Genomic DNA, 144,179 nt, shown 5'->3' with positions numbered 1-144,179 from the left:
CACACCATCACGGAGCCACCACCGAAAACGACTGTCTTAACAATGTTCCTTTCGGCATATGCGGCCTTTGGCTGCCGCCAAACATGAACTCGGCCATCCGTGACATGCAACAAAAATCTGCTTTCGTCGGACTAATGCACCCTTCTCCAAGATACCAAATATCAACGACGACGAGCTCGACACCACCGTAATCGTTCAGCTTTGTGTCTAGGCGTTAACAATGGCCTTTTCACGGGCCTTCGGGAACGGTACCCTGCCCTTTTGAGTCGATTTCTCAAAGTTCTTGAGGAGAGTGCACGATGTTGAAACCACTGCCTTTTTAATACAGTACTGTTAATGGAGGGGTTTCTTCGAATAACACGGCTAAGATTTCTGTTTTAACGATCGGAAGTTACTGAAGGTCTTCCAGATCTGGGAAGGTCCTTCACAGAATTGGTATTTTGATGTTTACTTACAATTCTGCTGATGGGTGAATGGTGGTGACTTCTGAAAGTTTTAAGTGACGGCCACGCACGGACAGCTCATGGGGAAATGCATGGACGAAAAATAATTAATTTAAGGTCAATCAGTAGGAAAGGTGTACTCTGTCAGATAAATGAAAATGAAAATAAAAATAAAAAAATTGAAATTTCAGTTTTTTATTTCAATTTATATTTGGTGTTGCAATATTTTTTTCCAGGTGTATATATCATATATAAACCAATCATGTTAATGGAAAAGTCTTATTTACTTAAGGTAGCACAATACAAAGATTTTTTTACTTCCAATCACTAACCTTTAAAATGCTGTAACTTTCTTATGTATGCATAGAAAATAATAAAAGAGGTATATATAGATAGATAAAAGATTACTCTTTTAAATGGTGGCAATATTTTTATTATGCAATCATTATGTAATCAATTATTATGTAATTAGTGGCAAAATCTGGGTACGTTCACTTGAATGAGTTTAGCTCTATCATCTCTTTAACTATACAGAAAATTTTAACGGAATCTTAATCAACACATCATGGGCTTCAAAAGGGTGTCTCAGATTGTCTCTATGGTGTTCCATTCTCTCATAAATCTCTAATTAGTGTAAACATCCTAACCACATAAAAGAAGACAATGTTCAATTAGGTGTAAAATTTGTTCTATTCATTCTATCTGAAATCTGAGACACCCTTTTGTAGATAATGGCCATAGGAATAACATAAAATAAAATCATCCCTCTAGGGATACCTATGCAGAAGCTAATTTCATTTGAAAGTGGAAATTTGGTGAAAAATATTTTAGACACAGTTAACATTATAATTGGTTACATAATTGTTGCATAATACTAACATTGCATTTATTTGAAAGAGTGATCTGTTAGCTATCCAAAACTACCACTTTTATAAATTTTCAAGCATTATTAAGAAAGTTACAGCATTTTAAAACTTGGGAGTTGGAGTTATAAAATCTTTGTATTGTGCTACCTTAAAGAATCATAGGAGTTTAAGCAGTTTTTTAATAACCTGGAGATCTCTATTTAAATTGATCTTTTATAAAAGAACCATGCATTTTCTACGTTTGAGGTCGAACACTTATTGCGCCTTAAAAATATTTTATTCTGAAAGGTTATAAACTCTACACTTCTCAGTTTTTTGTTAATCTGATGAGTTCGGTCATTTACAGTCTGATCTTAAGTTGTACTGTTCAAGCACAATCAAAATATATGGGAATATTGGTCGTCAACACATTTTTTCGAAACCATATATTGTTTGTTCCTTTTCAACAGAGAAGAGCTAGTATTGTAATTGATGATTGTTATATAAACCAGGTTCAACCCACCATTTTTTTTTTAAATGTCCTGTACCAAGTCAGGAAAATTGCCATTTGTATATTATAGTTCGTTTCTGTGTGTGTTACATTTTAATGTTGTGTTTCTGTTGTGTCGTAGTTCTCCTCTTACAGCGGTATACTACTGTTGCCTTTCTTTATATTCATTTGTTTTCCATTGTTTTAAGCTTAAACTAACTTTGTTTTTACATGTTTCAAATTTGGATTCAGACGTTTTTAAATATTACGCGTTTACCTAAGTTTATCAACTACCTTTCCGTTAGTCCCTAGTGGGTAGTTCTACGATTGGCAATTTAACCAAATCTATTTTGTATACTTAATTCAGTGCCTGTAATTCGTTGGTTGACGTTTCTTTACGTGTTACATATTTGTTTTTCTTTTTTTCGTTAATTTTTTATATAAGTAAGGCCGTTAGTTTTCTCGTTTGAATTGTTTTACATTGTAATTTCGTGGCCTTTTATAGCTGACTATGCGGCGTGGGCTTTGCACATTGTTGAAGGTCGTACGATGACCTATAATTGTTAATTTCTGTGCCATTTTGGTCTCTTTTTTATAATTAATGGGAAAACATTAAGTTGTAATCCTTTTCATATTTTGATCTTTTTGAACTTCGATATCTTAGAATCCAAACAATTGACAATTTGCCATTCGGTAAACACGATTGTATGGATTAAAATCGAAATTGTGTCATATGCATGTTGACCTCTAGAATTTCACCTTTATCTCATGGAAGTGGTATTTCCTTGACGTAAGCCTCATATATGTTCTATACCTCACTTAACTTATAAATTTAAATACCAGTTGTGTATTTCGTCTTCCAATATTTAAGGCCAAATAAAGTATCAAAATGAAAAGCGTCAAAGACCCAAAATGTATATGACAGTAATTCACCTCCGGTATTTCTGGTAATCAACTCTTTTTTAATGTATTCATTCTCCTCCATTGTTTCCAGTTCCGCCAGCTTACCTCCCAAGAGTTCACAGTTTTCCTAAAAGCATTTAAGAATACAACTCATGTTAAAAATCTTCTGATCTATCGAATGTTCTGGTGTCTATTACACCATGTCATCTCGCTAGTTTTTGATACAAATACAAAACCACATCGTTCTTCAATATATATGTATAATGGTTATCGTATAACGTATTGATTTTATCGAATTTTGAGAAAATCTTTGCTTTTAATGTATGATTCTTATTTCACAATGTTAGGGATAACATGATTATCGAGTATTCGTGGTCTTACTATTCATAGCAATATTTTTTTGTTTTTAGTACTCTTGGGTTCCTGGGTCTATATTTTTTCCATGTTATGTTTGTGTTTGTCAACTTGTCTTCTCGTCATTTTTTTAATTTCTTAATCAGACTTGCATTTTTACTAGACAAATAATATTTATAACAATCATCAAAATTTGTCATTTCAAATAATACTAGTTATTCAAATACTAAGTTTTCAACTTCAATAGACTCACCTTAACCTAATTTGACTATTTTATGTATTTTTGAAGGATTTATTTTCGTCGTATGTAGATTATAATATTATTTTAGTGTTTTCTTAGGTTTTTGTTTACTTTTGAGTACTCAAAGGGAAGGTAAATGGAAAAAAAACGCAATTTAAAAGAGCACGTGCAGACAATTTGATTTTAATTTTCTGTTAATAACTAGGTTCAAAGTTTGCGCCATTATAAACATCACACGGGAAATAAAAATAAAATGTCTATTTGTTTTTCAAAAATATATTCAACCAACAATGTATTGTCAATAACAAAATAACATGTCAGTGTTAACATTTAGAAAATTTGAAACGAACCTTCGCTGTTGTCCATTGTACATGCTCCTCAAAAATGATGTACGAGGAAACACCAAATAGAATGTATTCTGCACATGGCATTGAAACTAGAAGTACACAAAATACTCAATCAAAATCAGGTGTCTGTTCTTTGAAACTTTTTGTATTTGTATTTCTTTTTAAAAACTTCTTTTTTTATGTTTTGATTCTAATCTTACTGACAGAAATTACAAATCTGTTTGGACATTTCATGCTAAACATTCAGGCGCCAACGACCATGTCATTACCGTTACTAAATATAGATCAAAACATTATTCTAAATGTCCTTTACATATACAGTATAAACAACGAATATATGTAGTATGACTTCCGGTGATACATCTGTCATCCAAAGTTTGGCCATTAAAAGTATCTCAATTATGTATGTACTATTTGTTTTCTTACAGGATGTGACCAGATTTTATGCTTTTGTATGATAATAGTTAATGATAAATTAGATTAAAAAGTCAGGTAAGTGTCAGTATAAAATAAGACAATGTAGTGTTATTGCCGATGATCAACTGATTAAAATACAAAATATAAAAATTCAACCAGCAGTACAGCCTAAGCTCAAGTGTTTAATCATTTCAAGCTATGTTTGAACTCTATAAGATCTTTTTTTAAAATGATTTTAATGCTATCAGTTATGCTTATATACATAAATAGAATTTACCACTGTATCGAGAGTGATAAGATGTGTTCGTCCACTCGAGAAAGTTGGATTTTTTATTTTTAAACGCGAATCTCGTCGATCGTTCAATAATTAATATTGGAACTTAAACTGTCGAGAGGGGATATATATCGCAGTGCATGACACTTGGTGATGGCATCTGGTCTTTCTAAGACGATATGCAGACAATATTAATCTTTCGTTTAAATTAATCGTAGAAAAATGTGTGCTTTCCTTGTGACCTAAGTAAGTTTCAGCTACACATCATTAACTTTTACGAATAATTTCATCCTATATATATTTATATGCATTTAATTGGGTCCTGATTTCACATGTCTTGTTGACATGATAATTTACTTACTGGGTGTTATGATTCACAATTTCTTGAAACATTAAAACAAATTGAAATATTGCAAATTAATAGTTATCCTTATCAACTAAATCAGTAGTCAAAATGTAGAATATATTATACTATATTCTACATTGTTACTATTGATTTAGTTGATTAGAATATATATAAGTTTTAGATATGTTAACTAATTTCAGACATATTCATGTACGTAAAGTGTTGTGTTGAATTATGGTGGTTGTTATCAGGTAAAAACATTATGACAAAGAAATAATAAATGTTCACTACAAGTATTTATCAAGCCAAATGAGTAGGTCAAGCCAGTTATGACTTGACTCTATATTGAAAACAATAGTTATCATGCAAATTTGAGAAAACCCTAAACAGGGATTTTTGATTTTAGTCTGAATTATTATCACATAACTTATCTTAACATAATTTTGTAACGAAATAATTTACTATATTACTATTTTTTTTCAAATTTGTTTTAATACATGGAATGGTAGAGGTTTACATTTAAATACATGTGATCTATGTATCCTAAATATTCGGTAATTGTATGTTTATCCTTGTTGATTATTTCTAGAATGTGAAAATCAGGTATAGAAAAAAAGTCCTTACGTTCGATAACAAATCATTGTATCCTGTTATTTATAAGTTATTGTTAATAAAACTTACTGTCCTGGTTTCTTGTCATTACGCTCGAACCTGTGGCATTGTCGGTGGCAACACAGCAGTTGTCAGCTGTATTAAGACGACATATCGAAGATTCTTTAGAAAAACTGGCAACACAACATTTATCATGTAATAAACACATCGCTGCGCATGCTGACTGCGAATTTGAATAAACGTCGGTGGTGTTTGATGAAGACATTATAGTTTTTTCACTTTTTATTGTAAAGGTACTCGTTTTCTTCTTCATCATTTCAGCATGCACGGTACAGTAACTTAGGATTGTAGTTAAACAAATTTTAGAAATTATTAACAAGAAACCTTGCATCTTTATTTTGAAACGTATCCAAAGTGTTGAGATGGATTGCTTCACAACTTTTAAATATGCAACAAAAGTCAAAAGATCCAATCAAATTGCTTTAATATTTATCGGAATTTTTAATAATTATTAATTACATGTTGTTTGAAATTTGCAATATACATTATTGACTTGTTCGATTATATCAAATTATATGACGACACTAGATCTTTAAAATATCTTCTTTTAAAATAATAGGAATTTAAAAAAAAAAACACTTCCAGAGTACATCAATAATTTTGATTTAGAACACAAATTATATTATATTACATGCCAAAATATGCTGTAACGTGGAGAGGAATATTAAACATATGTCATGTATCGTATTGAAAAAATTAGAAACATAGAATGATTTATTTATTTCCTCGATGACAAAAATATATTAACATCAATAATGGACTCAATTCTAAAACTAAATAGAGGAAGTCAACAATAAAACATGTAAAAGCTGACAAAATAGAATTCTTGTCAACCAAAGAGCGAAAAAAAAAAACTGTCCAACATGCATCGCCAGACAAAAACAGGGCTTTTTTTTTTTTTTTTTTTTATTGCTAACCTAACCTCCAAATGAATATAACGTGTTTACAGTTATTTATAGTTTATAGAAAAACATCAGAGACATCGTGCACGTTATTACAAATGTTTGTCATCATTCAGGTCAAGAGTAACTTATTCAAAACAAGTTCCAACTGCTTTGAAAACAATTTTACATAAATATCAAAACATGTATTTCTTAATTAATAGCATATGTTACTATCATGTACACCTTTTTTCTATTCATGTAATTCAAAGAGAAAACAAAATAAAAACATCGAATATTATCTACGTTTAGTACTATTCATGTGAATTACTCAGATTATTTATCTGCTTTACACTATAATTGTATTTCAAAATATGCTTCTTCATATTTCGATCGAAGTTATTTTTAACTTTCTTTTTTTGCAGAAAAAGAATGACATTTTAAGTGAAAATTACATGTTTGTGTTTTTAAATTGTTTATGTGAACGCATGTACAAATGAAATTCAGGCTTTTACGTCACTGTATATTTTGGAATTGCTTTTCAAATATTTCAATCTATTGTAATGACGCTAACTGGTGCAATTTAATGGGAACTTGCAGATGGTGCATGCCAAGATATTAGATTCTTTTAAATTATGAATGCATTGTTATCGAATTTGTTATGTTTGATAGAATCAAAGATAGGTATTAAATTTGACCTACCAAAAAACAGATAACTTTTTACTCGAAATCAATTTTCTTGTAACTGCTGACGATGTATTTTAGTTCAATTGTTCAAAAGTTTTAACCATATGTACTACAACAATGTAGTGTAATGCTATCATTATTTATTTTGTCAATAGTTTACAATTACTTTTTCGACTACTGTTTCATTATTAATTAAGGTGTTTGATTGTTTTCGATAAACTCCGTTTCAGAAATGTGCATTAGCTTTCACTCCGTTTTACAATATTTGACGGATTGATATGTGATTCCGCAACTTTTGTTTTGTTAACTAACTTAAAGTTAACATACATTTATATAAAAAATAAAATCAGAAAATATTCAACTTCAAGGACATTCTTCCCATGAGCATATATGATGAGAGTGACAATTGTTTTTTAAAAAAAGTCCTTCAAACGTAATGTTAATTAAGAAGAGTGTTTTAGTAAATTAGAAAAATAATTCGCTACATAAACGCATATATGACTGCTTTCAAAGACAGCTTTTATTAGACTATAAGATAGTGAACCACAAATATTGTAGTAATGGGAGAAAAGACAAGAATTTTGAACTAGGGACCAAAGACATCAGGGTTCTGCTGTTAACTTGTGATTAAACTAATCATATGATTAATTTTAAACAGTCGTTAAAAGTTAATCGCATACTTAGTAAATACAATGATTAAATTTAGTTGTTCAACTTATTTTAATCATTGTATTTACTAATCATGCTATTATTTTTTGATCATATGATTAAGTTTGGGTAGTTTAAGCAAGTGTTTCCCACAATGCATTGTAAATCAGGGCCTTTTAAACTTCCCTTTTTGCATGACATTATAGCATTCTTCTTTTAAACAGTTTTGGGGTGCCAATAATTATTGAAAAAATATCTTATAACATGCTCGTATTTTTTATAGAAACAAATTCACATTCTAGTTTTGTTTCCAGTTGAACATAATGAATGTTCTTAAAAAATGGAAAAATAGTTTCAGTGAAAAGTAACTTGATGCCCTGAGAATATGCCGATTTGTTTGGTCCCTGTTAACTATGAAATAGTTTAGGGTACATTTTGTAATAATCAAAATTTACTTTACTAGTATATTTGCATCATGCAGCATGCTGTTGTTCTAACTCAGAAACAATGTCAGTGATTGTCTTCAATCCCCAATAAGAATGCAGCATTAATGGCCATGATTTTCATGTTTTACCCTGTTTTTTTTTTTCACATATCCAGATCATGATGATTCCTTAAAAAACCTTTCAGTTATGTTGTTGATTTAGTACAACCTTCTTCACATGCTAAATGACAAAATCATTGGGAATGAAATCTCCATTGACGGGTAGATAGAGAGTGCTTTCTTTCACGTCCGCATTTCATCAAGTATGGCATGCCAAATTTACATTTAAGATATTTTTTACGGATGGTGTAGATCGCAATATATAACAGAACTGAGATGGATTGTAGTTACAACGACATAAGAAGATACAGAGGGACAATTATAAATATTCAATTGTGTAAGTGCACAGTCCGTCAAAGTTGTAATTCAGTCAGAGTATCTAAAGTTTCAATGTTATTGTTTTTTTATTGAAATAACGACTTGTTTGTGACATTATTCAGAGGTGGATTTAGGGGGGCAGGGGGCCCGGAACCCTCTTTTTTGAAAAAAAAATGGTTGATTATATAGGGAATTACTGAAGCATGACCGGAGCAGGCCCCCTCGTAGGCAGTCAGTGGGCCCCCATTAATGAAAATTTCAGGCTCCTCTACTGTTATTTGACATTATCCTGTCAGAAAAAAAAATCCCAATTAAAATATATATAAAGATTAAAGAAAGCAATCCGACAGTAGGATATATCTGGGGTATCCTATACTCATGTGTAATAGGGTGCATAATAATAAATATAAAAACAAGAAGATGTAGTTTGATTGCCAACGAGGAAACTCCCTTAGTTTCAGAGACCAAAGGGTGTGGTAGTTAACGAATATAAGTCACCGTACGGCCTCCAACAACGAGCAAAACTCATATCGATGAATAAGCTATAAATTTATAAAGGCCGAGATATAATAAATCACGGTAAAACAATTCAAACGAGAAATATATAGGCTTTATTTATGTACAAAACTATGGACGTAAAACAATGATAGCAACAAACGAAAACTACTGAATTACAGGTACATGCAAATAGCCGATTGCATACAAGAAGCAGATGTATATTTGTTTCCTTTTGTGTGGTCTTTTTTACCATTGGATGAGATTGTTCAACAACTAACCAACAAAGATGTCTGCTTACTATAGATACAATAACTATGGATTATGTTTATGTTTCTATTTTGTTCAGGCAAAAAGTGCAGCTTCTTGTTTGAAATACATTCTCTTAATTGCTGTCCGTTATATGCATGCATGAAGTGTTTGCAAGTAGACGTTTAGCAAATTCATATCTACTCTAAATACCAACATATTCTTTTGAACCTTTCAGAAGTTATAATCACCTCTTCTATATATATATTCAACATGTTCAAATTTCAGCAGAAAAATACGAAAAAAACAACAAATAACTAATATCTAACACATGAGATCACATAATGTCACGACATCGTTTGTTTGTCTCATGCTGATTGATAAAATTGAGAATGGAAAGTGGGAAAATGTCAAAGAGACAACCTGACCAAAGAACATAAAAGAGCCGAAGGCCACCAATGCCGGTTTTTCAACGCAGCGAAAAAATCCAGCACCCGGAGGCGGGATTTAGCTGACCCCTAAATACAATTGTGTACTAGTCAAGTGAATATGGACGTCAAACTAAACTCCAAAACATATAAATGATCTAAAATGTATGCTTATCCGCCCCCCCCCCCCAACATACACACACAAACACACTCCATTCTGAGGTAATTGTATTAAAACAAAATAAATATGAGAGTTTATTTGAGATATTATTGTGCCCCGCAGATGAAAATTTTATTTTGAATTAAAACACCTTAAAAATTGTATAAGAAAAAACATAAATCATAATTTCATGTCGATATGCACATCTACATAGTATGTCCTTATAATCTAAAAGGTTTCATGAAATTCTGTTGTTGATGACAAACTGTTGAAGTAGTATATTGAGGCAAATACCATGAATAAGTTCAAGGGGCGTAACTCCTAGAAAATAACCTGAATCATAATTTCATGTCGATATGCACATCTACATGGTATGTCCTTATTATATACTATTCTACATGCACACCTTCAGTATATTTATAAATAGTCAGAGAAAAGGTAAGACTTCATGGATTCAAACTGTGGGAGTAGTTATCTGGAAATGATATGCATCTTTTATTTAAGCATATACTCCAATAATGACAAGTTCAACTATCTCCCAAAAGAGCAAATATTAATAAAAATCAAAGCCCTGACCACATGCACACCTTCGATATATGTACAAACAGACAGCCAAGTAAAAACTCCCAAGGATTCAAACTATATGAGGAGTTATGTGGAATAACTACATGTACATACTCATACTTCTGGGACGGAAAGACGGACGGACGGAAAGATGAATAAACAGGGGTAAAACAACAACCCCCCAAAAAAAAATCAAAACATTCAAGATTAAAAAAGGCCATAGGCTCCTGACTTGAGACAGGCGCAAAAATGCGTTAAGATTAAATAAGTTTTGAGAGATCTCAACCCTCCCCCTATACCTCTAGCCAATGTAGAAAAAAGAACAACATAAATTACGCATAGTAAAACTCAGCTTAAAAGAAGTCCGAGTGCGATGTCAGATAAGGTACCAGGGAGACAGATTTGTAAAAGCAGGGAGACAGATTTGTAAAAGCAAATTGCTTGTTTCTGAATCCCTAATATTATTTCATTGTATAATATATTTAATGTTGATTTATCTGAATAAATATTGTTTAAACTAAGGTACCAAATGAAACTAAGCAAAATGACAATGATACATCAAAGGCACCCTCTCCGTGCTCAAATTATATATGAAATATTTGTTTATGTACCTTTTCTGTTCTTGGAATTCTAACTCTGAGTTTTTAATCCGCTACATGTCAAGAAATCCTCGCTCAAAACTCCGATGAACCTCCTATTGCACCCATTAGTAAATAAAGATTTTATTCCATTAAATGAAATTAATTTATGAATGTGTCGCTAAGAACACGATCATATAAAAAATGGTCAATATATAAAATTCTCTGTGTAATTTTCCCTATTGGATGTTTGCATACCCTTTATTGTTAATATTGACGCAATATATATTTTTTCATGTCTTACTCGGACTAACCGGAGAAGCATATAGTTGAGCTTTAAATAAATCAAACATAATATTATGTTTTGTAATGATCCAAACTATTTGAATGACTGGCACTAGTAACTGAAATTCTCCCTCTTTCCCAACGGGGCTGAGTTGCTTCTTTTAAAATATTTCTGACACTCGGTAAATCAAATAAGATTTTCCAGATTCTTTATAACAGGTGCTTGATTTTGTATAAATTCACGTCGCTTCTGAATGTGCTAATATTTGAACTTCGCAAAATTGGGAAATTAGCAAAGACTCGCTTCCAAAATCACCTATGGCCTGTACATTGATGCCATGGTAACATTTATTATTTATAAAGCTGTTTTTCATAATATTTTATTGAATGATTCCGCACAATAATGTGGCCCGTCTTTACGCTTAGTCGTTGCAATCAACACTGTCTCTGAGCGGTGTAATACAAACGCAAAACTACCGAAATGTGCAATTTCATTCTGTTATCAAATAACCATTAAATGAGTGCGTCCGATCTATCGCCCCGCCTCATCTTGTCAAATCTTTTACCAATTTATGTTTTATCTCAACTCCTAGCAAATAGATTGTATTTCTTTCAAATATTAAAGCTATTTCATTGCTAAAATCTCTTTCCAGGAGCTAAATATCTGTTAAACATCTCATATTTCGAGGATAAGCTCATTTTTGCATTGGTACACCAGCCATCTTGGATGCTTTAATCATATGATTAAAATTTAATACACCTCAAAGAGTGGATTACGTTTAACGACAGTTTTAGACTTTTTAACTCAGCGTTAAAATTTACGACAAGTTGAACAACACACTAATCATATGATTATTTTTATCGATTGATTAAGAAATTTTAACGATGCGTTAGCACTAATGATAAGTTGAACAACAGACCCCAGTTCTTACGGACCAGTTTTTGAATTTCATTATTTCTGAGACCGAAAAAGAGAACAGAAATTACGAAATCAACAAGATTCTGCTAGTAGTCCTTTGTTTATTTATATATCATTGTCATTTTCTGTAACATGTTTAATTTATTTTGTTACTTTTTCTGACATCGGACACAGACTGCTTTACATTGAGTTCTATTGTGTTACTGTGTGTTTCTTTATTCTACTTTGTCTAGATGTTTAGGTGAAGTTGAGATATTACAAAACCTGTTGAAGCATGTTTTCACTCGTCTCAAGGCAGGAGCCTTGCCTTTGTTAGTCTTCTATGTTTTCATTTCTTTAAATTTTAGCTCATTTATATGTTTTGGAGTTTAGTATGACGTCCATTTTCACTGAACTAGTAAACATTTTTTATTTAGGGGCCAGTTGAGGCCAACTTTCGGTGTGTGTTTTTCTTTCTGCATTTAAGACCCGTTTATGATCTACGGCTGTTGTCTGCTCTTTGGTCGGGTTGTCTCTTTGACATAATCCCTATTTTTATTCTCACCTTTATCAATAGGTTAGTTTTATCAGAAAGGAACTATATGAGACGACATATGCCATTATTGAAGAGGAGTTAAAATCAAGTTGATCTTTGTTTAACTCCAAAAAAAACAGTGTTTGAAACAAATGGAACGCAATTATAGAACATGTACAATATTTGACAAAAACAAATCTAACTGTTCTAAACAAAACATTATGAAAGAATAGTGAGAATCGTAATTTAAAGTTGAATATACAAATCAACGCGATTTACATGATATTCTATGAATCTCAGGAGTCTAGCAACAAGCAATTAAAGGTACAAAAATTCGAATGCAGAATCTCGAAATTAGGTAGCATCAGTTTTTAAAAACATCCATATTATTTACTGAAACATTGACTATATATGACTTCAAGCCCGCAAAAGAAAACAAGCTAACATTCGACGACCGAGCGAGAAGGGTGCAAATATAGTTATAAAACGTCTATACCCGGCAAACATGATAAATGAATGAACTTTGAAAAAAGCAAATGACAATACTAAGGTGAGGGAATAATTGAAAAGCTACATTTGATAAAGTAGGGGATATCTTAATTATAGATTAACTGGTCAAAGCCTTCAAAGATAAACAAAAAAAATTCAACGAGTGGCCTTACATCACGTCAATTCACGAATGTGCGTAACTAATATTATAGCTGTTCGTTCACAAGTCGAACATTTTTCAATATTTCAATTATTTTTACTATTTTGACATTTTTATTTGAATTAAAGGTAAAAATGAAAAGTACTATCTCTTTTTTTATGTATCTACAGTTTGCGTTGGTGAAACGTTATCGACAATATCTTGACAACGCCTGTTGTTGCATGTTGTCATATGAGTAAAATAATCGATCAAATATAATAATTGGTTTTAAAGAAACATCATAAGTCAGTGTACATTTGTTTCATAGAAATAATCACTTGAGTCTCACATGTACACAATTATAAACAAGATATACTCCACTATTGATTATGCATACATGTATCATATACATGATGTAATCGCTTGAAAAAATCCTAAAATACACATTTATAACTGTAAAACCTACCCATCGTTATTGGTGAAGGTATCAACTATGTGTGAAGCTCATAGTTTCATTTTAAAACTAGCACATTGAGCACATGGCGATTTGATTGCATTTCTATTTTATTTCCAAGGGTCGTTCGATGGATTTGTAGATTTTACAGTGCAACGGGTATTATATGTGGAGCACGATATGCATACAATTCCTTGCCCCAGATGTGTGTGCGTTTCTTGTAGATTAGTCTTTAGTTTTATATGTTGTGTTTTGTATTCTGCTTTTTGTCTTTTATAATCGAGTTTGTATTGCTAAGAACCAAGTTTCGTGCATACCACATCTCCTTATTTATTTTCTGTCAGTTTCTTATGAGTTTTATTATCCCTTTTTAATTAAAAGTGTAATCAACAATTTTCTACGTAAGAAAACGGTTGTACTAAGTCAGGCGATAGTTGTTTTTGTGATTTACTTTGTGATGTATTTTGCTTCTTTTATTACGCATAAAAACTCAATATATTGCGGATAAAACATATTTCGAATCATCATATCATTTGGTTTCAACCATGTTAGATTTCTATAAGCAATTCATTTTGAAACATACAAAAAGTACAAACCAATCAAAATTTCTTAGTGTTAGCATAGTCCAGTGATAAATGTTTATCGAATTTCTGAGTCTGCTGTATTTTTATTTAGTCTTATATGGCATTCAATAAAATTAGATCCTATGAATCTAGGATACCTTTCAATAAATGTATCATATGGTCAAATCGCTGACAGACCCCCTTCTAAATTATATAAAACTATTATTCTGCATGGACAATAATTTCTTGGTGTTTATAAGATACATCGATTAATTCTTGCTTATGACCATATAGGTGTTTCTAGCAAATACAAGTGAGAAAATTAGCAATATCTTATCATTAAGAAACAATGTGAAGGGTAAAATCGATGTTGATGGGTTGTTTATTTTCTTTTTTGTTATTTTGTCATATATATATATATATATATATATCGAAATGTCGAATATGATGCCATGTCTTTTTTTTTTAATAAGATCCTATGATGATTCTCGACTGCTGAAACACGCTTACATCCTTAACTGTATTAATGTCTACCAATAAGCATGATAGGTGTAATAATCAATATTTGTTTTTGTATAAAACATTTAATGATACGATTTATGACGATGGTGATAAATAAGGATGAATAGGTATTTGTTTAATGTAGAAATGTTGTTGATATAGAATAAAATAACAAACGAGATAATTTGAATTATTTCAACTATACGTTTTATCAATATAAATGATACCAACAGTTGGGAGATCTCATTTGGTCTTTTTTATATGTTTTTCATTTAAAAACAGACCACATACCCAATACCAGAATAATGTTTGTTCTTTTTAAAATATTTAACTGGTAACACAGTGTTTGTCATTGTTGTCGAGCCTACGACTTTTGTCGAAAATGCGAGACATAGCGATCCTACATTCCGTCGTCGGCATCGTCGTCGGCGGCGTCTTCAAATATTCCACTCTGCGGTTAAAGTATTTGAAATTTGGATAGAATCTTGTTTATGATCATCAGATACAAATGTAGAATCAAGAAGTAAATTTTGTAAAAAAAATCCTGTGTTTCCGTATAAATTGTTTTTCTACCAGAAAACATTAAATTCACTCTGTGGTAAAAGTTTTTTGAATTTTAATAACTTTCTTAAACTATCCTGGATTGTTACCAAACAGAAGCATGTTTATGATGAATAGCTAGTATCTTATAGAAAAGTTTGTTTATTTTTTTTTTTATCTGTTTATTCGTATTTTACTTGTGAAAATGGGCTTTAGTAAACATTACACACAGTCTGCAATTAAATTTTTTAAAACATTTATTAGATTTTTTATTCTAATAAACATGATAAACTATCCTGGATTTTAATAAACTTGGGCCGAAGCTTCTTACAATCAAAAGATACATGTAGTATCGAGAGGAATATTTTTATTATTTGTTTCCTCATTTTTGTTGAGCCTGCAATTAACAGAAAAAGTAGGCGAGACAATGGGTTCCGCGGAACCCTTACACATTTTTACCTATTATGTTGTCTTACACAATTTTGTAATTCTAATTGTATTATATGCGACTGTTTGACCGTTCGGTTTTGACCTTTGATTATCCGTTGGAATTCGTAATTTTGCTATTTTTATTTTTTTTCAAAGTTATACATCATGTACATGACAGTATCAAAAAAACTCTTGAAATTCCAAATTTACGTATATTATATCTGAAAAGAATCTCTGTCAGTGATCTAACATTAAATATAGAACTTGGTATCATTATAGTTTTATTAAAAGTTGTTCTATTAATGTACCGTTGTAACGTTAACGAATTTGTTGTGTTGTTTTTTTAGCAGTAAGGGTTTTTAATCAAATATTACTTAAATCATTAGGAAAGTTCATTAATTCGTTTACGATAAACATATATAAGGATATGTCTGAATCACTCCTGATAAGCTGTATAAGCTGTATAACATCTTTAAAGCTCACTTCCATTGAGTATTGATTAAGTTAAGGCGTTTTAATTTGCAATTGTTCTCCCTTTTTCAAACCCCTCCTCAGTGTGATCAGGTTTGATCTTGAGAAAATATATATGACTTAATAGTTTTTGACTTTAACTTGTAACTACAACTTCTTTTTATAGTTGTTTTCCCCCTATTTTACATAACCAATAAGTAAGGAAATGAATAAGCTCTTGATTGATTAAAAATTTACAAGCAGTCAATGTCACTGTAAAACTCAGCGTGATAGTCAGGTTATAGAAAAAAGGAACAGACAATTATAATCATTAGTTCATATCTATTGTATAATTGTGGTTACATATTTGTTTACATAGGAAGATAAATGAAATATAAAATAAAGTATGAAGCAATTTTTAATTAAATTATAAATGATATATCATTTAATGTTATAAAACTCATTGTACCCAAATGTAGTTAAAATGAACAATCTTATAAATACAAAAAAAGGCAAAAAGTGTGTGTGGGGGGGAGGGGGGAGGGGGGGTGAAATAAAATAAACACATTCGGTTTACCTAATATTGGCACATACACTGAACGAACATAAACCATATTTGTATGATGCAGTATATCTCGTAAATAAAGTTAACACGTTTTGGTTCGCTAGAAATTTACTAGACACATTGACCATGTGCAAAACAATTTCTTTATGTGTGTTGTTCCTGAATTTCTTTATGTTGACTACCAGCACCATGTCTTTCAAGGTTTAGTTAAGATATTATCTGATATTATTATACAGATAATTTTACAAGAAGTGCTGGTGTCTTGATTGTAGATTGGTTTGCACAGGAACACAGAATCAAAATAAAATGTTCGCATGATCTTCAGCTTCTATTTGTGGGGCTGCAGCTTTATAACTGTAGCGTATAAACTCACTCATATATGCAATTTGAATCCCTTAGTGCGTAAGTTAGGAGATTGTTGTAGATTTGTAGGAGACCTTGCCATCATAACGCAATGGTTCTCCAGGGACATATTGTCTTACCTCTGTCTGTTCATCCGTCAGTCAGTCACTTGATATTTGGCCCAGAGGATCCAATTGGAAGCATACAAATCTATTACTAGTACGTCATTATTGAATTTTCCCCTGAAGATATTCGATTAACTAATATGAATGCAACAACAGTTTTCCAAGCAACCATTGACATTACATTCGCTAGATTATGAAGGGTCTGCTTGTGTATTCCGGATTGAGGTCTGTCTCTATCCTTATTATCTTCAGTCCCATTTTCTGGGAAATATATGGGGGTAGTCTCAATGAATAGAAGCTCACATATTTCTTGTTCATTACGGTGATTGTAGATTGTTGTCAGGTGCGGGTTTAGGCGGTTTCGGCTTGGAACTTTAATTTGTCGCTAATTTTACCACACAATAGTTCGAGATATCTAAATTTCACCCCTTTAGAAAAATATTTCAATAATTTTACCTCAAAAAAGAAGAAAAATGAAAAATTCTCAATTTGGAAAATGAACATACATTTTATTCCATGTTTAAAGTCATATGAATATGCGATACAGACAATGGGTTGTTTTTCCAAACTTAGTTTTGTAAAAGCAATATACATATGAACGTAGTATACATAATGTATTTATTCCTGCTTTACATTAGTGGGTATGATTTACTGTATCATATGTTAGCGCAGATTTATTGTTTATAAATCAATAAAAATAAAATTGAGAATCAGCATATATAACAATAATTTCTTATATGCAGTAATTTATTGTGAATATTTTGTTGCATTATTGACAAGAGTCTAACAATGCATGAATTCACACAAATATGGTAGCAGTGTGGTAAAAAATGATCACCACATCGGAAATCAAACGCTTCCCACATCACCATGCATAGCTGATCTCCAGGTCCATTTGGTTGTCCTGGTTTCATGTCACTGAACGGCATATTCTGGTTGGGATTAACCCATTCCATGTCAGCATCTTTGTTAAAATTATAACCTCCTACCCAGTATCCAAGGACTAGAAATAAATATTCATCATAGTTTACAGTATATATTTTACAGTACAAAAAGGAATTCAGTAGGTTTCAGAGTTCTTTTAATAGACATTGAAATCATACTTGTATATTAGGAATACAATTTATTCCGATGAAAACCATAATTCAATTTTTTTTCTGAAACAGCACGAACAATCGGAAAGTTTCATGTGGTGCAAATTACCCGTTATCTACCTTCAGAAACACATCATGATAGTCATGATAATATTCTACTACAAAAAACACTTTTGAAGTAGTAATCACCGTAAACACTGTCGAACGTTAGTAGGTATTCATAAGACGTTGTCAACTTTAAAGGGAAACGATATAAATTGTTTTATTCAATGAAAGGCGCAGACCAATGTTACAGTGTTTGGACGCATATACGAGCATTGAAATACATGAAGTAAAATATGCATACACTATGAAAAAAACAAATGCAGTGGGTTTTTTTGGGGCGAAAGTGACATTTTGTCAGACCAAAGACTCCCTATGTAACATATCATCAAATTGATTAAAATATTCATTATTCGTTAAATAGAGTAATTTATCTTTTAATGCTAGAAGGTGAAGAGCATTTTATTAGACTTGTATTCTCTTTTTAAATTGACAAATTTATTCCTTTAGAAAAAAGAGAAAAACATGAATGCTATCTGTTCAGTGTACAATTAGTATCAGTATTAGAACAGTATTATCTACTATAACATAAACCGATCCATCACGATCAAAAAATAAGTATATGTGTATGCGAAAATATATCATAATTGGTTATAACCTCAAAATGTAAGGCAAGATCAGTTCTACAAAATCATTATTGTTTAGCACTTGTAACATGGATAACGTGGTAATTCAAATACACTGGACAAGTGATCGCTCATCAGAAAACTGTCTGTTGTTTGTATTTATTTCGTTGCAATTATTTCGATTATTGTTATTATCATCCTTTTTTGTTTCATGGCCTTTCTCATTGTCGAAGGCTTTACGGTTACCTGTTGTTGGTAATTTCTGAATTATTAAATCTCTTCTTGAGAGTTGTCTTGATTTCAATCATACAACATTAACGTAATATTTTATATACTATATTATTTTAATTAAATATGTTAGGTACGTCGAATGTTTTATCACTTATCATGCTTATAATTCTGATACCTTTGATAACTTTTATTATATGGTTGTTTACCCCTTTTTTCATATGCCCGTATATTAAAAGGCATTCAAAATAAATTGAAAACAAAATAACCTATGTAGAACTCAAATGGATGTCTTCGACAGTTAACTTAGAGGAGTAAACGCGTTAATTTGAGATTTTAACGGTCATGTTTCTGTGGCCCTGTCAAACGCTTCTATATTTTGCTTGCCCGCATGATTTCGTTACAACAAACAATTAGAAACAATTTTGTTTTAAACATGCAAAGATTTGGTCGGTACGCTCGGTCGTAAAGGTAGCAAAACATCTAAATAATTGATATCACATTCATATTTAACGACGATTTGTATACTAAGTTCGTTAATTTATATACGACCTTTGTATGTTTTTTTTTATCCTAAATGACTCATTATCTTGATTTGTTAATAAAATGAAATTTGACGTTTAAACGTTTTGTCCCCGAGGGTATGACCAGCCCAGTAGTCAACACTTCGGTGTTGACATGAATATCAATAATGTGGTCATTTTTACAAATTTCCTGTTTACAAAACTTTGAATTTTTTGAAAAAACTGATGATTTTCTTATCCTAGGCATAGATCACCTAAGCCATATTTAGCACAACTTTTTGGAATTTTGGATCCTCAATGCTCCTCAACTTTTACTTGTTTGGCGTAATAAATATTTTGATATGAGCGTCACTGGTGAGTTTTGTGTAGACGAAACATGCGTCTGGCGTACTAAATTATAGTCCTGGTACCTTTGAAAACTAATTAAAGCCTCTACTATATCAATAATTTTACTAACAGTCGTAAGCGATCGTAAATATGTTAACCTCTATAATATTTTCTTATACATTTTCTTAATTTAATTGGACTGAAGTTTCATTGTCATAAGCCCTTTAGGCTTCTTTTCCAATTCCTAATAACATGTTTAACAAAAGCTTTCAAAGATATTGGGACATTAAAAATCTACGCCAGACATATCATCATCAGTGGCAATCAAATTAAAAGTGAAATGCCAAATGGAGTTCAAACTTGAAGAACGTCGAAGAATATTTATCTGTCAGTTATTTACCTCCTGTATTTCTGGTCCTGACTTCAGTTTTGATATATTCATTCTCCTCCGATGTTTCCAGTTCAGCCAGTTTACCTCCCAAGTGTTTACAATTTTCCTAAAACATGTAAAATCATAGTCACAAACATTTGCATTGAAAAATTAAATCACATTATTTACGATTCATGTTATCATATCCCGCTTCTTGATAAACACTTTTTTTCTTCAATATCCTTTTTCACTAATTTTGTGGTTGGTACTTTGTTAATTTATTGCATGGAAATTATAATTGTACGAAACAATTTTTTGTATGTTTTTTCACTTACGAAATGAGGTTTTACGAATTTCAAGCATTTCTTATTCAGGTTCACAATTGTCCTATCTATAAAAAAATAATGGATTGATCTACATTTTTGTTATTATATCCTTGTAATATTTTCTTACATTTGTATGTAAACAAAAGTCAACTTCAAATAGTTTAGTAGAACTATTATACTCTAGGTGAATATTTAAAGACGTGGTACAGATGTTTTAGATAGACAATTGTTGGTGAAACCTAGTGTTACACCTAGCTAAAACCTCCCGCAAAAAAGACTGATATTCATAAAGTTGAAAGTGACAAATCTTTAATTTTGATATCTTATTGCTAAAACGGAAAATAAATTTATTAGGATTTTAAACATATATTCAGTCTATAATGTTTTGTCAAAAATATTCCAATATTAAAACTGAGAAATTATTTACTAAATCACCTTTGCTTCGTACCATCCTATCTGCTCCTCAAAAATAGAATATGTGGAATCACCAAAGTGAATGCATCCTTTATTTATGAGTTTGACTGTCCCTTTGGTATCTTTCGTCCCTCTTTTATACGTCAGTGGATCTAAAAGTACATGTAAAAATAATATCAATTTAGAATCAATTGTTAGATATTATCTGGTTTACAATAAAACATTCAATTGCATTATTTTTTCAAAACATGTTTGCTCTTCAACTTGCTCCTGTAATTCAGTGGTTGTCGTTTGTTTATGTGTTACATATTTGATTTTTGTTCATTTTATATATAAAGGCCGTTAGTTTTCTCGTTTGAACTGTTTTACATTGTCTTATCGGGGCCTTTCAAAGCTAACTATGCGGTATGTGCTTTGCTCATTGTTGAAGGCCGTACGGTGACCTACAGCTGTTAATGTCTGTGTAATTTTGGTCTCTTTTTGATAATTTTCTCATTGGCAATTATTCCACATCTTCTTTTTTATATACATGGTATTTATACGATACATATATAATGTATTTCTCCATACTTAGAATAGATTTTAAGAGGGATTTTATGGAGTTAACTTTCCACAAACATATGTTATACATCAATCTGAATAAAGATTTGAAAACCAACTACTTCTTGATATCTGTGCATATGATTTGTACTCGTGCATTTCATTAGTTATTCTACATATGCAACACATAGTAGTCTAGTAAAAGGGTTTGGGTAACGCGATGGCGTAATCGTTTGTCATTTTCGTTCAAATATGGTATACTGGTCTCAAATCCTGCGTCTCTAATAAGGTTTGTTGATTTAAAAGTTTTGTTCTGAGAGAAAAATATGTTGTTATCCTTCATTTTTTTTTCGATATATCCCACTGTACATATCTGATTGAATACATCCTTTCTGTAACTGTTTTTTTTTTTAGATTATAAAAGGTTACTAAACATTTCTGTGGTTAGAGCAAAGAAAAGGAGCAAAGAAAAGGATACAAAACAGCTCTGCAGTAAGAGTTTCAGTGAAGCAATGAAAAGCTTACAAAACGTTTCTGCAGTCAGAGATTAAGTGGTATACACTTGGTTGCAGACCAACTAGCCTCTTAATAAAATTGTGTACTAGGTCAGTGAGAATGAACGTAATACTTAACTCCAAACGTAAACTAACTAAAGTTAGAAATCATACTAGACACTCATACCACATCTTCCTATATTAATAACAAATGCCAGAGGCTCCTTACTTGGGAGAGGCGCAACACTGCAGCTGGTTTAAACATGTTTAGTGAGATTTGCCCATCAGCTATACCTCTGGACAATGTGGAAAAACTAACATCGCAATACGCACAGTTAGACTCAGTTTAAAATAAGTCTGAGTCCGATGTCAGAATAAGTAACAAAACAAACTTTACAAAATAACAATGATACATAAATTAAAAAAAACCGGACTACTACCAGTTAATTTGTCCGTTTAATCAGTAGTAAACGGGAGTTTACAAAAGAGTTTACATCTTAACATGCAAGTGTACGGAATAAAACACACGTTTTCTCTTCTCCTTAACTATTTGTGTAAATTTCAAGTATACTTTTTATTATTCTTGTTAGAATGCTTTGATTTTCTAAAGTTTGAATATAAAACAATTTGAAGGTGTGTTACACAGGCAAATTATGCTCACATGAATTTCACATGAGATTCACCTCAATCGAGCTTATATATGAAACTCACGTGAAAATTATCATGTGAATTTCACATGAATCTCATGTGAAATTTTACACATGAATCTCATGTGAAATTTACAACAACAAATATTTTTCATGATTTTAATTAAATTTGAAAATTTAGATGTTATTTGAAATACTATATTTTAAAAATTCATGTGAATTTGCCATGAAAAAAATTAACGTGATTTTAATGTTAAATTCACATGAATTTCACACGAGATTCACATGAAACTCACAAAATCCGATTTCACGTGAGCTTCACGTATAAGCTCGTTTGAGGTGAAATGCATGTGAATTTCACGTGAGATTCACATAATTTGAATTCACGTGAAATTCATGTGAGTGAAGTTTGCCTGTGTATATGCAATTTTAATGAACTTTGCATATCTTAATTTCAATTACATTTAATAGTTCTATTTTATTTTTATTCATTTCTTTAGAGGAAATGATTGTAATTATATTATATAATTATAATATGCTACACAAAAAGTACACATTATAATTGAATTAAGTATACCCCAAATAAACTTTAAGAGATCTGCAAAACTACGAAAAAGTAAAGTTTTATATGCAGTCAACAACAATTATTATGGCACGTTTGACTTGGAAATTGGTCAAGACTTAAACGTACATATACAGCAGAATACAGGCGACATAAAACAATTCATTTTTTGTTTAATTTTGTTTTCAATAAATACACTCATTTCCAAATATTTGCCGTAATTCATTATTTAATGCATTTTTTTTTATTTGACGTCACTGAAGAGTATTTTGTAGACAAAACGCGCGACTGGCGCAAATACAACATAATCGTTGTATGTATGATGAGTGTATTTGTTATAAAATGAGTTTGTTGCACGAACAGTATATCCTATGCATAATATTAATTCTAATAAACTTGAAATTACTTTTTTACACACAAAACATCAATCAAAATGATTGCTTTCCTTTAATGTCAAACAATTTATATTAAGGTATAACAAGAGTACAACCTAATCTTATTTACAACATGAATGGAGCAAGTTGATATACCAATCTTTTGCAGGAAAACTCAGACATGGTCGTCTGCGCTTATGACGATATTGAACTGATTCTATCTGATTTAATCTGTGTCAAATAAGTCAAAATGTGCTGCATACAATTTCAATGAATTGTTTGGCGATTTAGGTTGAGGACGACTGAAGACCTTGTTTTGCGTATATTTTTGTTAACGGTAATTGCAAGCTTCATCATTTGTTCATGTGTCTTTTAAGAAAACTCTATACATTTTTAGAAAATGTTTATACCAGCATATTGGTGGTTTCAACCCTCATTGATATCGCAAGGTTTATTACTTGATTATGTGATGGTCATTTATTTTCAAAAGCTTCAGGATATTGTTTTCTACAATTCCTTGCCAAAAACATATACAAGTTCAAATTTTCTCAAACACTAATCAATGTTGCACATACATTGACATCGCACGAAAGTGTCGAGTCACATTTTCTATCGATGTTGTTATATGTTGTAGGAATAGATTATACTGGGACATTATGTGACGAGGATCTATAATTATTAATTTAAAAAAAAGGATTGGTTCAAAAGTGACCAGTTCAAATGTTTATGGTTGGCGGTTTCCGTTTAACAAACAGGCATCAAATAACCCTGTAATGGTCGTCTTAAACCCTGAAAATATGTTCCATACCTATTCTATAAAAATCAGTTACGAATAATGATATTGTGTTCTTAAAATTTGTGGTACCCATAATTTTGAAAAAATATTTAAAATCAAGAATAATATATTGTACATGGAAAGCGACAATGCATTTGATTTAAATTTTATCCATTTTTGTTGAACACTCTTTATGTGTTGAAATAAGATTTGGATTTAAAAATATGTTGGTATAGATAATAACTGAAGAAAGAAAGGCAAAAGTAGAGTATCGTTGTTCGAAATTCAAATCCGGGTAACAAACTAAAAAGGGAACACATCAACTATGAGGGGAAACAACAAAAATACAGAAACACTGGGGTTCAACAAAACAAAAACGACAATACAACATACTCAGAAACGAATTGTTGGATTACAAGCGCCATATTTCTAACTTGGTACTTGAAATTTTAAGAAAAAATAGGTAGGTTTAACCTGGTTTTGTGGCTAGCCAAACCTCGCGCTTGATGGCAATATTAAATGTACCGCTGAATTACATGAGAGGAATTCAGTACAAATAAGTACAATAACACTCAGAACAGAGAACTGCATACAGAAATAATACAATAGTACATTTCGACATGTTAACAATAACAACGAATAATTTAAATAATATAGGACAGTACACAAACAGAGTTAAAGAAATTTACGAACTCTGCGTCACACGAACAAGTCAACTTCACTATGATTTAAAAAACTGGATATAAATCGAGATGAGGTTTGTATTTTATAATAAATACAAAAATGTTAATAATTATTGTATTAGAAAATATTTTTTATCTAACTAAGTAGGTATTTCTTCTTCATCAATCTGTAAAACAATTAAATCCTGTTCATAGAGTTGCTTTGAACTAAAATCATATACATTACCTGGGTGAGTAATTTCTTTATTTTTACATACGAATAGAAAATAAAAATAGAATTACAACTAAAAAAGACAAGACATAAAACAATATCCGATCAGAATTATAAATAAAACATCATAAGTATAGACATAAGTACATGAAAGTTCAAATTCAGAGATACGTCTTATAGCAATAAAAATTCACACTCAGCGAAACAGACATATTCGAGAATAGCTAGGTCGGATTCGGTACTTAAATGACCACAGATGGTCGTAGTACTTTTTATTTCCTCATTCGTCAAAATAAATGGGAATAAAAGAAACGGTTATTTTTTTTAGGTCATCAATTTACATTAGTTTCTTTGGATAAAATACAGTGAAATGCAGAGAAGTTTAGCATTTGATAGTTCATTGATAACATTCTGGCGTATCATAAACAAACAACTTGTAACGTCTCATTTCATTGGCCGAAAGATTCAAATACAAAAACAATGTAGTCAGTGTGCACGCGAATTGACACAGGTAACCTACAATGGGGGTCTCATTGGGGGGTTCCGATCCCGGATCCCGCTTACTGTTTTGTCAGATTCCCGTATCCCGCTTACACTATATACGTAAGCAATTCTCATTTTTTTGTCATTTCCCGGGTCCCGCAAGACCTCATTTCCCGTTTTCACGACACAATAATTTGACTTTCACGTGTCACGCTTACAAAAAATCGGCAATCCCGCGTCACGGTTAGACCCCAATGAGACCCACTACAATGGAATGTACTATGTTACTACAAACGTAAAAACAAGGATTTGTTTAATTTACAAACCTTTGGTCAAAAGAATTAAATAAATCTTTTGTTAACTTCAAATAGTGGGGTCGAAATATTATACTGATACTTTGTATTAAGTAATATTCTAAGTTCTTTATGCATGCAGCAACTCAATTATCGTGTACCGCATAATGAGAAATATAAGGATAAAATAAAATGCATGTGCCGCTTTTATACGGATGAATATATGAACCACTTTTAATTTCTTTCATACTGACGATAGGTTATAATCCTAACAATGTCGTAGTCACTTATAATAAGTATCTCATAATACTGATCCATTACAATAATCAATGATGGGTTGCACTGACATTCCTCTTTTATTATTTTCATGCTATAAAACATACCCACAGGAGCTGAGCGTACCATAAACGGAGGAAATTGTCCCCCAAAATAGAAACAAAATAACTTTAATCGTATCATTTGTGCACCTGCATGAATTCAGTGAAGGCATGTTGTTGTAATAAATTGAAAAGTTACATCGGCGAAGATTATTCAGTTCTTTTGCATGTGTTGAACAAAATAATAAATTAATACTTGTGAGAAATGTCGTAGATTACAAAGAACAATTCTCGTTTAAATTATTTTACATTGTCATTTCGGGGCCTTTTATGGCTGACTTTGCGGTATGGGTTTTGCTCATTATTGAAAGCCGTACGGTGATCTATTATAGTTGTTAATTTCTGTGTTATTTTGTTCTCTTGTGGAGAATTGTCTCATTGGCAATCATACCACATCTTCTTTTATATATGTCTTTATAGTATACAAGGTATTATCCCGCAGTTTGTCCACTTTTTAAGAACACATCCGTAAAAAACGGACGCCCACCGAACAGAAGGGGTCAGAAGGGCAATCATACCACATTTTCTTTTTTTAAATATAAATGTACTGTTTTCGATTTTTAATTGAATGACCATTTATTTTATAATTTTATTTTGAATAGAGCTGCATAACATTGTTGAACTATTCGCTAAAGTACATGTAGTATGTATTCGTATTTAAAATGAAATACAAGATGAAACATGTATGATAAACTTATAAACAAAATATCAAGGAACTAAGGATGACTAAATACATGTACAAGAAGAAACTCACCTTTTTATCAAAACATTTTATGAATAAACACTTTTTTTTTAAAACTGATTGTTTCTATTTACATGTACATATTTACAATTATTATATACAATTTATGTTCGTTTTTCAACCGAGAATAGCAAAACCTCATGAAGTATATCGTTGGAGTTTATAAATTACATTTAATTCCCGGGACCCTGTGCCATGGTTGGCCATCTGCGGTTTTTTTTTAACACAGCATGGTTGGTTACATATTATGAATTTACTTACAATTTCGGAATTTTTTTTCTCAAGTAAACGGAATCAGAAAAAAAAATCACTATCCTGTGTGGAATACCTAAAACTTGTCAAAGAATATAAAAAGTGTTTGTAGAAAAGTACGGTTTCATTTTTCAAGTACAACGCTAATTCATCGAGTCCATTGAGTGAAAGAAAAGGCAGGATGAGCAACTTGTGGGGGGGGAGGGGGGAGTCAATGAAAAAAATATGTGGATTGATTTTTTTTTAGTTTTTCATTGAACTTTTGATGTCGTCCCTTGATCCAGAGGACAAATTTGAATTAAATATTTCGATGTGAAAACTGTTAAGATTTTAAAGTTTAAAATTTTACTATCAATTGCAGAAAATTATAAAACTAATGAATTTCACATGCACATTTATAAAAGCTAGAATTGTGATTGCTTAATCAAGAACACAATCATGTACGCAAATACGACGATGGAAGCTTTAAACGACCTTGACCAGCTACGTGAATATTGATCAGTCCATTCAACGTTATAGTACGTGTGTTCTATTTTGGCAGGTTTGAGGTCGAAGGTTTGAATTGACCAATAAAAACGATCGTTCCTTAAAGAGTTAATCTAATAAAGTTTGTTTGACTGATTACGTCGCAATACCTTTCGCTAAGCTTTACCGCATATGAGTGTAGCGAAATCATTGATCAAGCTGATTACAATCTTATCGCTAATGAAAAAAACATTGATGAAAAAGAGTCCCAAACCAGCATATCATCGCTAAATGCTTATTGTGTTAACTTACCGAAAGAGTTTCGTTGGATCAACCGCCATCCTTCTAGAGATTTGGCTTCAATGCAACATCGCCCAGAAGTATCAAGACGACATGTTGACGTTCCTTTGGAATAACTTGCTTAACAACATTGTGGATCTGTTAGGCACATACCTGCACATGCAATCAACGACTTTGAGTAAACATCGGTGGTGTTTCCTGTCAGTCGAACCCTAGTGTTTCCTTTAGTTTTAAACGTTCCTATAATTATATCTTTATCATTTGCGTTCACTACGTTGACTATACTTATTGTAAGAAAATACAAAACTGCACAATACGGAAAACCCCAAATGTTCATAATCATTCAAGTGTAGGTTTCAGAATTACTATTATGAAGTTCGACAGACTGAAGTTGACTTTAGAATGAGATTTTCGAAAATTTTATATCTTTTAAATATGTGTTACTAATATAGGTTGTTTATCAAAGACAACTGCATTATTATATATAACATTTAATGTGATACCATAGATCAGCATCATTTATGAGTCGATTCAATTTAACCGATAGTATTGTTAAAAAAATCATTAAAAACACGATATTTTTCATGCAAACAAATGTTGATTTCAATATCAAAACAACTATACGGAAGTGAAACTACTTCCCATCTAAAATGGAAGTAGTTTCTAAATGTTGTAAACATCCTGAGCTCACGTTTTGGTTCTAGTTTCCAAATTTTAAAAAAGCAGCCCGCGGAATACAAACGATTATATTTCACTTTCTAAAACTGACTTTTGTTCAGGAGAAAAATGTTGTCATTACCAAGAACAATGATAGGGAAGTTAAAAGTTCAATACATTCGAAGTGCTTTTCTTTCATTTGAGTGAAAATAGATAAAGTCAAATGTTTAGTTCTCCGTGTATTTGTTTTGTACAAACAGGTCTGCACTTGATTAATATTTGCATTGAACTACAAAAAATATAATGATAAATCAGGCAAAAAGATTCGAATGAATTGGCTTTAGTGGCTGCAATACATCATGGAACTTTAATGCGTCTTTATCAAAACATCGTCTTTTAGCATATTCAAAAGATAAAATGGAATGGGCGTTGCAGTATTGAAAGGTATAACAATTCAATTTCAATACTAACTAACTAAAGCAAGCATTACACAAATTGAATCATACATATTTTCTAAGTACCGTCTACCTTTATTATCATTTATGTAAATCAATTGATAACACCATCATTACCGATTCGTTTTATCTGACAGTTTACCCATTGCGCCCTCTTCTTAATATTTACATTTTGACTGAGTGTGGTTTTGCATGCCGGGTTGTTACTGCATAGCAGAAGGGGTTAACAGAGGATTCAAACCTCAATCGCTTTAGGGATCATGCAATTTCCACCGTTTTTATGTCCTTCCGAGATAAACACCTTCATTATTTTGTAAATAAGTTAGGCTGCAATTTTTTTCGTTTGATTTGTTTTACATCTGTCATTACACGGCCTTTTATGACTGACTTTTGCTGTATGGGCTTTGCTAATTGTTGATGGTGGTGACATATAGTTGTAAATTTCTGTGTTGTTTGGTGTTTTGTAAAGCTATGTTCCATTGGCAAGCATATTACATCTTCTTTTTTATATCGTTCAACATGTTTAACCTCTGTTGCCTTAACTATTGACAACCTTTATTTTTATATTACAAAACTGACTTCGATTCTTTGGTCTGTGATAAACCAGACACTTCTATCGTTTCGACATTTATCTTTAATCTTTAATCTCTTTCATGTTTAGAAGTTTTCTCCTGCAAAGTTTATGTCTGCACACTAGACATGTAGTAAGTTACAGAAATATGTTTAATCTGTATCGTTAAAAGATCCAAAACTAAATATTTCATGTAGTTGAAGATAAACTTACATTCAAAAGAAAATTACTCATTCAGTAAACATGGAGGCATAATTAGTATTCGTCTTTTAGGTAGCTGTTAATGATGAAAACTAAGTATTTGTTTGTGGTATGCTGTCGGAACTGGTTAAACTAAATTATTTTTTACAAATGACTTTTTTTGTGTAACGACATTTTACTGTGCACATCAGCTAACAATGAAAATCCCAAATGACAAGTACATCTTCGGATTTCAAATGTTTGCCTTTGAGCGTTCCTGATGAAGGTAAATTCAGAAAAGCGCTTCGGACGCATGAAATTATACTGAACGACTTTCGAAACGCAACACTAGGTTATACTTTTTAATTACCATTTTCAAATAAGCTATTTTTGTTAAACAAACTTATGAACAGAAAGTTCTTTCATTACTTCAAATGTCAGTTCGAAAGTTGATTCGATGACGTAATTTTCAATGTTTAAATATTGTGGTACTAGTTTACACTAAAACACTCATGTTCCCCTTTCCAATGAACGTGTCACCGTCAAAAGCAATGACTGCCTGTAACAAATGCCAAAATTTGTGCCAGAAAGGTCAACCAATTCTGTTCGGCACGTTTTGGGTTCTACTTTGCACCTTCTGATTTTGTCGTTGTTCCACCCATTACAATGTTTTTTTTCAATTATGCGGTTGAAACTTTAGGGCTTTACATATTTTTCTGCAGTTAATTCGCTGGCAGTTCAGTTAATGAAAAACATTAAAGCATAAATCTGTGCAAAATGGCATTCAGCAATTTGATTACCAGTTGACGTTGCGGCCGTAGATTTGTCTAGTAAATGGCATTGCGTTATCAAATTTTATTGACATTGCATTTTCAGTACGTGTTTATATGGTCAAGACCCGTGGACATTGCATTTAATTGATAAATTCAACAACACTTACCGTTATCTTGATGATATTTTTCGTTACATAATACAGAATTTTCTCAATATACTGCCGAAATTTCCCCAAGGAACTTACTTTGAATAAATCAAATGTATACGGTAATAACTGTCCTTTCCTGGATTTAGATATTTTCAATTTTTAGATGTTGATGTTCCATTGGCACTATCTCACGGTGTTTATATTTCACAGCTTGTTCGCTATGCCCGTGTCTGTTGTGACGTTTTTGATTTTAACGAACGCAATCTATGTATTACTGGTAAATTATTAAAACAGGGATATGGTTACCATAAAATACTGAAAACCTTTACTAAATTATTCACACATAAAATATCAAATATTTGGCACAACCTTTTTCAACTTTTGATCCTCAGTGCTGTACAACATTGTACTTTTTTTGACTTTCGAACTTTTATATCTGGGCGTCACTGGTAAGTCTTTTGTGGACGAGGCGCGTTTTTGGCGTGTTGAATTTTAAACCTGATGCCTTTTGTTATCTATTATTCATGATTTTCTTTGCATAATATGCAGGAATATGGCCATTGTTATATTATAGTTCGTTTCTGTTTGTGTTACATTTTAACGTTGTGTTTCCGTTGTGTCGTTTGTTTTCTAATTCACATAACTATAAGACGTGTCACGGTACTTATCTATCCCAAATTCATGTATTTGGTTTTGATGTTATATTTGTTATTCTCATAGGATTTTGTCTAATGCTTAGTCCGTTTCTGTGTGTGTTTAATGTTGTGTCGTTGTTCTCCTCCTATATTTAATGCGTTTCCCTCAGCTTATTTTGTTACCCCGATTTTGTTTTTTGTCCATCGATTCATGAGTTTTGAACAGCGGTATACTACTGTTGCCTTTATTTTCCATAGATATATAAAGATTTGGTTTTGAAGTTTAGTTGTACCTGTAGAAAACTTATTTCTAACGGGAAAGCACATCCTCATTTTTACTGAAATGTTAATAAACGTGCCCGGAAATTTAGAAATGATCCTTGTAAACTTATCGCTCCTTTAAATACGAAATACGAAATATTTTATTTAAGAAAGCGTTAAAGAAACTTATTCTAAAAGGTTACCAATTCAACACTGTAATAAGATCATTGTGTAATGTTTTATGGGTATAAAGATTGATTTTGTTATCAGTTAATTAAAAGCACTCTAAATATTACTAGTATGTTTTGTACATGTTCACATTCATGGATCTACAATCTGTCGATACCTGTAACTTGGCATTGCACAAGGTCATGTTTTTCTCTGACTGTTTATGACGTCTTTACACTAAATCTATTGGATGTTGGATGTGTATACTTTAGTCTGAGATGCATGTTTTTTTTTATTAGTTGTTAGTGGCTTTGAACTAGCTGTCAGATAACTGCGAGTACTCTCAGATCTGTTCCTTATGTCTTTTTATTGTCGGGATGTACTACAAGTACCCGGCCACGTCCACTTGTATTTTTGTCCATCTGATGAGTTAAGCCTTTTTCAACTGATTTGTACAGTTCGTTCTTATGTTGTACTTGTATACCACTGTCCCAGGTAAGGGGAGGGTTGGGATCCCGCTAACATGTTTAACCCCGCCACATTATTTATGTATGTGCCTGTCCCAAGTCAGGAGCCAGTAATTCGGTGGTTGTTGTTTGTTTATGTGTTACATATTTGTTTTTCGATAATTTTTTTATATATAAATAAGGTCGTTAGTTTTCTCGTTTGAATTGTTTTACATTGTCATATCGGGACCTTTGATAGCTGACTATGCGGTATGGGCTTTGCTCGTTGTTGAAGGCTGTACGGTGACCAATAGTTGTTAATGTCATTGTCATTTTGGTCTCTTGTGGACAGTTGGCTCTTTGGCAATCATACCACATCTTCATTTTTATATTGATGGTCTTCAACAAATCCCGTCTACCGGTTTCATTGTCGGAAGGACAGTAAGATGAGTTTCTGACGTCAAATTGTTTGATTGCAGCACGTTTAAGTTTGCCTGTTTGCAGTTTTTTTAGTATCCCTAATGGGTTCATTCAGTGTTTTATTCCCCGGTCCTGGCAATATAAAGATACGACATTTTTGTTAACTGATTTAAGTGTGGCCAAGAATTGATAGAACTGTTTCACAAAGAAAAAAAAATGAAAAAACCTTTTATTGGTTCGAAATTTTGCTTTTTGAAATTAGTGCGATCTCAATAACCCGGTATGTTCAATTACCGCAGGTAAGTCAGATGTGGAATTTTTCGAAAGAGAAAGAAGTATAGTGAGCATGCATAGAAGTTGTTTGATGCTCAAACATGATTTGGTAAAAAAAATTACAGAATGAGTGTTGCGTTTTTAAAATCAGTCAGTATATCAAACGTGTCGTTTTCCATTTTTTTACTTTACTGGGTCGATACCTCTGCTGGTGGACTATCAGTCCCCGAGGGTATCTTCAGCTAAGTAGTCAGTACTTCGGTACTGACATATCAGTACTTTGGTACTGACATAATTTAGCAAACTTTTCTAAAATTATCCGTTTATAAATATTGAAATTATTAAGAAATTCAGGTTTCAACTCCCTCAGGCAAAGTTGACTTAAGATGAATTTGGCTATTTATTTTAGGTATTTTTTGTCATATAGCTCTTCAACGGGTTCGGTACTTATACATCTTCGGATTTCAAATGTTTGGCTTTGGGCGTTCCTGATGTAGGTTAATCCAGAAAAGCGCTTCGGACGCATGAAATTATTAAACGTGTTGTTTTCATTTTTTACATCACTGGATCAATACCTCTGCTGGTTGACTATCAGTCCCGAGGGTATCTTCAGCTCAGTAGTCAGTACTTCGGTACTGACATGATTTTACAAACTTTTCTAAAAATATCCGTTTATTTTTGGTGTTTTTTGTCATATTGCTCTTCAAATGATTCGGTACTTATAGTGCGGTGACTGAAGGCAGATTTTTTTTTAATTTAATCTCCCCACCGAACACACACCTATATAATATATCATTGGGAAGAGGAAATCGTGTACTATGATAATATGCCTGTCGTCAGGACTTGATATGGTCACATTTTTTAAAAATTGAGGTCAAAGGTCATATGTAAAAATCTGTGAAAATTTGGGAGGGTTTCAATTTTGACATATTTTTCTATTTCTAAACTCTACTTAAATACAAATGATACTATTTTGGCTTTAGTAATGTTTGTTATTATACATAAACCTTAATCATTGAGATTTTTATCAAAAATATTCCTAAAACGACGTTTTATAAACAAAACTTCAAAAATCAAGTTTTCAACCTATAAAATGTTTAGAGCACCTTAACCTAATGAAAAATTTCAATTTCACGTAAAAATCAAGTGTCATGCAGGACAATACTTTAAATTTATTTTTTAAACTATCATATTGGTTGAGGTATCAAACCAAAGCAATAGAACACTACAGTCAAATACATGTATGACCTCAAATTGAATTTGCGGATACTTCATGTTTTTTATAGACTACTCGTTGCTTTTGGGTTTTTTTCACAATTATTACTGCTTCCATAGTATTACCTGTTGTTGTGTATTTTACTAAGGTTAATATCTATTAAATTATAGGATTTGTACCTTTATTCCCCCTTTTTTTCTTTGCAACGTACCACAAACTTCAAAAGTATTCCATATAAGATAAGAAGATGTGATATGATTGCAAATGAGACAAATCTCCAAATGAGACCAAATGAGACATAAATTACCAATTATAGGCCCCGCACGGGCTTCAACAATGAGTAAAATTCATACTGCATAGTCTTCAATTACCGAAATGAATTATGTAAAACAAACGAAAAATCTAACGGTCTGATTAATGTACAAAATAAATAAAAAAAGAAACAAATATAGTATATAGAAACAAAAGACAAACACTGCATTACCGTCTCGTGACTTGAAACAGACACATACAGAATGTGGCGGGGTTTAACTTTTTTAAGGGCGCGCCAACACTCCCCTAACCTGGGGGCTGGGACCGTGTGTACCAGTGCAACAAGCTTTATACCAAATCAACCGTTATCTCCATCATCTTCATTTTCATCAACCGTCACAAGACATGTTTTAATATTTCTACACATTTCACTCATGGCCACAGGTCTGCACATGAAAAGTTCTGCTCAAAGCAAACACGTTATTTTGAGTTTTTCTTTACAAGTACAGACAAGGTATTGTAGGAAGTCCGAAGACATTTGTTCCTAAAAAAATACCAGCTTCAAACCATCCCTATCAATTCATTCAAGATTTAACAGAGATCTAAAAGGGGGTTTAGGAAGGTGTGATGACATCCATATGCTTGTCTGCAAAGATGGTGGGGAAACATTATACGAGACGTACACACTATCTTGAATTCGCTCAATTTCATGGTTGGCAACACATAAGATAGCGTCGCACTTTACTTTAAGAAGAATAAAATCCATTGGTATTCAATGTTTCAGGTGTTTTGAACCAAACTCATGGTACATTTGTAAAGCCAATCTAAATGAAAAGGAGTGAAAATAAAATGGCCACACAAACGATTGACTCAACAATTGCTTAGCATTTACACAATTTCTCTGGTGTCATTTCCTGTGAATAGTCTTGGCTGTATGCAGTTTCATCGAGTAACCATAACATGAATTGCAATAAATACGAAGGCATTGGCTGTTTTGAAAAAGGAAGAGACAATTCATCCGAAGTTAGGTATTCTTCTGTAGAGTTTCGATGTCTTTTCTAAGTATACTTTCAGCGGAATGAAATATCTGTCCGTTATTTATGTCTATTACAGTTGAAATTTGAGATTTTGAGGTCAGTTTTCAATTGACTAGCAGCTGATATGGCATCTGAAATAGTTATTTTGCTACTAAATATTATGTTATATTTGTCTTGAACTTGTTGAAGTTGTTTAACAACTGAATTTCTATAGCAATCAATGAGTTTAGACTGCATTTTACAAGTAGAATATTTTAAATCAGAATCAGCCGGAAGAAAAGATCTATATTTATCAAGTAACGGTGTCGTGAGGAATGACAATTTAATCGTTGTCAATAGCCAAAATAAAATGGTTTGGCTTGTTGTTGTTGTTTTTTTTAGCAATTAATTTGTAATGCAACCAAAATGACAGAGTGCTTGAAGTCAAAAGATGGACGGGAAACTATTTCAACTTTAACTTTATCTGACACGGATAAAACATGCTCATCTGATTCAAATTGAGTAGTTTTTTATCTTTCTAAAATGTTTTGTTGCAACAAAATATACAAGCGCTCCAGTTGAACGACTGCATTCTAGAACGCAAATACCAGAAACTGAGGGACATCAGTCCGATAATTGTATGTCGTCATTAAATATCAGATTAGAAGCTTCCTCGCTCTAAAAGGGGGGACACATATGTTTACTTGTGTAGCTTTTGTAGCATGGACGATGATAAACTGCCTGCATGGAGTTCTTCAAATTATTAAACAGCTATCGCATGAAACATCTTGATGTTCACCAATCAATCCTTCATTCAAAATGTTCAATGCAGTTACGAAAATTCCTTTACTGGTAAATTGACTCCAATTTCAGTCGAGTTTTTTTTGGGGCATACTAATATAAAAAAGAAGATGTGGTATGAATGCCAATGAGACAACTATCCACAACAGACCAAAATGACACAGACATTAACAACTATAGGTCACCGTACGGCCTTCAACAATGAGCAAAGCCCATACCGCATAGTCAGCTATAAAAGGTCCCGATAAGATAATGTAAAACAATTCAAATGAGAAAACTAACGGCCTTATTTATGTAAAAAAATGAACAAAAATCAAATATGTAACACATAAACAAACGACAACCACTGAATTACAGGCTCCTGACTTGGGACAGGCACATACATAAATAATGTGGCGGGGTTAAACATGTTAGCGGGCATGTTAGTAAGCGCTGCATACAATTTAACGACTTTTGTCTTTTCTTTGGATTTAATGGAGCAAGTTGCAACGGACTTGACATATCACGGACTATTAACTGAAATTATACGTCATTTATTTTGATTTTACAATACGATTTTCTGACAAAGTATATATGATGTTTTATAACAAAAATCATAGAATCTAAACATATACAAACAAAGTATGTGGCATATATCAGTGCACTTTAATTGAAACTATGTGTATATAATAGCGAAAAAGGTAGTAATTTCATATATCAGTTGACAGCAAATAATTGACTAATACACAAAATGTGACGGAAGGCAAGTGATTAACTTCCGTGTTGAAATTGAAGTTTTTTACTCCATTCTTTTTCCATTGATTTCTTAAGTTATTTTTCATATTTTGGTTCCGAAATTTTTATCACTTATTAGTTTTATGAAATACTATATGCTTAAAATATTATAGGATAATTTGTATTACTACTATGATGAAGTTAAATCCAGAAAAGCGCTTCGGATGCATGAAACTATCAAACGTGTGGTTTTCCATTATTTAAACTTGTCATTTAAAAAGTCACATTGATAAGGAAAATCTTAAACTTCAAATCAGCAAACTAGAATTGAAGTTATTATTATTTTTGGACATTCATATTAATTAAATATTATACCATCATAAAATATATAAGAGGAATATAACCCGTATTATGTCAAACACTGGTTTTGGAATGAATGTGTTTATTTTCGATGCAAAGACCATATGAGTGCATAAACTAACACCAACATATATATGCCAAATTTAATTACCGTTATTTCCAAAGGCCTTAATGTAACATAATAATTGAAATTAATAGATAAGGAAAACAAACATAGTCTTAAAACTGTGATATCTTCTTTTTTTTATTGCATATATAAGGAAATCTGTATAATAGGATAGAAATACTGAAATGATTATAAGATTAAAAAGAGGTTAAAACAGAAAGAAATACATGCAAATTAGTTTTTATAAGTCACATTTCGAACAAATTCTAAATAACTTGATAAAATTTTGAAAAAATGAACACCAAGACGATAAGTAATTGACAAATCTTGAGAAAATGAACAAAAAAAAGTTCAATAGAAACAAAACCGAACTTCAAGGAGAATTCAAAACAGCCTTTTCGAAATGCAAAACTAAAAGCTCAAACATTCAAAACGAAATATTTAAACTTGGTACAGACATTTCCGAATGAAGGACAGGGTTAATTAAACCTGTTTTTAAAGATATCTAAACCTCTCACTTGTTCAAATGTATGAGAGATGCATATAATTCCATCATATTGACAACACTGTGTGAGCAAACAGACAAACAAGAGGTAAAACAGAAGCCAATTCTGTGCTACAATCCTAATCTCCACCGAAATCAAATCACTATTACAACAAAGAAAAGCTAAACGGAACACAGACACTCTAGAGACAATGCATATAAGCAAAAAAGACAGCTTTTATCAGCTTAAAATAAGTATATGCGACTTCTTGAGTACTAATTATATATAAGTTTTTGAGGTTTTTGTATTATTGGGATATATAAGTACCCTGCAACGTTAACTGTGTCATTTTGTTATTTCTCTTTTTATCGATCTAATGAAATACGTCTTTTTCAACAGATTTTTCTTGTTTGTGTATATGTTGTACTGTTACACCACTGTCCCAAGTTAATGGATGGCTGTGTATGAAGATAATTCGTCAAAGGCTGTAACTTTTAATTGTATATATAATGTTTGAACCTAAAATACAAAATATGACGATATGACAATAACACACAAGTCACATGATTGTTTAATATGTTGACATCGCGATTGATAAAATTAAATTAGACTCACTAAATAGTTCAAACATCCGCGAAACAATAATGGGGATATCACTTATACTTTGACAGCCGTTTCCATATCAGTCATTTGATATTAACGTGTTGGTTTTCCAGGACGAACAAAACAAGTTCAAAAACCATTCCAGAGTTAATCGAAAAAGGAGATAGAAACTAGTCTGTGTACTGTATTTTTCTTCTCATAATCATACCTCCATTATTTGGAGTACCACTTCCTTCACTTATAATGTACTTCATGACATCATCAATTTAGGATAAATCCGTCATACAATCAGCACTAATATCGGACAATGTTATCATATTAAAATAATCGCCATACAATCCGAAATTAGTTATCAAACAAAGTTGAAATATTTATCGATCCGGGACAGGTTGGATGTCCGCTAATACATATTAAATTATAAATTATATTCAGACATTAAATACTCTAGATTTATTTATATAAGTCATTATCAATAAAATTATCAACCCTTTTCCCTGTTCGAAATATTATTTAGTTAATCAAGTAATTTAACTGATTGAAATTAGTTATCAAAGGTATCAGGATTATAATTTAGTACGCCAGACGCGCTCCGTCTACATAAGACTCATCAGTGACGCTCATATCAAAATATTTATAAAGCCAAACAAGTACAAAGTTGAAGAGCATTGAGGATCCAAAATTCCAAAACATTGTGCCAAAAACAGCTAAGGTGATCTAAGCCTGAGCTAAGAAAATCCTTAGTTTTTCCGAAAAAAATCATTGTTTTGTACACAGGAAATTTATTTATGTCAACACTCAATCGCTTAGGTTTTGACTACTGGGCTGGTGATACTTCGAGGACGAAACGTCCACCAGCAGTGGCATCGACCCAGTGGTGTAAATAGTTATCAAAGGTACCAGGATTATAATTTAGTACGCCAGACGCGCGATTCGTGTACATAAGACTCATCAGTGACGCTCATATCAAAATATCTATAAAGCCAAACATGTACAAAGTTGAAGAGCATTGAGGATCAAAAATTCCAAAAAATGTTGTGCCAAATACGGCTAAGGTAATCTATGACTGGGATAAGAAAATCCTTATTTTTTCCAAATTTATAAATGACCACATTATTGATATTTATGTCAACACTTAATCGCTTAGGTGTTGACTACTGGGCTGGTGGTATCCTCAGGGACGAAACGTCCACCAGCAGTGGTATCGACCCAGTGGTGTAAATAGTTATCAAAGATACCAGGATTATAATTTAGTACGAAATAATGCACAAGATTCACAAATTAATAAATATTTACCTGTACTCTTATAATGAAAATGTCGATTCGTCTTTTTTGTTGAAAATTTTATCAGTTCAACCAACAGTTGTATCACGATTTTGCATTGTATTCCTTTTGATTTTTTTGTATTGAGAACTTTCCGCTTGAATAAAATACAGATTTTTTAGAAATTGAATCGGACATATTGATCATAAATTCGTCTTTGTTTAAAGCTACTTTAAATGATTTGTTTTTATTCTCTGCTTTATAGCATTTGCCATTGAATATAGATATCCCATTCGGACCCCTTTCTGCACATTATTAGTACTAATACTGGTATGACAGATCCATATGAATTTGTTAAATGATATGATTATTGTTAGATAATGAAATTGAAAATGAAAATGGAAAGAGACCACAACCCTACCAAAGAACAGATGACAGCCATCGATGTTTCTTCAACGCATCAAGAAAATCCCACACTCGCTCCCACATGGTTTATTTAGAGAATCGGTGGCTTAATTTAGAACATTGAACGAATGTCTATTAATGTGAAAGATGTATGTTGTTTATATGTTTTCCTTCTCTTTTGTGCATAATCTGATTTATGAAACTTTTGAACCTATTTGGTACCGTAGGTTTACGATTTGTATACAAATTAATTACGTATTAATGCTAATGCTTGCATGTTGTTTATGATTTACATAGGTTCGTGTTACGATTTGAAACAATGCATTTCAAGCATGTTACGTCAGATGTCAAGTTCTTTACAAATAGATACGTATACTTTAAGTATTATTACGTACTGTTCACTATAGGGAAAAAGAATCGAAAGTACGCGCAAATAGTTTACCGACGCATAACTAATGCGTTCGAAACGAGTAGAAGTTTGAATGAATGGTAACAGTCCATAATATACTCGTAGCAGTTAATAAAATGCACCTAGAACGCCTAAATGATGCCCATATTTATCCGTTAAAACTAAAAAAATTATAGAAGTTTGCGTTAAATACATTGTTGTAACACGTAACACAAAATCGTTTATAAAAATTGACACATTGTTAGGATTCGTGAATTTGTGCATTCAGTTAAAATAAAGTACGTGTAAGTAAAGTGTGCGTTATATAAAAGTATTGGAATATTGTAACCGACATGCAGGGCGTAACAACATGATCAATACAATAAAATACAAGAATATCTTAACATATCTTATTAACATCAAACCGGAAAACACAAAAAAATGAAACAATATTAAAAATCAGGCCTGTTATTAGGATATTTAAAAGTAGGCAACTGTCAGGATTCGTCTTCGCCTATTTTATATTCTTAGAAATCTACTTTTTTTATATAAAAAGAATGCCATCGTGAGCTACCAATTTGTCTCCTTTATAACATACAATTTATCCATATGGCATTAAAGTGATCCTTACATGACAATAGTATTAACTGGCTATAATATATCGTTTAATGTACCTGTCGGTCTGTTGTCAACTGAATGTTTTGTCTGATTTGTTCTAAGAGGTAAGTTATTATCCGTTGACAAAAAAGTATTATAATTACAGTAATTTTCTAAACAATTCACGAGCTATATACCTGCTGTATGATTGACCTCTTCGCCATTAATCTGTAGTGTATTCGGAAACCTATTTTATCTCATAAAATAAATTAAACTGTATGTTTTTAAATGTAAACATAACGTAAAATAGAAGCTATCAGATACAGATAAAAATTTACAAGAAAATACTAAATATTCAAAATAATAAACAATATGAGACACTGCTTAATATCTAGTCTAAAATATAGTCATTTTTTAAAAGCATCATCATACAAAATCGCTCTCCTCATTGATAACATAATTAGTACATGTATGGTCCTGTCAAATTTATTGATGCTGAAATTCACAAATATATGACAGCAGCCTATCACACCAATGATCACCCCAACGAAAATCAAAACTTCTCCAAATCATCATGCATGGCTGTGTCAAAAGTCCATCTGGTTGTGGGTATGTCTCCATGTTCCAGTCAATAATTGGCATAGGTTGGTTTGGTTTACTTAGCCATTCCAAATCACCATCATTGTTGAAGTTGTAACCTCCGATCCAGTATCCATTGACTAAAACGAAAGAATATCTGCATAATCGTGTATATGTTACAGTGAATTTGTATAATCAGTGATTATGTAGAATCCCTGCAATTTTCAGGGATTATGTAGAATCACTGGCTAGTTTAGGGATTATATAAATCACTAAAATTTTCAGGGATTATGTAGAATCACTAGAAAATATCTTAGGGATTATACATAATAACTGAAATGAAGAAATAGTTTTATTTATAAAGACAGTGAATAAAAGCCAAATAATTTATTCTATAAAATCATATTAAAACATCAATATAAACATTAATTGTAACATGTTAAGAAAAATATCAAAATGATAACCCCATTTAAAAAAAATGTTAGGCACAATATATTAAAATGTTAAACGCAATATATTAAAATAATATGCGTCACATCTGTTTCTATCACAATATCCACATTAAAAAAAAACTTTTCCTTCACATATCGAATCAAATTTTTTGACAATCCTATGAAAAATAAAGTGTTCAGTAAAACCATTTCAAGGTATTCCGAAAAGAAGAGAATGAGCAATCTTGAACCTGTTCAAGCATTATAACATGTAAATTGGCCAGGCAATATTCTTTTTCAGACTTTTTGTGAACAATTTCCAATGATTATGTTTTTTGGGTTTCCCTTTTCTTTTTCCCCTGTGGAATTGCTATGAGAATATTACACCAAATACCAGCTTCCTCTAAATTTTGTTCTATTTATCAATCCTTAGTTCTGCCTGTTTTATCATCATGACATTTAGATGCGTAAGTTCTCTAAGTTGAATTTTCTTGTTCATTTGACCAAAAAATATAATAAAAAAAAAAAAAAAAACATCACAAAACAGATGTTCCATAATTTTCTGTACCACAAATAACAAGCTCTGTGGATTTACAAATAGCAACAAACAATACATGTAAAGTTATCGCTATAAAGGGAATGTTGATTATTATTAATTTTGAAGTCTTTAACTTTATCTCGAAACCCTATGTTGGTTATATATTTAGATTATCCTCTGTGTTTAAAAGCAAAATTATTTCATCTGGCAAGATGAAAGAAAAAGATGATAATTTGTCTATCTTATTTATTTTTTAACAAACAAAGGATCCTTACATTATTGATAATCCCTGAAATCATATTAGGGAATATGTAGAATAATTATTAAAATGTTCAGTGATTATGTAAAATCACTGGTCATATTCAGGGATTATATATAATTACTAATGATTTCAGTGATTCTACATATTCCCTGGAAAATCAGGGATTCTACATAATCCCTGATTATACAAATTCACTGTAACATATACATTCTGTGCGTGGCCATTCTTTAAATGTCATTTGTCATGTTTGTTTTCTCGTCATAAGGCAAAGTTTATTTTTAATTTTGTCAGAAGTTTCATATCTCATACTGACCAATTACGGTGGATTCATTACTATTCGTTTGATACTAATTTTCGTGAACTTCGTGGGTACAGGGAAACTATGAATTTGGATATTCAACACACAACAAATTTTCCAAAGGAATGTATGCAGACATTGCCAAAACCACGAAATTAAATATCCACGAATATGCAAGTCTTCCTTAATTAATGAAAATTGGTACCCACAAAAATAAATGAATCCACAGTATTCGTGCAAATATTGATATAATAACACTTAAACCAAAAAGTCACAAAAAAGGACAATATGTCGTAACACTGTTCCCTTATTAAACCAGAATGCCAACACACTAAATATTGTCCGAATAATTTTCATTACAGAAAAGCCACTTCATGTCTTGATATTTGCCTTTTTATTGCCTATAACATGTAAAGTTTGTTATAACATGTATAGTGTTCATTACCATCTATATGTCCGAAAGCAGAAATATTGTTAACGGTTGTTTCATATTTGATAAATCTTGTTTATGTCTTTTGAAGGAAGGTATGGCGGAAGGTATGACGGTTTGCTCTTGTTATTAGTGTCATCGCTTGAATTAAAAAGTCAATTATGAAGTGATTGTCATCTTTTTCTAGAATCGGTCAGATTTAAACCCTTTTTAAACACATCAAACTGTCAATGTAAAGACCGTTGAGTTGCTGTCTCGCTAAGGTTTACCTCACATCAAGTAAATATCAACCTTAAAAAGGATTTGCTTTTTACTCAATGGTTATTTCCTTTTTATGTGCTTTAGTGTATAAACTTCCGATAAGTTTGAGACAGAATATAATATGTTCTTCTTCTTTTATATGTAATACAAGATAATATGTCAAACACTGTTTTCAAAAATTAAACGTTGTCTAGCAAATTAATATTTTGTTACATTATATATGAACATGTGTCTTATGATTTATACTTTCTGCTGATCTTTATGTTTTATTATGTTGTTAGACTGCTTTTTTGACGTATATTTCATACGATTTGTGTTTTCTTCCTTATACTAAATAATTATATATACCTCCAGAACTTATGGTCATCACTTCATTCTTAATAAACTCATTCTCTTCTTGTGTTTCTAGTTCAACCAGTTTTCCACCAAGACCTTGACAACTTTCCTTAATGAAAATAAAGATATCTTCAAAATATCTATTACCATGTTACATTCCTTACAATCTTCTTACAAAACTGTATTAATTGAAAGCATTCCACTACTTCGTATGCTTACAACACAGTTGAATATATTGTTAGTTATAACCAAAATTATATTTAAAGCTTCATGTTTCTAGTTCTTGAATATAACTTTCGGGAATAAGGCAAACTTTTCCCAAGAAAGTAAATATAGGCAAGATAAGTGCTTTCCTTAAAATTGAAAGAATTCTTTTTTCCAACGTCTTGAACATTTTATCATTTTTTTTTCTATTTTACAGTTAAAATTTTATTTTTTGCATTCCTCGTGATATCATGGCAAAATTACACCCCTAAAGCTTTGATTGGTTTATCTCCCCAAATAATACCGGCTATTTTGTCTAAACTTGACTTCAATTTCCTAATCCATAAACATCCTGTTTTATTTCTATTGATCAATAAACCTGAAAACGATCCAAACATTTCTAGGACATTCATTGCGGATACTACATCGTGTTTATCTCTACAAATTTAGGGGTTGTGTCATCTTCTAATTGCGAAATCTTGATACTGTGACTTCTACCATTTAATTCAACAGTGATTCCTTTTACTTCGTTACTATATCTCAATTTTAGAACCATAGTTTCAACCGCCAACACAAACAATAAAGCTGATAAAGAATATCCTAGCCAAATTCCCCATGAGCTTTTGAAATTGTCTGATACCCTCCCATTAATCATGACACATGTTTGAACGTCTGTATACATAGTTGTAACCCACTTAGTAAATGAATCATTAGAACAAAAATGTTTGAAAGTTCCAAGCAAAAATCCCATTCTAACGAATCAAATGCTTTCATGAAATCTAAAAAAAACAAAAACAAAAATTGCCCCCTCTTGGTCCTCACTTATAATTTTTGGAAGTACTGTTTTTAAACGTTGAGTAAGAACATATGATAAAATTTTTAAATCTATATTTAGAAGAGATATTGGACGATAGTTTTCCAAAAGTACAGGGTCACCCTTTTTGAATATCAAAGTTTATATACTAGTGCGTTGTGAATATGAAAGACTGTTTCTATCTAAAACATTTTAACTTACGTTCGCCTTCGCCCATTCTTCATGCTCTTCAATAATACAATACGTGGAATTGTCAAAGCTAATGGATCTTGTATTGGTCATCGGAACTTAAAACAAAAGCATGAGGATTGATCGTCAAAATGTTATGTGAATCTATTTATGATCAATTTACATTTAATTTGACATATTAGATATGTGTTATTTCTTTATCAATAGGAAAATATTACATCGTCAACCTTCCGTAACTTACTGCATGGTCATGCCATGCCGATCAACCAGATATGTTTACTAGTAATATGCCATATACATACAGTGTCGGCTTGCCACCATGTTCATTAAATTACAGCGATCATTTGATAAATGATTCGATTTTCCTACTTTTTCCAGCAGTGCAATGGTAGAAGGACACATATCATCCTTTCGTTGTCGTTGTCTACGAATATAGCCCTTATTGTGAACAGTATATAACTTGTATGATTTATTCGATACATTTTCCCAATTTATTTCTTGATATTTATTGCATGAAATATTTAGTAGGGGGATTTAATTACATGTTAAAAAAATTTGGGTGCTGAATCTTTTAAAAACGTTACTTGAATTATATCTATTAATTGTCAATTTACATTTGTTTTGACACATTAATTATAAATAAGTCAAGAGACAATACATAACATCGTCAACTTTCCGTAACTTACCGCATGGTCATGCCTTGCCGATCAACACGATGTTTACTAGTAATCATACAGTGTCGGCTTGCCACCATTTTCATTTGCATTTCAGTGACCATTTGATAATTGATTTGATTTTTTTTTACTTTTTCTATATGTCCCGCATTACACTTTAATCCATACGGGTTTTTTTTTCTTTTTTCTTAATTGTTGTAATTACTTAGGCTTTGTTTGAATATTAGTAGATATTGCTTTTACGTGGAAAACGAAAAATACTTCAATTTATTTAAAATTCAGCTGTAAATGAATTCAATTTTTTTATCAGAAGTAACACACCAAGACAACATCATTATCATACGGATTTATTTTTTAGGCAAGAATTGCATACATGACAAACAATTCGTTTTGTTGAATTGGTGTTGCTGATCATTTTGTCTGTTTGGTGTGTCTCTATCTTCTTTAATATTTGCTCAAAACACAAGAACGGGTAAAAAAAATAATTTTGGAGCAATCACTATGCAAACTGTTTACTGTTTCAGCAATATTGTCCGTGTTACTTGATCTTGCCTTGCTGATGTTATTTACATTTTAAAGTTTATATCTATCAATTATGCTGTTAACCATGAAACGCAAAACGCATACAAAATGGTGAAAATCATCATTCATCACTTATGGTTTCGAATCTGTCGTCACACCTATAACGTAAAACATTAGAGAGGGGTTCTGTTTTTAAGTCATTACACATGTAAATTCATACCGTCAAATTCTTTACTGTTTCAGTAAATAACATCGGCTAAAATATTGCTTACATGTGAATTTTTATGATCTACAAAATAGACAGTAATTGATTTGAAACAATAACCAATAACGGCAGTAGTAGTCCACCAGAGTTCAAAAGTCATAAATTGATAACATTGTAAATACATATACACAATTAATTATATATATGAAAATCATTCAAACATTCAAACTTACGATATATGTCCCGTCGAATAGTATTCCATCCGGTTATGGTCTCGGTACCAATTTCACATTTCTCTGAATTATCAATACGACATGTCGATTTTCCATCCGAAAAGCTTGCCAAACAACATTGCCGATTTGATAGACATAACAGTGCACATTCAATCATTGACGCCGAGTCAACATCGAGGGTGTTTTTGCTCTCCAGAGCTCTAGTGCTGCCAGTCGTTTGAAATGATTTAAACTCTTTAACATTTGCCTTTACTGAGTTTGACAGACATGTTGTAATGAAACAAACAGTTGTATAAAAAAGAAGACTGCAAATTGTCATACTGATTTCTGTATGCACATCTGCGTTTCTGGTTTGTTATAGAGTAGACTAATGTCGAGTTAAAAGTTATATTCTTATGAACAAAACATCTTGAAAAGGATTTCCTAATGTATATTATCTATAATCCATATAGTAAGCAAACATCCATGATAACAGGGTTATTTTTTATTTGATTGATTGCAACAAGGCTATAGAATACGAAATGTACTACAGCATAAACCAACAATACATCCCTGAATGTATGATAAAGAAAAAATCTGACAACGATATCAGGAACAATTATACGGATGTTGAAAATTCGATTCAGACATAAATGACGTACTCTCCTATATTTGGGAGAAAATCAATAAGTTTGTGGTTTTTGTATCCTTTGATCATTTAGAAAATCTGTACTAAGGGATTAGGTATACTGTTATCGACAATTTAAATACAAAATTGATTCCTTAAGTGGCAATGCATTACAGTCAAGTCTTCAATGACTTTGTTGTATTATATCAAAATGTTACCTTATTTCAGATGAAAAACAAGATAAATAGAAAAGAAAGATAAAGAACGACCGCTGTGGGAACAATATATAGATATAGGAAAATGTGGTGTGAGTGCCAATGAGACAACCCTCCATCCAAATAACAATAAAAAGTAAACCATTATAGGTCAATATGTCTATTTCATTTGAGTTGATTTAAGGCTCCTATTTATAAAAATTTGGTGTATCAACATTTAAGCACCACCTGAATATGAATATCTCCTGTTGTTCATATTCCAACTAATAATTTCCTTGATAGAGATTCGTTTCTGACAATCGATCTACTAAAGCAAGAATTCATTGTGCTTATGTAGATGTCATAATAAGTTGCTTGACTGTAATGGAATATCTTTGTTACTTCTAACCAGTTGTTTCAACTATAATATTGTTCTTTGTCATCAATTTTAACTAAATCTAATGAGACTTATCACCCAATCCGTGCGTAATATATGACGTTTTTTGAACAGGATTTCATTTCCGTTCCAAAGCACGTGATATCTGCTTTTGTTTTGTGAGGTTATCTTTTCAGAATTCTTTATGCTTTAAATCGTTTTTTATCAGGTCGTCTTTTTGTTGGTTATTTTTGCCATGGCCTTGTCAGTTTTGCCTCAACTTATAAATTTTGAATCTACATTAAGACCTTCCGAATACATGTTGCACTACCAGAGTATTTTAAATGAGATGAGACCAATTATATTATAAATCAAACAAAGCAAGTTTGTCTTCTTTGTCTGCAGTCTTCCAAAGATACGTCTTTGATTAATGAAAACAGTTCTTTTATACAAAAATTTGAAAACCACAATTGTATATACCAAATTTTTCAAGGTCAGTTTCATGTTTTCAATCCTACGTTATATTTCCCGTAAAAGGGACTAATCTTATATCCTCTTGGAATATAATGCTGTCAAATAAAGGCAACAGTAGTATACCGCTGTTCAAACTCATAAATCCATGGACAAAAAACAAAATCGGGGTAACAAACTAAAACTGAGGGAAACACATAAATATAAGAGGAGAACAACGACACAACACTACAATGTAACTAACACACACAGAAACGGACCAAGCATCAGACAAAATCCCACGAGAATAACAAATATAACATCAAAACCAAATACATGAATTTGGGATAGACAAGTACCGTGACACGTCTTATCGCAATGTCAATTTACACTCAAAAATAAGAGAAAACAAACGACGCAACGTTCAATTGTAACACACACAGAAACGAACTATAATATAACAATGACCATATTCCTGACTTGGTACAGGACATTTTTGAAGGAAAAAATGTTGGGTTGAACCTGGTTTTGTGGCATGCCAAACCTCGCACTTTAATGGCAATGTTAAATATAACATAGAAATGTCAACATAATATTACAGGACTACAATACAAATAGATAGGAAAACGTATTAGACAAAGAAACACATGATTAATGAATAACAAAAAGCATCAGGTTTAAATTTTAATACGCCAAAAACGCGCCTCGTCCACACAAGACTCACCAGTGACGCCCAGATATAAAAGTTTGAAAGCGAAAAAAAGTACAAAGTTGTACAGCACTGAAGATCAAAATTTGAAAAAGGTTGTGTCAAATACGGCTAAGTTTTTATGCTTGAGATAAGAACATCCTTATTATTTAGAAAAGAGTCTTTCTAAAATAAAATGAATCTTTCTAACACAACTAACCGCATTCCATCAACTCAAAATTTAAGTCATTCATCAATTTTGCTGGGGTTTTGAAAAACAAATGAAATTCTAACTGTTACGTCACTACGTATTATGTAATTGCTTTACAAATATTTTAACTTATGCAATGTCGCTAATTAAATCTGAAATTATGCAATATTGATGTGAATTTGCAGATGGCGCAAGCCTTGATATCGAATTCTTTAAAGCATATGATTTCATTTTTATTGAATTGTATATGTTTGGTTAAATTAAGGGTATGTTTAAAATTTGACCTTCTAAGAACAGAAAACTTTTCACACGAAATCAATATACTTTTGACTGCAAACAATGTTTTCGAGTTCTATTTTTAAGGTAATATTTTGAATTAAATAGTGTTTTCAACAGTATTAAACTATGATATGTTTCTACTATCTGTACTACAAGAATTTTCTAAAACGATGTCAACATTTATTTTGTCAATAGTTTATAGTTACTTCTTCTATTACTGTTTTTTACAAGGTTTTTCAATTGTTTTAGCTAGATTCTGTTTCAATGTATATTATATTTCACTTCATTTTAGATATTTGACAGATTGATATGTGATTACATTTTTGTATTGAAACCGTAAGTTATAAACTTGCTAAAAGTTAAAATACAATTATAGAAACAAGTGAAATTAGAAAATATGCAATTGCAAGGAAAATTCTAATCAAAAAGTATTTTATCAAATTGCAAAATCAAACGCTCAAACAGACCAAATGAATGGAAAACAATTGTTATATTTCTAGCTTGGTGCAGGCATTTCCTTATGTCAAAAATAGTGGATTGAATGTGAATGTATAGCTAGATAAACCTCTCACTTGTATAAACTATCATACGTGAACAAATCAAACCAACACATGAGGTGAAAATGTCAAAAATGATCTTATTTGATATCACAAAATCTTTACGATAACAAACCAACATTTTAATATCTATGATCGATAGTCCTGCGGTTCTACTGTAATATAGTTTTGTGTACATAAACTTGGTCGTAACATAATGGATTTCAACTTTTATTTTTATTGTTCTTTTATTAATTTAGAAATAATGTTTAAATTGGATATATCTCAGGAACCGTTTTGGTGGCAAAGCTGTTCGACCGTTTTTATACATCCATGTATGGTTTTAAAGTATTCACCTTCGCACATGCTATATAAATGAATTTAGCAAAGCCACTTGAACGCATGCAATTTGCAGAGAGTGATTATGTTTTCATAAATATTTTATGCATAGGTTTCGGTCAATAATATTTGTGTTTTTTTATTCTATTTAACATAATGTTTTAAAGATAATTAGCACGTTTCTTTGAGTTTACTTTTGATTTTTGTTTTTAACAATCTTTAATTTTATTTCTCTAATATATATAATGTTACGCTATTTGTTTTTTGTTAAGTTCTTTACGAACGGGTTCAAACATTTAAATAGAAAGGCACAACTATATAAATACCCCATAAATATTCCCTATAACTTTATTTCGGTTTATTTGAGAGAAAAAAAATGTATATACAATAGTCAACAAGAAATAAGATTATACTAAAAATACCAAGCTACACTTTATCATAAAATATATATATTGAAGCAAATAACAATCGATTACACCTAATTCATATGAGTGCTATGTTCAAATATCTAAATATGGACATGGTTTTTTTTTCGGTTTTGTTTGGTTTTCTTCCACTGTAACGATTTTGTTTCTCTTTGTTGAAGAATAAACAGTAGTTATTAAATTTAACCCACATTGTCATGTAAGACTATTATTATGTTTGTAACCTGATATATTCTCTATATTTCATGTATGATATATATATATATATATACCGACATTGTAACTCCATTTCATTGGGAAAATCCCCACGCCTTTCGTTTCGTTTAATATCTAACACATTTACCAAGATGATATATAATATAATATAATCAAGTTAGCCTGAATTCCTTCATACCAAACAATGTAACTGTGTTGTTTCTTATGTGCAGTTAGTTATTCATAAGCGTGTAATACTTCTCAAACTCTATGACCTAGCCCGTTCGTCAGTCTTGTCCAGATAGTGTTCAGTTTCAAAGATAGCATATTCCAAAACTTGTTTTAAGCCAAACAAATAAAATTAAGCAGTGTACATACTTTGTCCGCGTAGACTGGAAGCGGCTATTATGAAAAAACGGAATTTAAAAAAACAAACACTCTTCAAAGAAGTAGATGCATTAAGATCTGGGCCTCGTATGCATAACACATCTTGATTTAAGTTTTCCTCAAACTTAGATTTCATTAAGAATTTCCTTAGTTAAGTAATCATAAACTTACTTAAGTCTTCACTAAACTAAGGAATACTCAAATCTGAATCTTTCTCTAGATACCGTATGATATATATTAGCTCATCGCATGTACCCAGCCGTGTAAAAGTTTGTTATGATTATTTACATTGATTGATCAATAAATTCTTTTATAATTAAAAAGCTTGGGTTAAATTGATATTGGTATGTTAAACAAGTGAATAATACGTAACAAAGAACAATTTTGCAACAGATGAAATTGGCGTTTCGATGGATGAACATGGGAACAAAATTAAATATTTGTAATTCAAAACTTCCACCTTCTTCATCTTTCATGGATGTTTTTTTTTAGACAACAATAAATGTTATACCCTTAACAAAACATGATAACCGGTTCAATGGCGTAGCACACGTGTAGCTCACTAGCATTGTGAGCATGTGCTTAAAATTGTTTTATAAAACTTTGTTTTTCAATAAGAATTTAACTATAATCGTTTAACTTCTAATACATGTTATAAGAAAAAAATGCTTCGATTTGAAATAACATGTTTATCACTTCATTTAAAATAGGGGAGAGAAATTTTCCACGGATTCATTTAAAAACGAGGGCATTTTTTCAAACGCAATACAATTTGTACTAAAAACAATGTTAGATTCATATGTTTGCGGTAAGGTCTTTTGATCGTCTTAGCGTACTTATATTAGACCGTTGGTTTTCCCGTTTGAATAGTTTTACACTAGTAATTTTGGGGCCCTTTATAGCTTGCTGTTCGGTGTGAGCCAAGGCTCCGTGTTGAAGGCCGTACATTGACCTATAATGGTTTAATTTTTATTTTTAAATTGTTATTTAGATTGAGAGTTGTCTCATTGGCACTCACACAACATCTTCCTATATCTATTTAAAATTTTATCGTTAACAGCAGAATATAGCTGAATATATAAGGTAATATGAAAAAAACATTACGGTTTAGGTATCATAAATACATTATATAAACTTGGAATTCCATGGGGAGGAGTGAAGGATCTTTACATTTTCATATTTGTTGGGGGTACTGACTACCATAAGAGAGCCCCCCCCTTGTTTTCCTAAATACACAACAAATTTGTTCCAAAAAAGGAAAGTCCCTGCCCCTTCACTCCACCTCTGGGAAGAACTTACCACTTTGCGATTTTGTCCCCTAACCATGTGCCCTACATCTTTAGAATTAAATTAAATAATTCACAATTCAACCGATGCCTAAAACGCTCTCCCCCACCACCACCACCACACACACACACACACAAACAAGGTTTAGTATGTCTAAAGTTCCTCATCTCTTTCATCCTACATACTGTTTTTGTACTAACGGTTGCAATTGATACCACCCTTTGTATTTAAATTATTCAACGTTTAAAATTATTTGTGTATAAATTTGAACAAGCACGTTAGAGTAAATAAAAGAAAAATAATAGCATGCATTCCATGCGTTTAAAAACTGAGTACATTTCGGTGTATACACAGCAACGAGATTGGAAAATAAAGGTAGAATAAAGTTGCATTACATATCTACCCTCTGTTATCTCTTGATTTGTAATCTATATGTGATTTTAAGAAAATTACAACGATCATTAATAATTAGCAATAAACAAAAGATTTTTTAATATTTTATTACTGGTATAATTATAAATCAATTAGAATGTAGCTAATTTATTAATGTTCTGCAAAAACGCATTATTTCGCCTGATTGTTAACCATTTTGAAAATTTAAGTAAGCTCTATAGGTACCCTAGGCTTAAGTGTAATCTTAGGCGTTTTCTAAGTATACGGGGTTTTATGCTTACCACTTAGGTTTTGTGGGCGTGACTTAAGACAACTTAGATTTTACTAAGGAAATACTTACTTTAAATTTTTTTATGCATACCACTTAGTTAAAAAGGGCGGAGTTTCATTAACTTAAGTGTTTTTTTAAGGAAAATCTTAACTCAAGTATCTTTAAGCATGCGGGCCCTGGTTTTGGCCAAAGAAAAAAAATGCTTGACAATTGATTTTCAAAATTAACACATGATGTATGGAAATACATATCTGAAGACGTCACAATAACGTCATAATATGTATCGTTTCACAAAAACAAGTAAACACAGAATTTATGCAGTTTTCCGTTAATCAGTTATGGAAACATCATGCGTAGCAAAATAATTTAGAAAAGCTCTGTTATAACACTAGTTATGTTATCAATCTAAATATAAATTTGTTTCTTAAGTGCGCAAAAATCTTCCCATGTAAATAAGGCAAAAGTAGTAAAATCAAGAATTGATTCAGAGAAAACATTTCCGGGTTAAAAATTAATATCGAGCGAAACACATTAAAAGAGGGACGAAAGATACCAAAGGGACAGTCAAACTCATAAATCTAAAACAAACTGACAACGCCATGGCTAAAAATGAAAACGACAAACAAACAACAGCACACATGACACAACATAGAAAACTAAAGAATAAACAACACGAACCCCACCAAAAAACTAGGGGTGATCTCAGGTGCTCCGGAAGGGTAAGCAGATCCTGCTCCACATGTGGCACCCGTCGTGTTGCTTATGTGATAACAAATCCGGTAAATAGTCTTATTCTGTAGGTCACATTAATGAGAGGGAAGGGGATTGTAGTTACGACGTAAGGAACATATCCGATATCATTTGTGAAACGGTTATTCCATAACGGTCAACCAACTCGTGATGGCATCCGTAACATTTACGAAGGGATGATTTCAACTGCACCATTTGGAACTCTTGGTGTAATAGCTTTCATGTGAGCAGCAACCCTCTATCAAGAAAATCATGATAGGAAATGCAAGCCAGGGAATATCGTATCAATTGGGAGATATATACCCCGTATGCAGGTACTGCTGGAATGTTGCTACTTAGAAATGGAAAGTTCACAATTGGAAAGCTGAAATCATCTCTTTTGTCGTAAAATTTTGCCTTTTTCAACAGATTTTTATTATTTGTTAGTATGTTGCACTGATACACCACTGTCCAATATTAGGTGAGGGTTGTGTGTGAAAATAACTCGTCAAAAGCTGAGACTTTTTATTGTAAATATTGTTTTAACCTTAAATACACAATATAACAATAACACACAAGTCACCAGTCAAAAATTTAATATGTTGACATTGCGATAGATAAAAGTAACTTAGAACCACTAAACAGTTCAAATATACGCGAAACAATAATGTTGATATCACTGGCGCATTGGCGGCCTATTTCATAGAAATTATTTGATATCAACTTGCTCGTTTGCCAGGATGAACAAAACAAGTTCAAAAACCATTCTAGGGTTAATCTGTATACTGTACTTTTCTTCTCCGTTATTTGGAGTACTACTTCTTTAACTTATAATATATTTTATCACATCATTAATACAGAATAAATCCGTCATAAAATCAATACTAACACAGAACGATGTTATCAGATTAGAATAATCGCCATACAATCCAAAATTAGTTATCAATTAAAATTATAATATTTCTCGATTATATCAGATACAGGTTGGACGTCTGCTAATATATATTATATTAAATTCAGATATCAAATACTGTAATTTTATTTAAGTTATACGTTGTCAATGGAATTATCAACCCTTTTCCATGTTCGAAACTCATTCATTTAACTGATTGATTAAAAACAATGCACAAGATTCGCATATTTATAAATATTTACATGTACTCTTATATCATGTATATAAAGAAAAAAAAGGCGATTTGCCTTTGTGTTGAAAATATTAAGTGTTCAAACAGCATTTGTAACGAGATTTTGTTTCCTATCATGTACATAATCTAGTTTATATAAAATGTTGAACCTAGCCTAGGAATGTTGTCAACTTAACATTTTGTCTGAATTGCTGTCAGAGGAAAGTAATTATTATCTGATGACAAATATGTATTATAATAATAACCTTTTTTTTTGGATAAAATTTAAACAAATTGAACGTGTAATGTTTGTACGAACAAACTTATTCAATTAATGAATACTATACTTTGTAAAAGGAAATCATTGTCGAGAACAGATAGATACAAATTTACAGGAAAATACTAAAAATTCAATAACATGAATAACAGTATGAAACACTGATTAATATCTAGTCTAAAATATAGTCAGTTTTAAAAACCTCGTCATGTAACACCGCTCTCCTCATTGATAACGTTATAGTACATGAATGGTGATGTCAAGTTTATTGGTGCGTAAATTCACAAATATATGAAAGCTGGGTGTTACAATAATGGTCACACCAACGAAAATCAAAACTTCTCCAAATCATCACGCAATGCTGTGCCAGAAGTCCATCTGGTTGTGGGTATGTTTGCATGTTCCAGTCAGTTATTGGCATAGCTTGATTTGATTTACTTAGCCATTCCAAATCACCATCAGTATTGCAATTATAACCTCCGATCCAGTATCCATTGACTGAAAAGAAAGATTGTCTGCATTATCGTGTAGTAACTCTATGCGTAATCCTTTTTTAAATGTTATTTGTCATGTTTGTTTTTTTCGTCATAAGACAAAGCTTATTTTAAAATTTTGTTAGCAGTTTCATATCTCATACTGACCAATTATTTGTGTGGTAATTGATATAAATACACTGAAACTAAAAGGTCACAAAAAAATGGGTAATATGTAGTAACAGTTCCCTTATTTAACCAGAATGTCAACACAATAAATATGGTCCGATTAATGTACATTACAGAAAAGCCACTTGATGTCTTGATATTTTTTTGCCATTTGATTACCTATAACATGTAAAGTTTGTTATAACATCTATAGTGTTCATTTCCATATATATGTCCGAAAGCATAAATCTTGTTAACGGGTTATTTTAGATTTGATAAATTTGGTTTTTTTTTTTTTTTTAAATTAGGACGATATGACGGTTTGCTTCTTGTTGGTAGTGTAATGAACTGTTCATCGCTTGCATTATAAAGCCAATTTAAAATTGATTTACATTTTGTTCTAGACTCGATCGATTAGATGTACAGCTTTTCAAATATATCCAACTGTCAATGTGAAGACCGTTGAGTTGCTGTCTCCCTAAGGTTTACCGCACATCAAGTAAATATATACCTTAAAAACAGGTACTATTTCATTTTCATGTGTATTATCAAAACCAGGATCTCCTCGAACTCCCGAATTAAATACCACTTTTCTTTCGGGACAGCACAATGCTTTATAGCATGAAATTTCTATAAGTTTGACACATAATACAACATGTTCTTCTTCTTTTATATGTAATACAAGATAATATGTCAAACCAAGTTTTAAAAAAAATGTGCGTTGTCTAGCCAATTAATAGTTATTTACATTATTTATTAAAATGCGTCTAATTTTTTATACTTTCTACGGACCTTTATGTATTATGTTGGTAGGCAGCTGTTTCAATGTATATCTTATACGATTTGTGTTCTCTTCCTTATATCTTAACAATTATATCTACCTCCAGAACTTGGGGTTCTCACGTCATTCTTAATAAACTCATTCTCTTCTTGGGTTTCTAGTTCAACCACTTTTCCACCAAGGCCTTGACAGCTTTCCTTAATGAAAATAAAGATATCTGCAAAATATCTTTTACAATGTGACATTCCTTGCAATTTTCTTACAAAACTGTATTAATTGAAAGAATTCCACTACTTCTTATCCTTACAACACAGTTATTTTCTAAGTTAAAATCAAAATCGTATACCAAAATTGTATGTTGTACTATTAGCTGAGTGACATTCAGAACGGAAACATATTTGTAATTCACCTATATAACACACGGCTACATTATCTACCTTTGGAAAGGGAAAAATGTGCGGATTTCATTTGTCTTGGTCGTAAAATTAAAATGTGATGGTTTTGTTTTGATATGGGTCAAAGATCGGACGAAACAATTGTCAGATTTCATACCAGTCTTACCATTATGAAATAATTCGAAGGTTTGGGGTTATCAAATTGTTTTTTATTTACTTTATTCAATACAAAAATATTGTTTCTCCAATTGGTAACTACAAATACTACATGCAATAGCGAACATCAACGTCAGTTAGACGTTTCTACCCTGATATGAGTAGACCAATACTTCTGGCAATATATGACTGAATTCAAATGAATTTAACCTTAAACGTCCAATTTGATATTGAGAATCCAATTATAGAGGAAATAAAGATTTTTCTTCAAAGACACAAGTATAATAGTGAGATAGATTTCGAAATAAAAAAAGGTTTCAATAGTTTACGTTTTCGTCGAATCAACAATAAAGAAGGCCTCCTGTTTGTGTAAAGGCTGCCTACCACGTCAATGTCGTAGATCCTTTGGCGGTCTATACGAATTTTATATTTTTGTATATTTTATCTTTTGTTAGATATTTCAAGGGTACATCGGAGGGATTTTGATTATTCTAATACATTGTTTTCACGTCATGTGATATCATCTATATAGATATAGGAAGATGTGGTGTGAGTATGAGACAACTCTCCATACAAATAACAATTTAAAAAGTAAACCATTATAGGTTAAAGTACGGCCTTCAACACGGAGTGTTGTATATGCTTGTTTGTATGCTGACTCTTACAACGTGTTGTTTGAATGACAATTTGTCCAGTAGAAGGCGAAAAAGAAAGTAGGATTTACTAGTTGTAAGTCTAAAAATTGAGCTTGTTCAGATCGTTGATTTATATCTGCATTTTGGGTCATACAACTTACAAGTTCTCTCGCAACACAGGTATAGGGGACATTTCTGGGTAATTTAGCTGTCAAAAACACGCAAGTTCTGCAGATGATGACAGCTTTAAAACAGACTTGTTTCCCAATGTCAAAGGGGCTTGATGAGGTGTAACAACCAGTAAGAGCATGAAGTACAGGTCGAATTTTAAGAGTCGTGTGTGTTAGAGAACTACATATACGGGGATGTATCGCCTACTAACCTTACCACAACTGACAGAAGTCATGAGTAGCCATAACTTATCTGTGTTAAGCATATCGGAAAGTTATGACAAGAGAGAACTAAATCATCAGTGTCAGAACATTTGACAATCGTTCTTTCGGATACCTATTGTGTGTTGATAAAGCTTGCATAGTCAGTTATTCGATCGAAAGTTATTGTTTTAAAGAATTTCTAGATTTTTGAAAGTCCCTCATAGATATTATGTTTACTCAAAACGCATTGGATAACTGGCAAAATAAATTGGAAATCCCCTGATGAAACAGATCAAATATAAAAAAAGAAGATGTGGTATGATTGCCAAAGAGAAAACTCTTCACAAGAGACCAAAATGGCACAAAAATTAACAAATACTGGGGTTTTTTTCCTATTGTTTGCCAGGATTTGTTTCCAGTCTGTGATACTGCTCCTTCATTAGCATGATGTACCCTCGCGTCCACAGGCTGCCGACACACTCAATTGAATAAAACAGCTTTCTGACATTTGGCAAAACAACAATCATTAAAGCGTTATTCAAAATCTGTGGGGATATTGAGAATTACAAGAAGTTATACAGGAGTCTATCTAGAAAAATTATTCTTATTTGTCACAAAAATTCTATGGGAGTATAGTGCGGACTGAAGTCAAATGAAGTGGCTGTATACCATTTCTCTCTGCTCGAATGTTTTGTAGCATGCTACTCAAATAATTCAGAAACTAGTCCCAACATCTGACTATAGGGGACACAACACAGCTCCATTCCTTAAATTCTTTCATTAGAGGCGCTTGATACATGTCTACTGATTCCATGAGGACATATGACAAGAAAATATATCATAACACATCTGAACGGCGTCCGAAATTATTTTTTGAATTTTAATAAGATGATATGTGGTCCTAAATCACACCAAATAAGCTTGAACTACTATGATGAATTTATTTTCGGAAATCATTTGTTAATCAGTACATGCTGCGTATACTATCAAATCAACTAGCAGATCTACCAGACTCCCATCACCCAAAATTTTTCCAATAGAAGAAATAAAGCATAATACGGTGTGGAAATCTCCAAAATGAATGACATAATCTGGAATTCAAAAGGCCTAGATCATTTGATGTGATTTGCAATGGCATACACCTGTTAGTCAAAGGTCTGAACTGATTCCTGCTGGCCGGCTTTCATACGTATATCAGCAGTTAACGACGACAGGTGCATATGATACTATGCTGAATATTTCTACAGAACACAGATGTTTAACGGTGATAGATCAAAAAAAGAATTGTTCACCTCTCAAGTAGCCAGTATTAAAATGGTAAATGGTTCTCAATTGGAAAATCAACAATATTTCTTGAGAGAAGGCTTAAAAATACCCAAGCCATGTCTGATGTTTCCGTTTTTTTCGGGCATAAAACTTTGTTATTTATTTATATTCGTCCTCATCATCAGGTTATGCGTTCTTTGTTTTTTCGTATTGCATACATCTGATAAGAGTAGATGCAGCCTTTTTTAAAAGGAAGGGAACGCATTTGGTTACCTCTGATCCTAAATCCAATTCAAGATTGGTATGAAACAAAGACTGAACCTGAAACTACGCCCTGGCCATTGAGTGAAACTATTGTGTCAGGAACAATGTCAACTGTTTCAGTACCTTCCTATATGAAGAGATGAACAAATACTTTGAGGAACATATGTTCCATTCTCAATCTGGTCGATCTCATGCTAATTTTATGATTAGTTTTAGTAAACAATGACACTAGTCTGTGTCAGAGTTGGGATGTTTTAACGTTCTAAGTTGGAAGGAGTCAATTGGTGGTCTGACACATAATACCGTCAAAACAACATGTAATAAATTAGGTAAAACCTTGGAATGATAAAAAGATTTTATTTTTTTAAAACAAAATCCAATAAGCATGAAACAACTATAAAATATTAAAAAGAAGGGGTAGGTTTTCCTCGATAGTTACTAAACCGAATGAGACTTATCACTAAATTTGAACTTTACATTAGCAGCCCAGCAGGTGAAACTAGTGGAGCATGATCAGGTTACTTTTATCGAATACACCAAGTCCCCCAATATTTTAAAGGTTCGTGTTGCTGAATCTATGTTTTGACGAGGTTTTTTTCTGGTTTGTCTTCTCGTCACTTTTGGGGGAGTTTTTTTGGCTTCCCGGGTTTTGTCGGTTTGGGTTCGACTTATAAATTTTGAGTCTTCCCTTAGTACATTCTGCATCTTGTTGCACAACCAGAACATTTTGAATAAGCTAGCTGTTCCAACAAATGCAAGTGTGCCTTCTCTGTCAAATGTTCTCCAAATAATACAGCTTTCAGAATAAAAGAGTTCTAATGTACCGAAAATGATGCTTGTTTTAAAGTTTTTTAAATCATTGATAAGCTTTCTATTCAAATTCGAATGACAATAAAAGGGTCAAAATGTCAAATCTTACTGGAACTTTGAGGCTAGAAAGTATATTTAGTTTATATACTAAAATAATTCTAATACAACTCAACGTCTTTCCATCAAATGAAAATGCTAGTCAGTGATATATGTTTCTTTTGGAGGCATTCTGATAAAAACATTGGTTTCGCCGTGTCAATTTCTTTTTTCATCACCTCTTTCTCAATACAATAATTTTTCGCTGTTCTCAAATTTTACGTAAACGCAAACAACATGCATACATCCTTGTTTTCGTATTTTTTATAACTCTGCATATCTTGTAATATCCTACATTTCAAAAAACGAACACTTTTAAAATTAGTACCAAAATTTCTGAAACTTTTTAAAAAATACTGTAATTTTTTTTCTGAGGATACGGGTTCATCTTCCATCAAATTTTGCATCTAAAGACGATAACACAAAATGAATACATCTATCGTATGAAGCTAAGAAGAGGTAGTATGGTTGCTAATGAAACAACTCTTCACAAGAGACCAAATAAAACAGAAAATAACAATTATAGGTTACCGTATTGCCTACAACAATGAGTAAGTCCGACACCTTATTGTTACAAGGCCCAGGAATGATATATGTAAAACAATTAAAACGGTTAACTATTGTGTGTACAAGATATGACATACAACTCTAAACGACACCGAGTGAATTACAGACTCCTAAAATGGGACATACATATACATAATGTGGCAGGGTAAACCTAGTTTGTCGGCGTCCGGACCTCCCCTAACCTTGAACAGTGATATTACAGTATAACTTTATAGATTGTTTTGCATTTGAAGTTTGTCTCAAAAAATTGCTATATTCATGTTTTAGAAAACTGATTAAATGCCCAAAATACTTTCCTGGACATGTGAAATCGTCGAATTTGTACTGACTTGAAAAGAAAAGAACAATTGCAAATTGTGCAGCACAATTTAAAGTAATTTCCGTTTATAATTTTGTCTGATTTCATGTAACACCACTCATTCGGACGTGGTCAGAAAACACATACCAGAAAGTAGAACGTATCTAAAAGGTCCTGTTTGATGCGTGTAATTACTGTGTACTATCAGACTTTAGATTTCAATAATAACTGTCCTTGAACTACAGATACGGTATGATGTCAAATATGTATCAGTTTATTATCAATAATAATAGCAGGATATTATACTTCTTCGTCTTTGCGTATAAAAACTTCCGTTCTAGTATATATTTGCAATTACAATCGTATGTTAGCTGAATACGATTAATTTAATTACCTCGGTTGCATTCAATCCGTTTAAATGCATCTAAGGATGGTAATATAAGACAATGAGCTACGCCTTTCTACTGCTGTCATCGTACAAACATGTCTCCCTCATGCCCATCACGGAATAAGTGTTTTGTTTTATAATTCTACCAGCTGACCTTCGAGACATTTACAGTTTTCCTTCATAAAAACAAAGCTATGTACAAATGTACAACTTGGCATTATTTTAAATGTTTAAGAAACTGTAATAGTTCACATGTAAATGTATGTATGTTTGCAATTAAAGATTTCAACAACAAACATATATATTTAGGAATAAAAATAAAAACCCTTTGTGTATATCAAGCTATATTTAAAGAAGTAACCTTTGGTGCTGGATATTCTCGTTGTGTCGAAGAATCGTCAGTTGTCATCTGTGCTGTTCTACTGATTTATCGGGCTGTTGATTCTTGGACACATTTCTTGTGCCCATTCTCAATTTTATTCCTTTGCTGCATAATGATTGTTGCTAATATAAAATCCCTTCTTATATAACATACTATCTGTGTTAATTTATATATATCGTTCAGTGTATTTTAAATTGATTGTTAAGCATTTCAAAAATGTGTCTTTCTATATGCTATCATATTGTTTCAGGGAAGGGTGATGGTTGGTGGCTATTAAAACGATTAACATGCTGCACAGGAGTCTGGAAGGTCACTGATTGTTTGTTTGTTGATGTGCTTCATAAAATTGAGAATGGAAATGGGGAATGTGTCAAAGAGACAACAACCCGACCATAGAAAAAACAACATCAGAAGGTCACCAACAGGTCTTCATACATGTTTCTTTATTCTTCTTTTTTATATAGATTAGACCGTATTTCCTGTTTGGATAGCTTAACACTTGTCATTTTTGGGACCCTTTATAGCTTGCTGTTCGATAACAGTTAAGGCTATGTGTTGATGGCCGTACTTTGACTTATATTGAATTACTTTTACAAATTGTGACTAAGATGGAGACGGAATCATACCATATCTTCTTATTCGTATATAATGTATATGTAAATTTAAAAGTGTCTATTTTTGTAAAGGAGAACAAACAACGTATTTTGTATTTACCATAATGGTTTTCATTACATTCGGGAAAGCGAGGAAGTACGACTGTTAATAAGCGATTTTATGATATAGTTGCCCGTTATCTTTTAGCATTGTTAAGATGATTATATATGTGCTTATTCATCAACAGTCACCTATTACATTGTATATCTACCAGACGTTCACTTAATGATATAGATATGAAATATACATAAAGTACCTACTAATAGATTATCAATTTACACACTCTTAAGACATGTAAGAAAAAGACAAAGAAATGTGGAAGAGGGTTTCTGAGGTTCATTATATGAATAATTAGTTCTCGTTATAAAAACTTACTGTACTGGTTTCTTGTCAAAACGCTCCAACTTGTAGCATTTTTTGGTGACAACACAACAGTTTTCAGTTATGTCAAGACGACATATAGATGATTCTTTAGAACAACTGGCAACACAACATTTATCGTGTAATAAACACAATGTTGTACATGCTGCTTGTGATTTCGTATAAATGTCTGTTGTGGCACATGACGACATTATGGTTTCTCCACTTTTCACTCTAAAGGTACTTGTTTTCTTCATAATTTCAGCATGCACGGTACAGTAACTTAGGATTGTTGTTAAACAAATTATAGAAATTATTAATAAGACACCTTGCATCTTCATTTTGAAACGTAGCCAAAGTGTTGAGATTGAATGCTTAACAACTTTTAAATATGCAACAAAATTCAAAAGATCCAATCAAATTGCTTTAATATTTATCTGAATTTTTAATAAGTCATAATTACATGATGTCGGAAAGTTGCAATTTATATTATGGACTTGTTCGATTATATCAAAGTATATGACGACACCAGATCTTAAGATATCTTCTTTTAAGATAATATTTTTTTTGATAAAACGTTTTCAGTGTACATCTATAATTTTAATTTAGAACACAATTCCTTTATATTTTATGCTGAAATATGCTGTATATGTGTTTTTTAAATATATATGACATATCGTATTGAAAAAAGAGTTAGTTAACATAATTTTTATTTATTTCCTCGATGATAAAAAAAGGGGAAGGCAATAAAACAAGTTAAAACTGACAAATAGAACTTTATACTTTATCAAGCTTCCAAGCGAAAGAAAAACAACTGCCATACATGTACATGTATTGTCAGACAAACGACAGGGGATTTCGTTTTGTTGTATTGCTAAGCAAACCTCCAAATAACACTTGTTTACAGTTGTTTATAGTTTATAGAAAAACATCAGCGACATCGTGCACGTTATTACCAACGTTTATCATCATTCAGGTCCAGAGTCAAGAATTTGGACTAGTGTCAACTGCTTTGAAAACAATATTACAGAATTACCAAAACATGTATTTCTGAATTAATAGAAATTCAATATGTGTTACTATTGTTTAAACCGTTTGTTCTTAATTTAATTCAATAAGTTAACACAAAAAAACATTGAACATTTTTTACGTTTTGTACTGGTTATGTGAATTCGCAAACATATTTATCTGCTTCACATTATAATTATGTGATTGTTGTAATTGCTTTACAAATATTTCAATCTATACAATTACGCTAAATGATACCACTTGATGAGAACTTGCAGATGAGATATGCCATAATATTGGATTCCTTTTACATATGAATGCATTGTTATTAAATTTTATATGTTTGATAGAATTAAAGATAGGTATTAAATTTGACCTACAAAGAACAGAAAACTTTTAATTCGAAACCAATATAATTTTGGCTGCTAACGATGTTTTATTTTTATTTTTTAGCTAACATTTTTTATCAAAAATATTTTTTTCAACATTATTGAATTATACGTTTTTACCATCTGTTCAAAAAGAGTTTGCTAAAACGAAATTAACCTTTATTTTGTCAATGTTCACATTTACTTTTTTGAATACTGTTTTTATAACACGATTTTTCGGTTGTTTTATCTAGAATCCGTTTCAATAAATATACATTATACTTCACTTCATTTTACAATACTTGACGGATTGATATCTGTTTCCGGAAACCGTTTGTTTTAAACAGCTAAAGGTTGACATACATTTATAGAAATATAGTAAAAAAGAAGTACTAAACTCCAAGGAAAATTCTAAACGTAATGTATTTTATCAAATTGCAAAATAAAAAGCTCAAACAAATCAAATGAATTGAAAGCAATTGCTATATTTCATACTTGTTGCAAGTATTGCTTTATGTTAAAAGTAGTTGATTAAACCTGAAAGTATAGCTAGCTAAACCTCTCATTTGTATTTACAACCATATGTGAAGAAAAAAAACAGAAATATTAGGTAAACATATCAAAATTATATTGATCTGATGATCATCTTTGATATCACAAAACCAGCACGAAAGAATCAACATGTTGCTATCTATTATCGATAGTCCTGCAGTTAACTGTCATTTGTTATTGTGCACATAAATTTGGTTATTAGTTGAGTTATCAACACCAGGGTTTAACATTTTCCAAAATATATATATTAATCCCTACGATTTTCGGTATAATTAAAAAAATATTTTGTATCCTAAATAAAGTTAAACTGTATATTCAATAGATTACAAGATTTAAGATATACATGATATAAGAATGACCAAAAAGTTTAATCACAAAAAAAACTGAACTCCGAGGAAAATTCAAAACGGAAAGTCCCTAATCAAATCGCAAAATCAAACGCTCAAACACATCAAACGAATGAAAAACAACTGTCATATTCCTGATTTTGTACATGGATTAGAAAATGGTTGATTGAACCTGGTTTTATAGCTAGCAAAACCGCTCACAAGCTATATTTCATATTGAGAAAGTCAATAACGAATATACCGGTTAATCTGTACCCGGTTTTTTTATCTCTTCGGAAATCTACATATGGACATATTTTGCTTGGTTTTATTTGGTATCTATCCTCTGTTATCAATTCTTTTTGGTGAAGAAAAAAAAGAGTTTTTCAAATAGAACCCAAATTGCCATTAAAGACTATAATGAATATTTGTAACCATGTATGTTTGCTAAAGTTCCTGAATGAAGTACCAACAATGTAACTTCACTAGTACACACTTTTATGTAGAGGCATGCTGAGGAATATCTTCGAGTCCAATGTTATCTCGCTGTGTTGACGACTCATCTGTGTATTTCGGCTGTTATCTACTCTTTTGTTGGGTTGTTGTTTCTCTGACATATTCCATATTCCCATTTTCAATTTTACAGTGTATGTACTTTATAAAAAAGAAGATGTGGTATGATTGCCAATGAGACAACTGTCCACAAGAGACCATAATGACACAGAAATTAACATCTATAGGTCACCGTACGGCCTTTAACAATGAGCAAAAGTCAATACTGCAAAGCTAGCTATAAAAGGCCCCGAAATGACAATGTTAAACGCTATTATTTATATAAAAAAAAATGAACGAAAAACAAATATGTAACACATAAACAAACGACAACCACTGTATTACAGGCTCCTGACTCGGGACAGGCCCATTTACATTTTTTCAGTATCCACATCTGATTCATGTTACCTAGGATAGGAAGTTTCACAATAACTGTTAACATGGTGAAGCCCGGCTTTGATGTTTTTTCTAGTTCTGTGAAATGTATCCATGTAATACGTTTAAATGTATGGTCTCAAATGTGTAGTTACTGAAATATTGGTACTCAAAAACTGGACTAAATCAAGTTAAAACAAGGTATACTCGTCCTCGGAATGGTTTTCGATCATTATATAACAACGAAACGTGTACCACTCAGTAAGGCAAATATCGAATGACATGTTATTGAAAATCATACTCTGAACGATGATCACGATTCTTCCCTCAAGTAAACGTGTGAAATATCTTCATATATTCAATTAAATCATTCAATAGCCTATTTTGATAATACTGTCTTTTGACTCCGGATTATTTAATTTTGTAAAATATTACCTTTTCTGTGGTTATACATCCTTGAACTCGGTTATGTAAGAGCAACGAAAATAAATAAAATCAATCATATAATCGGTGTTATCTGAGGGGAAAGTTTACTGTTGATTTTGTAGTGTAAAGAAAATGTAAAGCAGCTAATTTTCATCACAAACTGTACCGATTGAAAGCTTTGTTTTACTTCTTAAGCTTACTCTTATATGCCTTGGTTCCAGGAAGTCCAACTACAGAAAAGGTAACCAGTTGAAAAATTATATAATTCTGGGTCAAACGTCTGTAATATGAAAATAATAATATATTAAGATATGGTATTCAAATTCAGCAACTCGTGTTGAACATAGACAAACACAATTATGTGCCTCCAAACCTGTTAAAAAATAATATACATTTATTAACAAATACATGTATTACATTAGTTTCATTTGTTACCATGAATAGACAACTTTCGAGTTCGATGCATTTCCGTCAAAAACTCTGGTTTTAGTGAACGTCATTTGTGCGTTTAGGGGCGTCGTCACTTCCATTCCAATGTTGAGCGAGTGGTTGGAAAACTATAATTCTATATTGTACGAATTATACGACAAATTGAATTCTCAAAATTGACAATCAGCATTGATGTCATTAGGGAATTGTAATTAAACATTAAATTCGTGATTCACCTGTACCCACGAAATTTATGAAAATGGGATATCCAATGAAAAATAATGAATTCATAGTATATCGCAATAATGTTTTTATAGGGTTTTATTTTCAACTTGATATGACTGTTTTTGATGATGTTGACACAATTAAGTTAACAGGATATGAATTTCATATGAAAAATAGAAAAGCTATTGCTAAAACTCGATCTGGGGGTATCATTCTTGGCTACAAAAAAGAAATAGCAAGTAACATAAAACCATTATCTACACATTGTAAATACGTGCTTTGGTTTAAAGTCTCATCTGACCTTTTAAATTTAGATCAAGATATTGTTATAGGTATAGTATATATGTTACAGTGAATTTGTATAATCAGGGATTATGTAGAATCCCTGATTTTTCAGGGAATATGTAGAATCACTAAAATCATTAGTAATTATATATAATCCCTGAAAATGACCAGTGATTTTACATAATCACTGAACATTTTAATAATTATTCTACAAATTCCCTAATATTTTTTCAGGGATTATGAATAATTTAAGGATCCTTTGTTTGATAAAAAAGAAAACTACATATAGACTAATCATCATTTTTTACGTTCATAGTTTAGTTTAAACATATTTTATTTGATGAATTAAAGCAAAATGGATTAGACACAAGTAAATCATACTTTCATATTTCTTGTAGATGAAATAATTTTGGTTTTAAACACAGAGGATGATCTTAAAGATACAACCAACTGACGGTTTAGAGATAAAGTTGAAGACTTTCAAAATTAATATTTTCAAGATTCACTTTAAAGCGATAACTTTACATGTATTGTTTGTTTTTTTAAAAGCCAGAGTCCAATGGATATTTATGTTCTATTTGTAAATCCACAGAGCATGTTATTTGTTGTACATGGAAAACAAATGGTGAAGACGATTATGGAACTTCTGTTTTTTTTTTTTTTGTTTTTTTTTTTTTTTGTTTTGTTTTTGTTCAAATGAACAAGAAATTTTAACTGAGAGAACTTACGCATCTAAATGTATAGAAAAACTAAGGATTGACAATTAGAACAAAAGTTAAAAGGAAACTGGCATTTGGTGCAATATTCTATTAGCATGATTCCACAGGGTAAAAAAGGAAAGGGGATACCAAAAAACTTAATGATAATTGTTCACCAAAAGTCTGAAAAAGGATATCGCCTGGCCAAAAAACATGGTTTCTTGCTTGAACCAGTTCGGTGTTGCTAATTCCCTTTTTGAGGGGTACCTACAGATGTTTTTAATGAACACTTTATTTCTCTTAAGCGGGTCATAAAATCTGATTCGATATGTGAATGAAAATGGTTTCTAAAATGTGGATATTGTGGTAATAACAGATGTGAGGCATTTATTTTAATATATTGTGTTTAACATTTTAATATATTGTGCCTAACATTTAAAAAAAAATAGGGTTATCATTTTGATATTTTGTGCTTAACATTTTACAGTTTATGTTTATAAATTGTAATGCTGTTTTATTATGATCATTTGTAACATACATTATTTGACTTTTATTAATTTTCTTTATAAATTAAAACTATTTCTTCATTTCAGTTATTATGTATAATCCCTGACGTTTTTTCTAGTGATTATACATAATCCCTGAAAATTTTAGTGATTATATATAATCCCTAAACTGGCCAGTGATTCTACATAATCCCTGAAAATCTCAGGGATTCTACATAATCACTGATTATACAAATTCACTGTAACATATATACCCCCTGAATATACTGCTTTTTCTTCACATGATGCATTTAGTCAACTTGAGGACGAGTATACAAATTTTTCACAAAATTACAAATTCGTAGCCTTAATTGGAGACTTTAACGGACGAACGGCCAACGACGATGATTATTTCCTTTCAAAAGAAATGCATGGAAACAATGCGGCGAATTTTGTAGAAAACGATGTTTTAACGCTTGACTTATTGAATATACCACGAAAAAGAAATAGTTTAGACCCTATAAGAAACAGGTACGGAAACAAAATTTTAGATTTCTGCAAAGGAAATAACTTATTTATTGTAAATGGTAGAATAGGTGAAGACAGAATGACAGGAAAGTTAACATGTAAAAATGCTAGCATTGTAGATGATTGTATAAGTTCTATAAGTTTATTGAAATATTTTAGAAATTTCTCTGTACTTGATTTTAGTCATTTTTATTCAGATGTTCTTTGTGCACTAGCAATTTCATTGTCGGGGTTATCCCTGAAAAATGTAGAGGAAACGGGGGAGAATCGTAATCGTCAAATATTTTCTGAAAAAATTAAGAAATGGGATAATGAAAAATGTCATGAATTTAAAGATCAGATTGAACAAGGCAAAGTTGACGAATTAAAGATACTATTAGACGAGGTTGAAAGTGGACACCTAGATTTTAGTAAAAAGTACTCGTCAGTTGATAAAACAAAATTTAATACCTTACTTGACCATTTATGTTCAATATTCTGTAAATCTGCGATATCCACATTTGGAACATGTAAATTTTCGAATTCTAAGAAAAAAGGTAAAAAGAAACTTGGAAAATTGAAAAAAAGAATGGTTTAATGACGATTGTCATTTTGAGAGACAAAATTTCAGAAAACGTAAAAGAAAATTCAAAACATATAGAACAGATCAAAATTTTCAAGACTTGAAACAAGCTGAAAAAAGATATAAAAAAGTTATGGATCAAGCTATTCTTGATCACAAAAGAAAGTTGTCGAAGAAAATTTAAAATTTAAAATCAAATAATTCACAAGAATTCTGGAAACTATTAAAAAGTGGGAAAAACCGGGAGCAACCCGACATTCCCATGGAAAAACTTTTTGAATTTTTTAAAACTTTAAACGAGGAACCAAATGACAAGCAAGACTTTAACATACCATACATTGACCCTTACGATATTAATCGCCTGAACGAAAGTATAAATAGAAACATTTCAAAAGACGAGATTAAAAAATGTATTAAAACATTAAAAAACAATAAGTCCCCTGGAGAAGATTTGATTGTAAATGAATATATCAAGTCAACAGAAACTATATTCTTAGATATTTACGAACAACTATTTAATATCATTTTTGTAACAGGTGTTGTCCCAGATGGTTGGCTGATTTGAAATATTAAACCGTTTCTCAAAAACAAAGGTGACAAAATGGACCCAAAAAATTATAGACCAATCACAATTTTAAGCTGCCTCGGGAAACTCTTTACTGCAATTTTGAGTGAGCGATTAACTAAGTTCTCAGACGAATTTCTTATCTTGAACGAAAATCAATGTGGATTTCGTAAGGGCTATTCAACAACCGATAATTTGTTTATAATTTTTAACTTTTTTGAAATTTTAAAAAACAAAAAGAAAAAAATGTTTTGCGCTTTTATTGATTTTGAAAAAGCTTTCGATAAAGTTTGGCGGGATGGACTATGGTACAAGTTGCTAGTGAATAATATGAACGGTAACATGTATAATATAATTGTAAATATGTATAACGGTACAAAGTCTTGTATTTCTTATAATGATTGTAAGTCAGAATTTTTCCCGTGTAGTAACGGGGTACGCCAAGGGGAAAACTTATCTCCATTTCTTTTCGCCTTATATATGAACGACCTCGAGTCATATTTATCAAACTGTAACTTAGATGGTCTTCAAACGATAACTAACGAAATTGAAATCAAACTTAATACATATTTGAAATTATTTGTAATTTTGTATGCTGATGATACTGTGCTAATGGCAGAATCAGCTGCAGATCTTCAAAAGCAACTTGACTCAATTCAAGATTACTGTACTTTATGGAAACTGAAAGTAAATGCAGATAAAGGTAAAATAATGATTTTTTCTAAAGGAACACTTCCAAGAAACCTAAATTTCAATTTGAACGGAACCGAATTAGAAATAGTGAATAGTTTTAATTATCTAGGGATAGACTTAGCTAGAATTTTAAGAAAGCGAAACAGTCCATAGCTAATAAAGCTACGAAGGCTTTCTACGAGGTTCTAAAATTAGGCAGAACCACGGACTTTCAATCAAAACGCAACTAGAATTATTCGATAAGATGATAAAGCCTATTTTATTATATGGGTGCGAAGTATGGGGTTTTAGCAATAATGAAATAATCGAAAAAGTCCATTTAAAATTTTGCAAATTGCTTTTACATTTAAAATCTTCTACACCATCGTATATGATATATGGCGAACTTGGAAGATATCCTCTAGAAATTGACATAAAAAATAGAATGATATCATTCTGGGGTAAAATTCTTTCTGGAAAGGAGTCCAAATTGTCAAAAGTTGTCTATAACTTATGTTTTCAATTGTCATCTGTAAATGGAGATAAATTTTTATGGTTAGATAACATAAAAAATATTTTGAATGAATGTGGCTTAACATATATTTGGAATTCACAAACTTTTATTAATTTGAATTGGCTACGTCTTACAGTTAGTAGAAACCTTAAAGATCAATTTGAACAGAATTGGCACTTACTGTTAGAAGAATCACCAAAAGCTGTAAATTACAAAGTATCATAATTTAAAGATAGTTTTAGTTCTGAAGTTTATTTAGATATTTTAGATAACAAAAACCTTGTAGAATTTTGCAGATTTAGAACGACTAATCATAAATTACCCATTGAAGCTGGTAGATGGCTAAACACCAGCAGACAAAATAGACACTGTACTCTGTGTAAAAAAAAATGAACTCGGGGATGAATTTCACTTTATTTTGGAATGCCAATTTTTTTAACAGGAGAGGAAAAATTACATAGAAAAGTATAGCTACACAAAGCCAAATATTTTAAAGTATAAATTATTAATGTCATCAAAAAAGAAGGTAAAGTTGATTAAACTCTGCAAATTTATCAAAATTATAAATAAATCTGTGTGAACTCCTGGCTTTATCTAGTGTTACGCCACCCTATTAATTATTTTTGTAACATGTCTTTTACTAATTGTATTTATTGAGTATTGTATATATTGTAAATATTGTACATAATATTGTGTATTTCTCTATACCTTGTCAAAATGATGGTTTATTGAGAATAAAGATATATATATAATTTGATGTCTTAATCAAGTCTTCAATGAGTATACACAGCTTGATATAAAACCTCTCTTTCAAAATTACATACAAATTAAGGTTTCATATAGTTAAGGCCATTTTGTTTTAAATTTAATGTCCAAACTTTAACAATTGGGCTGCCGCCACCATCGAGGATCAAATTGACATTGCAAATTCAAACAAACAAATATATTTAGAATTAATAAATAGTCCGGCCGATTGGTGCAGATATAGAGCAGAATTGCTCACTTGATGAGGAAAGCATGCAACTTTGCATAGTAGTTTTTGGTTATATACCCTTTGATTTTAGCTATGGACCCACTCTGAAAAATCCAAAATGGCTGCCATTTCCAAGATGGCGGAAAACGGTATAAATATCAAGATTGTCCTAAAGGTATTCTATATAATTTCGGAAATTAAAGTAATGATTCTTTAAAAATGGACTTAATGTTCTTGAATTTGTTATCAATTAATTTTAAAACATGAAAACATTAATGTGGTTATTTCTATAACACATACATTTGCAAATATGGCTGCATATATATACAAGACAAATAGTGAAATTCAAAATGTCAATCAATATGTTACATGTTATTGTAATTGTTCTTAAACGCTTTCAGTTTTAATGGTTGGAATGAAATAGGTTTAAACGAGTCGGTTGAACGTGAATACAGATAGGTTAAATGTGGTGGAATAGTAGGTTACTCATCTGAACTTTGAGGCAGTGCCGAGTGCACCTGGTCTCGTGTCTCTCTTATGCAGCGTCTTACGTCACTTATCGCGTTTTCATCTACCGTACTCTCTTTACATCGTCAAATTATTCTATGTAATCAATAGGTGTGACTTTTTTCAGGCAGATAAGACGATTGCCCTAATTTAAAATGGTTAAGGGGCAACTATTTGTCTTTCCAACTACGTGCAAAACCAATTCGCAACTATTCAGAGAGCATGGTCCTAAAATGCACTCCTGGTCAGCACTTTTATTAGTTTTAATGGTAACAATCATTTCTGAGTTTGGCGAAACTGTGATGGTTCGTTTTATGCTGAGTTGAAATCTCGTTTCCACTGTTATCAAATGCCGCATTTATCACTTTACTGTTGATGGTAAGTGTGGGAGTACTCAGTTTAATCACTGCGCTCAATATGTCCAAAATATCTAGCCTAAATATAAATCGTTTGTTAATGGCTCTTTGCACACATCCAATTGTATGTTTACTCTATTAATGTCGAGAGTCGTTCTTTATAATCTTCACAATAACAAACGTGTCAACCCAAACCACGTAGCGGTACCGTCTCAAAATCTCCATTTTCTGCCGGACATAATTTCTAATTTATCATTGCAGCAGTGTCCACAATCATGCTCACATTCTTGTCATGTATAGTACGTCGTACTGCCAAGCTCTTTCCAATGGTTCGTCTTATGACAATATCGGACGAGGCCGTGGGCCTCTGTTTGATTTTGTGATGAGATGATGTTTCATGGTCAATAGATTTTGGAATCGTGCGTTGGCCTACTGGCCGGACCCTTTGCTGTGTAAAGACTCCATTTCGGGGTACATGTAGCACTTTGATTTGCTCCGTATCCTGGTGAAGGTGACCGTTGTCTGAATTAACCAGGAATTCTGGAGTTTGTCCGTGGAAATGCTATCCGTTGTCTTAAAGGACTTCATTTATATGATCTCTAGCTTAGTGGGGTGTTGCTGATCGATAGGCATACAGCTTGGGTGTATTTCTATCTGACGATCTACCACGATTGTATTGGTCAGAAGATCTTCCACGTGTATATTGATCAGGTGATCTTCCATTGAACTGGTGATCTTCCATGATTATTTGATCAGAAGAACCGAGGTTATATTGATCGGCCAATCCACAGTTATGCTGATTAGTTGAAAGCATAACATCAGCTAGTTTTTGTGTGAGGTTATGCACCTCATTATCCAAAGGACTTCTTATATTTTCTTTATCGCTCGGTGATACTGCGCCATCAGCAAAGTAGACTTGTCGATGGTCATAATTGGCACTTTTTGATCTATATATCGCCATCTGGTTTGCTATTGGCGTTTTCGATTGTTTTAAAGTCTTGTTGAATGTTTATGGTTTTCTCTCTATTAGGATTACTGCTGTACCCATATTTTGAATATTTTATTTATTATGTCTGTTTAGTTCACGCATCATTGTAAATATAACGAAGTTTGATGAGACTGTCGTACAGAGTGAGAGGTTTAGCGCTATTAAACCAGGATTGATCGACCATTTTCTACATTTGAAAATACCTGTACCAAGTCAGGAATATGACAGTTGTTGTCCATTCGTTTTTGATGTGTTTTGTCATTTGATTTTTCCAAGACTAGGGATCGACTTTCCGATTTTATTTTCCTCTGAGTTCACTATTTTTTGTGATTTTACTTTTTACATGCCATGAAGAATCTTTGTCTTTACATCCATTTGGAATGCTTCGGTTTCAATCTGGTTTGATCGTCTTTCTTGCTGAAGCGCTGCTCCAATGCTTTTTTTTAGGGCTTGGAATCATCATTTGTGTTTACCTTGCGAGCGTACTCAAAGCCAACATCGCCCTGGCAATCTGGGGCCTACACACATTTTTCCTGTTTTCCCATTGTCCTCTACCGGCAGTTCGTTAAAATTGTTAAATGAACGCCTCCTAATTCAAGGATCCTTTTCAATTGAGTTTTTGCAATTTTGGGAGCTGTGGGCTACGGCTCCGGTCCCTTTCACCAAGATTTTCTTGCCATCGGGTATATTCTCCAATGAGGAGTCTGAAGAAGAGCTGTTGTCACACTCTTTTGGTTTCCTCTGCCCTTTCCTGGATCGGTGGGTGGAGTCAGCTTGCTGTTATGGGAAGCCTGTTAGAGCTCCAGGAGCTGACGAGGTTGTTATAATTGGAGTGATAAATGTGGAAATTGCAATTGACTCGACGGGGATGATATCGTAAGTATGCACTGCATTCAGCATCGGAGAAACGTGATAGGATCCACTTGCAGCCAATTGTTTCTGTAATGGTGTGCTGCTCTGAACCAAATATTATTGACTCAAAGTAGATGACAAGTGTGCGTAAGAAGACACATAAGCCTTTTGATGGTACCCTTGATTAGTACTAGAGGTTTATAGTATGTTCTTAAATGGAGATTGTTGTTAAATAATTTGAACTGTCTCATGCAGGGCCAAGGGTCCTGACATAGGACTTTTGACTTAAGGTGAAGACACCTTCAACAGAGTTGGCGCGGTTGATGGTTCATGCGAACTACAATTGGGGAAAGACCCAAGGCATGTATTTTGTAAACTTTTGGTAAACTTGCGTTGTACTGGCTAAGGTCACATTTTGGCTTAGATGATGTGTCTATTGCAGGAATTTTAACTTCTTTATTTCGATTGTCAACTAATTCATTTACAACAGATGCCAGTTCTTGGAAGGTACCCTGCTGTTCAAATGCACTTTTAAATTGAACTGTGTCTCCTTCCTCAGCTTGTCCACCCGTATCACCATAACATTGAATATCTTATTGGTCTGACCATCAATTCCGCCAAGCAATTACCACTTGCCTTGTGGTCTATCCTGTCTTCAAACTGCTGAAGTTGCTGAGATATTGCTCCATCTGTTCCTTATTAATATTCATTGCCTCTTTCTGTTCAGCTTGAATCGTAATGAGACCAACACATATTTTATCAATTCACGCTTCGCTCTGTTTTATATTGCGGTAAATCGCAGCTGTTTTTGAGCATTATATTTTCTATCTGCTAAAAATTCTTGGTACAATTGTTTAATAGTCATTTCTGTCCTCTGTTTAAGCGTTTTCAGCTGTGGGTTTCTCCATATCCCCAAGTGATTCAGTTTCTGCCATTCAATGTTCTTGTCCTTGCTGTCCTCAATTCCTGCCATTTCACTGATATAATAACTCAAATTGCAAAATATTGCAACCCAAGAAATAAGATAGGCACTGACTGATATCTTCAGGCAGATAAATTCCAAATCACAGCTTTTATGTGTGACCCAAGACAACAAATAGTGCAGCTTTTAATGAAAGCTACTACTGCAGCTTCTTATGAAAGCTACTACTATGTGTATGAAATGACAAGCAAGGCAAAATTAAAAAGGAGAGAACTGGGACAGATACTAAATGACAATGTACATCAATAAAATGGTAGTATTCAGTTCAATTCTCAATATTGAATATTTGCTTATTTTTCAAGGCGGCCATTTTGAAAATAGCCGCCATTTTGTATTTCAAAGATAGATCAAAACAAAATCTTGCTAAGTACACCAAGTCATTCAAATATGTTCATTTTTGTGCTTCCAGCATCAAATCCACTGTGGTTTGTGCAATACTGGAAAATATTTTAGAACGTACGGCAGCCATCTTGAAATAAGCCGCCATATTGAATTTTGAGAGTGGGTCCATAGCTAATATTGTTCAGTACACAAAAATGTACCATCATGCAAAAAATGGTGCTTTCCTCATTATTTGAGCAATTTTTTCACCGATCGGCCGGACTAAAAATTTTGAATGTATATAACGATTTGCAATATTTCACTTATCACATCAGTATATTTATTTTATATTAAAAATTAAAAATCGCCCTATATACCTTATGACAAAGAAGAATATTAAACTAAACTACTAAATTTAAACGAAGACCGTGTATATTTACGCCAAACATTTTTCATTTTAAGCTGAAAAAATAGATTTTACAAAATACTCTACAAATTAAAACGTTTATTGGTTTGATAAATGTATCAAAAAACTGTTGAATTCACTTCTGAAAAATCATTTTCGTTATGAGATTAGAAATTTGTAAATTTCATGATATTACAATATTTAATTTCACGAGGATAATATAAAAAGTAATGATAAGTTTGTCTTTAAAAGATTTCATCTTATCAACAGTTTGAATAAATTAAAACATTTGAATTTGATAGCCTTTAGAAAAAAACAAATTTCAATCTCCTTCCTAAGAACAAAATATTGAAGCATTGACGAAACTAACATTCAAAATTCTATCGTTGATGGGGAAATTATATGTTTGTTTTATCCACAGCTTAAAGATAATCTTGTTTCTATGGGATTTTTCATTAAAACATTTTAACCAGGTAACTTCGTGTGTTTGACACTTTTTATCTAACATTTGTGTGATTTTCAAATAAAGGGAACTATAACTGAAAAGAAATGCATTCTAAAGTTATGTTTGCAGAAATTGTAGTAATTTTGTTGATAAGTAAGTATCCTGTATTGTTTTACATTTTTTGTTTGAAAATGATGTCGAATAAATAGTAGAAATAAGCAACATAATTTCAGACCTTTCCAGCAAACTACATTTTAGGAATTTAAAACTGTTTTCATACTAGATGTAAAACGACGCGATTTGTGGTTACTTTCTTTTTCTATTTGAAATAAGTCTTTCTTTTCTAACGCCTTTGACATTTTTTTTAAATCAATAAAATAATCATGTGCTCTGCTTGGAAAATGCATAAAGATGATTGGTAAAATAACAGTTGTTATCAATTCGTCCCTGCAAATCTGTTGATATATATAATCTAACGTTTCATCTTGTCAGGTTTTATAGACTTCTTCCTTCTCGAATTTATACATAACTTTTAGATCGGTACTTTTGTGAACACTTTTTTTTTTTAATTAAGATGGGACCAAACAGATCTAGAAAAACCAAACCATATTAACTTAACTTTGTGCGTTATTCTACAAGGTGCTAGATTAAGTCGACTATTTTTAAACAGAAAACTCGAGTATTAAACTTTGCTATAGATAAAAGATGGCTTATAATTATACATGTAAAAGATTTATAAAAAGAAAAATGGGGGTCAATGGATAAATATTTGTAAGGCATTCAAATAGATAAAACCAGAGGATTCTGAAAATCTGACAAAAAATCCAAAAACTTGACAAACGAACATCCTTCACATTAGAATCTTGTTTCCTTCAAAATTATCAAAAAAATTAATAGTATCTAATAAGATTTTCACAAATGTCTTTTTAAACTATGGCTGTGTTCATTGTTGAAGGTCGTACGGTGACCTTTAGTTGTTAATTTCTGTGTCATTTGGTCTCTTGTGGAGAGTTGTCTTATTGGCAATCATACCACATCTTCTTTTTTATATGTGTAATAAGATTATGATAAAAAGGGGGGTTGTGGGGCAATATTTGTATTGCCCCAACGTGGATGCAATGTTTCAGACAAAAATGTCAAATACAACAGGAGCGAACATCCTTATTGATCATAAATAAAATTTATCTTAAATGGTTTTCAATATTTTTTTGTTCTCGCACCTTAACAGATCAATCAGAAATGCGGGGTGTACGTACGGGTAAACATGAATAATGTTATAAATGATGCATTTCTTTCAAAATTTTGTGAACGTTGTGTGTCGATTTTTATAGTTTGTTGAACGTTACAAAAGTAGAAAAAAATGCATCATTTAGATTGCACTGCTTTCTGACACAAACGATGCAAACGGCTAAGCGCGCACATGTTTTGATCATTTGTTTCTTACATAGGTTTGCAAAGTTAACATAAACTTTGACAAACTGTGTACTCACTGAAAATGCGTCTACAATTTGTTGTTCGTCGTTTGTTAGTACAACCGCTACATTTGTTTCTAGCTTCAGCTATGAATTAATTATCCGCACGTTTGTTTTATTCACATGTTGTTGGTTATCAAACTTTTTGCGAAGGAAAATACACTTATGTAGAAGAAGACACAGCCGTCGTCACTTTTTAATGTAAATATCATTTCGTCAATTCGTCATCTTCTTCAGATTAATGTAAGAAGATAGTGATTTATAAAGCTTTTGTATAAAAAAAATAACAGCAATCAAAAAATGAGGTCAATACCTAAATTTGAATATGTGACAATGATTTGAGTTATGGCAATCAGGAACATTCCTCTTTTCTTTTGTCAGAATAGGTCTTTTCAGGAGGAAGTAGAGTTGATACATGTATTTATTTCAGCGTTCAAGTTAGAAAGAAATGCAGCGTTTACAAGTACGACGAACGACAAACTATATAGACGCATTTTCAGCAAGCGTATAGTTTGTCAAAGTTTATGCAAACCTTGTAAACGTATGTTAGAAAAAATGATCGAAACGTGTGCTCGCCAAACCTTTTGATCATTTGTGCTAGAAAGAAATGCACTCAATATTGTATAATATCCGCGTAAAAATGCCAACTCTTACAAAGATTTTAATCAGTCACTTATATTATTTGAAATATACACTATATATGATTGAAACGTATTAATTATACATAGAGTTAACAAACATAATGAGATGTAGGAGGCAGCAACACGAAACAAAATGCTGAAATATTAAGAGGTTGATAAACTGTCTTATACAATAAACCTCAAATAGATGAAACAAACGCGAAAATGCATTATTGTTTCAATATTTTTGAAGACTTTTGTTTCCTTATTTTATTCATCGTTTGTCCTTAAGGTGACGTCCTGTGTGATCAATGCTATAAGTCATTGCTTGGATACTCTACCTACTGTTCTGGATACTGTACAGGATCATATGGACATCAATACTGTGAATACTATTACTACTTCTATGATGAATATACGGCAATGTGAGTTTTCATAGAATAACACAATTGTATTTGTCTGCAAATCTCTTTTGTGACTTTTATATTGTTATATATTTCGAATACATATGTAAAAAAAATCATAAAAAAGTGAATTTTCAAGTGAAATCTACAATTACCATTTGTTGACAATGACCATGTAAAACAATATAAAAAAAACATTTATACATGTACATGTATGTTTTTAAAAGCATGTTTCATGAACGTCTCAAACTACGTTGCAGGTATGCATAAAGCTACGTTAGTTAAGATACTCAAACGTTTTTCAAATTCGAAATTACAATATATCGCAAAATGAAGAAAATGTATTGTTTGGTCGAAACGAAAGTAACCTCAGTGGTTGTCGTTTGTTTATGTGTTACATATTTGTTTTTCGTTCTTTTTTTTTTACATAAATAAGGCCGTTAGTTTTCACGTTTGAATTGTTTTACATTGTCTTATTATCGGGGCCTTTTATAGCTGACTATGCGGTATGGGCTTTGCTCATTGTTGAAGGCCGTACGGTGACCTATAGTTGTTAATGTCTGTGTCATTTTGGTCTTTTGTGGATAGTTGTCTCATCTTCTTTTTTATATTTAGATGTGGAGATATACATGCATACTAAAAAGATTAGCTAGTGCTACTCAAATACTAAATTTAAACGTTTACAACGAAACACTTTTGTGGCCCAAATTTGTTTCAAGGTTTTCAACATTTCTATTAACTAGAACTTTTTAGAAAAGCATAGCCTCGATATGAATTTTCATGTTTTATTAGATCAGCAGAACTAAGGGAACTAATCGAAAACATTTATTGTGAGATATTACGTACCAGATATACTCTAAAATGTTAAAAATTATTATTAATTAAGGAATGTATCTCCTTAATGCACATCTCTGATTCCTTTCACGGATTTGGCTATACTTTTTGGACCTTTTGGATTATAGCTCTTCATTTTTATGCCCCACCTACGATAGTAGAGGGGATATATGCCCCACCTACGATAGTAGAGAGGCATTATGTTTTCTGGTCTGTGCCTCCGTTCGTCCGTCCGTCTGTTCGTCCGTCCGTCTGTGCGTCCGTTCGTCCGTCCGTCTGTGCGTCCGTTCGTCCGTCCGCTTCAGGTTAAAGTTTTTGGTCAAGGTAGTTTTTGAAGAAGTTGAATTCTAATCAACTTGAAACTTAGTACATATGTTCCCTATGATTATGATCTTTCTAATTTTAATTCCAAATTAAAGTTTTGACCCTAGTTACACTTTTGTGGCCCAAATTTGTTTCAAGGTTTTCAACATTTCTATTAACTAAAACTTTTTAGAAAAGCATGGGCTTTGCTCATTGTTGAAGGCCGTACGGTGACCTATAGTTGTTAATGTCTGTGTCATTTTGGTCTCTTGTGGACAGTTGTCTCATTGGCAATCATACCACATCTTCTTTTTTATATAAAGCTGTTCACAAATTTACTTCTACACTACTTTGAACTCATTCTGCCGTCATGTTTTAATATTCCATTTCTGTTTTAAATATTAAGTTATTTTCTCCCTTTTTAAACAGTTCCGGTGGTGCCATAGCAGGGATTGTGATAGGACTTCTTGTTTCAATAGGAGTCTTCGTCCTACTCGTTGTTCTGTGTATAAGAGGCTGTAACAGACAGACAACTGGTACAGTTATTGGACAAACAGGAGGAGCGCCATCTATTGCAGTTGTCAATTCATCACAAATGGCATGTATGTATCAATTATAAATAATGCTGATAAATAACTTTTTTTCACCAACTCAACTCACAACCCATCATTTCAAAAGTATTCGGCTGATTTTGTTTTAAAACGTATAGTTTGCAATTCCGAAGTTTATCTTTGTTTATCGTGAAAAAGATTGTGTTTAATTGATATAAAGCTGCATCTGTTTTACTTCTTCAAACAAATGTGCAATATACTTTATATGCATCCGGCAGTTGAAGTACTTTTGAATACAACCACTTCTCGCTCGCTAAGTTTCTAAAACTCTCTTATTATGTATTTGTTTATATTGCCTTAACCTGAATAACCTTTAGTATCATTAAATATTGCAAAGCATATCTGCTAAATGGATAAAATATTCAGATGTTGCAATAAACTTTGACGTTTCGCTTACGATGTTAAAATTCATATTTTTAATACCTAGTCATGCTGTTTTGTCCTAGCCGCGTAATCTGCCGCAGTAATATGTGGTTGTTAGTACAAATTCCTCAGACTTGAAGGGGTTTATGATTATGCAACCAACATACATTCGGAATAATGAGTATAATTTATCCATATTAACACCCCAATGTTAATTGTGTAACGTCAGTAGTTGAAAAATATGCCAATAAGATAACTATATAACGGTATCCAAATGGCGATGATTTACGAAATTATGAATTTTAAATCTTGCCCAGATGATTCACTGTGTATATTAGCCTGTTTTAATGCCGATGATATATTGTATTCCTTTTTTGGTTCTTTAACATCATCTTTAGTTCAGACGACACTAAATATTCTTCTACATCTTCATAAAACTATAAGTATTTGTTTGCATGATAATATATTGTTTAGAGAAATATAACGAACTACATGTATCAGATTACTAAAACATAAAAATACTTTCTTTCAGCCTCCGGCATGCAAGCACAACCCTATGGGTATGGTGCACCACAACAACCACCACCACAAAACGCAGGCTATACTCCACCACACCAAGTTCCTGGTTCCTACCCTCCAGTTTATCCACCAGCGTACAATCAACCATCATAGTAAAAATGAATATTTTGTACAACCATTTGTCATTTTTTACATAATCTTTTTATTTTTATTTTATGTATAGTGTTTGAAAATTTTAGGAGCATGTATTGCGCAAATTTTTTAATGGTGTTATTTTTAATCAAATTTCTCTCATCCTAAACATATAACGTTGTCATACTGATTTCCCCGTAAAAAGACACATTTCATTGCTTCAATCGAGACTAAATATCTGATACGTCTAAATCATCATCATGCGATCATCAAAGTCAATTAGCGTTCAAGAAAATAAAATCGACAAGGACTAGATCTTGTTAGATGACCAGTTATCGTCACGTGCCATCTAATGCAATAACTCAAGTTTTTTGCGAGTAAAACCCCAACTACTATTTTTCTCAAAATATTAGTTTTATATAATTCATTTTAGACATGTAAATGCCTAAACTTTTCTGATTTTCAACGTATGTTTCGAGGTTATTTTGGTTGTATTTGTCGTTGGTAGGCTGTCAAGACGTGTATCATTTATTTCATTTTATGCATATATATAGCTTAACTTGATTAACTTCCTGATCTTCAAGCAATCATGGTGAATAAATAAAAGAATCACTTTTCATATTCATATTTATAATATTGTATATGACAATTTGTCGTCTCATTTCATCATACAGATAATGTGCTTTGTCTTGCAAAATGTGTTAGATTGAAGATTGTATGTTGCCCATTTAAAGTCTTTTCCCTTTTTTGTCGTTGGAGTTATATCTCCCTGGTGTATACTCTACATCTCCTTTTATTCATATGTGTGTTTTCTTATGAAATAAAAAAAGAGAAATAAATGTTTCTGAACTTATTTCAAGCAAACCTCGTGACACTGCCTTTATAGCTGTATATATGTGAAAAAAATCAAGTTTAAAGATGTTTAAAGAAAAATTGCCCTTCACTCAATTGTTCTGAATATGCACGATAATATTTAGCACTGGGTGTTAAGCCGACATCAATTAATCTATAGTTTACACAACTAAATGTTTTTCACAACATTTGTTCTCTGCATTTAAAAATATGATTTTCTTGTTTACAAACATTTTTGAAATCTGAATTGTGAAATGACATTCCACTGTGAATGTAAGCTTGATTCCATTTCTCTTGTGTTTTTCAATTCAAATATTATAATTTAAAAAAAACAACTACTATCGAGATACCGCACGGGTTTACAAAAGACCACACATGGAATGCTAGTTATGTAATACTTCGACCAATGCGTACCATATTCAATTCTTATCAATGATTAATGAACAATGCAATCTTGTTATTAGTCTTGTATCTATCAGTTCTCTTAGGTAAATGATTCATAATAATTATCTGTATTTGTACGTATGTCAGCGAAAAAAATAATCTCTTCAATTTTGTATTAAACCACGAACTTGCTGATTATACCTTATCTGTGACCGACGATTTTCAGAAAATAAAATGTGACAACTTTCCGGAAACTGTATTGGAGATTTATATAACAGTGTTTTCATTACTCTTTACCTAACATGACATTATTACGAAAAATGTAAGATTTCTTTGGGTATACACAAATGAGATTAAAACCCAATTACAAAATTCGTAATAACAAATCTACAGATGACAACATATGGTGTTCCTGATATGTTAGGCGTGAATACTTATGTTTTTTTTAATAAAACTTCAATGATTTGCCATCGTCACACCATATATAATACGAATAACTGAAATAATATGATATGACATAAGACAGTCTCTGGTGATATTCCTTACTTATAAGGACAAATGTATACAAGAATAATTTGCAGAACTAAGGCTAATCGTTTTAAACATTTATTATAACCATTAACGAATATGCGACACAACAACACTAAACATTACAGGCTTCTAGCTTAAGACAGACACACATTGGTTTTTTTGGTTGTTTTTAATTTGTTTCACAAAAACAGATAGGTAATATAGAAATCACATATACTCTGCTTGCAGCAAATGAACAATCGTGATTTTGTTAAGTGGTCAAAAATTGCATACAGTAATTATCTTTTAAAAAAACTTCAAAAAGGATTTTTCTATTTGCAAACAATGCCGGAGCACCTGATATCACACCTAATTCGTGGTGGGGTTCGTGTTGCTTAGTCTTTAGTTTTCTGTATGTTTTTTGTTAATTTTCTTTATTGTGCCATGGCGTTTTCAATGTATTTTCGACTTACAGGTTTAAATGTTCCTGTGGTATATTTTGCTTCTCTTTAAATATCCGGAAACCATAAAACCGTATATTTCAAACAAACAATTACCGTTACTCTGTAACCGTAAATTAAAAAAAAAACAATAATCGAACTTAACCTGTCTTAGTAGTTTTAAACATTCCATGTAAAGTTGATAACTTGATTTCAAAATGCGGTCCTCAATATCATCCTGAAACAAACAAAATTCAACAATTAAATAACCCAGCTCCGGAAAGTTGAAAAGGGACAACTTCATAAAATCTAACTTATACCGTCGATATCAATAAAGTTTTTAAAGAACTTCAAAATTCGGATCGCTACATGTATTTATTATTTAGAAACGTGAATATTTAAAAATAAATACAACAATCAAGTACCATAAATCTGGATAAATAAAAAGAAAAAAAAAGAAATAATCTATCTTTAGTGGTCCAGACAATTTCATTACATTCAAGATCAATAAATTTCAAAAAGCGGCTCTCAATTTATCATCTGAAAACTGAATAGTTTGTAATTTCAATCAATCATAACTCTTTAAAACGGCAAAGGTGACGAGCATCGAACATAACCTGTTTATGGTGGTCTAAAACATTCGTACAAAAATCTCAACTAACTTCAAAAAGCTATATATAATGCTCTATTTATCACCTGGATCTAATAGTGTGACAAACGGACAGACCGTGGCATGTCGAGCGGAGGTATAATAACTAACAAGAACTGAGAGAAACAATTCCGTAAAACATGTTATTTCTTGCATCCAATTTTTTTTTCACAGTATAAAATTAAGTGTTGAACGACATCTGTGGAATAACAACCGCATAAAGAGCACTGGCCATCCTGTATTGCTATTGGGCCAAGTTTTACCATGACTAATATTTTATTATTCAAATGCGGATAGACAACGGCACACCAAGTTCCTGGTTCCTACCCTCCAGTTTATCCACCAGCGTACAATCAACCATCATAGTAAAAATGAATATTTTGTACAACCATTTGTCATTTTTTACATAATCTTTTTATTTTTATTTTATGTATAGTGTTTGAAAATTTTAGGAGCATGTATTGCGCAAATTTTTTAATGGTGTTATTTTTAATCAAATTTTTCTCATCCTAAACATATAACGTTGTCATACTGATTTCCCTGTAAAAAGACACATTTCATTGCTTCAATCGAGACTAAATATCTGATACGTCTAAATCATCATCATGCGATCATCAAAGTCAATTAGCGTTCAAGAAAATAAAATCGACAAGGACTAGATCTTGTTAGATGACCAGTTATCGTCACGTGCCATCTAATGCAATAACTCAAGTTTTTGCAAGTAAAACCCCAACTACTATTTTTTTCAAAATATTAGTTTTATATAATTCATTTTAGACATGTAAATGCCTAAACTTTTCTGATTTTCAACGTATGTTTCGAGGTTATTTTGGTTGTATTTGTCGTTGGTAGGCTGTCAAGACGTGTATCATTTATTTCATTTTATGCATATATATAGCTTAACTTGATTAACTTCCTGATCTTCAAGCAATCATGGTGAATAAATAAAAGAATCACTTTTCATATTCATATTTATAATATTGTATATGACAATTTGTCGTCTCATTTCATCATACAGATAATGTGCTTTGTCTTTCAAAATGTGTTTTATTGAAGATTGTATGTTGCCCATTTAAAGTCTTTTCCCTTTTTTGTCGTTGGAGTTATATCTCCCTGGCGTAAACTCTACATCTCCTTTTATTCATATGTGTGTTTTCTTATGAAATAAAAAAAGAGAAATCAATGTTTCTGAACTCATTTCAAGCAAACCTCGTGACACTGCCTTAATAGCTGTATATATGTGAAAAAAATCAAGTTTAAAGATGTTAAAAGAAAAATTGCCCTTCACTCAATTGTCCTGAATATGCACGATAATATTTAGCACTGGGTGTTAAGCCGACATCAATCAATCTATAGTTTACACAACTAAATGTTTTTCACAACATTTGTTCTCTGCATTTAAAAATATGATTTTCTTGTTTACAAACATTTTTGAAATCTGAATTGTGAAATTACATTCCACTGTGAATGTAAGCTTGATTCCATTTCTCTTGTGTTTTTCAATTCAAATATTATAATTTTAAAAAACAACTACTATCGAGATACCGCACGGGTTTACAAAAGACCACACATGGAATGCTAGTTATGTAATACTTCGACCAATGCGTACCATATTCAATTCTTATCAATGATTAATGAACAATGCAATCTCGTTATTAGTCTTGTATCTATCAGTTCTCCTAGGTAAATGATTCATAATAATTATCTGTATTTGTACGTATGTCAGCGAAAAAAATAATCTCTTCAATTTTGTATTAAACCACGAACTTGCTGATTATACCTTATCTGTGACCGACGATTTTCAGAAAATAAAATGTGACAACTTTCCGGAAACTGTATTGGGATTTATATAACAGTGTTTTCATTACTCTGTACCTAACATGACATTATTACGAAAAATGTAAGATTTCTTTGGGTATACACAAATGAGATTAAAACCCAATTACAAAATTCGTAATAACAAATCTACAAATGACAACATATGGTGTTCCTGATATGTTAGGCGTGAATACTTATGTTTTTTTTAATAAAACTTCAATGATTTGCCATCGTCACACCATATATAATACGAATAACTGAAATAATATGATATGACATAAGACAGTCTCTGGTGATATTCCTTACTTATAAGGACAAATGTATACAAGAATAATTTGCAGAACTAAGGCTAATCGTTTTAAACATTTATTATAACCATTAACGAATATGCGACACAACAACACCAAACATTACAGGCTTCTAGCTTAAGACAGACACACATTGGTTTTTTGGTTGTTTTTAATTTGTTTCACAAAAACAGATAGGTAATATAGAAATCAAATATACTCTGCTTGCAGCAAATGAACAATCGTGATTTTGTTAAGTGGTCAAAAATTGCATACAATAATTATCTTTTTAAAAAAACTTCAAAAAGGATTTTTCTATTTGCAAACAATGCCGGAGCACCTGATATCACACCTAATTCGTGGTGGGGTTCGTGTTGCTTAGTCTTTAGTTTTCTGTATGTTTTTTGTTAATTTTCTTTATTGTGCCATGGCGTTTTCAATGTATTTTCGACTTACAGGTTTAAATGTTCCTGTGGTATATTTTGCTTCTCTTTAAATATCCGGAAACCATAAAACCGTATATTTCAAACAAACAATTACCGTTACTCTGGAACCGTAAATTTAAAAAAAAAACAATAATCGAACTTAACCTGTCTTAGTAGTTTTAAACATTCCATGTAAAGTTGATAACTTGATTTCAAAATGCGGTCCTCAATATCATCCTGAAACAAACAAAATTCAACAATTAAATAACCCAGCTCCGGAAAGTTGAAAAGGGACAACTTCATAAAATCTAACTTATACCGTCGATATCAATAAAGTTTTTAAAGAACTTCAAAATTCGGATCGCTACATGTATTTATTATTTAGAAACGTGAATATTTAAAAATAAATACAACAATCAAGTACCATAAATCTGGATAAATAAAAAGAAAAAAAAGAAATAATCTATCTTTAGTGGTCCAGACAATTTCATTACATTCAAGATCAATAAATTTCAAAAAGCGGCTCTCAATTTATCATCTGAAAACTGAATAGTTTGTAATTTCAATCAATCATAACTCTTTAAAACGGCAAAGGTCACTGGGGTAAAGCTGATGACCGTAACTGCATTCACGGTCATCCCAAGATGTCGGATGAAAAATTAGGTCAGTTTCTGTATTGTCTGTTAAAGTGTTTCTATATCATTTTCTTTACAAATCATACATTGAAACGATGTAAATTTATAAAAGAATCACTCGAAAATCACTAATTACTTCCGAGAAATGTGCATGAAACGGGAATTTCGATTTGAAAAAATTGTTAAGATGACCGTAAATCATAATCAAAATATTTTCAAGATGACCGTAACATAAAACAAGGATGACCGTGAGTGATTGGTAAAAAGATGACCGTAACTTGTAAAGGATGACCGTAATTTGTAAAGACTGACTGTAATTTATATAGGACGACCGTAACTTTTATAGGATGACCATCAATTCTAGGAAATATCCGTATTGTATTCAAAGCTTTTTTGTTGAGTTTGTCGATGTGACAAAAATGTCGGTTATTGATTTGGGGATGTACGGCGGGCGGGCGGTCGGGCGGGCGGTCGGGCGGGCGGTGGGACGGGCGGGCGGTAATCAAATGTTGTCCGTGCATTAACTCATGAACCGTTCAACCAAAGCTTTTAAAATTTTAATATGTTGTTGCTAACAACTAAATGAAGGTCAAGTTCAATAATGGCGATTTTGACTTTTACCGTTCAGGAGTATCATTTTCTATGTTTAGTGGACTATGAAAATGGGATAAAACTGTAATTTGGCTTTAGAATTAAAAAGATCATACCACAGGGAAAATGTGTACTAAGTTTCAATTTTATTTAACTTGAAGCTGGACAAACGGACAAACAAACAGACGAACGGACGAACGTACGCACAGACCAGAAAAACAAAATGCCAATAAATGGAGCATTAAAAACATTAATAATACATACGAATATTTGGTAATCGAGCCCATATGTATGGTTCCAGATGAAGCAGATTAAAATCTTAATTTGTCTTGATATATGCAGGCGGAAACACTTTTGAAATAGAACAAAAGAATCGAAGCTCTGTGTTTATCGAGAAAGCGATAAATGTTAACTGTAATGTTTGATATAGTAACAAAATTTTAAAAAGTTAATAGAAACAAATAAAACGACAATTTTCTTATTTTAAAAACACCATTTGCATAAGTTTTCAATGTATCTATTACATAGTAATGCAAATCAATAAGATATAAAGTCGACGACATGGTTCTTATCGGGGCCTTTTATAGCTGACTATGCGGTATGGGCTTTGCTCATTGTTGAAGGCCTTACGGTTACCTATAGTTGTTAATATTTGTGTCATTTTGGTCTTTTCTGGATAGTTGTCTCATTGGCAATAATACCACATCTTTTTTATATATAGTATCTAAAGTTGGATGTAGAAAATGCATAACCTCCGATTTTTTTTTTATCACGGACGCAGAACATATCAATCTTTTAGTTCAGAAATTTTCGTGTCTGCCCTTCCATTATGTGAATCAAGGAAAAATTCCCCAAAACAGGTAACGATTGTATCGAAAAGAGAAAATTCGAATGCACCTTTTTATGTTAGGGCATGTTTGGGGTGTATATTTTGTCTTTAAAACGTACAAAGCAAGAGTATTTTATATAGCATCTCGCTTCAGATTCTATCATTATTATATTTTAAAGCTACAGGTTGACTTTATAACGTAAAAAAATGACAGTACGAAAAGATGAAATATATGGGTCAAGTGAGATACCTATCTAATGAATCACAAAAACAGAGTAGGTGTGTTCGAATAGCTATTTTTTTCTAAAAGTACTTGACGACGGTCTTTAAATTTGGATGATGAAAATTGATATCTTCGAAAAAATATGATTTTCTTGTGTGTGATAACTAGGGTTTATAATCTTCAACCACTGAAAATGTTTAGTCTGCCCTTCCACGAAATATTTAATTAGATTTTTTTTAAATGCTTAAGAATTTTCAAAAATTCCATCTGACATCCGAACAGACAATATTTTTAAGTTGAATCAATGCAGACAAGATCATTAACTAATGCTCATTAGCTAGTAGATACATTTGTCTTTTAAAATATAACTGACATATAACGATCGATCGTAATGGTGCTATGTGGATAAATTTATCAGTTTTCAAGAGCAAAATTGGCAGAGCGTCATCCCTCCAATGGCTTCCATTTCTACGATTGTGGGCATGAACTGGCGTAATGGGGAGATAATTTTGAAGAAGTAGAATCCTGACTGTATGAATAACATTTCTGTATATATACAAATTGACAACGTTCCGCCTTGTGATACGCTTTTCGTACAATACTATTTTAAGGATCTACTTTGCTGGAGCCCACCTTCACTAGTTTATTCGAATGATATTTTCAAAATGTTTCTGTTATTTTATTTGCACGACAAAATGAAAGACGATATAATATCAATGGGTGTACATGCAATTTTTTGGCATTTTTAAAAATGTGTATTTATTATATGTCATTAAAAGGAATCCCAGAAACAAACAAAAATCTTTTGTCGAGCAGTTGAAGGCTGTGCACCCCATTTTTTTTATTATGCTTGTAAGGTGTCATTTTATCGCGCTTTTGTGGCATGTTTTCCCTTCCTGTTCATTTGCATGTCTTTTGACAATCATTTCATACAAAAAGATAGTTGTATAATTACGGATATTTCTTAGAATTGAGGGTCATCCTTTAAAAGTTACGGTCATCATTTACAAATTACGGTCATCTTAAAAGCAGTTACGGTCAGCCTTGTTATGAATCGCTGATTCTGTTACGGTCATCTCGATTGTGATTTACGGTCATCTTGGCGATTTTTTCAAATCGAATTTCCCGTTTCATGCACATTTCTCAGAAGTAATTAGTGATTTCCGAATGATTCTTTTATAAATTTACATCGTTTCAATGTATGATTTGTAAAGAAAATGATATAGAAACACTTTAACAGACAATACAGAAACTGACCTAATTTTTCATCCGACATCTTGGGATGACCGTGAATGCAGTTACGGTCATCAGCTTTACCCCAGTGAAAGGTGACGAGCATCGAACATAACCTGTTTATAGTGGTCTAAAACATTCGTACAAAAATCTCAACTAACTTTAAAAAGCTATATATAATGCTCTATTTATCACCTGGATCTAATAGTGTGACAAACGGACAGACCGTGGCATGTCGAGCGGAGGTATAATAACTAACAAGAACTGAGAGAAACAATTCCGTAAAACATGTTATTTCTTGCATCCAATTTTTTTTTCACAGTATAACATTAAGTGTTGAACGACATCTGTGGAATAACAACCGCATAAAGAGCACTGGCCATCCTGTATTGCTACTGGGCCAAGTTTTACCATGACTAATATTTTATTATTCAAATGCGGATAGACAACGGCAAGACATAAAAGTCTGTGAATAGTTAATCTGTTTTTGAATTTCGTAGTAAGACAAAAGTCTGGTCGACACTGTATAGATGATTTCCAAATATTTTCTTCTCAAATTTCAATTGATTAATTAACAATTTTGGACCATAGTTTTTAAATCAGAGTTTTTATTAAGTCGTATGTTATTGAACGTTTATCGGACTCGCCAAGCAAAAGTTGACCGAGACGTAGAATAAATAATTGTTTATGAGTTGTAATGGACTTGGCTCTGGGCAACTGTCCGAGGAACAATACTTTGAATCTATCGATGAGTCCTTGTACATAGTCCTACCGTACTTGTATAGCGGAGGTGTAATAACTAATAAGGACTGAGAGAAAATCAAGAAACCTAATTCAATTTTTAATTTCAAATGACTGTTTTTTCTTCCAAAAAATGCCTAAGATATTAAAGTGATGTACTCTAAAAGTTACGCCTTTTCTTATCGAAGTGTCTATATGAAAACAATTTAAGGCAACTGTATATATAAAAGAAGAAGGCTTTTTAGCTGTGGTATGATTGCAAATAATGCCATAGAAAATAATAAGAACTATAAGTCATCGTAGGGCCTTGAGAAAAGCATATACCGCATAGTAAACTTTAAAATAGTTCAATTTGCAGCGTGAGATGAAGATATATTTTTGGGTTGTCAGAAGTATCTATTTGTTTAATCTAAAAGACCTTTATTTTTATCCTAAGTACCTCTTTACTCTATCTAAACGTATATCTTCATTTTTTCTAAACTATTCATCAACATTATTTATATTGGGGTAATGTATTGCATGAGCGAGGGGTAAAATATCGGCATAAAGGGACAACCCGTGGTAAAATCTAGATATATTCAAGCCCCCATGAATTATTTCGATTCTGATAGGACACATACGGCAATTCTTCTGGATCGAAGCGCTCTAGGTGTAGGCAAATATTTGCCGTTCCCATAAATAAGCGCACTAATAAACTAGCGTAAAAGAACGGAGCAAACTGCATTAGTGACATGCTTAAACTATTTAAAATAATGTATTTAGACAGTTTTGGATGAATTTGAATGATAATTTATTTATATGTCTTATATGATGTACAATAAAGGGCTTTTGCCACATTTTAGCATCATTTGTGTATGTTTCCTTGTGATGATTTTCGGATTCACAAGCGTGTATTTTCCCGTAAAATGCTTACATTTTAACGTCATTGTTCTATGACGTCGGGTATCTCATTCATAAAAAAGCATATGACGTGGGAGTACAATCGGAACAGCACTGGCAATATATATTTTACCACGGGTGTGTACTCGAAGCGTTTGAAGGACGTCATGTTAGAATATGGGATATACAATAATGATATAGCTATCCAATATCACAGAAAAATAAGAAATCTAGAGGACAAGACAAAACAGTGTCTACATGATAATTATGTAATGATATAATTGTGAAAAGTGAAATAACTGATAAATTAAGAAACAAATAAAGTACATGGACTTTTGTTATATATATATAACCAAATATATTATGCCTTAAAAAAAAATTCCCCGAACTCGACTACTGGTGATTCATTAATTTTCGTGGATTGAGGAAAACTTGCCTTTTCGTGGTGATTAATTTCGTGGATTGAGGAAAACTTGTCTTTTCGTAATGATTAATTTCGTGGATTGAGGAAAACTTGCCTTTTCGTGATGATTAATTTCGTGGATTGTCGAAAACTTGTCTTTTCGTGATGATTAATTTCGTGGATTGATGAAAACTTGTCTTTTCGTGATGATTAATTTCGTGGATTGAGGAAAACTTGCCTTTTCGTGATGATTAATTTCGTGGATTGAGGAAAACTCGTCTTTTCGTGATGATTAATTTCGTGGATTGAGGAAAACTTGCCTTTTCGTGATGATTAATTTCGTGGATTGTCGAAAACTTGTCTTTTCGTGATGATTAATTTCGTGGATTGATGAAAACTTGTCTTTTCGTGATGATTAATTTCGTGGATTGTGGAAAACTTGTCTTTTCGTGATGATTAATTTCGTGGATTGTGGAAAACTTGTCTTTTCGTTATGATTAATTTCGTGGATTGAGAAAAACTTGCCTTTTCGTGATGATTAACTTTCGTGGTTTGAGGGAAACTTGCCTTTTCGTGATGATTAATTTCGTGGATTGAGGGAAACATGTCTTTTCGTGATGATTAATTTCGTGGATTGAGGAAAACTTGTCTTTTCGTGATGATTAATTTCGTGGTTTTGTCAACTTCTGTATAGAAAGCCTGTAGAAAATTTGACATTCGTTGAACATTTGTTCACCTGTACACACGAAACCTGTGAAATTTGGTATCAAACGAATCATGATGAATTCACAGTAGCTACTATTGTATATGTGAAATCATTTAATGATATCATGTATTACAAGTGTTATCGCGCTTCGTTTGAAATTATACACTTTTTAAAAATAGAAAATAGAAGAAATAGTAACGCCACAAGATTCTGTAGTAGAATAAAGAATGAAAATGGAGAATGTGTCACAAAGAAAGCAACTCTACCAAAAAAGCAGAATATAACCCAAGGCCACCAATAGGTCTTTAACGCAGGGAGACAATTCCGTGCTGGGAGGCCGGCTTCAGATCGTATGAAAGTTAACACAATACCTCTCGTATGATAAAGATATGTAGAAAATATAATAAATATTTTAAGACCAGATTAGAAATGACACCTTACACCAGAATCAATTTAGTTGTTTTCATTGTGTCTAAGGATACCAAATATAGAAATACAAGCTCATGAATTATAAATGCATAGATGTCGCTAGAAAGTTTCAATTTCCTTATGTGTCCTATGCTTTAAAACCTTTTTTAACTTCATTTATAAAAAAAAAAGTTTGGCAGGTTAAAGATACAAAAAAGTTATGATTGCTCTAACGGAAATAGCTGTAGTGACATTACTTATATGTAAGTTTTAAGACATGCCGTATGGCGAAATGCGACATACCGTTTAATCAAATTTCGGGGGGGGGGGGATATTGGGTTTTTTATCACGTAATGCAAGATTCCAAATGATGCGGTAGTTTTTATAAACGTTTGTAAGTAATACATTGTACATAGAGTATAAATTTAACATGAAATTATATATGGCTATCTTAACTAGAATTGTCACAGACGAAAAACTAGGATATGTTTTGTCAAAAAAGAGAAAAGGGGTCAATAGATAACAACATTTATAAAGCAAACCAAAACAAAATCTGTAAAAATCCGGTACGACTTCTGTCAGAACTTCGTATATATAACAAACGAAAATTAATTATATAATATCGGATTCCATAAACAAAATATTGTGTATTCATATACATTTAGTTTAAATATTTACAGTGATACACAACCTGTAGCACCATCCAAGTCACAATGTATAAAAAGTTAACAATTATAGGTCAAAGTACGATCTTCAACATGCAGCCTTGGCGCACACCGAACAGCAACTTATTTATAAGAGGCCCCAAATTTACTAGTGTAAAACAATTCAAAAAGGAATTCAAGCACGAACATATGTAGAAAGAATTGTATTCAAAAACGAAATAAGTCTTGGATACGATGACTCGTTAACAATTAAGTTTACGAGTAATTTTTTCGACACTGCATATGTTTTCCTTTTATAATGTCGGTTCTCAATATCCGATGACACAAGCAGAACTCTGGTTTTACAATTACAATCAATTAAAAAGTGTTTTCAAATGAATTGATTAAGCGACAATTTATACTGAAATTACAAATCAATGGTTGCAATTTATGAAATAGCTTTATTTGTTAAGTATAAATGTCATCTTCTTTTCATAATCGTCCTGAACATGCATGAAATATTTGCCACTGGACGTTAACCAACAATCAAATCAATGCTCTTTTCATTCCAGATGAAGTCTTATGCGAGAGGTGTTCCAAGTACAGTGTGTTTTATGGAACATATTACAAATATTGTGGTGGCTATTGTAGTGGCTTGTTTGGGGACCAGGATTGTGAGGACCAATATTTGTACCAATTAACCAATCTGTATGTTGATCATAAATTACTAGTGCAGTTAAATATTTACTAGAATGATTTGTATTTGGTTTGTAAATTTATTATCACCACTTGTAATTAAACAAACATCAATGCTGTTTATCAATGCCTACATGGCTTCTACATTTTCACATTTCATGTAGGCTTTTGTAATTTATTAATTAAAACATTTCTGTTTTATTTCTGTTTTATTTATTTGTCTTTTTTTACACGTAAATTAGTTTCAATTATGTCTATACGACGTGATGGCGTTCGATTAATCTCATCCTCGTGAAAATATTGTTACTCCGTCATACAAGGAGGAAAACATTTTTCATCAGACAAGCATCATGATAAAATTCAAACAATAAGCCAAATTTGAAAGATAACATTGGCAAATTAATAAGTATGTTGCTATTGCTTTCACAACGCACAAAGCCAAATGGAGCCCGTCCTCCCTTTTTAAAAATAATAATACTGCAGCTTGGAAAGATATTGTTTGCCCATTTTTTCCCTTTTGGGAAATATTGAAAACTATATGCATCAAAGTTTGATAGTTGACAATATTTTTTCAGTTCAGAGCTGCATATATGCATGCTGGATCCTTATTTTCGGGTAAGAAATAGGACTCTTTTCTTTATTTCAGATCTAATGGTGCAATTGCAGGAATACTCGTCGGAATTCTTGCAGCTGTCGCCATTTTTATTGTTGCTGTGGTCATTTGTGTCAAAACTGTTAACAAAAGACGTGGTGGAATGTCCCAGGGCTCAGTTGTTACACCTATCGGGACATCAAACGTTGCTGTTTTCACCACGCCGCCTGTAAATCGTATGTATATTTTAAACAAATGGTTTCCTATATTTCTTTTGATACTTTTCTCAAATTATCTTTACATATACAAATTTGTATATTGATATATAAAATACACAATTTATCAGCAAAACATTGCTCTTTTAAAAGTTATGTAAATGCACTTAAAGTTACATTAAGGAGTAAATATACTAGCTCTAGCTTCAGGAATCACACATATTGGTACATTATATGTTAAATTTTCATTTTGTTTCAATTGAAATTTAAATCAATTCATATTAAAATAAACAATTGAAATTTTTCAATGCAGAGTACTGTAATGTTTGAACCTGTTTCGTCAAACCTTCATTTCAAGTAGACGGAAGTAGTAACGTTTTTCTTCAGCTCATTGCGCAAACTCGGATATTAATTATGCTTCTATCAAACATTTGAATATACATTTTTGAACGCACATTTTCAGAAAATATACAAACAGCATTTCGTTGTGGATACCCGGTTCAGTGCCATCCTCCGCCAAATATGGAATATCCTATGCAGCCGATAGAACCAGAGTCACAAACGTCTTTTCCGCCAAATATGGGATATTCAATGCACCCGATAGAACCACTACCACCACCTTATAGAAAGCCGGAGTAGATACATTCTACAACATTCTGTTTGAATTTCAGAAACATGATTTTTATAATTTTTTGAACTGCAACACTACTGTCCTGGATTAGAGGAGGACTGTGCTCCCGCTAACATATTCAGCCTTGCCACATTCTGTATGTGCATGTCTCAAGTCAGAATCCTGTGATTCAGTTGCTGTATATCATATTTGTGTTTAGTTTATTATTTTGAATAACAAACAGGGCCATAATAAATAATAGGTTTGTTTGCCCAAACACTACCTACCCAGAAAAAAACTGCCTACTCAAATTCTTTTATTGTCCTGATTTGAAGAAGTTTTTTTTTTAATCAAATAGGCATGAAGACTAATAAACATCTGATACTTCAATTTCTTTTTTTGAAAAAAAAAAAAAAAAAAAAAAAAAAATGCCTACCTTCCTACCCACTGTCTCAACCTTTGGGTAGGGTTTGGGCAAACCAAAATATTTTTAAGGGTGGCCCAGGCTGTTAGTTTTCTCGTTTGAATGGTTTTACTATTTTCATTTCGGGGCCTTTTATAGCTGACTATTCGGTAGTTTTACTCATTGTTGAAGACTGTATGGTGACCTATATTTGTTCATTTCTGACATTTGGTCTCTTGGAGGGTTGTCTCATTTTCAACCACACTACATTTTCTTATCTTTATATTGTTTAGACAACTCTTTAACGGGCTTGCAGCAAAACATGGTATATCATCTGTGCAAATGAAATGTGTCCTTCCATAGACTTCAGATTGACATTTACACCCTATCAGCACACAAGAGTGCATTATATATACAGATATCTGTTCAGATGCCTGTATTGTATAAAAACATGGTGTGAACCTTCATAATAAAACAAAGAAAATATATATTTAACTACAAACTTACAAATGTGTAGCACTGGTAAAAGATGTCTTGGATAATATATATTTTTCGTAAAATAAATCCTTTGCTGTGTACAAAATACTAGTAGTTTCTGCCTTCCTACCTATTCTAAGTTTTCGTGAATTCTCTGACACATTTTATGAAATTGTTGATTCCTTTTACGTCCAAACATTTTTGGTAAAATAACGTTAAAGTTCAGAACATATCCCTAGAATAAAGTCCATGTAAAATATTTCGGAAATATAATATTTTTCCCTACCTCCCATTTTGACTGTATAAGTAATGTATAGCTTTAATTTGCTTTTCTCTTTGGTTTAGAATAGACTAAGGCATTAACTCTTTAAGCATCAGCTGAACGTTTTAATCACATACTATTACCCTTGATAAATAAAAACCGAAAGTGACCGTGAGAAATATTATTTTTCTCCCTTATTTCACTGAAAAGTTTATGAAAAACAATTATTTAGCCCATCAGTATGAAGAAACTAATCATTGGATGCCATTTTTATCTTTGAGTAAATAGGAACTACTTTCTTTTCAACAGTTCTTTCAAATAATTGTGGAAAGACCTTCTTTTTTTAATTATTATTATTTTTTCTTCCGCCAAATTTTGTTTGTCAAACTGCTATATACATGTATATTAAATGAAATCATATCTGATTCAATGAATTTTGTTGTTCGAGTTTCTTAAAATTTCCATATTTTTGTCATTTGGGTGACGAAAATAATTTGAAAAAATTTGGAAACACATGTACATCTTACTCAACCTGTTGGGTATCCCTTCGAATTACAATTTTTTGTTTGTTCGGTATCAGTTTTAAAACGTCAAAAAAATATTTTCCTTGGTAAAAATATCCATGCATTAAATTTTACGAAGAACATACTTCGTTCTGCTATTCTGTATATAGTTCTTGAGCATTATCAGACAATTGGATAGTTTATCTATAGTTAAAATATTCTGATTTGTTAAATGAAGACAACATAAAAGAATGAACGCGAAAGTTGCTTTTTACATCAGAGGCCCCTGAGGGGCCTCGGGTGTATTGCCATCGCCTACTTTTCAATTCGCGCAAAGATCAAAGAGATGCATATATAATTAGTTTTGGAATAATAACCGACATTATAGACCCGCGGACCTATATAGTGCAGAATAAAATTCCGTATCACTTCTTTTAAATTCATGTTTTCAATGGATACTCAGTTTTTTTTAATTTTTCTTAATGCAAAATTTATAATATGAAAATGTTTTGTCGTTAGAAATATTTGTATTTTAATCAAACGATCTTCAATATCAAAAAATTGTTGTTGCGGATGAATACCACGAGTGCGCAAGAGGGCAAGAGCGAGCGTGTAGAAAATCGAGAGGAAATCAATTCACACATTTATACACAGAAAGGTAATTATATTTCAATTATTTTATTTGGAGTAACCTTTTTAAACCGTTTGTAGCATATATTTGTCTATAATATTAACGTAGCAAAACCAGGAAAATTTAATCTGTCATAATATTAAAATAAATTATCAGGTCACGTCCCCCGCAGCCATTTTGAAAATACCAGCAGATTGGGAGGAGTAACAAGAACCTGCAAGGCCTTTAAAGATAAGGTTACTATTTGTGTATTTTTTATAACAACAATTTGTTTTTATAAAGATCTCAACAATTTTTTGAGTTAAATTTCTTTTCTTCGTAAATAACAAGTAGATTGATCACTTGGACACACACACGGAACTATTTTCTGTTTTTAAGATACTGTTTCGGATTTTCGCTCCTTCTCCGACTTAGTTTGTTGCATTAGTATATGTGAATATGTCCCCTTGACTGGAAAATTTGTAATGACTTTGACTATGTCTATGTAAGTAATTCTAATATATAATTATTGGTTGAATTTATTGTTTATATAATATTCAGAGAACACTTTTTCTTCTTCCTATAGAGTTGGACTCTTTTTGAGTGTATAAAGACTCTTGCTCGTAAAATCAAGAGTCTTACTTTACACTGAAATGTCAGAATTTTGGTTAATCACATTTACTGAATTACTATAGATATATTGGGAGAAACCTTACAGTTTTGGAGATATAAATATAGATTAACTGTCCTGTTTATTAAGTCTTCCTTAGCTTGACCATACATGACATGTATCGCCAAAATTATATGATAATTTGATGACATACTTGTGCTTATCATTCTCTACAGCATTATTTAATTTAAATGTGTAACCATATCCATGTCAAATTTTAGTAACTTATATTAGACATTTGTTCACACATACATGCATATGTGCATATGAGAACTTGAATTTAAATATGATTAGTTATATCTATGAGAAATACAATCAGTTAACTTTATCTATGAGCACCCATGAGATCTTAAATTGAGCAAATATGATCAGTTATATGTTGAGTAAAATTTGAGCTAGATCTACTCAATTGAGTTAGATATATATCAATATTGAGACTAATCTAAATGGTTATTTGAGCACACATGAGCCTATTTATACTATTGAGAGCAATATTGGGATACTGCATGAGCAAACTAAGCAAATCTTTATTGAGACAAACCTATGAGCGCTATATTTTTAAATTTGTTCTTGACAATTTTTTGTTTATTTTTTTAAAAAATATAGGGACAACAGAGTTGGTGTATGTGGGTTCGATTCCCACCCTAGGCATTCATTTATATTGGCTGGTGCAAAGCGGGCAGTTTAGCTTAGTGGCCCCACACTGACTCTGTTGTTCATATGTTACTTGAAAAAATTAGGCGGCATCGTTCTTTATTTTTCTATTCAAAATCAGACACTGCAACAAAACCATTGAATAATTGTGAAAATTATACCACAGATAACTATGGTAAAACTTTAATTGTTTTTGGCATAATTAAACTTGGCTGCCATCCAAGATCTAAAAAGTTTTTACATTGATGAATTATATATATCAGATTTGGATTCTTTTGGTTACAAAACATTTTGGATGGTACATGTAGGTAGCGGCCAAATCTTTATTCCTAAAGGCTTAAAGCTTTCAGGTCTGAAAATCGCCCAAAATCATCACATTTTGACAAATTTGGAACATAAAATGTACTTTTATGAAAAGAACTGATTTATTGAGCATGTTGAGTGTTAAGACTTTTGAAATAGACCCAAATTACGAACCAAATTGAGAACTTTTTGGAGTTTTATAGTTTAGGCTATTTTGGGCAATAAGTGAAAATTGTCCTTTGAATCAGTGGTTTCACAATAACCATTATATACTAAGTATCTGTTAGAAGATAGCTCTTTCACAGTACATTGTTAAACTTAAAGATAAATATATACCGACAATGTCCAATATTAATGATGGAATGAGATTATACATGTATATATATCATGTATATACTGTTTTATATTGTTACATGTACATACATAAATGAAATTTAAACCAAACTGTTGTCATTATTCATAAAAAAAGAAAAGGGAGGTATGATTGGTATAAACTAGACACCAGCTCTAGACAAAATGATGAAAAAGAAATAAAGCTTATAACCATACAACATTTTTACAATCAGAAAAAAACTATACATAAATCAGTTAGAAATAGCCATGAAATGTCAAATGTTAAACAATATATACAAGAAAACTAATGGCCACATCAATGTACAATCGGGAAATCAATATATACACCAAAAAATTACAAGGCCTGTTTTACAGGTTTCTTACAAAGGACCGACACATTCATATGGTAGTTGTGTTCTATATGTATAGTGCGAAATGTTCTCATTGCTAAACATTTCTAAACCAGTGGTATCCAAAGTATTAAATCCAGAACAAAGTAAAAAAAACCTAACAGTTGAAAAACTATCCAAATGTGATATTCAATTAACAAAAATACCATCATTAGCAAATGGCTATCTACATATAATACATTGTAATATTTACAATGAACCATTTAATAATTAAAAACCAATTGTTCAAAGAACAATTGAAGGTCTTTCCACAAGTGAAGATCTATTTTATTATCAAAATATTAAAAATCAATCTAAAATGTCAGTTCCTATGGCTTTATAATATATAAATATGAATTTAAAGCAAAGGTCAAAATCTAGAACGTGCAAATTACCTATGACCTTGACCTCAATTTCAAGGTCATAAACCAAGGATCTCAAATCAAAAGACCCTAGGTCTTTATTATGTATGGTTAATGAGTTATATGACTTTAGGCATAATTCTAAATATAAGATGGGCAAAAACTCCTATTTATTGTTTACGCACCCTTTCAACCAAAATTTATAAGTAACGGCATGTCACAACTAACAAATTAGTGAAAATAAGATGTAGATATGTTATAAGGTTTTGAAAATAAGTAAAAATAAGCCAAAATAAAAAATTTAGAATATGACCTTGACCCTTGACCTTGACCTAATTTTCATTTTTTTTTACCAAGGATCTCAAATTAAAAGACCCTAGGTCTCTATCACTTATGGTTTACCAGTTAGAAATGCAAATCACTTATATCAAATACATAAGGGGGAATAACTCTCATATGGAGTATCAGGATAGCTTTGGTTTAAAACTAAACTCGAATCCTGAAGATGTAACGAGCAATTTGGTAAAATAAATTTGTCGTAATCTTTTACGGTTGCGAAGGAGTAGTGGCCACAAGAAAAACAGTGATTGGGGAGATAACTCTTACTGTGCGGTTGTCAGTTTTAAAGCGTATAAACTATACGATATCATATTCCAAATATCTAAGCGACATCTTTTGAAACAACAAAATTACGCAAGAAAAAAAATTAGGCAGAAGAAAAAAAAAATAATAATCAGAACAAAATCAATAGGTCTTTCCACGGAAAGGTGGAAAGACCTAATTAGAAAACAGAACCTACAATGTACATGTATAGCTGCTAATTTAAAAAAAAAAATATAATGGATAAATGATTGACAGTGTTACAATAAAACCAAGATACAAATGTAACTCAGTGGAGCTATTTATGAACATTTAAAGAGTTTGTGTTGACTGCAACAAAAATCTAGAATAAGGGATAGTAATCTTGCTGTGTTAACATCCATTTAATTAGCAATTGATCCAAAAGCTAAATGTTTCAGAAAAAAGACCTGGATACTACATGTACAAACATTGTTAATTAATGCCATTTGTAGAGCAGGATCTGCTTACCCATCCGGAGCACCTGAGATCACCTGTTTTGGTGGGGTTCGTGTTGCTCAGTCTTTAGTTTTCTATGTTGTTTCTAGTGTACTTTTATTTGTATGCATGTCTTTTTCAGTTTTAGTCATGGAATTGTAAGTTTATTTTCCATTTATGAGTTTGCTGTTCATCTGGTATCTTTAGCCCCTAAGTTTCCCCTGGGTCAATTATTTTTTTCGCCACCTCTTTCGCCAAAACAATATATTTTTCCCCACTTTATTTTTTAATTAGTCACAATATTACAATTTATCTGTTTTGATATGATTGTCTTGAACCTCTTTTTCATAGTTCAGTGAGTGACTATATAGCTACTCGAAGAATTGTTTGCTATGTTGATTCTCTATTATAAGTTATACGCTAACGATGTTTGTATGTGTGCAACTATATGGTCATAATGCCAATCTAACAGTTCTCATTTGACCAAGTAATCATTGATAATTCACAAAGTTAAGTTTCCTAGTTCAAGTCAGTATCTCAGATTAATAGCATATTATATTTAATATTTGTACTATATTGTATGGTGAACATATCTGTCTGGTAGGTATAATATAAACACCTGTCATTTATCAATAATTCAACACAACTTGAGGTCCTCTGATGTTCAGTACTTCAGTACTTTGATTGACGATTGACGATAATTATGAAATAAAGAATAATATAAGGATCTGAAATGAAACAAATGATTGCTCAGAAATTATATACTGAAGATCATTGTACATTGGACTCATTTTTCTAACAAAATTTATATCATTGATGACCGTGATAATATGGAACTTTGATAAATATTCTTACTTTTTAAAAGAATTGTATTTTTATAGTAAATTATATTCATTGTTTTATTTGTCACCATTTGACGAGTAACATGGATATGCGGGAATATTTTACTCTGGGCTAATTTTCCTGGGAAAAGTATTAAACTTGTTAGTTCATTTTTAACATGTTTTTACTTGATGCCCTGGAAGAAAAGTCCGAAACATGCATTTTACGACCGAATTGACCATCACGCGTGCGTCGCCTCAGCTGAAGACTCAGATTTGAACAAGAGACATATTTCAGTCATGTAGGCATTATGTTTCTTTGCATAAGACGCATTCATAGTATGCAGACAGTTTGGCAAATTCTATTTATTATGATATAAAAGAAATACCCCCCCCCAAACAACAACAACAATTTTCATACGCTTTTTAAATCATGGTTCATACTTTTTACAATGTTAGGGGCATCAGAACGGAGTATAAGATTGACAATGTTATTCTAGTATGGTACTTTATAACTACCTAGATATACCATGAACATATTGGAATCAGCCAGCATGGACAACTGAACAACTGTAGATGTTGTATTTCAGATCTACAAACATGGGGACAACAATACGGACAGACTGTTTGGTCGGAAGAGAATTATTTAAATATTCTGTATCTTTAATTTTAAACAAGAAGACTTAATTCTCGGACTTCAGTTCGAAAGAAATCGACGTCACTCTCTTTCTTACGTCGACCTAGTTTCGGTAACTCTTGGGAACTTTTTGCAAAAACTGCACGGGTGTGATCTAATATGAAACAACAAGAATACATTTTAAATGATCTCCACCTAGAATAGATTACAAAATTGATAAAATGAATATTGGACCTCTGCATATAATTTATTCATTTAATCATGGACAAGCTTTTATAGATATAAAGACAATGTTATATCGGGCTTTTTATTGTACCAGTAATTTAGTGCAGTCTCTTATTTGTCGATCAATGATAGAAAAGTTTGAGGTTTTATTTCAATATGATGCAATTTAGAAAGTTTAATCAAAATCAAACTTTATCAATTATACCCTGTTTGTTTAAAGTGTGTCATCCGACGAATTTGAACCTCGATATTTCTTTAGAATTTTAATATCGCATATTGAATCTCGTTTAATAAGCTTTTTAGAGAAAAAATTAACTCCCATGAATTGATAAGCATGTTTTAAAAATATTACATGTCACTAGATTGTGATGCTTTTTTCATGGTATCATAATCTAGTAGCTCTATTGAATCCATCCATGTTGCTCGTTTGAATTAACTATTATGAAACATTGATTAAATTATATGAAATTTGAATTTAAATAAAAGGGATTAGTAGTAATACAAACGTTTCCTGCTTTCCTATATCTTACTTCATGTGATTAAAATGTCAATCAATAGTCTCTAGATATCTCTTTAGAAACATTTTACGTTGAACAGAAATACTATAATAAAACATGCATGGGCTTTCGAAAATACTGCACGGAAACATAAAACTAGAGTCAAATAATAATGTGCAGCAGTTCATAATTAAAATGTGCTTGATTGCATAAGTTTGTTTGCAAATAATAGAAGTATACACACAAATTTATTCAAGTATTAACAGACACATTATTTGTAGAACAAAGTTAGTTTTTTTACAAATATCGATTCGGATTATTTGTCAATGGTAAGATTTTGAAAAAAGCAAAATTTAATAGAAAATGAAAAATCATTTTTTTTTTATCTTAGTTTATTCAATTCATCAACATATATATACAACAGACATATTACATATTACACAAAAATATCACAAGGCAATGTTTTAAGTATAATGACATATATAATCAGCACAATAATTAGAAATTAAATGTTATGACACCTTCGGTTTCTTGTACCAGAATATTATTTTTTAAAAGGTGTTTCTCAAAAACATTTCTCACACAAATATTCATACAGGTAAGTTATATAATGTTTTACCGTGTATTTAAATAGTATAATAATAAGATCAACATTACTGTTTAAATTTTTAAGTAAATTCCTTCTCCTGGTAATATAATATCTCGCTATAGATAACATGAAATTGACAAAACTTACATTTACGCCTTTGATATATCCAAATCAACCAAACATAAATACATCGTCGCTGTTATGCAAAAACCTCGTATCTCAATTTTTTGCGGAAATCTTTTTATTGATTATTTAGAATTAAATATGTATGTTCCACTGTATGCGAAAATATCTGATCTTCTAACCAATCATTAACCTGAATTCTGACATGTGACGAAAAAGTGTAGTCGGATTGGTGAGACATTTTGTTGTTCGAAAATATCGTATCTCAAAAGAAAAACCCACGGTACGGCAGCTGACATCATAACAGCTACAGTTTACTGAATCAATTTTAGGTTCTCAAAGTTAATAAAGCTTAGAAATAATGTGAAAAGCTTTCAAAATACATTAACACATGGTATGGGTAAAATCCCTTTGTTCTTACTGTGCTATAATCTGGATAATGCACAGCAAAGGTGTGCATTAACTACCTCAGATATACTGCACAGTTCAAATCTATTTTTACCTTTAGGGGCGGTTCCTAGATTTTAAAAGGGGCGTTATTCTATCAAATTAAAAAAATAATATCACCGAGCGTAGCGAGACTAAACACAATATTGACGATTTTAAGGCAAAACACGATAATTTGTCCAATCCTAGGGTGAACGACATGTTCGTCCCCATTCCCCGAATCCGCCATCTGCCTTGAAATTACGACAAAACTGAACTTTGTACAAACATCGTAGTTTTAGAATAGGAAAAAAGAAAGGTTTCTCATTCCTTTTTTCATCTTAGCTTGAACATAAAATGTTTCAGTATTATATTTTGCGTACAACATAAATCTTAAATCAGTGTTTTAAAGGCAGAAAGAAAGTTAAAACAATTTTTGGTAACTTCCGCCAAAAAAGAAATGTAACTAAGAATATCCGAATAAAAGAAATCTGATTTGGACTAGTTTTCAATTCAATGGAATTTATAACGACTTCTTGAATATCTATTCCCCATATTTTTGGATCGAATTTAAAGGGGGTCATATTTAAGTTTGTTTTAAAACAGGGAGATTAGCTAGAGATCAATCCGACATCATTTTAGATGGACGTGTCTGTAGACACAAAGAAATTTGGGGGAGGGGGAGTAAAAGATTGGAAAGAGAAACGTATTTTCTGTTTATTCAACATTTAAAATTTTAAATATAACATCTAATTCTTCCTCGGTTTATCTTTCTCTATTAAGCATATCATTGGTGAAAAGAAATTCAAAAGTAATTAATCTAAACTCAATAACCCTTTCAGTTATGATTTTTTTTCATACAACGATTTGAAAGTACTCAATTTGTCAAAGTCTTAATCGTCATTTATTAAAAAAAAATGGGAATAGATTTACCATTAAATTGCAATTTTACAATAAGTCTAAACCTAAAAAAAGTTATCAATTGAAAACTTACCAATGAAAGTCGTATTTCCCCCTTTCTTTACCCTACAATAAACTTTCCTAGGATCCGTGGATTGCGGAATATCGTCCACATCCAAAACGTTCACGTAAATTAATGACGTCATGTGTTAAAACAGTTATTGGCCAATCAAATCGGTATATAGAATTTAATCTGCACGCGCTCAGGATGACCCTTTAACCCGAACTCCTACGTCGTTCGGGTTAATAAGGGTCACCTGAGCTGTGCAGATTAAATTCTATATACCGACTTGCTTGGTCAATAACTATAACATATAGGTGCAGACATTTTTGCCCGTATTGGTAATTGATTGGTTAGAAGATCAGATATTTTCGCATACAGTGGAACATACGCATTTAATACTAAATAATCGATAAAAAGATTTCAGTTTTTACTGCCTGGTGTAAAATAATCAAAACCTTAGATACGAGGTTTTTGTATAACAGCGACGACATGTCATGTACCTCTTCATACACTAAGTTATCAATTTTGTCAGAATCAACATTATTAAATAAAACTGACAACTTTTGTTGCATAAACAGATAAAATTCTACTAATTCAGAACATAATAGAAATAAATGAGTGATATTTTCTACTTCCTTTTCACATACATTGTATTTTATAAGTTTCATAGTCGTAAGTTTAGAATTTGTGAAAATACAATAATGTGCTATTTTGAAATCTAGATCCATTTTAAAAGGTAACACGATACCGAATGACGTTACGCCATGAGTTATTGTTCCTGACGTTATCGAATAACGTTCACACATATGTGACCCGCCTCGACATTTGCAGGCTTATGGAGATAGAACGTCTTTGTTAGAAAACTTATAAACATGATAAATATCGAGATTCGATGAAATACGTATTTGTGAAGAAGAGATAAACACTTTCCTTGGCTTCTTTTTTGCGGACGCCGAACTATACATTATATATGAGTTTTGAAGATGTATTACTTTATCGTTTGAAGTGAAAAATATTTGAATCTACATTTTAAATTGTTACAAAAAAAAAATCAAATTTCTGCTCTATAGATTTCCTTTCATAAATGAAATCTGAAATATATCCCTAACAAATGCACCGTATAAAATGCATATAAGAGAATACCTACTTATAAACTGTTACGCGTCGCATACTAAGTATAGAGACATGCATAATAAATCTAAATTAAAAAAAGGAATGATTAAAGCTTACTTTGACAAATTTTAAACTAACTTCATTTCAACAAGTTTAAATTACATGTTCTAAAAAAGAGCTACAAAAAAAAATGCTCTGCTTTAGAAATTTTCTTTCATAAACGAAGTCTGAAATATATCCATAAAAATGCAGCGTATCAAATGTATATATGAGAACACCTACTTATAAATTGTTACGCGTCGCATATTATGTTTAGAGACATGCATGATAAATCTAAATTAAAAGACGAATTTAAAAAAAAAAAAGGAATTCTTGGTATAGATATAGGAAGATGTGGTGTGAGTGCCAATGGGACAACTCTCCATCTAAATAACAATTTATAAAAGTAAACCTTGGTTTATTTTTGCAAAAAGTACATATTCATAATTCACGCCGTATCCCCATGAAATTTTGTTTTGAAAGTAGAAATCTAATTTATAGAAGCTTGAATGATGTGTGAAAAAAACGGTGAATTTTACAACTATTAATTCGTTTTAAAATGGTCATCATAAACACCGCTCGGACAAAATTGAAATTTATTTGGATGAGAATACGGATATAATTAGGGGGGAAAGCACATTACAAGCAGACGTTGAAAATCATACAGAAAAATAATTTGTTTGTATGGAATGTAAAAATGTGGTTATTTAGCCGAATAACTTTTCCTGTGTTCCATGTGTAAACAGTCTCTGAAATTCATTGGTCTGTACAGAGTAAATTCGATATAGTTTTGGAAATATTTTAAAATACAGTACCAGTTTTGTAATCGTATAAACCAGGTCTACTCAGGACGGACAGAAACATCGGAATGAAGCATTAGAAAGTTAACGAAGGCTGAGAAATACATGGGCACTTGATTCGGCAGAAATAAAATAACAAAATTCAGGTTCCGTTACAGTCTGAATAAAACCAGGCCCGAGTATCCACTTGCGTCTACAAACGCAAGTTGATAGTTGGGGCTGGCTGTAGTCAGACCGGTTCCGTGTTCCCTGATACCGTTATAATTTTTTTCTTGAAATTTATATGCAAACGACTGACTTTTTATCATTCAAACAGCAAGAGACTGTAAAAAAGCTAGATCTATAAATCATTTAGATTTTATATTCGTGTTAATTTACGCTTGCATGGGTATTCGGTGATTTTTTAGTTTTGAGTTGGAAATAATGTACATGTACAAGTTGGGAGACAAAACGACTGAAAGAAAATTAACAAAGTTACCTTTTAGGGCTCTGAGGGCCATATTGCTCGCATACTAGGCGTCGGAAAAGGCCCGGAAAGTTTCTTTAAATTAGTTTTTAGCACAAGTATACAAGTATATATATACATGTATAGCGTCAGTTAAAATTTTCCCGACCATCGTCGCGGATGCCCTGCCTCTATTGCAAAACCTACCTATTGTATTTATTTTTTACTTGTTCTCGTCCTGAACATGCATGAAATATTTTCCACTGGACGTTAAGCAACCAATAATCAAAGCAATCGATCCTACAAATTTACACCCGTCACTTGGAACTTTAGTTGTTAAAATTTAAATCTTTGCCTCTAATTTTTTCAAAAAATTCGACAAAGTTTACGCAGACCGCGAGGAAGACCAAAAATGAACAGTTACGCAAAACTAAATATCTACGTTACCGTTTGCTCATTATGGAAGTGGGGTAACATGAGACTTTATTTGTAAAAGTACAAGTATACAAATAAAAAAAAAATTTGTGTACATGTACATGTTATTTGTACAAAACTTGGCTGATAGAATGATAAATGGAGATATGTGATTTGCAATTTATAAGATAGCAACAGCTGGGCATTAATTAAACGACATCAACACCAAAGACATCAAGAAAATCGTGTCTAATGCTAATTGGAATAGTATCTTTACACTTCTTATTTGTAGTTTTAGTAAACGTTGGAAAATTTTGAGTATGTGTAGTATAATCGTCACAGTAACATTTCAGTCTCTTGGTAAATATTAGATTAAGTTATAGTTATTGACCAAGCAAGTCGGTATATGTCATTTAATCTGCACAGCACGAGATGACCCAATAACCCGAACGACGTAGGAGTGCAGATTAAATTACATGTACCGATTTGATTGGCCAATAACTGTTTTAACACATGACGCAATCAATTTACGTGAACGTTTTAGAAATGTGGACGTTATTCTCCAATCCGCGGGTCCTAGGAAAGTTTCTTGTAGGGTAAAGAAAGGGGGAAATACGACTTTGGTAAGTTTTAAATTAATCTTTTTTTTATATTTAGACTCATTCTAAAATAGCGATTTAATGGTATATGTTTTTAAATCGTTTCCGGTAATTTATTCCCAATTTTTATTTAATTGGTGACGATTAAGACTTTGATAAATTGTGTACTTTCAAATCGGTGTATGAAAAAAAAACATAACTGCAAGGGTTGTTGAGTTTAAATAAGATTAATTGCTTTTGAATATCTTTCCCTCAATGATATGCTTAAAAGAACCGAGGAAGATGTGTAATACCTAAATTTAAAAGGTTAAATAAACAGAAAATATGTTTCTCTTTCAAAACCTTTTACTCCCCGCAATCCCCCCATTTCTTTTAATCTACTGTATTACTTTTTAAGACACGTCCATCTAAATGAAGTCTGATTGATCTCCAGCTAATCACCCAGTTTTAAAACAAACTTTAATATGGTCCTCATTAAATCCGATCCAAATATAGTCTCTTTATAGGAATAATTATTCAAAAAGTCGTTCAGATGGCGGATTCGGGGGTGGGGGCGAACGGGTCCTTGGATTGGACATAGTACGGTGTTTTAGCTTAAAATCGTCAATATTGTCTTTATACTCGGTGATATTTATGCCCCACCTACGATAGTAGAGGGGCATTATGTTTTCTGGTCTGTGCTTCCGTTCGTCCGTCCGCTTCAGGTTAAAGTTTTTGGTCAAGGTAGTTTTTAAAGAAGTTGAAGTCCAATCAACTTGAAACTTATTACACATGTTCCCCATGATATTATCTTTCTAATTTTACTGCCAAATTATAGTTTTGATCCCAATTTCATGGTCCACTGAATATGGAAAATGATAGTGCGAAGTTCAGGTTAAAGTTTTTGGTCAAGGTAGTTTTTGATGAAGTTAAAGTTACACCAACTTGTAACTTGGTACACATGTTCCCTATTATATGATCTTTCTAATTTTAATTCCAAATTAAAGTTTTGACCCCAATTTCACGGTCCACTGAACATAGAAAATGATAGTGCGAGTGGGGCATTCGTGTACTATGGACACATTCTTGGTTTTTTTTTTTAATTTGATAGAATAACGCCCCTTTCAAAATCCGGGAACCGCCCCTAAAGGTAAAAATAGATTTGAACTGTGCGGTATATCTGAGGTAGTTAATGCACACCTTTGCTGTGCATTATCTAGATTATAGCACAGTAAGAACAAAGTGATTTTACTCTTGCCATGTGTTAAGTCTTAAAACTTTTGCTCTTCTCTAGAAAATTAAAACCATAATGAAATATAAGGAGATGCGGTAAAATTTCCAATTAATCAACTTTCCACCAAAGACGAAATGACGGAAATGTTAGCCTTCTTACATTGCTACTACATTTCAAATCCCCAAATTACCATTCCACTATATTAACTGCATATTCAAAAATATGCATTGTCACCAAATTACAAAGAATATACTTATAGAGCACGTATCATCATATTGTTTAACATTTTCCCGTTCGACCGTTAATCCCGTATATATAGGGTTAATTCGGCTAATTATTTAGGACTACAGTCGTTTTGCTTCAGCTTTAAAACTATGTACCTGGTGTTATTTCTTATATTATAGGTGCGCATATCGTCTGGATTTTCTTTTTTGTTTCATGACAGGTTGCTGGATTAGGCATTTTGATAAAAAAAAAATACAAAGGCACACAGAGTACAGACTCCGTTACATCTGATACATGTGGAATTTCAAGCTGGAACTTTTAAATTTCGCAGTTGTTTTACTTATATAAAGAATGCATATATGATCTCAAGATTTGTTGTAAATCATTTTTCACAAATGACAGAATGTTGAAATTTGTGAAATTTTGCATACAGTTTGCTAACCCTGAATAATTCAGTCCCTCCTCTTAATCGATCTCTCCTACTTACTTAATGTAGTAAGCGGAATATAACGACTGAATTATTCGGTTTAACAGTTTGCAAGGTTTGTCCGACTTGCTGAGCAAACAAGTAACACATTTACACCACGCAGCGTACACTATACTACATGTATTGTATGTACCAAATCAAGAATATGACAGCTGTTTATCATTCTTTTGATGTTTTTTCAGCTTTTGATTTCGTCATTTTATAAGGGATTTTTTCGTTTTGAATTTTTCTTGGAGTTTTATTTTATTTTTTTGGAATGTGTATTTTATCAGGATCATTATTTTTCCTCATAATTTTCACAAATAACAGAATGTTTAACCTTTTTTGACTGGTGCATCAACTGTGTCTTTTATCATGTTTATAAACAACTGTTTTCAAAATTGTATTGTATCGTCCCGAACATGCATGGATTATTTGCCACTGAACGTTAAACAACCATCAAACCGAGCAATTAAAAAACTGTTAAATGAATCAATTTTTTTAAATACTCTATTTCTGCATCACGGGATGCAGTGATGATACCACCATTGTCTAATATGATGGAGTTAACAATCAGTAATTCAGATGAATCTCACGTGAAATGTTTTAATCAAATTTTAGAACAAAGATATTATTTAAATAATTTTATTTCAAATATTTACGTGAATTAAACGTGTACAAAATTCCGGTGATTTATGCATGAACTATTATCATAAGATTCACATGGAAGCTGTTCACGCAAGTTTCAAGAATATGCTCGTTTGATGTGAAAATCAGACGATATTAATAATAATTCATATGAGTGAAATTCCATGTGCAGGACGAAATAAAATGATATCTGATTCAGTAGAACTTTATATTGCATTACTAGGAACTTTACGACAGTCGACAGGGGAAATGAAAATAAAATATACTCATTCAGATCCCGACACATATTTTTTCTCCATTTCTCTGAGAAGGAATAACGTTATATTCCGTACACCATAACGTCACACGTTTTTGGTCAAATTGTAGGCCTATCGATCAACTTTGAAGCCATTTATTTCAAAAACAAGGATGGTGACATATGAGTTTCTATACGTGTATGGATTCACTATGGAATCCTGGATATTATGTTAGTTTTTTGTTTTTCTCCGTATATAAGAAAATAGCCATCCATTCGAAAATCTAAAAAGGTAAGCCGAAAAAAAGGCATTTTCTCTATATACCTAAGTAAATTTGTCTCCAAAATTAACGTTTTCCTATGAAAATTACAAAAAAACAAAAATGGTGACCCCCATTGTTTATTACATATTCCGATGTAAATCGATTCAAAGTACACGTATGCCAAAAAAATTTGAAATCGGGAGATGTACTATTCGGTATCGTGTTACCTTAATATAGATGGTTTCCAATAAAAAAAATAACGTTTTCCCATACTTTACAAAGATCATTCTCTTCAATCTCAAAAACTTCCGTCCACTTTTTATAGCAAATAGGAGGCTGACATAGTTTACTAGTTAGTAAAAAATACAATTCTTTTGTCGAACACATAGAAAACTCTGACAATTTGTCTTTGAAAATGACATTAATATTTATAGAGCGAGAAACATGTCTTCTATGAATACTTTTATGAATAATTTCTGTCCATTCTTTATGCCCGCGTCACACTGTCCCGATTTTTACGCCGATGGCAACACGATTATGGAAATTTTCAAAATCGGGACTGATCGTATCCAGATCGGGCTATTCGTAGTGCCATCTTTAACAATCTTTAACCATCGGCCACTTTTTCTAGCCTTCGGGGACAACTTCGGGAAGGGTTCTAAATTTTTTAACATGTTAAAAAATCCCTGAAGGTGCGTCCGATGTTGAGGGTTCGTATTGAGTTCGTATAACCATCCTCACCATCGTAATGTCACCGGGAATGCATCTTTGAACGTCGTATTGCATTCGTGTTTCCATCGTTTCCATCGGGCAGTTTTAACATTACGATGTCTACACGAATGAATCACGAAGCTATCCGAAGGTCTTACGATGGCAACACGACTTCGTGAAGACCTCGTAATCCCGTCGTGTTGCCATCGAATAAAAGTACGAAGGCGACAATATGGAACTACGACGGCAATAAATCCAGCTAAATTTAAGTTAATGCTCAGGACTTACTTTTACAAGTAAAATATTATTTTTTGTCAATTTTTCATATCAAGTAACATAATGAAAATCATAAACGCGCCTCGTACACCAACACTGCAGGTACACGTATATAGGGAAACCAACTTTACTCCATAACCATTTTGTTTCCTATATGTCATATTTTGCCGCATTTGTTGCTTTCCCTACATCCTTCCTTTTGTCTATATTATTATGATATTCTCCTTGAAAGAGTTCTTTTTGAATAAAAGGGATCAACGAACCCATTACCTTACCTTTAAGATAGATCAGTAAACATGGGCATAATTATGGGTGATTATTCAGACTAGTGCAAACATTTTACAGTTCAAACAAGGCAATGCGGAGCGTGGCACCCCCTCGTATGTAACATATTGGGGACAAATATGGACACTATATTTGTATATGACACATGCAGAAAATGGTAAATTGAATATGCACATTTGATACATAAACTATTATTTTTAGAAATCAACCAAAACATTCAGTAACTGGAAATACCTTTAATATTGTCTTTAGAACCAGCAGGTAAAAAAATGAGCAACCAATTTCCTGTGTACACGACGTCTTTTAGACATCGTATGGCCATCGCGCCATCATCGTATTCCATCGTGTAGCCTTCGTAATCCATCGTGTAGCCTTCGTGATCCATCGTGTAGGCTTCGGCTGAGATATGAAGCTTAAATACTCGTCTTCGGTTAACCTTCGTATGTCCATCTTTTGCTATCGTATATAATTTCGGCACCATCGTATAGACTTCATTATTCATCGTACTTGCTTCGGTCACTTTTTGGTATTTTAACGAGATCGGGACCAACTTCGTACGAACTTGCAATTTTCGCATTCGGGTGTCCATCGTATATAAAAATCGGGACAGTGTGACGCGGGCATTAGGCAATACAAATTTAAAGTATTATATCTTTTTACAATACTGTTAATATCACAATGATTAGTTACATTTTGTATCATCTCAACTATAGCCATTTCTGGTAAAAAAAAACCAACTCTATAACTTCATAACATATATCTTTTACTTGAACAATTCCAGCATTTATAAAATCATACCCTATAACAGTTTTTCCATCGAACAACACATTTGGATACAAAATAAGGGTTGATCGTATACATTTTCAGTGCTAAGATCAAACTCAATATCATCTCTTAAGAGATCAAAACCTTTTAACATTTCTTTGTAAACATTAGGAATACAATTCAAGTTTTCTGGTGAAGACATGAATAATATTTCTTCTGATAAGTTCATATTTAAAATTATTTAAAATCCGATTTAAAATTCCAGATGGGAAACCGAATATTATGTTGCATGTTGTTATACATACACTCTATTCCAGAAGTTAAAGTATTATTTTTCTTTCATTTAAAACAAATGAATGATTTCATTAATTCCAATCTTTCTTCTGCAGAAAATTCAAAATATTGTATTTTGAATCTAAAATTTATAATTAAGATATTCATATTTTTCATCTCTGTGTGAAACTGGACTGGAAACAGTTAATGTAGCCCCATCCTTCAAAAAAAGGGGAAAATACAAACCCGTAAATTACAGGCCAATATATTTAACCTGAATATGTTCCAAGCTCATGGAGCATATCATTACAAGCAGTATCATGTCTCTTCTAGAAAAACATCATATATTATACGATCTTCAGCATGGCTTCAGAAAATCATGGTCATGTGAAACACAATTAATAGATTTTACTCATGGACTAGCACAAACAAATAGTAGACGCACAAACTGACTTGATTATAATGGACTTCGCTACAGCGTTCGACAAAGTTTCACATCGTCGCCTCCTTTACAAGCTCAATTTCTATGGTATTCAAAATATCACACTAAATTGGGTTCAGTCATTTTTACATGACAGAACACAAACAGTAGTCATCAATGGCATTTCTTCCACCTCGATCAGTACCCGTAACAGCTCGTGTAACACAAAGAACAGCCACGACATATCCAGGCTTATGGAGGTAGAACGTCATTGTGAGAAAAACGCCGTTAACTATATTTGACTAGCCATTTCCAGTCTTAGGAGGGTACATTGTCTAAAATTTGATTTTTGTATATTTATCTAGAATATTCCGAAACAAAACTCGCTGTCATGTTATTATGACATATTTGTTGTAATAGCAATGAAACGAGACATTTCGAATACCGGTATGAAAATGAGACTGTTCTATGACGACTTTTACTTATCGAAGCTTAAGGCACTAATTTATAAAACACAAAATTATTGTATTTATTGGCTCTTAGTGATGTTTAATAGCGTTTTTGAATAAAATTTCAAAGACTTAAATTTACTACAATGCAAACAATTCTTATCTCTATTTTAGAACATGTAATTTAAACTTGTTGATTTAAAATTAGTTTAAAATTTGTCAAAGTAAGCTTTAAGAATTCCTTTTTTTAATTTAGATTTATTATGCATGTCTCTAAACATAGTATGCGACGCGTAACAGTTTATAAGTAAGTGTTCTCATATATTAATTTGATACGGTGCATTTATTATAAATATATTTCAGACTTCATTTATGAAAAAAAATCTATAGAGCAGAGCTTTATTTGCTTGTTTGTGGCTCTATTTTAGAACATGTAATTTAAACTTGTTGAAATAAAATTAGTTTAAAATTTGTCAAAGTAAGCTTTAAGAATTCCTTTTTTTAATTTATTATGCAAAAGATGTCTCTATACATAGTATGCGACGCGTAACAGTTTATAAGTAGGTGTTCTCTTATATTCATTTGATACGGTACATTTATCATGGATATATTTCAGACTTCATTTATGAAAGGAAATCTATAGAGCAGAAATTTGATTTTTTTTTGTATCAGTTTAAAATGTAGATTCAAATATTTTTCACTTCAAACGATAAAGTAAAACTTCTTAAAAACTTATGTATGATGTATAGTTCGGCGTCCGCAAAAGAGAAGCAAAGGAAAGTGTTTATCTCTTCTTCACAAATACGTATTTCATTGAATCTCGATATTTATCATGTTTATAATTTTTCTAAAAATGACGTTCTACCTCCATAAGCCTGCAAATGTCATGGCGGGTCACATTATTATATATAAATGACCTACCTGAATACTTACAACATGTAACAAGCGTAGACTCTTTGCAGATGACAGCATAATTTACAGGGAAATAAAAACACAAAATTATTGTCATAAACTTCAACTTGATCTAGACTCAGCAGCACGATGGGAGTTAGATTGGCTCATGGCATTTCACCCTGATAAATGCACCAACCTTACTATCTCACAAAAGAAAAATAACTACCGGCACAATTACATCCTCCGCAATCACATTCTCGAATCAGTTACATCCGCAAAATATCTAGGCATTACCTTACAATCCAATCTAAAGTGGAACAAACATATAGACAGTATCGTATCAAATGGGAACAGATCACTTGGTTTTTTAAAAAGAAATTTAAAAGTTACAACAACAGAAACAATATCAAGAGCATACCAGGCACTAGTAAGACCAAAACTGGAATATAGTTGTAGTGTCTGATGACATAATTTTTTGTCAATCACACATGCGCAACAACATGTATTCTTAAGTATTGAAGCCTTGTTGATCTAAAAGAAGAGGAAGAAACTAACAGTGTGCTGCTTTAAAGGTGGAACTTTAAAGTCCCTATAAGCACTGTCCATTCACATAAAATTTGCTTCTGTCTACTATTTAATTAATTTGTTATAGTAACTTAAACCTTAAGTTCCTGTAAACCTTGGATCCTTTTTTCATTAAAATACGTCAATCTATAATTTAGTTTCAATTTATAATTAAATAACAAACTGTAGACTCTGATAAATATGACATCCAAAATATTTCATATCTAATATATAAAGATTGCTAACTAATCTTCTAAAACAGTGTCTGATGTCACTTTCCACTAAATTTATTTCACACAAGATCGATTTTCAAAAAAAAAACCATTAAATTTAAACTTAAATTCATAGTTTCAGATCCTATCATGTTTACATATAAAGTATGTGATCAAACTATATCTCACATACATGTAGGGCTTGTGCTTTCTGAATTAAATGGTTCAAACGGGTTAAAAGGGTTTAACAGAATATTGTTTTGATGCATTTTCCTTTATACATTTACAAATTGCACACGTGATAGAAAATAGGAATTCAATTGCGTCAACTGTTTTAAACTCTTATACTCTTTACCTGTTTTTAATGCATATACGAAACATACATATTCAAAGCATATGAGCTTGAAAAGAATGGCGAAAGATACCAAAGGGATATTCAAAATTACAAAACGAAAACAAACCGACGTGCGTACATTTTTGGAAGCGCTTCATACAAAATGTACTTTGGTCAACGCTTTTACATCCCCAATGAATTTACAAAAATAAGCATTCAATTTTAATAAATTCCCTTTCATCAAAAACATTGCTTTTTTCAGTGTAAATATTTCCGAACGTTTGAGGTTAGAGGACTGTAAACTTGCGATAGTTTTCTTATCAATTAGATAACATCTGTGTACAATGTATTTGTTGTCCATGTATCTGTTTAGTAATTTACCATGCATGCAGTCATCGTAGCCTCGTGGATTTTTACAAAACAAATTCTAGATCTATTAAGAATTACATTGGACCATACACATTCAATATAAATTCAGTTACTTGGAAAAGAAGAAGAAGCAGAATTGATGCCAAAGCGATAATACATTTCGTGATGGAAAGTACAATTAGAGAGATTATTATGGCTTATATATATATCCATTATGTATGTAAAAAATATTAATTTTAGATTGGAAAATAAAGAGAAATCCCAACCCTTACTTTACAGCACCGAGGTCTGAAATAAACCAAACTGCGTCCCCATCCTTATTTGGCATTCTTAACTAATAAGAGAAATAGACGATTGCCACTTAACAGAATTGATTGACTTTACATGAAATCTGTAATGAAGTTGTTATAGATGTAATATGTTGTGTTGTTGTATACGCTATGTTACCTAGCATAATTATCGGCTTTTATAATATCAAGGTAGGTATATCGTTTCACCTGAGATATTGCTGGGTCAATAAATTAGCAAAAGTCACTCATTGTAATAAATAAGAATTTTATCATGCTGCAGGAATTATTTCCTTTTCTATTTACAATAGGTAAGTAATTTCATATATTTGATGGGACAGAATTTTCTCTTTTTTGTTTTCTTTTAAAGATGCATTGATGGGATATTTCAAATGACGTTGAACAGCAATTTTATATCTTGAGTTTTCCCTGTCTGTAGAAATCATTGATGGGTTTTACGTCGTGAGTATAAAAATGAAAAAGATAGTCAACCGTTAACTTTTTCATTCTATTCCAGGCTTTGTTTGATAATAATGCAAGGATTATAAAAAAGCGTGCGTAGCATAATTTCAAAATTTGAAATTGAAGTTTGCATTTTCCCTGCAAATCTTTCATTATACATCGTTGATGAAAAGTATTTTATAAATAGATAGCTGTTGTCAAGACAGATAATTCCAATAATTATATTAATCATCATCGTTATATCCTATGAAATAAAATAAAAATGTAAAATGAAAAAAAATTAACGTCATTACTGTATATAAAAATTAGCCCATAAGAAAAGCAAATAGGCTCATTTTTGGCTTTTATATTTCAACTTCATTTAAAATAAATAAAGATAGTAATAAATGATAGCATATCATCACCTTTTCAATTACAAAATGTGGTTGAATAATTTATTGTGTGAATAGAAATTTGATAATCTGCATAAGAAATAAAGTTTTATTAATAGAAGAATAGTTACACATTATTCGTTAAATGTTGGATTTTAGAAATAAATATCAAATTTCAGTGCGAGTCGTGGCAAATCTTTCTGAAATAACCATCACAAGATATGGTCGAATTAAAATCATCAAATGATCCATAAACTACACTTTTTAACATAGAATTGTCTTGAAATTTGATTTCTGTAATTTGAGGTTATTGTTTACTTTTCTGGTTTATAAGATGTAACGTGACAACTTATTATAAAACTGTAGAACTGTTGATGATAAAAATCGCAAAATGTAAATCAATCTTGAATCAATTTAGTATAAAACCACAAATGAATTTGCCAACAAGCTATTTAGTCAGCAAGACAAAATAGTTGTGTTCAAACATGCACGCATTTGATCAGTATGGTGAGGGTTACGATATTTAGTTTTTGTCTTCTCTACGCATAGTCTATATTTCAGTGGTTATAGTCTCGTCTGTAAGTCCACAAAAATGTCTTGTGTACAGACATAAAGAATGGATATTATACTCTGCGACGTCCGGTCTGATTGTTTGTTTAATGTTTTTCTTTGAATCGATCTGATGAGTTTAGCCTTTTTCAACATTTTTTCTTTTCTTTTCTTTTCTTTTCTTTTTTTTTCTTTTCTTTTCTTTTCTTTTCTTTTCGTTTCCTTTTTCTTTTCGTTTCTTTTCTTTTTCTTTTTTATTTGGGAGGGACGCTCACAAACATGTTTCACTCCGCAACATTGTGTGCATGTATGTGCCTGTCCCAAGTCGGGAGCCTGTAGTTCAGTGATTGTCGCTGGTTCCTGTCTGTGATATTTGTTTTTCGTGAATTGTTTCGTTATACATTAGCCTGTTATTTTTTTTCCATTGATATGCTTCACATTTTACATGTCGGGAAATATTATTTCTGAATATACGGTATGGGTTTCTTGTTGAAGGCCGTACGGTTGACTATAATTGCTTACATACACATCATTTGAAGTTTGGTTATGTCATTGGCAATCATACCAAATCTCCTTATTTTTATATATAAAACAATGTGTACGTAGGACTTTTAATTGTCCATTTGGGACACATTAAAATAAAATATTAAACCCTTATTGCAAATTGATTTGTTCTTAATTTGTCATTACATTTTTACAAATTGAAACTGTAATGCCACAATGTTCGAAATTCATGTTGAACAAAGTCTGTAAAAAACAATTTACTGTATTGTAAAAAATCTGTTACAGATGACAAAATCGATTATATTAATATACATTGCTTACCGTAGCCGTATTCGGCAAAACCTTTTGGAATTTAGGGTCTACAATGTCCTTAAATTTCGTACTCTATTTTGCCTTTTCAAAGTATTGATTCGAGTGTCACTGATGATTATTTTGAAGACAAACGATGCGTCTAGCGTACACAATTATAATCTATGATGAATTAAATCATTTCATAAAACAAAGCAGAATATAATTTTTTTCACACAGGGGAAATTAAAAAAAAATTACATTCACAGTCTCACAGAACAATATGTGTAAAGCTATTCAAAAACACATGGAGAAGCTCGCCTTCGAGGTACAGGAAGTCGTTTAATAACAGGTAAATGATTCTGCAGCTGACTATCAAAACATGGTTATTTAGCGCTCATCGAAAATGCACCGATCGCACATAAAACGTATTGGTAGTCAATTTCGAAAAATACTTTGGGATGGCTTGTTCAAAGCTTATCTGTATCTGTATGATTACGTCGTAGTTACCAATTCTGGCTTTAAATACATTCATGCACAATAAAGCCTACTAGACAAAATGAAGTGTTTTGATACGAATACTCGAGGGAAACAAATTTTTAAATTAAACAAAGGATAAACATGGATTAAAAAAAAAGTGAATAAGACAGCGCCATATTGTTTGGAATTTTTCGCTACATTTTCATCGGCTGTCTAGAATCACGAAACTACAACTTAAATTATTACGTTGCTACAACGTTGTGTTTGTATTGACGCCATTTTTCTGAAGTTTTTGCAACGGTAAGCTTATGTTGTCACAGCGTTCATACATGCATTCAAAATTGTGTATTGTTTCACTTCAATGCTGCTGTGTAAATAAATTAACACACTTACATTAACTGCAATAAATGAGATGTAGGAAAAAGGATTATGCTGAGAGAAATCTCCATTTTGCTATGTTACATGATAGGTAAGTTATTTTACTTAATGACTGTAATATTTTTTCTGTCAATGTAGAAATAACATAAAAAAAATTGGTGCACACTGAATAACCACATTTTTTTATGTTATTTCGAATAGACAGAAAAAATGTTACAGTCATTACTTATAATTTAATTCTAAATTCCATTTTAAACCGTAGAAAACCATGGAAAAACGTTGATGACGCCACGGTCACATAACTTAATCATGTCTATGGGCTGATAACAAAATAACGTCAGCCAATCAGAAGACATGTAACATCCAAAATTAAATTATTCCCTATTAGTATTATTTTAGAAGGTTTTACTGCATGAACTGTATTTTGAATAAAACTGCATATTATCCTGCGGGAAATGTATATTCATCGCGAAAAAAGTCGCGGGCTTTTACTGCAAATCAAAATGAAGGCACACATTTTATTACGTAGAAATTTAAAAAAAAAAAAACAAGTCTACCAAAGGCAACAGGCTCCTGACTTGGAAAACGGCGGGGTTTTATATGATTCGTGAGATCTCCACCCTCCCCATATACCTCTAGCCAATGTAGAATCAAGAAACACATAGCAATAATTCGCATATTGAATATATTTTTATTATTTTAACAATAATGTTGATAATTACAAATTTGTAGAATTGTTAAGGCTATTATAAGTTTTACTTTCTTTTCCAGGAGCGGTGTATGTGACCAGTGTTATCATTATGCATACGGGTATAGTTATGGCTATAATTTCTACTTTCTTTTTTCAGGTGCGGTAGTATGCGACCAATGTTACCATTATGCATACGGGTATAGTTACTGCAGCGGTTACTGTTCAGGGTACTACGGATCTGAGTACTGTATATACTATACCGGATATTATATTTTGTAAGAATTTTGATTTTATTAATTAATATTTCTCTCTGAGTTTGACATTTTTGGGTCAAGAATTTTGTTAAGGGATGACCATTTGATATTCCGTTGTTGAAGTGGAAGATGATTTTTAAAAGATTGAATATTAATTTTCTTCTGTTGCTACGCATATGTTTATTTTTTTCTTGAAAATTTTATTTGCACTTTTGTACATAATTGATTCGAACATTTTCATTCTGTTTGTATTTATTTTATTTATTGGAGGTTACCAAATTTCTGCCTCCGAAACTGGACGTGAAGTTTGAAACTTATAATAAACTTAATGCTCCAACTTTATTTCAAGTTCTAGAAGTACATATATAATAAGGTATAATTAGTTTTCTTTTTAACAAGCTTTTTTATATTTCCTGATTTAAGTTTTCAACATGCTTAAGACTTTCAGTACATTTTTTTTTAAATTATCATGAAGTTTAACGTACGTTCAACCTATGTCTACGACCACATTTAGGAGTCGTAGAATATTATCGTTTAATTCCTGAATGTTTATTATTTCATTTGTTATAAAACACAAAATTTTAATTTGTAATCTGTAAAAATCATTAGTATGAACCAATGAGTTTTGCAGGGAGTTTTGTGATAAGTACAATCATCATGAATCATGTATCTATTCCAATTCTTGAACCAATGAATACAAACATCATAAAATTAGTCTTCTGTGCACGATTTTATCATTTGTTTCGCATGAATTTCGTATAATCGTCATTTTTTTTTCAATCGGTCATGTTGTTGTGAAAATATGGCAGGTAATTAAAGTTCGTGTTTTGAAGCCGAAGTTTAACGATTGTCACCTGTTTGTCAACAATCAACAAAAACACATGGATATTGAGCACGTGTTTAACATGTACATCAGATTATAGTTTTATTTTAAGGACATCCATGCGTTTTGCGATTACCAGATTTTTACGAGATGGGTCACACTGATGTCACTTTGCATATGTAAAATATGTTGGGAAATTGTTCCAGGAAGCAATTAAAATAAAGTAAACTTCTTCTTAATATGAACAAATTAAAAAAAAATCTTCAGAAAAAGTATATATGTATATAAGTTTTATAATGAAAACTATCCATTGAGTTATGAAAAAACATATGCATTATTTTTTTTTTCAATTTGAGGTTTCTTATGACCTTAATAAAATGTAAATCGTGTTCTTGTCACAGCGAGTCAAAATACGTTTCTTAAATGAATACACTCATTGGTTTGTGTAAGATGTTCTCTGCAACAATAAGGCATGCTGCTGTCTGTTTTAATTTCACTTGATAACATATCTCTTTCAGTTCTGGAGGAGCCATAGCTGGCTTAGTTTTTGGAATAATTGCCGCTGCAGCCATTTTTATTGTCGTCGTAATTATATGTATAAAAAACCACAATAAACGAACTATTGGACGAGTGGTCGGACCTGCTCCTAACACAACAACAGTAGCTGTCACTAGTACAACACATCCGACAGGTATGTTTAGATTATTCCTTACAATATACAATCGTGTTTATCACAAAGACAATGAAATATTACGTTTGAAAGAAAGAGTCGCACATAAACAAGAAATACACATAATCATAAACTGATTCATGACTTTGAACATGTGAATCGTTATTTAACCCTTCAACTTTGTTCTTATTTGGCTTTATAACTATTTAGAACTGAACGTCACGGATGAGTCTTATCAAGACGAAACGCGCGACTGGCGTACTAAATTATGATCCTGGTACCTATGATAACTATATAACACTTGTTAGGGGCCTCAGGGGCCAAATGGTCCAAGTAGGCGAACTTTTGGATCACTAGACTGTCAACTGGAGACTGGGGTCGTGGGTTCTTATCCTGCCCGTGGCAAGTGTGCTCGACTCCGATCTTAATTTACTAGGATTGTGAGTTTTCATACAGAAGGTCAGGGGTTCTCTCCGGGCATTCCGACTTCCACCACAAATTAAAACTACCCGCAAGGAAATAATACAATAGTGCTGAGAGTGGCGTTAAACACGAACTGAACCAATCCATGAAACACTTGTTTGACGATATATTTCATTAAAATAGTTTACTGTTTAAGTTTTGAGTTCAATAATCTTTTTAAGGATACATGCAACCAATGAATCCGTACCCAAGCTACACGACACAACCGCTGCCACAACCGCCGCAGTACAGTCCAATGTATCCTCCGCCGCCAGCTTACTCCGTTCCGATGTCGCAAGGATATAGTGCACCAACACAACCACAGTACAACAGCATATACAACCAACCACCAGCATTTGGGAACAGAACGCAGACAACAAATGTATAACTTTGATAGTGATTATAATCCACCATTAATTGTGATACATTCATAACTATTATTCTGCTTTGCGTGACATAAAATAGTGCTGATATCTATAGTGTTTGTCGCAGCATTTCATCCTTCATTGATTATAAACAAAGGATAAATCATAAATTTCTTTAAATTCAAATATAAATGCTATATAGTTCTGCTGAATTTTTCATGCATGTTTAGATGCTAAACAATGATTTTTCTGGTGATAATGTATGTTACACTGTGTTATGAATTAAATCTAATTTTTCAGTAATGGTTGTTTATTGTAGAACTACATCGAAAACAATAACACAGGAAAACAGGTCACCTTTTCTTATCCTTTATTTAAGTGCTTTCGGAGATCTTCTGTAATCATCCCTACCAAATTATTGTTTGCCCTGTACTCGAAGGAACGTTGCTGGAAAAATAGATATTTTCAATTGCTATGTGGCAATTAGTACACGATACAAATGTACAAATAAACAAGTTTTTTTAACGTTTAAAACATTATATCACAGGCTTAAGGTCAAGGATCAGTAAATAAACTAGTCCATAGATTTTTTAAAAACTTAGAACTCAATTAGATAATGAAAATATACATCAGAAAATGTAAAAAAAAGTATATGTCACCGACTTCGTTTTCAAGAAAAATCCATTTTTAAAATGGTCCGAGAGGGTACTAAATTACATTGAATATATAGGGTAAATCTATATTTTTCTTCTACAATTTTCGGTTTCTGGTATAAATCACGAGAACCGCTCCATAGAATTTTTTTTTAAATTAATGTTTTTTTCCTCTTTGTCTTACGAATTAGATGATATTAAAAAAAAGATATGGTCACCGACTTCGTTTTCCCTGTAGAAGCGACGCAAACCCAACATTTTGACAAAAAAACATCAAAATTCGTGACGTCGTAATTTTTATTATATAACGTCAAGTTATCATGCTAATAATTTCCAACGTTCTTCGAGTCTGGATAATTATCATAAATTTTTATTTAGTATTACCAATATTCTTTATTCTTTATATTTTAGCACCTCATTATATACTTTTTCTTTTTTTTTCTTTTTTGCATTTTATTCTGCAATTTTTGCCCATTATTCTGTTTTCCGGAAACCCCAATCAGAACCTCTTTTATTGAACATTTTAAAAAGAAATTATACGTTGTAAAAAATGTGATACATGTATGTTTATTATCAATATACATATCTAAATCAATTACTAATTCAGACAAAAATACGTTTTAAGTACATGAACGCAAAAATGGTAAAATCTTAAAAATAGAAATCATCAAGGTTACTGTCTACAAGTTGACGCAATAAAAGATGTAAATGAAGCTATATTTTTTTATGCCCCCTCAACTACCCATGTACGTCTGTCCGTCCGTCATTCTGTCTGGCCGCCCGTCCTTCCGTCCGTCCGTCCGTCCCCCTTTATAGTTTATAGTTATTCCGCAAAACATCTACAGTTTGAATCCTAGAATGTACTTTGCTGTCTGTTTGCATTTGGTCAGGGTTTTGATCTTTATTAATATTTGCTCTAATGAGAGATAGTTGAACTTTGTCATTTTTGGATAACCAATTCATAAATCTCTTAGACTATCTTGTAAGTCATCTGTTTACACTTTTTCTCCGTTCCGATATATGATTTGGCCACTTTTGAAAAAAAAACGTTTTTTTTTAGCAGCGGAACATGTAAAAGCTTGTGTTTTGGTACTATATCACGACAGAACGTGTTCTGTCCATATACTGCTGCTTAACATCGCATATAAAAACAAACATTATATCAATGATTCTACAAATTCTTGAAAGAGTGTCGTGTGGTTATTTATACATCTTCAAGTTAACAAGTAAAACATGCAGACAAACTGACATCTTTGTTAATATCTTTTTTATTCTGTATAAAATTTATTGTATACAAGTCTACAAAAACGTTTTAAAAAGGTTTACTAAATGGTTATTGTTCCATAAGTGTACATATGTATGCTCGAAGTATATATAGAATCAGTACATGATACACAACATGCGACAAATAAGGGGGGGGGGGGGTAGTAATGACAGGAAACTTAATTAAACTAAGGCTTTGATGGATGTAAACTTTAATAAAACTGGAAGTTACATAAGGGGAACAGGAAAATAAGAATATATTGCATCACTTACAACAACCTTTAAATTGACCAGTGATTTTTTATTCATTACTGACCAGCAACACCGAGATAATCCAATGATTTATAAGGGTCCATATGAAGTTCGGACCTAAATGTTCTTTATCTTTAGATATAACGCTTATTCTGTAAAATCTTCAATTAACGATTTTGTAAAATTCTGTACATGGTCTACACTATTATATTAAATAATTATTTTATTTTCCGTTGTTATTTTTTATAATTTTGCACTTTTTTGTTCAATTTTGACATTCGCCAGTATTTCTTATTCTGCAACTCCCTTTGAGATCTAATCATGTGTGACAATAAATTATTGTGCTTCTCTCTGAATTTCCCTTTCTCTCAAGACATTTGTAGTCTTTGTAGTACAGTGTATTTTCCAGAAAATACATCGTGTAAAAACATTTCCGAGGAAACCAAATTAACGGAGGTTGAGACATATGACATAACAACAGATGTACATATTTATGTTTGATATGTCTACAACCCCCCCCCCCCCCCCCCCCCCCAACCGAAAAAAAACCAAAGAAAAACACAATCGCACATGCCTGAGACATGACTGGTAATATTGTGTTTTGTTATTTAGTACATCTGCACAAATGAAGGGGGACCTTAAACGGGACTCCGGGATCGGGTGTTTTTCAGCACGGGATTTCGGGATTGATCCTTTATGGATCCAGCTATTTTTTTCGAATTTCGGTATGGCGGGATTGAAATTTCTATAAATTCGGGACCTCGGGATTTCATGTTTTTAAGTGATTTCGGGATCAGGACCCCTCCACCCCACCCCCGTCAAATGCATATCATAAGATGTCTTTTCCTTTTTAATTTTCTTTTGGCCTTGTGTTGTTGTCTGGTTACTGTCTTATTGAAGTACTCACTACTTACGGGATTTACATTTAACTTTAGGTACTGAAAGTCTGTGACACTGTGCATATTTTTCAGTCGGTATATATAGTAGTACTATGATATAGAGGTGATTGATATAATCTCGTTCTCAACCTTCAAGTTTTATGAGTGAAATAGAATGGAGAACAGTTCTATTGTATAGTTGAAATGCTACTTTCAGCTAGGGTACATTTTTTTTTATTCGGTTAATTTTTACCCATATATATATTACAAATTTCCTTTGAGGAGACAACCGTACGAATCAATACTATTAGGATACTAAGCCCTGTATAAATCTTTTAACCATATACTATTTATACATGTAAAATTGAGAATGGAAATGGGGAATGTGTCAAAGAGACAACAACCCGCCCAAATAAAAAACAACAGCAGAGGGTCACCAACAGGTCTTCAATGTAGCGAGAAATTCCCGCACCCGGAGGCGTCCTTCAGCTGGCCCCTAAACAAATATATACTAGTCCAGTGATAATGAACGCCATACTAATTTCCAAATTGTACACAAGAAACTAAAATTAAAATAATACAAGACTAACAAAGGCCAGAGGCTCCTGACTTGGGACAGGCGCAAAAATGCGGCGGGGTTAAACATGTTTATGAGATCTCAACCCTCCCCCTATACCTCTAACCAATGTAGTAAAGTAAACGCATAACAATACGCACATTAAAATTCAGTTCAAGAGAAATCCGAGTCTGATGTCAGAAGATGTAACCAAAGAAAATAAACAAAATGACAATAATACATAAATAACAACAGACTACTAGCAGTTAACTGACATGCCAGCTCCAGACTTCAACTAAACTGACTGAAAGATTATGATTTCATCATATGAACATCAGGCACAATCCTTCCCGTTAGGGGTTTAGTATCATACCATCATAACATATATGAGAAGAACATAACCCGTGTCATGCCAACAACTGTTTTTAGAATAAATGTGTTTAGTTCCGATGCAAAGACCTTATCAGTGACTCAATATTAACGCCAAAATATGCAATCTTTAATGACTTGACAACAGTATCGTAATTATATCCCTTCTTAATAAGTCTATTCAAAGGTTTTGTAAGTTTCTGAGGTGAATACTGACACCTTTGTGCTTTATAAAGAATATTACCATAAAAAAGTGGATGTGAAATACCTGAACGTATTAAAAGTCTGCATGTTGAGCTATATTTACGAATAATGTCTTTATACCGATGATAAAATTTAGTAAATGTTTTGACTAGTTTGTGATATAGAAAACCCTGGTGTAATAATTTTTCAGTAATACATAAATTTCTCTCGTTAAAATCTAAAACATTGTTACATACACGAGCGAATCGTACAAGTTGAGATATATAAACACCGTAAGATGGTGACAAGGGAACGTCACCATCTAAAAACGGATAATTAACAATAGGAAATGAAAAATCATCCCTTTTATCATAAATTTTAGTATTCAGCTTTCCATTAGTGATATAGATATCAAGATCGAGAAAAGGGCAGTGGTCATTGTTAGTATTAGCTTTATTTAAAGTAAGTTCAACAGGATAAATTTCATTAATATACATACTGAAGTCGTCATTATTGAGAGCCAAAATATCATCCAAATATCTAAAAGTATTATTAAATTTGTTTATCAGATGTTGTTTCGATGGGTCTTTGCTTATTTTTGTCATAAATTGTAACTCATAACAATACAAAAACAGGTCCGCAATAAGTGGTGCACAGTTAGTCCCCATTGGAATTCCGATAATCTGACGATATACGGAATCCCCAAAGCGAACAAAAATGTTATCTAGCTAGTAAAAATTCAAGGGCATATATAGTATCAAAGCATGTCCAATTAACATAGTTTTTTTGTTTATTGCTACTAAAAAATGACCTAAAAGAGTTTGAACATATATATTCACATTCTGATTTTTTGAATGCCCATTTAATTAGGTGTGTGAATTTTTTCTTAATGAGAATGTGAGGTAATGTGGTATACAGGGTAGAAAAATCAAAACTTTGAACAGATTCAAAATCACCAATATAAGCATGCAATTTATCAAGTACTTCTAACGAGTTCTTGACACTCCAAAAGTAATTTATTCCACTATTTTCGAAGGCCTTATTTGAACAATTTATTATCAGGTTTTTAATTGTACCAAGTGTGCTGGTAAGAAGAATAGACAATTTAGTAGTTGAACAATGGCTTGAAGACGAAATAAATCTATATTTGTAAGGGGTTTTGTGTAGCTTCGGAAGCCAATACATAGTTGGGACTTTCATTGTATTTGGCTCGTGCCTAAAAGTTTATGTTTGTTACAGATTTCGTTTTCTGAAAATGAAGTCAGTTGGAATGTTGGTGAATTGGTGATTTCCTTTTTCAGAACCTCAATGTAAAATTTACGTCAAACAATAATAATATTATTAGCAGCTTTATCTGCCGGGACAAAAACAAATTCCTTGGCTAGTTCTTTTAGTTTATGTTTGATACGAGAAATAGGTTTATTGTTGTAATGGTTTATAGTAAAATGTTCTTTAAAATGTTGAATACGTATATCAACTATCTTCATTACTGAATTAAAAAAAGAGTCCAAAGATTTTTTGTCAGCTTTTTCCCGTTTTATCCATTTCATACAGTAAGTATGGAGTGAGTCGTGGATGATATTACGACACTCATTCCAATTAATAATTGACGGGGGACGATATTTAGGTCCTTTACTGAGGAATGATTTTAACTCTCGGTCTTGAACGATGTTAAGATCTCCTGTTATAACATGGGAAATGGGGCCATAAATATATTCGGAATTACTGCAATTACATGAAGTAGGTGTATTTTCACTGATATTAACATCTTTACACAATTGACCATAATTAAACACAAATTTACGGGTAGATTTCTTGTAAATATAACAAATAAGAGGTAGCTCAGTATTGTCAAAATATCCAGGAATTTGTTCTTTAACAGAATGGTCGTTAAATATACCGGCAATATTTACAAAATCAAAGCCTTTATTGACATACTTAATTTTAATAAAATGTTTTTTATGATCTTCAGGGCGATCAATTTTGGGAAATAATTTAGAATAACAATATGCCATAATAATTTGAACAATTTCATACTTAGGACTGCTATATGAAATTGTGTTGCAATCCTCCAAAATTTTATTTAACTTATTAACCGGTAACGAACAGAGTTTTGTTAACAGATAATGTCTGCCGTTGTTTTTTGAAATAGAAATTAGGTCCGAACTATTGGTATGATTGGCCCGAAATTTTCTTTGATTGCGATTTGTTCTACGACCGTGCGAACGTTTTTTACGAACAGTTTTAGAAACTATATCCAAAATGTTAACGGAATTGGTTCTAGATATATTACCAATTCCCATGATATTATCATTTAGACCGAGAGGGTAAACTGTCTGTAATTTTTTAATCCAATTTAATTCAATTATTTTCCGTGATCGTACAAACTTTGAATGCGATTCACCAGGCTGCTTATTTACTACTTCTAAAGGTTGAACTGCTAAATATTTAAAAGGATGGTTGTGCTTCTTAAGGTGTTGGTAAATGATACTTTTGAATTTATTGGGTCTTTTAAAACGATACAGATGTTCTTGAGTGCGTTTAGATAAATATCGTCCAGTTTCACCTACGTACTGAATACCACACCCCGGTTTGTTTCATGTGAGTAAATAAATAATACTGTTTGTTTTTCAAGTTATATCAGTTTCAAAATTTAAAGAAAATGTGCGACCATTAAACGTGGACCTTACCGTATTGTTGGTGGAAAGACGGGGACATGTAAGTCATTTTTTGGCAAAATAACAAAAATACTGAACTCCGAGGAAAATTCAATCGGAAAGTGCATAATCACATGGCAAAATCAAATGACAATTTTTTAACACATCAAGCAAATGGACAACAACTGTCATATTCCTGACTTGGTACAGGCATTTTCACATGTAGAAAATAGGGGGGGGGGGGTGAACCTGGTTTTATAGCGCTAAACCTCTCACTTTTACAACAGTCTCGTCAAATTCCGTTATATTTACAACATTGCGTGAAAAACACACATAATAAATAAAATAGTCAAAATATAGTCAAAAATGTGACACCGAAAAACACCCTGAAATATATATACACAAAAAAACGGAATACAAACAACAAAAACCCAACGAAATACAAGGAATAAAAACAAAAAACCTTTATTTGAATCGCCATGTACATTTGTAGATATACAGCATTGAACGTTGATGTAGAGACACTCGTTTATTACCAAAAACATCCATGTGTTCTCAAGACGGCTTCTCAGTTATTTATCCAACATTTCTTCTTGTTCGTGTAAAATTGTAGTAGTCTGGAGTTGGACATTTTAAGATTGTATACTTACTCGATCAATTTGACGGAAAGCCGCTATGATATATATGCGAAAATATTTATAAGTGGTCTTGTATTGATTATATCTAATAAAATGTCTAAAATGATATTGAATATGAAATATCAAACAAACAATCAACCATATAAAAATGTAAACAATGGTCATATTAAATATTTATGCCGATGATGTTAATCTATGTAAAGTGTACGGAAATCCGAAACGTATTGATTGAAATAGACAAATAAAGGAAGGCTACAATAGAGGATAAACAGTATACAAGTGACAAAGGTGTAGTCAATTAACTGATTATTATCAATGGTATCATATTAAGTATTATAATACAAAACCAATTGAATGGCTAACTTCTTGGAAACATTACCAGAAACTGTTGCATTCAAACCATCTTTGTCTAATACATTTAAATAATCAACGTTCTATTATAAATCTCAGCTGGGATCTCAATAACTACTCTACTACTAGTCTAATGACACAAATATCGTTAATCAAAAGTTCATTGATCATGTTTAAGCTTTGGGTAGCATGATAAAATAAATTGGATATTTGATAATATAAAAGTTTGTCTATTCATTAAATATAAACTCGACCATAAGATGATCAACCATATCTTAAGAGTATTTTAACAATCTTGAACAATATGCTAAACATTTTTTTTTATGAAAGTAGGATGTGAAAAAGTGTATAAGCGTAAAGCTTCAAGTATATCATTGCCGATGAAACACACTGAAACTATCCTGCCATGACCTTAACAATCTCTATCACCGAAATTTTAAGGTCGAAAGAAGCAGGACCTTTTTAGCATAAAATATCAGAAGCTTAACGTACCAGTATATAAAAGGAAACAACGAGATATCCACACATCACATTACAAGCAAAAGCACACACAATGATTTTAATCAAATTGATAATGTGACACCTTTATGTATACTAAATTCAGATTCTGGACATTTTATTAATTACTAGTATTAATCAATGTTTTAAGATTGCAATACGAGTTGCAGAGAATTGGCAATCGTTAAGTAACTATTTTAATTAGCTAAAATGATAAGAATGGCTCTCAAAGCCTCATAAAGAAATTTGCCAAAAGTGAAACATTTGTTGGCTTTTAATGAATGTTAATCACATTTGCTGCTAATACAGAATTAAAAAAAAAAACTACGCAAAATTCAATAAAAAAATTATCACCAAAATGTAGGTTGTAACGGTGTAACCTAAAATCCACAGTACTTATTTCAAGTATGAATCAAGTTCTAGTACTCTTAAATACAAGTACCTAAATACAACAATAATTTTAAACTAACAAAATAGTACTGAATATTAAAAGTAGATTTCCAGTACCATAGATTTTTTTTGTAGATTGAAATTGTACCTAAACAAAAGTAGCTGTGTATGAATTAAACGGTACAAAATTGCCACCTTATAAACTATTTCCATATTGATTCATTAAAAATCGTCAACAAACAGTTAATACTTGAACTATTTGCAGATATATCTTATATATATATATATGTTAAACATTAGATATCAACATTTTCATGAACAGTATTATATATCTGTACACTTGGTACCACACTTGAAACTGGAATCAAATCAAGACATGGAAGCTTAGATTGTTCATCATGGGAATCGTCAAGACATGGAAGCTTAGATTGTTCATCCTGGGAACCGTCAGGATGATTAACCTTCACATATACATCTGGCTTACTGTTGGAACTATCTTTTTGTGTTATACCCTGACCAGGTTCTTCTCCTAGGTGTGAGTAGTACTGTATGTTGATCGATTGTTGACCTGAAGAGATATCCTGTTTTGTTCCCTTTAACCAGTAGGTTGCCATTACACCTTTACCCTACATCAAAATAACATGAAAAAGGTGACATAATAAAGATACTGATCTCCGAGGAAAATCCTAACAGGAAAGTCCATGACAAAATCAAAAGCTCAAGCACATCAAACGAATAGATAACAACTGGCACATTCCTGACTCGGTACAGGCGTTTCTGATTTAGAAAATGGTTGATTAAACCTGGTTTTATAGCAAGTAAAACAGAAACAGACAGTACATATGCGGGGTAAAGTGTTATTCAAATTAAATCAAATTGTTCCAAAATGTAACACTTGTTTTTTTTTTCGGTTTTCTAAATCTTTTGACTACGATGAACATCATTTAAATGGTGCATGTGTCAGGTCACATATTTTTACATATTTCATTTAAAATTAAACATATCAACTTTAAAATGAAATATTGTAAAAAAAAAAAACACCTTTTTTTAAACGAAATGTATATTCTTCCGAGATAAAATGTTTTAAAAAAATACATTTCTAGAGAATGTGTATAAAAACTAGATACGCTTTTTATGTAATTATCTTAAAAGTGTTATTTCTAAATTATTTATCTATTGATTTTTAGACATAATAACAGTTGTTGAATCTGAAATTGATTGGAAAATGAATAATTCAGTAGTATTTTGTCTTATAGGATAAACTTCCTTATTGTATGTATGTCAAATAAGGTATATGCAATATACATAATGTTTAAAGCATGATGCTAATATTTTTTTTTTTGCTTAAAGCCTACGTATACACATTAGTTTCTGCACCGTAGGTATGATTGACAAAAAAAGGTTATTTGTTTTCAAACTGAATAATATTACCTTTATTTTCAGCTCTCCTCTTTTCACTATCTCAAACATTCCATTTTCACTCAACATATTGGCTGTAACATTGCTGATGTGAATTTTCATTGCTAGATTTGAAGAAAAAAGGACACAATTGTTTTTTCATAAGTATCCCCAATATTGAATAATTGAAAACTAGTTTAAATATTTCTTTTATTTCTAGTTTGTATCAGATAATTTAAGCGTATTTCGTCGAGGCCGTGGTATGTCGAAACGCGCTTCTGACGTATTAAATTTTATACCTGGTACATTTCGTCAGCTATTATTCGTGTTTCTTTGTCCTATATGTTCTCCCATTTATTTGTATTGTAGTCCTGTCATGTAATGTTGTCATTTAATGTTATATTTAACATTGCCATAAAAGCGGGAGGTTTGCCATGCAACAAAACCTGGTTCAACCCACCGTTTTTTTCTTAGCAGTGTACTATGATATCTGTTTTGGTCGTCTCTGTTATAGTATTATGCTCACTGAAACACTTGATTATGTTTTCGCCAGTTTATGCGGCGTTCTTGCCTATATCAATTGAAGAGAAAGAATAATGAAATTTGTTGTAGAATGTTTAATAATCTTAATTGATGTTTGGTGTAGTTAAAATAAATATTGGTCAGTCTTTTTTTTTTTTAAAGTTGACGGTGTTTTCTCCACTGTTGCCTCAAATCCGTAGTGTATGTGTATAATACTATCTCTGTTTGTCATCTATGTTATAGTATTGTGCTCACAGATACACTTGTTTATGTCTTCGCCAGTTTATGCGGCTGTTTTGCCTATATCAATTGAAGAGAAAGAATAACGAAATTTGTTGTTGTTATCTTTATTGATTTTCGGTTGAACATATTTTGCTCAGTCTTTGGTATTCTATGTTGTAATGTATACTGTTCTCTTTTGTTTGGTTTAATTTTTTTCGCATGACATTGTCGTTTTGATTTCGACTAATGATGTTGAAAGTTCCTTTTGACGTCCATCGTCTCTCCTATATATTATATTAAGCATGGGTAGCCTGGCGGCACACACAAACTTTTCCCTTATCTTGAATGATATAATTTTTCGTAAAAAACAGTTTAATGGTTACTACATGAGTTATATATATAAAGCTAATAAAACTCGTATAATTGTTTTAAAATTGAATCTGTTGCGGTTGAACCGACAATTTACTGAGCCTTTAGCAAATTACAAACTGTTTTGGAAATAGTCAATGAAAATAATTAGAAAATGTAAACCAATATATCAAATTTCAATGATGAAAAATGTATGTGTTTCTGTATCAAAAATCATTCAATGTTACAATATGAAAAGTTAACATACATTTCTTTAATCAATTTCAATAAGTTATGTCAATATTATTTTGAATAATGTTTTTTTCGTTAACGCCCTTTGTACTATTTACCAAGTAATATTAATGGTAGCTCATAACTGTAGGTAAAGCAAAATAAAATGGTCCATTTATCTGTTATGTACAATAGGTAAATTGAAAGAAAATATATTCAACATTAATATTTTCAGACTCTAGCTCTACAACAAATGTACAACATAAGCATTATGTTGTTATGTTTTTATCATTTTTTTAAATCCCATTAAATCACCATGCATTTTGTAACAATCGTTGATATCATAATGATGCATAATAATTTTGATCACCTTCTCCGTTTGACTCCATTCGAGAAGCTGTATTAACTGTGTCTCCAAACAGACAATATCGTGGCATGGTAAGTCCGACAACTCCTGCGACAACTGGGCCACTATGAAGACCTATAATGATAGGGATATAAATGAAGAAATTAGTAAATTGTAAACAAGTAAAATAAAGTGATTTCCTGAAAAAAGATAACTTACTCAAATGATGTATCAAACATCTAAACCCCAACAACCACCCTTCCGGGCTAAATTTGAATATTACATATAAAGTAATAAGGAAAGAGTTTTGAGCACTTTGAAAGATTTTTATTACAAGAAAATCCCTCGACATTTGCAATTTTGCAAATGAATACTTCTCAATGTGCTTGCTCTAGAAAATCATCAAACATTCTACATTATTAACAATGAAACAGATTCCTTGAAATGTCAACGTCCTTAAACAAGTATAGAAGATAATATGTATTTCTGATAATAGATCGAAAATAAACTGACAACGCCATGGGTAAAAAAAAACCGATAAACAGACAAATAATAGTACATAAGACTCAACACAGAATACTAAAGACTAAGCAACATGAAACCCACAAAAAAACTGAGTTAGGTCTCATAAAGTTCTTTTGTAGGTAACGTAGATATACAAATTTTGAAATGATAAACCTTACAGAAAAATGCATTCCATATGAATGAAAAAACATTTCAACTCAAACACAATGTTATTTCATAAATTGTTTCTGTTATTCTTAATTCATGTTGGTCACTTAACCTCAGATATTAAGCTAAAAAAAATTTTTTTTATTTTGTTTTGGTTGTGATTGTTCCTTACTTTTTTATAAATATTTTTTTTTTGATAAGCTTTGTTTACCTATTCTAATTCGAAGGCAGGACCCAGGATCATGAGGTAATCTGAACATTCTGACAGCATGGAGAAGATCTAAAGCTACATACGCCATCTCGCTGACATGTTTGTCGCCATTTCTTTCTGGTAAACCACTGACAACCATGTACGCATCTCCTATTGTTTCAACCTCAATATAATCAAACGAAATTTTACTTGTTTATTCAATTCAAATTCATTTCAAAAAGTAAATAAAATAAAAGAGAACTTGGTGAATGAAATATCTGTACCATGCGTATGATACACCATGTAATAGTGACAAACATTGTTCTATAGCTATCAATAAATGTACAAAAGGAATGAAACTAATTTTTAAAAATCCTTTAACTTGCAAGTAAACTACAAATACAAATTATTATTCATTAATGCATTGCTTAACACATACGATTAACTAAGTACATCCGTTCATTATATTGCATAATTTCCAAATTAAATTGTATCAACAAGTTCTAAATATTTTTTCAATAACAGAAATATGTTTTTTTTCCCAAAAGAAACAGTACTCCCAATACGATTATCTCAACAAGCTCAACGCCAAAAAAAATCCCTCCTACCTTGTAAACTTCATAAGTCTTTATTGTGTCGTCAAATAAGGTATACAATGAATTCAACAGTTCTACGACCTGCCAAAATAACACTTTTGATTAAAGTTTTTATGTTGAATGCTGAACTAATATAACGAAATTGTATAACATGGTATAATAAGTAATCAAAGGTACCAGGATTATAATTTAATACGCAGACGCACGTTTCGTCTACATAAGACTCATCAATGATGTATTGTTTACGTCATTTGTTTGGGATTGTCATTACCTGACCAGTAGTCAACGTAACATTAATGTATCTTCATACAATCAATCAAGAAATCTTCCCCTATTATCAGGATTAGTGGCTTCATTGCTCAAATTGTCGTTTCTCCATGGACAAAAAACAAAATCGGGGTAACAAACTAAAACCGAGGGAAACGCATTAAACATAAGAGGAGAACAACGACACAACACTGAAATGTAACACACACAGAAACGGACAAAGCATCAGACAAAATCCCACGAAAATAACAAATATAACATCAAAACCAAATACATGAATTTGGGAAAGAAAAGTACCGTGACACGTCTTATCGCAATGTGAAATTACACTAAAAAATAAGAGAAAACAAACGACGCAACGTTAAAATGTAACACACACAGAAACGAACAAAAATATAACAATGGCCATATTCCTGACTTGGTAGAGATCATTTTTAAAGGAAAAAATGGTGGGTTGAAGCTGGTTTTGTGGCATGCCAAACCTCGCATTTTAATGGCAATGTTAAATATAACATTGAAATGACAACATAATATTACAGGACTACAATACAAATAAATAGGAGAACGTAGTAGACAAAGAAACACATGATTAATGAATAACAAAAGGCATCAGGTTTAAAATTCAATACGTCAAAAACGCGCCTCGTCCACACAAGACTCACCAGTGACGCCCAGATATAAAAGATCGAAAGCGAAAAAAAGGACAAAGTTGTACAGCACTGAAGATCAAAAGTTGAAAAAGGCTGTGTCAAATACGGCTATGTTTTTACCCACACAGAACATTAAATAATTTTTTTTTTTTATTTCAAACAAAAACCAATTTTGATTATGGCAAATACATAGACAAAACAAACATAATGAAAACTCGACAAAATTATAATGAATATGATAAAAACAGTTATTGGTCTCCTTTCCTTCCTCATTTACAATGACTCTTCAATAAAAGCAACAACTGATTTGATGGATTTAGTATAATCACGTGTTCATAAGTAAAATTAAGTGTATAAAATTTACATTGTTTTGTATTTAATATTTTAGAAAGATTTCTCTATTATTTTTTATTAATTTTACAGTTAAAGAAAAAAAAGGAATTCATTGTCTAAGATATTACATATTTTACGTTTTCTTTCATTTCGTGGTATTTTTGTATATTGTCCAGTTTCTATTAAGAGACACTGATCGCTTATTCTATATTTGGTTAACAATTTTCTTGTTTCAGTTCTTTATTCGGGTATGATAGGTAGTATTTCATTCGGTCACTTATATTAGATTGAGGAAACTTTTATACATGGATATATTTTATTATTTTCGTTCCAGTTATTTATTTTATCATCAATAAGAGTTTTATAATAGTTAATATAACCTTTCTTTAATTGGGGTTTTAACTTTTTTTAGTCTGCTTTAAAGTTTCAGTTTCCTCAATAAGTTTGATGTCTACATTTATATCTTGTGACAAATATTTAGAGTATAAGAGTATGTTTCCTTAGTATCTAAGTCTTTATTTAATTTAAAGGCTTCATTAAGAAGTGAGTTTAGATTTTTAAAATTATGTTATCCAGAAAGGTATACCATAGTTTTGGTTTTTATGAAAGTTTGTAATGGCAGAAATTCCAGTTAATTTCTAACAGCTAGATTTGTTGAGCTTCTTTTTGTCCCCAGTACTTTAAAATGTATATTATAGAGATTGAAATGTATTTCCATCATATTCAAATTTAAAAAGAAACGTTTATGAAGTGTTATTACCTATTCTGAAAGTGTTTTATTTTTTATCACCGTGTTTGTTTAAGTGTATGTTTTGTTATTGCTTTCGTGACATGAAATTCTTCATTTTTTGCTGTGAGTCACGCTTTTGGAGATCGTGTCAGTGCAATGGTTACTGCTGCCAGCCAATGATGCGAAGTTCCGTTTCTAAAGAAAAACCACAAGTTACAAATCAACATGTTACAAATCAAGAAGTGTTACAAGTTTACAATAAAAAAAAATTACACAATATTCCACACGAGGTCGCTTTGAATCAATGTTAACTCGTAACTTGGCCAACTCGAACTAATTATTTACCAACTGAGTATTTCTACCAACTCGCACCCTATATTTTATGAAAATTGTTATATTCGTTTGTATAATATAGAAACGTTCAAATACAATAAAATACAACTGCATTGGTTGGTAATCTGATGCAATTTGTTTTAAAAACAGAAATTTCTAAAGTCAGTCACTCGTCTTAAACAATTAGCTCTATAGTCCGTTTACACATTATAAGACGAATCTAGAGTAAACAGAGCGTACCAGTTGTTCGTCAACAAAAGAGGGACGAAAGATACCAAAGGGACAGTCAAACTCATAAATCTAAAACAAACTGTCAACGCCATGGCTAAAAATGAAAAAGACAAACAAAAAACAGCACACATGACACAACATGGAAAACTAAAGAATAAACAACACGTACCCCCAAAAAAACTAGGGGTGATCTCAGGTGCTCCGGAAGGGTAAGCAAATTCTGCTCCACATGTGGCACCCGTCGTGTTGTTTATGTGATAACAAATCCGGTAAGCAGTCTAATTCGGTAGGTCACATTCATGAAAGGGAAGGGGATTGTAGTTACGACGTAATGAACATATCCGATATCATTTGTGAAACGGTTATTCCATAACGGTCAACCAACTTGTGATGGCGTCCGTAAAATTTACGAAGGGATGATTTCAACTTCACCATTTGGAACTCTTGGTTTAATAGCTTCCTTGTAAGCAGCAACCCTCTATCAAGAAAATCATGATAGGAAATGCAAGCACGGGAATATCGTATCAATTGGGAGATATATACCCCGTATGCAGGTGCTGCTGGAATGTTGCTACTTAGAAATGGAAAGTTCACAATTAGAAAGCTGAAATCATCTCTTTTGTCGTAAAGTTTTTTTTCAACCGACCCTCATTGTCAATTTCGAGATGTAAGTCAAGATATGAGGCCGACTTAACTGTATCTGTGGTATTCTCTATCTCTAGCTCGATTGGATAGATGTGTTC

The 144,179-nt window shown here is 31.8% G+C and overlaps 2 protein-coding genes and 2 long non-coding RNA genes across 5 annotated transcripts; 3 read left to right on the top strand and 1 right to left on the bottom strand.

Annotated features, from left to right (window-relative positions):
- Positions 1 to 39,986: 39,986 nt before the first annotated feature.
- Positions 39,987 to 48,045, bottom strand: LOC143082405 (uncharacterized). Its single transcript, XR_012980381.1, has 4 exons — positions 47,516 to 48,045; positions 45,894 to 45,979; positions 44,687 to 44,783; positions 39,987 to 42,258 (listed from the first exon to the last, which is right to left on the bottom strand). It is a non-coding gene; the product is annotated as an uncharacterized LOC143082405 (long non-coding RNA).
- A 30,717-nt stretch (positions 48,046 to 78,762) lies between these two features.
- LOC143084409 (uncharacterized) lies at positions 78,763 to 84,847 on the top strand. The gene is made up of 4 exons (XM_076260786.1): positions 78,763 to 78,903; positions 81,135 to 81,267; positions 82,813 to 82,985; positions 83,890 to 84,847. Exons 1-4 carry the CDS (start codon positions 78,855 to 78,857, stop codon positions 84,027 to 84,029), a joined length of 495 nt encoding a protein of 164 aa, XP_076116901.1. The 5' UTR covers positions 78,763 to 78,854; the 3' UTR covers positions 84,030 to 84,847.
- Positions 84,848 to 97,237: 12,390 nt separating this feature from the next.
- Positions 97,238 to 100,284, top strand: LOC143084408 (uncharacterized). The gene is made up of 3 exons (XR_012981061.1): positions 97,238 to 97,373; positions 98,008 to 98,189; positions 98,632 to 100,284. It is a non-coding gene; the product is annotated as an uncharacterized LOC143084408 (long non-coding RNA).
- Positions 100,285 to 121,601: 21,317 nt separating this feature from the next.
- On the top strand, positions 121,602 to 127,982 carry LOC143082404 (uncharacterized). 2 transcript variants are annotated; one of them, XM_076258056.1, is made up of 4 exons: positions 121,602 to 121,693; positions 125,263 to 125,380; positions 126,701 to 126,873; positions 127,497 to 127,982. In XM_076258056.1, the coding sequence occupies exons 1-4, from the start codon at positions 121,657 to 121,659 to the stop codon at positions 127,700 to 127,702; spliced, it is 534 nt and encodes a 177-aa protein (XP_076114171.1). In that variant the 5' UTR covers positions 121,602 to 121,656; the 3' UTR covers positions 127,703 to 127,982. The 2 variants fall into 2 exon arrangements, with proteins under 2 accessions (XP_076114171.1, XP_076114169.1); XM_076258054.1 differs by lacking the exon at positions 121,602 to 121,693 and adding an exon at positions 124,355 to 124,505.
- Positions 127,983 to 144,179: the final 16,197 nt, after the last annotated feature.

The sequence above is a fragment of the Mytilus galloprovincialis genome, chromosome 7 (genome assembly GCF_965363235.1).
Source record: "Mytilus galloprovincialis chromosome 7, xbMytGall1.hap1.1, whole genome shotgun sequence".
NCBI lineage: Eukaryota > Metazoa > Mollusca > Bivalvia > Mytilida > Mytilidae > Mytilus > Mytilus galloprovincialis.
Note: the sequence above shows the minus strand (reverse complement) of the source record. Positions and strands in the feature narration are given on the sequence as shown.

Excerpts from the sequence above, each read along its gene's own strand:
- LOC143084409 (XM_076260786.1), top strand. The coding sequence starts at position 78,855 with ATGCATTCTAAAGTTATGTTTGCAGAAATTGTAGTAATTTTGTTGATA. Across the intron at positions 81,268-82,812 it reads TATGATGAATATACGGCAAT|TTCCGGTGGTGCCATAGCAG; the intron begins GTGAGTTTTCAT and ends CTTTTTAAACAG. Across the intron at positions 82,986-83,889 it reads CAATTCATCACAAATGGCAT|CCTCCGGCATGCAAGCACAA; the intron begins GTATGTATCAAT and ends ACTTTCTTTCAG.
- LOC143082404 (XM_076258054.1), top strand. The coding sequence starts at position 124,466 with ATGCTGAGAGAAATCTCCATTTTGCTATGTTACATGATAG. Across the intron at positions 124,506-125,262 it reads TTTGCTATGTTACATGATAG|GTGCGGTAGTATGCGACCAA; the intron begins GTAAGTTATTTT and ends TTCTTTTTTCAG. Across the intron at positions 126,874-127,496 it reads TAGTACAACACATCCGACAG|GATACATGCAACCAATGAAT; the intron begins GTATGTTTAGAT and ends AATCTTTTTAAG.